Genomic DNA, 117,676 nt, shown 5'->3' on the forward strand with positions numbered 1-117,676 from the left:
AAGGCAGGAGTGGGCTTTACAAGCTGTTCCGTCTAGGGATTTGAACGTGTGACGTGTGGAGAGATACCACATTAACCACTAGGCTACCTTAACGATTGGAATGATTATTCGGGATTTCCCCTCAGTGTTGAATTCATTGACATGCAATTTTCAATATTCCAATTACGTTGGTTGTCCGGTATATTTTATCGGATCGTTTTAAACCCAACCTTCAAATACACGTATTGAAGCAACAAATACAGCCAAAAAATAAAATAATAATCGTGATGGTTAATAAGTGTATGAAACAGCAAGTTCCAAAAGCAGAGGGCGGTATTGGAAGAGTCGTCTGTAAAATATCTCTTCTTCACCCAAGGGAGTAATAGAACTCGCGAGCCATTCATTTATGATTTTAGAGATATGTCAATAGAATATGATAAACCAAACATGTGTCTGTCTGCATAAGCAATTATCCACACCAGGATACAATGACACGTAACCAGCCAGTTCGTATACTGTAACTACCAAATCATTGGCAGCAGACTCAAACGATTTGCATTAGGGCATTGTTTGTTGATTTGTTTGTTGTTTAACGCGCACTCATCAATATTCCAGCTATATGACAGCGGTCTGTAAATAATCGAGTTTGGAACAGACAATCCAGTGATTGACATCATGAGCATCGATCCACACAGTTGGGAGACGATGACATCAACCAAGTCAGCGAGCCTGACCACCCGATCCCGTTAGTCGCCTGTTACGACAACCATAGTCGTTTTTATGGCAAGCATGGGTTGCTGAAGATCTTCACGGGTCTTCAGCACGTGAGGACTCAAACCAAGGAATTCAGCATGAGGACTCAAACCAGGGTCTTCACCACGTGAGTCCTCAAACCAGGGTCTTCACCACGTGAGTACTCAAACCAGGGTCTTCAGCATGTGAATGCTTAAAATGCTTAGCTACGTTGAAGCCCCTCAAGCTGACTCAACCTCCTCGTCACTCAACTTGTTGGGTCCTCTCTTATTTTATCAAAGATTGTCTTTAACCTACTACCCCATGGTAAACTCATCCCATGAGACAGGATACAGACTGTCAGTGTCACTTCATGGAAGTCAGAAGAACACTGCTATGCTACAGCATCATGAAAACAAAAGTAAATGCTCAACGATATAAGATTCTTTGAATGTTTTATTGCAAAATAATCTATTACCATTAAAATCCAAACAAAGGACGGACTTTGATTTGTAATCACGCTTGTTGTGTGGCCCTGGAATGTCACATGTGGCTTTGTCCATAGAAATCTGGGCCCTGTTCCACAATGCGTTCTTAGCACTACGACTATTGTAAGCCTATGTTAAAGTATGGGAGTTACGATCATCTTAGCGCTAAGATCGGTTTGGGGAACGAGACCCTGCATCACAACACATACAGTACACATCGATGTTTACTTTGGTGAAAGACAAGGATGCATAGACAATACTGAAAGCACATTTGTTTCATAAATATATAGCTAGACATAGTAAAATATATCTGGATACAGTCGTACCTGTAACCAATCATATATACTGCTCATGAATAATTTCAAACTCAACAAAAACAATAGTAACAGATACAAGATCAGTTGTTAGGTTATTATCAAAATGTGTTCTATATTTGGCAGAACAAAATGCTTTCATCAGGGCTATGGACCCAGAAAAGTATGTCTCTCAATATGGGTTGACTCATCTTCTCGAGGCAAGGGAGTTAACTGACTAAAAATTCCAGTTTCGACCCTTGCCAAACTCGACTGGAATTATGGATTTATATTTTGGCTGGACAAACGATCGTTTGTCTATGTTTGTCGTTTGTTGAGTCTATGCATAGTCCAATCAAAATCGCGTAATGAAATCAACATCTGGTTCGTAAACAACATGGATTTCAATGTGCAGACTGCAGGATTTGCAAAGCATGTGTACAATCAACTGGGTGTCCACAGATATTTTCCAAATCTTTTCATGTCTTTAATCAAGGAGCTCACATGATTTGATGCACTTCGCGAGGGAAGAACTGTTATAATACAATATAGATCTTGACCATCGTTCTGATCGTCTTGACTGGGCATCGCCATATGGTTTGAAGCACTCCTAATAACCACTGGTGGCGCTACAATTGAACCCAGAATTTCCAGGATAGTTCAGCAAGGGTGGAAACTGGACGTTTAGAGTCAGTTAACTCACTTGCCTCGGGAAAATGTTCCACACCATAGGGTAACAACCACACAAAGTCAACCAAGTCACCGAGTCTGACAAACCGGTACATTCAGTCACCTTGTGACCAGCATAGGTTGCTTTAAGTAACACAATTAATACATGTACATCATACATCGCTTGTGTCACATTTACAATTAATCATCAATGCATCTAGTATAGAACAGTCATCACTTATGTACATACCACATGTCACTAATACCGTAGATCTTGAAATTAATGCGTCTTCAAACTAATACAACCGCTGACCCCTATCTACTATCCAAAGTGTGCATTGAGGCTGTCTTATTGTTTATGGTCATTTTGAAGTTTAGTTAATGAAAGCAGAGACCACTCACATTTTTCACATTTAATCCACGCTCACGTTACTTTCAAGAATTACGGTATATGGAACAAACCAACATGGTTTTTGTATAGATTGTACAGCAGAAGCTAACACATGGTAATTAACACAAGCATACATCATTTGAGACAGTATATAGATATTTTACATAACAATCTTGCAATGGACACGAACAAGGAAAATATAATATATATCAATATGTACAATTAGGTTTTCCTCTGTAGAACTGACAAAGATGCTTTGTAAGAATGCAACTATGTGTTTTCATAATGATACACACACATAAAAATATATATATATATATATTAGTAATGACATAAATTATGTTAGTGTAAATTCCTACATAAACATATAATTGATACAAAAATAGTTCTCTTTTCTTTCAAGCAACTGTGACACATGCCCATCATTTGTCTCAAGCATACTATGAAACAGTACAAGTTAGTTTACATGAACCTCATTTGAAATATATGAGTGTAACAGATTTTCTCAGCCAATGTTAGGATGCAAGATCAGTTTGATGTATCTTAGTTGATCTTCCCTCATCCATAAATAGACGACTGTAGTGCTTAACACAGACGGAGGGATGCCTCATTCATAGTACGGCTGAAACAATGAGTGAGTGAGTGAGTGAGTGAGTATGGTTTTACGCTGCTTTTAACAATATTCCAGCAACATCACAGCGGGGGACACCACAAATGGGCTTCACACACTGTACCCATGTCGGGAATCAAACACAGGTCTTCGGCGGGACAAGCGAACGCTTTAACCACTAGGCTACCCGACAACCCCCCCAAAGCTATGAAACGATACATGTCACAATATTTTGCTTTATAAATACAAAATGTATCAAATATGTGAAATTGTGTAAATATCTTCTTATTTTGATGTTTGTTTGTTGTATAATGCCTGCACTCAGCAATATTCCAGCTGCGGTCTGTAAATAATCTAGTCTGGACCAAACAATCCAGTGATTAACATCATGAGCATCGATCTACACAATATGGAACAGTTGACATGCATCAACCATGTCAGAGAGGCTTACAACCTGACAGCATTGGTCACCCTTTTGACAAGCATAGCTTGTTTAAGACCAATTCTAACCAAGATCTTCACGGAGATCTTATTTTGATAAAACACAGAGTAATCAAATGATTCTAATTTATCCAAACTTTATGTGAAATATTTCTGCCAGTATGACTATGCGTGAAGAATGGCCTACATTCGATACGACCAGTAAGAACTTGTAGGCCTTCTGAACAACATGTATCAAAAACAAATGGTGTAGTGATACATTTCAATACATTATGAATTATATCTTGACTGTACCCTAGCTTAACATTGTGCCACACAAGTGTGTCAAGAAACATTTCTGTGTTACTGCTGATGCCATCATATCTCAGGAATGGTCACAACGGATGTGCCTTTGGATAACCTCAGGCTTCAGTCATTGGTGCTACTCTCAGACACCACGGCTCCATAGGACATAGCTATTGAGTGAGTGAGTGAGTTGGGTTTAACGCTGCTTTTAACAGTATTCCAGTTATATCGTGGCGTGTCAGCTTAATGTGGGAGGAAAGCCCAAAGTGATGCAGGTCTAAGACGTTTACCACTTCAGTGAAACCCACGAGCACGGGTATGGTGCTGACAAACCTAGAAACATAATCGGGGCGAACCAGGATTCCAACCCACAATCATAGGTTTCGGGCGTGCCCAAGGGATGCAACTCTGCACAGCGAATAGCGGCGCCTTAGACGACTGGGCCACCCGTGCCCCCACATAGCTATTGTGTCACATGACACACAACTGTATCTATATTACAGGGGCACTTTGTCCAAAGGGAATTACAGACTATCTGACCCCAGGGAAATAATTTTGTATGTTCAGAGCCATGGCGAGACAGATAAACAATAATTTCAAGTTGGGAGTAGATTGCTCTATATACTACCCCCAGTGTTTGTTCTGAGAAATTGTGGAAGAAGTGGTTTCCTGACCTCAAGTGGACTCATGGTGGACAAATCAGCTCAGTAACTCTACTGTTGTAAGGTCTTCAACAGCGTCACAACGTCATGAACTATGGATGACGTCATGTTCAGTTATTTGCAACAATACGCTCACATGATGTCAATTTGATATGGGCCTCTTCGCAAATAATGAAAACAAAGGAACCGTTGTTATAATGATCAGAAAGAATAACTGAGAACAATGCCCCTTAAATTTGTGCCCTTATGGTTAGTCATGGGTAGATCCTGAGTAGTCATGGGAACACTGTCAGAATCAGGACTACATTCTTATTTAGGGAATCACAGAAATAATCAGCTTAGCACCCATCCAATACACAAATAACCATAATAAACAAATAACCACAAGTATATCTACGCGTCGTTGTTTTATGGTATAGGCACTCTATTACTCACTTCAGTCTTAGCTTGTCGACTATTGACAAAAGTAAACGTGCAAGATGAAATTTCCATTTTTCTAACTTTCTTACTGGAAAATCATCTCCCAAATACTTGGTGCATAGATGCCTATGTAGAAAGAGGATTTCTACATTCATAAAAATCAAGTCTGTCACAGCCTCAAAACAGGTTTTGTATACACTACTTTCACCCACCATAAATGCACACAGCTGATTTGCAGTGTAGTAGCTATTATTAACCAATAAAACAAGACCTGGTTCGAGTGAGAGGGAACCACCGACAGCTCAGATCAATGAGCGTTCAGAATATTGCTCAAACGGCAATATTTCTCATGCAATGTGTGCCACAGCCTTGTGGATGTCTGCTCTACATATTGCTTCAGTATCAGGCAATGACAAGGTTCGGACAAGTTCATGCATGAGTTGGGCTCATTTGATCGTGAGTTGTAAACAGTCTCAAATTATAAGTTAACTAAAAATAGACATATTTCACCACTACACCGAAAAAAGGCCGAATGTACTCAAGGATGATGTTTGTAAGTTGGCTAAAAATAGACATATGTCCTCACTACACCGAAAAAAGGCCGAATGTACTCATAGATGATGTTTGTAAGTTGGCTAAAAATAGACATATTTCACTACTACACCAAAAAGAGGCTGAATGTACTCAAGGGTGATGGAGGAATATAGTGTCACATGCCCATGAAGTACTGACAATTAATCTGTCAAGGAGCAATAACTTATAGTTAGCACACTGTGCAGGCTGCACTGTTCCATGTCTACAAGATAGGGACAATGAGCTCAGTTCATCCATGCTATGTTCACTGTTGCATCAGTCTACCCACAAGACGACCCTCGTAATCTGCTAAACCCTGTTCAGTGTTGTATCAGTGCTCCACCAAGCATTGAAGCAATCTGGTCAATCTGATCATCTCTCATCGATGCCTCTCTCCTCTGCCTGCCGGTCAAGTCATCCCCATCCTCGTGGTATGAGCCTGGACGATTCGGGGACGGGAGAATAGAGTCTCTGTCCGACATGTCATCAGCTGTGGGAATACTGATCTCCAGCGCCGGCACAGGAGACTTTGTTTCAGGGGTGGCAAGACTTGGAGCTGCCCCGCCCTCTTCAGCAACAGAACTCAGCTCCTCAACCATTCTGTCGGGATCAGCACGGGGACTAGCCTGACCATTCAGGTATGGCCTCTCTGGACTTGTGATTCTGTCCTGATGCGCCCCAGGCTGGTGGGTGTAGGCCATGGTAGGACGCTGGGAACCACCAGGAACACGCAGCTGGGACGCGATCTGAATGTACTCAGTCTCACCCTGTATGTTGCCAGACTTAATACTTGGTCCAGATCCACCAAGGGGAGAACGCATCAGTCCCTTGCCAACCATAGCCTTACCAGCAGACTTGCCAGTCCGAGTGTCCCCTGCCTTGTGTTTGACACCAGGGGAGACAATGCTGAGATCTTTGACTGTAGTGCTCGGAGCATGAGACTGGACCGACACCCTCTTCCTCACATGCTCACTAGACTGACTGGCCCTTGACTCACTCCTGCTAGCACTGTTGGGATGTTTGAGCACAGAGACGTTCCCATCATCACCACGTTTACCCTCGCTCCTCTTTGACCGATCCTTTTCTCCAGAAATCTTCCTGTCGTCTCCGGAACCTTTCTTCTCCACTGCTGTCTGCAGGATTTCATCCACAGATATATTGTTCAACTTCTCATCTTCTTCTTTTGACCTTGGGTCAATGGAAATGACCTTGACCCGACTAAGCCGGGACTCTTTCGTATCCAAGCCATGTATCTGTGGTCGCTGGCGGTATTTCACCTGGTAGCCTTCAGTTCGCGGCACCCATGGCCGACCAGATGGGGAGTCTTCGAGAATTAGCTTTTCAAACACAACCGGTCGTGTTTCACAAAGGTTCTGAAGAAAAATAGATCCTGATAAGTTAAAAGGTCACAGTTTTACATGATTATGATAAACATATAAACATTTTGAATTGTTCTCTCGTAGACTGATTGAGGGCGAGTTGTACGAGAATCTCAATGATATGTTTCGATGTGAACTTTTCTACTCTGTTGTATACAACCATAATATTATCATGTGTTCAAAGTGTACTCAGTGTAGTGAAACAGCTTCTAAACTTTATTACCACTGGCACCACAGAGTAGGCAGGGTACCGTATATCACTGTGTATAAGGCGAGTTTTTTGTACCTGGAATTAGGGGCTTTCAAGCGGGGTCGTCTTATACACATGGTTGAAGAGTTTTGATGTTTTTTCCCCATCACAAAGACTTACAGTGAGCACGTAACACCGGAAATACCATGTCAGCGAATCTTTTATAACAAAGTATTTTAGTCTAAATATTCTGTCACATGCAAGCAATACTGACTTTATCCAAAAGTTCTAAAAAGTATGTTTTTTGAAGCACAACTGGAATGAGTGAGTGAATTGTGTTTAACACCGCTTTGAACAGGATTCCATTTATGTCACAGCATGTCAGCTTGATGTGGGAGGAAAGCCCAAAGTGATGCAGGTCTCAGATGTTTATCACTATGTGAACTTACAAGCATGGGTAAGGTGCTGACAAACATAAAAACATTCCGGCAAACCGGAAGCCCAACTGGAAGTCTCCTGTTCATAAAGTCTGTACACTAACCGTCCTCTCCCTCTTCAGGGGTGGTGAGCGAGGGGAGAGGATCCTGACCCCATCCTTGGTGATCTGGTCGGTCCAGCTGAGCGGGATGATGGGGCGTGGCTTCTCCTCCACCTCCTCCATCAGGTCTTCCAAGTCCTGGGTCATTCTGTAGGTCAAAGACCACTGGTTATGAACAGTACATATAAACATTCATTTTTCCAGAAAGGTTTAAACCCAAACCAACAAACAAACGTTGACTAAATACTGGGCAGGATTTGTTCCTTTTTTTGGGTGATAATGAATAAATGATCACTTTCAAGACTACTACGCCAGAAGCTATCATCAATACATATGTGGCTCTACAGAGTTATGTCCCTTCATCTTGAAGTGGGGCCACCTCTGTGGTCTTGTGGATACAGCGTGTGCCCAGAGCACGGAAGGTCGGTGGTTCGATCCCCAGCTGCCTCATACCGAAAGATGTTAAAAGATGGTACTTTTTTACCTCAGTCAACCTGCAGGAGCCACAGGGCATACTGTGTCACATACATGTTCAGGTGTGCCTTGAATGTAAGTGTGCCAACAAGTACAATACTATTTATCCATTTTCAGCTTGTAATATCAAAAAGTTTGCCCCTTCCTCACCACTGAGTGATCAATGAAACTTTTTTGAATTTCATTTCCCATGTTTATCAAATTTACAAATGTGAAATTACATTTGTCATTGGTTTCATACGAGATATTTTTATGAAAAAATACCAACAGATTTCCATGTCTGCCCTATAGGCACAGGTAACATACCGATACTTGAAACTGGCCATTACAATTGTAATCATGCCACTGGTACTTTAATACATGGTTTGTTGTTTGTTTATTTGTGGTTTAACACTGCACTCAGCAATATTCCAGCTATAGGACCGCAGTCTGTAAACAATAGAGACTGGAACAGACAATCCAGTGATGGATATCATGACCATCGATCCATGCAATTGGGATACGATGACATGCATCAACCAAGTCTGCGAGCCTGACCACCCGATTCCGTTAGTCACCTCTTACGAAAAGCATAGTCGCCTTTTACGGCAAGCATGGGTTGCTAAAGACAGGTCTTCAAAACGGAGTTTGGAACCCTGTCACCTACACACTTCTGATGACTAGGACAGACACTGTTTACTTACAGGTCTGTGTTGAGATCAGCCATGAAGTCAAACTCCTCTTCGTCCTTAACATCCTTTTCAGCATCTTTTCGTTCTTCCATTTTTTCCTTCTCTTTCACCTCTTCTACTTTCTCTTCCTCCAAAGTCTCAATCACTTCTTCCCTGGCCAATGCCGACTTCTTCCGAACCTTCAGGTCATTTGACTGAACCACACCATTGATTCCGATGCGGATTTTGTCTCCTCGGTGCAGTTGTTGGGCTACACGACTGCCGATGTTGCCATCGATGTTGTAGTATTCATCCTCGCCACGGTAGCCTGAAGGAGAAAACAGTGTTTCTTGTGAGGACTACTTTCATCGTTCTGCAGTCCCAGACTCTCCCAGCTAACTTCTACAGTAGAAGCAAACATAAAACTTCTTTTTCAATTAAGAACTGACTTTTGTGAATCAGTTCCCTGATGTAATAATCAGCGCTCTCTGTACATGTGAACTGACTAATCCAATGTACCTTGTATAATGGGCCGGTGGCCCCTTTACGGAACAAATGCATTCGCATTCGCAATTCACATTCACAATTAAGAACTGATTCCCAATATTGATTACATTTTTTTATCTATAAACCTATAAAAAACCTCCATACTGTATAAATATGCATCACAGATAAATTTGCGTAGCAGATTAACACAAAGTGTGAACACTGATTTGTACATTAATCACTTCATAAATGCTTAAACATATTGAAGTCAATTCTTACAAATAAATATGTAAACAATAATAACTTTACAGACTGCTTATTTCATCAATAACTTAAAAAAAATTTGAAAACAAAAGGAATCATTGACATCATTCAGCACAATAATGTTTATGTAGATTAAACAAAAATTCTTAACTTGGTAGCCTTATTTCCAATATTCACAAACTTCCTGTAATAGTTATGATTACTAATATTGCACCTTATATAAATTACATAACTATTAGAAGTCCTGTTTGTACATGACATCTCCCCTGTTATTCCCATCAGATGTCTGAACAGCACTGCAAGGAACCATAGGCGATTAGGTTACCTCCCTTACACTACAAACATTTTCTCATCTTTTCAGGGCAATAGTCTGTCATGTTCAGCTGATGTTATGAGGAGAGAATACAGATAAATTTAAATTTAGAGGTTTGCAATTTTTACGTTGAAACCTCATGCTACAGAGTTCAGTTTAAAAAACGTACATCCATACCATCTGCAATGCCAAATACAGCTCATATCCTTCGATGCTGGACTCCTTCATCAGTCTCACACTTACTTTGTTTTGTTTATTGTTTAATGCAGCACTCAGCAATATGACGGCAGTCTGTAATTAATAGAATCTGGACCAGAGAATACAGTGACTGATATCATGAGCACCGATCAAAATATGCCCACTTACCTTGTTTTATTGGTTGTTGTATGCATTGCTCAGCTATATGACAGCAGTCTTTAACTAATCAAGTCTGGACCAGACAATCCAGTGATTGATATGTTGAGCACCTATCCACGCAACCCCCACTTACTAGCAAAGGCGTCCACTACTCCATTGTCAGCATCTCCTGGGGCTCCCCCGAACGTGAGCCAGGCATCCAGAGAGGTGGGTACAGACTCCGCCCTCTTCTGTCCGCGGATGAACCGACCCTGGTTCAGGTTGTTGTTTTCGGGCAGCCAGTGTTGGTGAATCTGCTCCGTAATCTCGCGCTGTGAGCGGCTTGTCTCCAAAAGGTCCGGGTCTACTTTCACTACCATGTAACAGTCAGTTGCAGGTTTTGCACTTTTGAATTGACCTGAACAGAAGAGAAAATAAACAGTTTGTGAAATGATATCAATATTAAACTTTTGGTCACGCCCACTTTGGTACCTGAGTCTTAAACAAATGTACTGGAGATGTTCAACTCCATGAAAAAGGGTAAAAGTGAAGACAATTGATTACATATTTCATTCGCATAAAAACAATGAAACTTACCACTGGTAGGAAAGTAGACAGTCATCTATTATGTATCTGAGTTGGCTATATCAAAAACTGACAGGGGGTTTACCTGTTGTCTTTGGACGTTTTGCTGACTTGACAGTTTTCCTCTTTGACTGTGTTTTGGCTGACTGGGACAGTGAGCTGACCGGCCTCCCACTGACCTCAACTGCAGCATGGGAAAACAGTTGTGATCATTCTCCAGGATCATAAATACTGCAGTCTACAGCTTGACCGAGTTCAAGTCTATTTATATATATTTTAACATACCCCTAAGTTTTAATCAACTTTATGCATAACAACCACAATGTTCACAGCGACCCCAGAACAAAGTGATGCAGGTAGTAGTTGTTTACAGCTTTGGAAACACACAAATATGAGTAAGATTCATAAAGAGGGATCTGAACTCATGATCAGCAGATCCTGGCACTACAAAGGGAGGCAACTCTCAGAAAGGGAATGGAAGTCCTTTAGATCACTAGGCCATATGTGCCCCCTATCATATGTACAAGCAGAACGACATACTGATAAATTCAATGAGGATTCACTTTGCAACTTGTTGTATAAATGTATCACCAGCAATAACAACAGGCCTTACTATTAATCTTCTGAAGTTTGTGATAGTTTTCATCTGTTGAGTACCGAGATGATGACTTAGCCCTCCTTGGTGGTGCTGACACAATGTTGCGAGCTTTGTTGTAGAGGTTGTGTATGTAGCGATGCTGCTCACTGATGATGTCTGTAGTGGACCTGGCACGGTAGGTGCGAGTGCCAGTCAGGTCAACGTCCACGGTACGACATGATAACACAGGCTGTGCAGGTCGGTATCGGTGCTTACTCTCAATGTCCCCTAGGGGGCGCTTCTACAAGAGATGAAGAAAACAGAAAATGAGTGTATTTAGTTTCAGGCAATTGCCATTAAAGTTGCCATTGCCAATTTGAATGGTAATCATGGTCATAATTTGGAAAATGCTTTACATGTCAGCACATACACAATCATTACCATACCGATATATAAATAGTGATATTTTATACTGGTTTGTGAGAAGGATTTCATATTTCAATGTGTAAGATTAAATCTGCATTTTTTTCTATTACTTAGAGAAATTGTTTCTTGGCAAGTCCAGACAAAGAATCTTATATCCAACTAGTCCACACCATTAATCATTATGACAATATCATTTAATCCATGTCTTGTTGGACAGGTGTGCCCAGTGTCGGGTGTTTCTCAACTACAGTGACTACAACACTGTTTCCTGGTGCATGGTCAGAATGTGCCCGATTTTGAGAAAAATCCAATATCATTAAAATCAGACCTTAGTTCTCGCTACCGCTTAACAAAGATCTGAGGACATCCCATTAGGGGTCACATCAGAACGACCTTTCATCCGACCAATCAGAACGTCACTTACCAGATCATGAAAGTGGCAGTTGGAATGTGATTTCTAATCATACAACCTCGAAAACACTAACATGGAATATTCCGAACGATAGTTACGGGCTTAACGACTGAATCCATACAATCTACACCATCTATTAGCCATTCCAGAATGTCCTTATGTTCAGGTTTCAAATATGTAATTGAGAATTTGTCAAAATATGTTTCGAAGCGTAGTAGCCAATTTGAAATTAGTGCCGTAAAGCACGAGAAAGCTGCCTTCTGATTGGTCATTCCATTGGTCTGTAAAGTTCGCGCAAGGTCGGTCTGACGTGACCTGTAATGGGATGTCCTCAGATCTTTGTTTATAGGGGTAGCGAGAACTAAGTTCTGATTTTAATGAGATTGAAGAAAAAACCTAATGCTGATCCTTAATTTTCTTGTAACTATTAAAACATGGAAGACCTCAGTGGATAGCTAGTAATTTCTACCCCTGACTAAAGCATCTTCCTACTAAGAGAACAGTTTATCTGGCTGGTGAGTAACCCCAGCGACCACTTGACCCACATGTCATCCTGTTCAGATCATGACTTCCTGTATCACAGAGGTTTGCTACAAAAGCTATATATATATACCGGTATACTTCTTCACTAATATTCAACTTGGTCACATAGCTACAAATCCCTACTCCACTTATATTCTTCTATAAAGTGTGACGCTGATTTTGTCCCCACAATCAGAAGCTCTGTCAAGAGCACATTGAAAAAACTAATGACGCTCCCTGTCCCCACCACTGTTGGGACAAAATTTATTTGTTTGTGTTTTACAGGTCAAAATTTTTAACATTATCATTGGAAAACAAATTTGGTGCACTTCGACAGTAAAATGGTTAGGGTGAGGGGCTTGTATGTATTGTTTTCGATTAATCTTCAATACACACTTTGACAGACCTTGTGAAGGCTAGTGCAAAAATCATCAAAATGGTAGAGGTATGGTAAATTAATTATATTTTTTTGTATGGGACAATTTGACCAATCACTGTCAATGCTCTTGCTCTCACGACAGCGAAAACTGTTGCCATATAACAGTCAAACTACAACAAATATGATCTTCAACGAGTCAATGTATGGCATTTATGAGATATATATCCATTCTCTCTCCACTAAAGTTCGTTTCATCTGACCATGGTTACTGTAAATAACGGTGAGTTGTGCGATGTTCCGATCATTTAACATACGATTTTGCCGAAATTAATGTAAACAATTTTGAATGAAATTTGAAATAAAAGTCCAGATATAAAATGAACACTTTTTATAACCATCCAGTGTAATTACATGCTTAATTTTATGTACTTCAGGACAGATTTGTTGACATGGTATTTCCGGTGTTACGTGCTCACAGCAATGTCTTTGTGGTAGGGAAAAATACATCAAAACTCTTCAACCCCGTGTATAAGACGACCCCCCTTGAAAGCCCCCTAAATCTAGGTACGAACAAACTCGCCTTATACACAGCGATATACGGTAACTAAGATCTGCATCACTTTGGGCTTTCTGACCACATGAAGATAACATGCATGATATAACAGAAACATTAGTGAAACCAGCACCAACCCAGCTCACTCACTAACTCCAAGTAATTGGTCTATTGCTAATTTGTCACACAGCGACATACCCATTTACAGCTCATTTTGTGCTCCAAGGTCACATATGGCAACAGAAGTCAACCGCTCCACCCCCGTGTCACAACACGTAATATTCAGTGTCACGGAAAGTGAACCTCATGTCGCTTTAATTAGCAGCTGCCATGACACACACGTGTTGAATAACTGTCTTTGTATGTTTTCACAAGACCCAAGTCAATACCGATTCTAGTTGTCCCCACTCAATAACCCGGTCCCACAAAGGCCAGTATCATTTGGTGAGGGCTTACCTCAACACCTCAGCACTTTCAATGACACCTATACACATATCAGGGCCTTAATTCCCCATGTTGGGCCATGTACAATGATCGCCACAACAATGGCAGGTGATCGGGGACTTGAGTAGCGATGCCTGTTCATGCCAATAAACAGCCTGTAACTGTTGTCACCTACTGAATGCAGACAACATCAATTGATGCCAGCTTATCCCTATTGCTGAATGATACGAAAGTTTAGTGCAGTCCACACTTCGAAATTAACCCTAATCTGCTAGCCCGGAACTACAACACTGAGGTGGGGATAAAAAATCAAATATATATATCCAATAAATCCGATATAGATTATAGAGATCGATAATCGCCAACTGATTATCGATCAATTATTGATTAATATCGGAAAGTCCAGAAAGAAATCAACATATTTCACTCCACGGGTGAGCAGTAACAGATTTATGCATAGATAACTTTCTGGACATTTGAAATACAATAAAAACAGTTGCTTTCCGTCTTCAACAATTGACATTATTGACAATAACAAGTCTGTTTTGGTAAATCTGAATTTTCTTTCATCACAATAGTTTATGCAAGTTATTATCAATCACAACAATTTCATATCGATAATCATTAATATTTCTTCCCATCAATGGTAATTCAGATTATCGATCTGTTTAGCCATCATTTCTAACAGTAGCAATTGAATTTCATTCAAACAGGACCAGCTGCGAACTCTGAGGACTTTGAATGGAATCACATAATCATCCCATCTTGTTTTTTGTCATTTTCAATAGAATGACCTGAATTTATATTCAGCATGTGCAATAATTCGAGCATTTTAGGATAATCTGTGAATGTTCCTTCTTTCATTAACCCCAAATCTATTCAATCATTGATTTACATCCAGTTTTAAATGTACAGACCGCCTCCATGGTCTAGTGGTAGAGCATTTCCCTGAAGAGCGGAAAGTCCGGGTTCAATACCCGGCCGCTCATACCAAAAGACGTTGAAAGATGGTACTTGTTGTTACCCTTTCTGGTGCTCAGCATTAAGGGGCTAAAACAAGGACTGGTTGGCTCAGAGTCAGTATCATTACTGTGTCTGAGTGGGGTGTGTATGTTAATCTGTGGCATGGTATCTCAGTGGGCTAGCACTATAAAATCGTAATACGCCCGGGCTAGTACACACACACACACATGCATGCACGTTGCTATATAAGTGCAGTAATCTTGGACGCGATGTTGAACCCCATTTCACCTCATCTCTAAATGCATAATTGTGAAGTGCTCCCAGTTTGACGACAAATAACACATACCAGTGGCACTCACTGGGAATACTAATGTAGCATGGTAAATAAAGTATATTGAGATTTAGATCGATGTTGTGTAGAAATCTTGTTTAGTTAGTGAGTCACAAATTTGTAAAATGTTTACATGCACTGGGTTCATGTGGTAAAAAATAATAGATTGCATTATTCAATATCAGGCTGCACAAGTGTATGTTTTATGTATATCGAGCCCTGTCTTGTCATAGTCCCAACATTAAAAACTATTGAATAATGTAACAAATGTTATATTTAGGATAACACTTTCTTAGTAAAGTACAGATTCTCGTACTTTTTGGGGTTGAGTCCTGTCGAGGATTCGAAACCCACACTGCCAGAATGAGGCACCTAATCGCCAGCACACAAAGTCAGCGATCTATTGTTACCCACCCAGCCACCGAGGCTTCCACAAAATGAAAGTCAAACAACTGGTAGTCTAGATCTCATACTTTGTGTACCCCTCTGACAAGTGTAAATTGGCACAGCTGCCATGGCTGAAAGCTATGAATACACAATGTCATTTTGAAAGTGGTCAAATGTAACAGATTGTTATATTTGGGATAAGACTTTCTTAGTTAAGTACAGATTCTCGTACTTTTTGTGGTTGAACCCACACTGCCAGTTTGAGGCCCCTAATCGCCAGCACACAAAGTCGGCGATCTAACCCACTCAGCCATATTGAATAATGTGTGTCTAGATTTACCCGAGTGAGTAAGTATGGTTTTACGCCGCTTTTAGCAATATTCCAGCAATATCACGGCGGGGGACACCAGAAATGGGCTTCACACATTGTACCCATGTCGGGAATTGAACCCGGATCTTCGGCGTGATGAGCCAACGCTTTAACCACTAAGCTACCCAACCGCCCCTTTCCTGATGATAAGATAAATGATATGCCCACCAATGTATCTATTTATACCGGGTAATCAATTCTGTCTCAACTATCAAAAAGTAATATTCATGACCTGTTGCAAAAATCAGGCTGTACTGGAGTTCACATTATCATACTGTCTATCCAATCCGATTTAATCATATCATAGTGCTCACTACCTCTACAAAAATATCTCAGGACATCCCATTACAGGTCACGTTAGACGACCTTTCATCAGACCATCTGTCTACAAAGAAACAAAATGCTCAATCTGATTGCAACAAACTATTAGAACAGACTTAAGTTATCCAGTCATGCGAGTTAAACGTAAACTGTTTGACAGCAACAACCTCTGGTCGGCAACGCCTCAAGGAACATGGTACAACTTTTGTATAGCAACACGTAAGACCCCTTCAAGGTTCATGATACCTGAAGAAGGCCATGTTGTCCTTGGACCCTCATACTACATGTAGTCTTAAAGGGCCAATGTTGTATCGTCGAATCATAGGTTTTCGGACGTCATACGATTTTGGACAGCCATGATTATCGCGAATACTCTCAATTTAACTGAGGGTGTAGCATCACACAGACATTGTAAATACTCAGATGACGGCAAGTTTTTAAGTGAAAGTTGTCATTTAAAAGTGAAGGAGATGCTGTTCATGTGATTAGAGAGAAAACTACTAATGTTTCTTAAGCGTCCGAAAACCCATAACACCGGGTTATTTCATAAAGGAATACTCATCAAAGAATATAACATTGATGTATCCACATTTCTGAAAATATTTATTTCACAGCAATTCAGTAGGATATAATGATGAAAAATACTCATGGGAATTAATGGCAACAAAATATTTTTCTTCAGGTAAAAAACTTTCTCAGCACTAGAGACAGGAACAAGACTATCCTGAGTGGGCTTTACTGCAGCCACTGAAACATGTACACTCTCTGTAGGGGAATTGCTGTGTAAAGTATGGGCAAGAAACTTGACATCAAGATAGGTGGCACTTTGTATCAATGAATTTGGGTGGGGGCATTCAGCATCACCTAATGCATACTTTGTGGTCCAACACCCTCAACAACAAAGTGTGTGTAGAAACAGAGAATATCACCGAGCGTCTTCCAAAATGAACAATATCAAGATGAGGTGATAAAACTTACAAATATCTAAGGCTTACCAAGGATATTTTTACTTGATATATTTGAGCTTGAAAGACACACAAATCCCAAATCATTATTTGAACTTTTTCAGTTTTTAAACAGTAGGAAACAGTGTCTTGAGTATAAAAGTACAGAAAACCACTCTCCTACTCAGAGTTTCCTGCAGCCAACACAGTACCTCTGCCACAGGCCAGCGCCATGTGATAGTTCGTCACATCTTACACAGCCTTTCAAGATATTGTTTTTATCTGTTTCATTTCTGACATCTCTACACATCTAGATAAACATATGTCATAGAATGGTTAACTTTCATTGAGAAAATATCCTCAAACGTGAAAACCTTTTTACATTTGCATAGTTATCCTTTGTTTACATTGGTTGTACAGCTCCACGTGCTGTCATCAAAGCCCTACGGTTAGCTAGGAATATGGTCACACTGATCTACAAATCATATATATTGTCATGCACCTCACTGTCGCAGTTGTAGTAGCATATCTATATAATTATGCAAAACAATATGTAAAGTGCCCCAATATACTTGCATTAGGCTAATCTGTTCTGATCTCAAAATAAGCATGTTTGTTTACTAACAAAAGAAAAGTCTGGTCACGTGATATGCAAATTAGCCTGTGGCAGTGGTGTTATGCTAAGTCACCTGAGCGCCAGAGTGTGACAGCTAAGCTGGTCCTTAGTGGCAGAGAGATTAGTGATGGCATTTGATTGTGACATCATTGTAACCAATGACATCACAATGGTCTACAAAGCATTGTGATAAATGTTATATTGTCACGATATCTCCTAGAATGATATTCTCCAAGGAGATATCACTTGATGTCACCCATATATCTCATGTGGAAGTCAGTTTTGGGTGATAAAATATCTTAGATCAGAATAAGGAAAAAACGGGACCTAGAAAAAATATTGTCCCAAGTACATTTCGGATGTTGAACCTTAATGAAGACACAAACATGAACAAGAATGGAAAACCTGATCGAGCTACAGCCACTCAAAAATACAGATCAGATGTTTTATCTGGACAAGGTTCCAAGCATTGAATGGAGAATACAGATTCATGGGGAACTTTTCTGTCAGATATGACACACATTACAGTAAAAATACCTCACTTAACTATACAGGATCCTGATACAAAGCAATACTTATCAATATTTGTAGAGAAAAGAATCTACGCAAATCATGAAGGGACATTATGTTCTGCAATAATCTTCACAACCTACAGTCAACTGAAGACCCAGTCAAGCTAAATTTCTTCTAGTCTACACAGATCAGCTTACACAAGTCCATATACTGAGACTGAAATCTGCTGAAAATTATGCCAAAGTACAAAGTTCTGGCAGGTAATTTTATATATTTTTGCACAGTCTGTATGTTAATGACATCATTGAGTCACAAATGAGTTCTAGATCTGACAAGAATGTCTTACATGCAATACCTGTCCATACTGAGTCCTTGAAAAACACCAGATACTGTTTCCGTTACAGTCAGTGGAAGTTTGTAACCTATCTGCGCCGTCTTCGTCCAGTGTTCAAAGACCCCCATGCAAACACAACAGTGTCCTCAACTTCGTACTGTCCTCCTCAAAACTAACCATGATTCTGTCTCCACCCCACACTACCACACTGACGGGTTCCCCCCCACCCCCCATGTCCGCCCCTCATAACACAGGGCAACACTGTACTCATCAGGTAATCTCACACTGCAGATATGGCCAATTGCCCCCATTCACCTCATATCACACCCCCAGAAACACACAGTTAAGAGAATATGTGTCCTGTTCAATCTCGTCTGGCAGGCTTGGCATGGACTATACAATATTTATACAACTCACAAAGCTATTGTAATGACATGTGGATTGCAATGTCTTTAACATGATTCAGTTAAATAGTTTGTCAACATGGGAAAGGTGTTGGTATTGCTGGGGTATTTTGTTGGGCTGATACCAGATAATACCAGGTATTATCAGCTATCTCTCACTGAGTCTCAATGGCTGGCGGAAACAGATAATTGTTAACCCATTGTTGTCATGGTTACATCACAGATACCATACAGATTATTTCTAAAGTATGACCTACATAAACTTTACCAACATAACTTCCCTGACTAAATTCAATGTTAATTTTACCTCACTACCAAACACCCCTGTCTCGCATTATTTTATTGTCCAAAGGTTTCTACTGAGGAAGGAAATCATTACATCTGTTCCATTCTTTCTTCTACTTGATGAAATACACCATATGCATAGCCTGACCACACATACCTGCTTCTTGTGTATAACTTAATTACATTTGCAGACATTTTGTAAATATATAAATTATATACGCCTCCCATACCACGTTTTTGAAAAATATGGATGAAATCCTTATATTTATTGTGGCCACTCAATAGCCATATTTCATAAATGAGTGAATGAGTGAGTGTGGTTTTATGTCACTTCTAGCAATGTTCCAGCAATCATATTACGGTGGGGGAATACAAGAAATGGGCTTTACACATTATGCCCATGTGAGTGTAGCTGGGCGTGGAGTCATCCCACAGATGACATCCTTACCTTGTCAGATTGCTGACGGGGTTAACCTCTTTGGTCATGTGGACAAGGCGTCCGACCTCTGCTCGGAAGGTCCGTGGTTCGAATCCCATCACAGGACTCGGAAATTTTATGGCCGCTACATTGGCGCCCAACGTGGGGCTGAGCACGTTCATATTAAATTTGAGCAAAATAAGCCTCAGTACCCTACTATGCGGCCCGGGACGTGCCTTCTGTTGACGGGGGAGTATGTAGCAGGGCGTGGAGTCATCCAACAGATGACATCCTTACCTTGTCAGTTTGCTTACGGGGTTAACCTCTTTGGTCATGTGGACAAGGCGTCTGACCTCAGATCAGAAGGTCCATGGTTCGAATCCCATCACGGGACTCGGGAATTTTATGGCCGTTACATGAGGAATAAAACTTGGGCCTTCGGCATGACGAGTGAATGCTTTAACCACTTGGCTACCCCATCGCCTCCACATTTTATAAAGCAATAACAGTTAAAGATCTGACTTTCTGAACATTGAAAATACGAAATTCAAAATGTTCAAATACAATAGTTGACACCTAGTTGAAGGAGTCCCTAGATTAGAATAATATAGCGGAAAATCTGAACAAGAAAATTCCACTAAGATTACCCTGTATAATGCAATGATTGACTTTAACAGTGTTTGTGTTTGTAATGACTGGTTGAGGACAAGATAACAACCATGCACTGTTTATCATAATTGTTCAATCATTCATTATATCTGTTTATACAAAATAAACACACTTATCACATAACCCATAACAGGATAAACAGACATGAAAGTCAATCAATCAGCCAGTTTTCATTGATTTCCAGTCATAAAAAACTTTTGGCAAAATGAAACACACTAACCAATAGTAATGTAAACCACGAGGTGACTGAGGGAGTGAGTATAGCTTTACGCAATCTAATTAAAATCAGACCTAAGTTCTCGCTGCCGCTGAACAAAGAGAAGGGCATCCCATTACAGGTCACGTCTGAATGACCTTTCACGAACTTTGCACGACCACTGAAATAACTTACAAGAAGTCGACATCAGCCAATCAGAAAGCAGCTTTCTCGAGCTTTCAACCTGTGACGACTTCCACTTCTGACTACACTTGAAAAATAAGTTGACACAGTTCTTGATTAAAATTTTGAAAACTGACCAAACAAACATCCGGAAGATCTAATGTATGGTTGAGATTTTATAGCAGTGCTTCCCATGTACTGTGCAACACCTTCTCCGTTTAAATGTTTCTCCCACGGGAGCCTGAGATAGACGATAATTTGTGACGGAAACAGTTGAATGGGCAGTAACTGTCGTTCGGAATACCCTGTATTAATGTTTTCGAGGTTGTATGATTGGAAAACACATCAGAACTGTCACTTTCATGATCTGGTAAGCAAGGCTTTGATTGGTCGGACGAAAGGTTTGTGACGTGACCAGTAATGGGATGTCCTCAGATCCTTGGGGAAACAAACCTTGGCCTTTGGGGTGAGTGAGTGAGTGAGTGAGTTGGGTTTTACGCCGCTTTTAACAGTATTCAAGTTATATCACGGCGAGTCAGCTTAATGTGGGAGGAAAGATGGAAGTGAAGCAGGTCTCAGACGTTTACCACTTCAGTGAAACCCACGAGCAAGGGTATGGTGCTGACAAACCTAGAAACATAATCGGGGCGAACCAGGATTCAAACCCACAATCATAGGTTTCTGGCATGCCCAAGGGACACAACTCTGCACAGCAAATCGCGGCGCCTTAGACGACTGGGCCACTCGTGCCCCCCCTTTGGGGTGATAAGCGAACGCTTTGACGGCTAGGCTATCCCACCGACCCAACAGGAAGTGACAGAATAGTTGGAACAAGCTGACTTTAGCTGGTTACTGACAAGGAAACAGTTGTTCATTATCAAAATTACAAAAGAGATAGACTTAATCTATTTCCACATTTGAATGGTGTTTATACACAAGTTATATGAGCAATACAAATGTGGCATTGGCTGCAGCTGGAAATATTTTATAGAATTTTAACCCACCAGTCTTTTGGGGCCTGGACAGTTAACTCAGGTACTCGGTTCAGATGGATCCTGAGTAGGACCCAAGTACCCACAGAACTACCTGGACCCGTGGTTAGTCACATGATATATTCTTTAAATACAATAACAATAAAGTCGCTTATGTTTGCATTTCTTTCAGACTATGTACGCATTGTTTCTCACTTTGATACGTTCGAGAAAAGATATAACTTCAGTCAACTTCAATGTATGCATGATCTGATCGTTTGATACATGTATGAAAATAGCATTTGCCATGGCTTCGGAAAAACACATCCCAATCTGATATAATGTTCAAACTCTTGAAACCTACAGTGGGTAGGGTCAGGTAATGGGGGGGTTCGAGTACCCGGGATGTAAATATGGACTCGTGCCAGCCCTACAGTCTTTGTACATGTGGAAATGGTCAATAAAATGGCTGAGTAGTTTACAGTTATGTAGACAATGAACAGTGGGCCCATTTCAAAGTCTATCAATATTTTTTATCAGCATCTCAAACAGCTAACATCACTGGCTTCATGCAATAAACATTGCCACGGGGTATTCTTGTTAAAAAATGGGATTTCTAAGTGTGACCTTTAGGCACAAGGAACTTATTCTCACTGTGCCGATGTGACTTTAATACAGTAAACTACGTCTATAACAAACAAGCTTATAACGAACTGACCGATATAACAAACTTATTTTTGTGTTGTATATATGCTGTATATATGCTGTATATATGCGAATAACCAACTACAGTTATAATGAACTAAAATTAGTGGTCTCTTTGAGTTCATTATAACCATTGTTTACTGTACAAGAAAGTTCAAACCCTGAAATAACAAAGTTCAGAACTAAAAACTCATAACTATAGAACTGGGACAGGTGACTGGAATAACACGGCTGGAGAAGAAAGGGCTTGGGTATCATGTAATTCTCCAGCAATGCTGTAAGTCCCTTGCCTTAAGGCTCAGGATAACCGTATTCGACGTAATAAGCGCCCAGGGCGCTCTCAAAATTAGATATAGGGGGCTCTTATTAGAAAATTATTTTGGTGAAGAGAAAAAATAGAGTTAAAGGATAAATTTCGAGGTTTTATGCTGACAGCCTGAAATGTTTATATATGACAGATATATTTTTCAAGAATTTAATTGCCCATAATTAAGGGTGCATATAACACACGAGAGCGTATTATATGCGAATCAATAAGTCTTGTGTATATTGATCAATCGGAAGGGGTGCTAATTGGGATTGTTCACTAGCCAATATATTAGCAAATATCGCCGTGGGCGCTTATTAGAGCGGGGCGCTTATTACGTCGAATACGGTAACAACATTCATTCACTCAGGGGTTCATAATTCCTCAGAACCTGTTGGTAATTCTCTAATTAATTTGATCAAAACCAATCGACATAAAAAATAGGCATGTCAAGCTAGCTGAAATCACCACAAGAAGAACTTCATAAAAGAGAGATATCACAGATACAAATGTTAGTCTAGCTGGGTAAGAGAGTAAGGTTTGATTTGACCTCAGTGGAGGCTGAGATAAGTTGAGATAGGAGATATCTCTGTGGGCTTGTTGAAGTGGGCCTCGCCCCAGGGGAGTTGTGGTATGATGCTATTGTGTTCTGGCTACAGATGCTGGAGCTGTCAGTATACACGGACTACACAGCTACATAAACCAAGACACACCTTGGCCAAGAAAATGGCATATTGCCATAGTAACAGAGACCTTCGGGAGCCAATTTATAGGTTTGGGTGGGGGTAACAAACCATGCAATGATTCCTTTTTTGCTGTGTTACATCTGGAAAGGACTTTGGCATTACGGAAGTGGTAATTTTTTTGGGAAAGACATAAACAGTTTTATGTGTTACAAGGCTTTTGTATCAGGCAGATTGAGGTTGTGATTACACAGTTGGATTTAAACTTTTAGCTGGGGTTGGTGTTCAAGGTATATGAGCAAACATTTCATTACACATATATAATGTACGTAGAAATAAATAATTGTTATCATTTTGCATTGTAATAGGAAAAAAGGTAATTTTCCCAAAAGGCCAAAGCAATGTTTCTAATTGGTTCTTTCCTTCTTAATAAACAGGTTAAATTAATTTTTTCCTTCTTCCTTCCAATTTCTACTTATAGTAAATGTTAAAACCATTTTTAAATGTTGGCATTTGAACTCATGTTTTCAAATAAAAATCACATTTGGCAACTTTTGGGGATGGCTCATCCATGAAAATTGGGAAATAACAATAATCTTGCATAAACATGATAAACATGCAGGGAAAAGAATTACCATATTTTCTTGAGTATAGTGCACATTTTTTTTCCAAAAAAACACAGCTGTGTGGAAGGGGGTGCGCATTATACACGCCATAATGAGTTTTGATGGTTTTTTCCCCCCAAACTCAAAAGACATTAATGTGAGCACTTAACAACTGAAATACCATGTCAACAAATCCATACCGCCATACACAATGTAATCTTGTAATTACACGGTCTGGTTATAAAAAGTGTTCATTGTATGTCTGGACTTTTGTTTGTAAGTTATTTCATTAATTTTATTCAAAATTCCTTTTAATATTGTTTAAATTAATTTCGGCGAGATCGTGTGTGAAGTGATCGGAAGATCGCACAATTCACTGTTATTTACAGCAACCACGGTCAGAATACCACTATTGACGCCTTGAAACGAACTTATGTGAAACATTGTGCAAGCATCGTATATATATATATATATGTGACTGAAAGAAAAAGAACACCCGAGTCTTTCATATTACTATGGTTAAACTGTCATGGCACCCAAATGTTTCATATTACTATAGTTAAACTGTCATGGCACCCAACTGTTTCATATTACTATAGTTAAACTGTCACGGCACCCAATTGTTTCATATTACTATAGTTAAACTTTCATGGCACCCAATTGTTTCACATTACTATAGTTAAACTGTCATGGCACCCAATTGTTTCATATTACTATAGTTAAACTGTCATGACACCCAATTGTTTCATATTACTACAGTGAATCTGTCATAGCACCCAATTGTTTCATATTACTAGTTAATCTGTCATGGCACCCAACTGTTTTATATTACTACAGTTAATCTGTCATGGCACCCAATTGTTTCATATAACTATAGTTAAACTGTCATGGCACCCAATTGTTTCATATTACTATAGTAAAACTGTCCTGGGACCCAATTGTTTCATATTACTATAGTTATTATCATGGCATGACAGATTAACTATAGTAATATGAAAGAATCGAGTGTTCTTTAAGTTCTTTTGAGCAGTAATATATTGTAGTGTACCCAAGGAGAAATAATCGCCTCCCCTTCTGAGCGAGCACACGGCAGAGATTAGGAATGTCTATGATGAACATCTAATTGTTTCCTCTCTGTACTTGAATGAAGCAATAATCACCAGAACATATGCTGACAATGTGAAACAGATGACGAAGATGACCCACTGCAACACCATCTTACCTGGGACTGCTTCTGCAGCACATTGCGTGCATGCCAGTCAGCATAATCAAACGCCATCAAGCACCGGGTCGTCATGATGAAGCTGGCAGTCTGTCACAGGCGCTGCTGCTCAAACAGGGGAAGTCGGGCAGGACAACATCGCTCACATCACACACAAGCCTGAAAGAAAAAGAGGGCATTAATAAAACATGGGGGATATATCAGCAGGCGAGACTGTGTTCATAGTGATGGATGTTTTCAGTGCACACATGTACTTGTTACTGAAAAAACATTAAACATACAAACACTTCTGATATTGTAACGGAATTACTGATATTGTTGTGCTATTTAACTAAAGTGGTACTATTAGCATGATAAGGTGACAACATATAGATTACTTGTTTCATCGGAATCAATAAATCATATAATTTTCAAAATATTTTAGGGAAGAATATTTCGAGTTCGAATCTTGGATTGTCCTGATTAAATTTCTGAGTTTCACATTCGAGAAACTGCATCACTGTGAGATTTCCCCCTGCATCAAGCTGACATCAAGCCAGTCCCAGATAAATTCTGTAATTCAGCGGTTGCAGAAAGATTTGCAGAATTACAAAAATTGCAGAAAAACACCCGATTTGCCCTTTTTTATCACTCACCACACTTATTTTAAAAAATGACTTGGTATTAATTTTTAAGGAGGAAATGGTTCTGTTTTTACTTCAGAATTAACTGCATAATTTTGTAATTTTAGCCACAGAATTTGGTAGTTTTACAGCAGAATTCATCAGGGACTGACATGCTGTGTCATAACTAGAATATTGTTTAAGTGGCGTCAAACCATTTCTTGTTGGCATGAAAGATTTGCAGAATTACAAAAATTGCAGAAAAACACCCGATTTGCCCTTTTTTATCACTCACCACACTTATTTTAAAAAATGACTTGGTATTAATTTTTAAGGAGGAAATGGTTCTGTTTTTACTTCAGAATTAACTGCATAATTTTGTAATTTTAGCCACAGAATTTGGTAGTTTTACAGCAGAATTCATCAGGGACTGACATGCTGTGTCATAACTAGAATATTGTTTAAGTGGCGTCAAACCATTTCTTGTTGGCATGAAGATAAGTATTTGCATAGATCATCCCACCAACTGTGTTTCTGAAGTTTAATCAATTTATTCCAATCTAACATGGCAAGGTTCCTCTGTTGTTGTGTAATACAGGTATTACAAGATTATTACTACACCATGCAATTAATCCTGCCCTAGTTGTAACCTAATATTCTTGTTGAGAATTACCTCCACATACATGTACATGCCTAGATAGTCGTCAGTCCACCTCTCCTACAGTTTACTGACCTAACTAAGGATTAGTAAGGCAGTTGATGTACTTCATATATAATTCATAATAATCTCATTAAGGAAAGGCCTCACCATAGAAACAAGTATCACATCCCAGGATTTATCTAGACCTGCTCAGAGGTCGATATTTGGTCCCAAGTCTTCAGCAAACAACAGTAAAAATTCCCAATTTGAATTTTAAAATTTAAAATTTCTCAGAATTTATGAAAACAAGAAAATTAAAAAAATCCAATTTTGGACAACGTCACAACATTTTTTTCCAATTTGCCAGCTAAAGGCTAAGTTTCAAATCATAGATAAATCTCTGCATTAGGGCTGGCTAAAAAGATTGACAATTGGAATTTTCATCGATGGTAAGACATATCAAGATTATCAATTGATATGAAATTATCAATAATAACTTATACAAACAATTGTGATGAAATAAAGTTCAGATTTACCGAAACAGACTTGTTATTGTCAATAATGTCAATTGTCAAAGTCAGAAAGCAACTGTTTTTGTTCTATCTGAAATGTCCATAAAGCAATCTATGCATAAATGTGTCGCTGCCCACCTGTGGCGTGAAATATGTTGATTTCTCTCGGGACTTACCTGCATATTTGCTTAAAGTTACTCCAATATTTATCGAGAACTGATAACAATTTAGTTAGCGATTATCATAACTATAATCTATACCGATAGCTAGCCCTACCCTGCATTCCTCTCTCAGATCCTGGCTATCTCTACCTCCAAGTATCATTTAATCATGTTTCTATACAAACTATCCAACTTATTTGCTGGACACAGAGGGAAGCCCTAGCACCATGCTTCACTGACTCCTAGGTGACGGTTCCTGGCAGTGTCAGGCTGATCCAGTAATTGGTACACAACACAAAGCTCTGACATCACAGTTCTGGTCAGCTTATGATATGAAAGGCTAATACGTGGTGGTATTTGTGATTAAGGCACAGCAATAACAAACACTGTCTCAGTCGGGTACTTACCCTACTTAGACAGTCTCTGTTTGTAAACCTTGGAAATTCACACTATCAACTAGGTGCTTATTGCCATGAACAAAGCATCATGCTACATATATCATCATGAACAAAATATCATCACACACACACACATGACAAGGCTTCAGATATTATGAAAGTCATTTATCCAGACAATATTTGAGGAAATGAAAGTGTCCGGATAAGTGAGGTTTGACCGTATCATCATGAACAAAACATATGATACATATTTTTTGGACCCCAATGAATTTGGGTGGGGCAGGGGGTGGGGTGGGTGTTGGGGTAAATGACAAGGTTCAGATATCCGGAATGTTGTTCATCCCGACAATATTTGAGAAAATGAAAGTGTCAAGACAAGCGAGTTTGACTGAATCATCATGAACAACGAACATCACGAACAAAGTATAGAGTCATGATACATGTATATATATGTGATAAAAAGTCTCCTGATAAACATATTGTTTCAGGCCTACGTTGTGGGTGATAGGAACATTCATATTAGGGCTGGGACGAGTCCAAATTTACTACCCGGGTACCCACCACATTATTACCCGACCCTACCCGGGTACCCGCTGTAGATATTAAGAGATAGGTACAAACTGTCCAATATGTATTTAGATACATGTGATAAACGATCTGGCCATGCATACACTGAAGTTTTATCTTTATTCAAACATATAAAAGTCAGAGGGAATGGGTGCATTGTCAGAAAGAAATGGGAACATTAGTGACTTATAGTGTAACCATAGAGTTTTAGATAATTTTTGTCATTAAACAATATATCACATGACTAACCATGGGTCCTGACTAGGACCCGGGTACCCATAGGACTACCCGGGTCCTAGTCACGTGACTAACCACGGGTCCGGGTAGTCCTATGGGTACCGGGTCCTAGTCAGGACCCACTCGACCCGAGTACCCGTCTCAGCCTTAATTCATATGTCAGCCAATTGTTGTATGAGCGTTGTTACCAGGACATTAAATCTGGCCATGTTTAACTCAGGGAGTGACACTCTACATCACATCTTTATATTTTGTCTCAATCAAAACTCAGTTAACATGCTTAAACACTTTATTTTACTTGTGGCCGCCTCCATTGACTTGCAGCGCTGCTTGTCTGCACCGAGACTATAGGTTCAAGTGCATTCTGGTAGTGTGTAAAACTCTCCAAGCCTTCAGTGACAGTCAGAATAGATTTAGGAGATTACAAAACCAGGTGAGGCTCTGGGCGAGAGTTATGATCCGATTCCAATATACAAGCCAGCAGTTGGCTCTCCTCCTGGTGTCACATATCACAGACTAGGAGAGCTTACCGCAACAGGAGTCAAGGCAACATATTACGACCTGTCTCTTATCTAGGCTTCTATTCACAGTTCTGCAATACAGTTTGCACTCGGAACAGGTCAGAAATACTCAGGAGTTGAAAAACAGTGAACATTGCCTCTGGTTACAGATAAGTTTACAAAGGTACCTGTCAGCTTCCAGGGAACTGGGAGAATAACGATGATTTATTGCTCTGCTAGGCCAGTTCAACACTTACAGGATCTATCACAGCACCCATCAGCTTTTTAGCCAGTGCTGGATCTCACTTTTCATACTCACATATTTAGCCCTATGAATATTGTGAAATGCACTTTAGTCAAAATCTAGGAATGTGTTACACAGGAATTTATTGTTGGTGCCAAGTTTGCTCAATGTCTTATCTCACTACACACATTACTGTCTAAGTAACCTTGAAAGTTTCATGTACAGATTGAAATGTGACTTTCAGAAGTCATGAAGCATGTCTTTTCTATTTATTGACCTCCAAGCTGACTTTATACACCATTGTCATCCAATATGGCGGTCTTACTTATAAAACTGCCTCTGTGGTCATGTGATGTTGAGCATCTGCCCGGAGAGTGGAAGGTCAGCTGTTTGATCCCTGGATGCTTCATACAAAAAGATGTTAAAAGGTGGTACTTGTTGTTACCCTGCCTGGTGTTTGGCACGAAGAGGACAAAACAAGGACATGTTAGCTCGGAGTTGGCACTCTGTGTCTGAGTGGGGTATCCATGTTAACCTGTGGCATGGTATCTCAGTGGGCTAGCACTATAAAACCGGCATTAGTCCAGACTATTGTACAAGTTGGCGCACACTTTTTCCCCCCAAAACAAGAGCCCCAAAATAGTAGCTATCTATAATACATAAGAAAATATGTCCAAAAGCACAAATGAGTCATAAATATAGTCTTTGATTTGTCTTAATTCCCCTCGGCAAAGTTTCCCAAACTTTATTATGTTACACGTATTGGAAAAATCACTACATGGCAGTGATAGAAATTGCCACTAGTCCTGCAGTCCTTGCCAAACTGCCCAATAGTTAAGGTATCATAAGGACTACATTGTATTAGAAATGTACCCTTTTTAGGGTTTTTGCTATATGTTACCATCATGAGGACTAGTTGACTAAAACTGTTAGCTTCTATCACTGGACATGGTGAGGTGGACTGTGGGTGAAATGGGGTTTAACTTCATGTTCAAAATTATTGCACTTATATAGTGACGTTCATGCACGTGTGTGTGTGGCTGCTTGTATTAGTCCAGACTAATGCCGATTTTAAGTGCTAGCCCAATGAGACACCATGCCGCAGATTAACATGAATACCCCACTCAGACACAGTATACTGACTCCAAGCCAAACAGTCCTTGTTATAACACCAGGCAGGGTAACAAGATGTACCATCTTTTAACATCTTTTGTTATGAAGCAGCCAGGGACTGAAACCCAGACCTTCTGCTCTAGATGCACTACCACTAGACCACGGAGGCTGTCATCAGTAGTAGTGGGGGGGCGGTCGGGTAGCCTAGTGGTTAAAGCGTTCGCTCGTCACGCCGAAGACCCGGGTTCGATTCCCGACATGGGTACAATGTGTGAAGCTCATTTCTGGTGTCCCCCGCCATGATATTGCTGGAATATTGCTAAAAGCGGCGTAAAACCATACTCACTCACTCACTCACTCAGTAGTAGTGGGATGATACATCAGTGGAGCACAGGTTTTTACTTCTCATTACAAGTGTCGATCACAAGTCGCACACTAAGTAAATAATATTGATTCATACCTAAAATCATTGCTATAATAATTGTTACATCAAACACTAATTAGTAATGAAAATTAGTGGTGAAAACATAAATATTTCATCCATTGCACTATATTTGACACTGCCAACTGTAAATTGTCAGTGTGCCAGGTATTTGGCAAGATTCCTGTCTTTGAAAATGAAGGCTTATGCACCACAGACAAGAGCACATGCAAGTATCATGATACGTATCGGTTTGTGAGCATTGTATCCTGATACGTATTGAATCGCACAGTTGGTGTATCGTCCTAGCCCTAGTCACCAGTACATGGGACAGCTTTATAATCAAACATCAAGTAAATCTGCAATAATATTTAATCATTTACACATACATGTCTACATGTTCATGCTTGCCAATATTGATTATACAATAATAATAGCTAAGTATGAATTTTGTGAAATAAATAAAAGTGTAACAAAACCAAAATACAGTCAGAATATGGCATTGACAGCTTAAATTTGGATAATTTTCTTAATCAATCTGAAAAATAAATTTAAATATCATGCAAGTGTATAGATATATAACGATTTAGGTAAAATAATTTTCAAGATTTTAATTTATTTTAAAATTTTCAATCATTGCATGATCATGTACATGACTCATTATTAAGTTATTGATATTCAAGTACATATGATCAGAAACACTGTTGGCGACAATTTCTTTATATACACCTCAGACATAAACAGTTTAGTTTAGTTTAGTTTATGTAACAAAACAACAACAACCAAAGTATGTGTAAATTAAAGAAATCGTCGCCTATCATACACAGGTATGGGATTCTTTTAAAATAAAATAAACGATTAACCTGTTCACACAAGTGAAATAGATTATAAAATATTACATATATACCTTGAAATACCTTTTACTATCAGTCATGCATTCCTTGACAAGGTTTGGCAGCAAATTGATTAGAACAATAGTCTGTTCACGACATGCAAACTTATTTCTGTACGTGTGTATTTCTATGGACGGCTTGAGCCGCGAACTTGAGGAAACTTTGCAAACTTTAACTCGTGTGATTAACCTTCACATTGTCAACGTGTATTTAATGACATTCACTTGTCCCTACCTGTCTACGCACTCCTCGCGATGACCCAGGTGAAAAGTCCGTTAATTGCTACAACAATTCAAATTCGGTGGCTAAAACAGTAGTTCAGTTTCTGTACCCTCAGCCATGAAAGTGACCAGCAGAACAGTGACATGTGACCTTGTTGTCAACAACAACAAATGACCCAGCTTCCGTGTGATCAAGTCGAAGGCGCCAGATACGATTTCTGACAGCTTGCAACATCAATGACAGCGCAACGCTCCGCCAGTCGACCTTCCATTGCATGTTTAGATTACACTATCCCAATAAAAAAGACAGCATATGATGCCTCTTCTTGTTTTGGAAAACAGACTCGCTTCTGTGTAGCTTTCGAAAGATCCAATGACGAAGTCTGCCAAGCACCTGCTCATATCTAAAAATAGCACGATTCACAGCGAGACCAAATTTACTGCTACTTGTCCAACAACTACTTTTCATTTTAAGAACAACTGTCGTATGGTCTTGAAATGATATGAATTGTATATTACTTCTTATATATAAAGAGTGAGATATATAGTTTGTGATAATTTTATTCATATATACGCATGTTTTAATAAAACAATGAGTGATGTCTGTTGGGGTGCAATAGTTGCCAAATCAATGAAGGGATTCTACTTCAAGCAACCTATAATTTCCTTGAAAAAAATGCTACAAAGGAATTGAAAACAATTACAAAGATACCTGGAATATCAATGTAAATAATTGCAAAGTAAAAGTGCAGTTCTTACATGTCACCATTTCATTTATTTTTATGCATCAAATCTATTTTTTAATGTATTCTTTAACGGTAAGAAATATTGTTCTGATATAATAGAATGTTCAGATGAAATACGATTGTTTACGGAATTTAGTTTTAGAATATTATTTGGCTACTCCTGTTGTGTGATATTTGAATTGTAAAACTTGACTGAATATCTTAACCAGTTGAAAATGCAGTTTGATATACATTTATAATGTTTTTAAACCCGACAACACGTGAACAATGACGATGTTAATTATTTGAATGCATTACTGGATACAGCTTCAAGTAGGCCCGTGTAACGAAAGATTTATAAAGTGCATGACCTATATTGTAAGTATGCATGCTTATAGCAGTTTATTCGGGGCGGTCGGGTAGCCTAGTGGTTAGAGCGTTCGCTCGTCACGCTGAAGACCCGGGTTCTATTCCCGACATGGGTAAAATGTATGAAGCCCATTTCCGGTGTCCCCCGCCGCGATATTGCTGGAATATTGCTAAAAGCGGCGTAATACCATACTCACTCACTCACTATAGCAGTTTATTCAGTTATATATTGATGAACTCTGTCATACATAGTCATTTAGAAAGTAAAATAATGCTAAGATTGGCAATAACTTCGCAGCGTACGCAATATTCTCGTCTGTAAAGTCACGTTTGTTGTAGATATTGCGATAAATAGCGGCCAAAGTTTACACAATGTGCTAATTACAGTGTCTAGACATGATCATATACGTGAAGCGCCCACCAGACCGTGGAGCCTGGCTGAGACTGATACTTGTTTAATGGATTGTTACATTACACAGAACCAGTGGTGTCGAATAAAGAGAATTGTGAGCGTCTCCGAAAAAAATAGATCTTTAGCCAACAGTTTTCAATATGAATTAATCACACTCCATGCACTCGAAAAACATAGATAGACCCGACTACAAAAGTACAAAGAAATGGGCACTAACAACAACATATTACTGAAAATGTAGATTGATTTATCTAGATCTGCTCAGAGGCCGATATGAGCAAATGACAGAGGAAATGCCGAAATTAAATTACAATTTTCTCAATTCCTCAGATTGTATGAAGTAAGAATGCTAAAAATCCACTTTTGAAAAATATCACTATATTTCCCAATTTTGCCTGCAAATGTCACTTAGTTTGACAATCCTAGATGTATCCCTGTGTCAATATATTTTGATAATGATAAAAATAAACATGTTTTTCATCAGACGCCTTTGGGGACACAATACAAAGGAAACTAGTTTTTCTATGGTAGTATTTCTAAAAATTCCCCTGCTGAGAACGAGGCTGCATAAACATACCATCACAAGAACATTCCCGCCGGAAGAAGATTTTTGGACTAGGAAATCTATCGTCGTGTAACATCAATCGCATGGAAAACAACGTTTGTAAGCTTAATTTGAATGTCATCTTTCTGAAAACACCAGGACCTTAAATCTTAAGCTGTCAGTCAGAAAGAATTTCGCATTTTAGAAGTGGGATGTACATGACATCTTCGAGAACTCATCATGGCCTCCCCCGCCAACTCAACTTCGCTGCCTGATTCGGATTATGGGGCTGCTACTGGCGACCCTGGCAGTTTCGGGGAGGAGGATGGCGATTTCCAGGGCCCTCACAACTGGAGGCAACGTCTGAAACCCGTCAAAAGTCGAAGTAAAGACGGAGATGACGAGGCGACCGAGGAAGATCTCGACCCCACCAGCCCTTCTGAGAGGTAGGAAAGATTGCCCAAATCCATCTTGTCTTAGATCTATTTTTAGCCCGGCACCTAATCTGATTTTCTATAGAACTGTCAGAAGATGGCGCCGATGCCAGAGGAGCACGTTGCATCCACTGTCATTATTGATCGCAACTGAAGAAATTGTCTCTGTCCATTGTCATCGCAGTCATGGTGGACACCGTTGTCTCTTTAAATCATGCAAGCCCATGCGTGTTGCCAGAGGCATGCTGTTTATTTTACTGGAGAGCAGTTAAAAAATGATAGTTTTCTTGTGTATACATGATGCATGTATGCTGTAACTGAACTTCTGGTTGAGAAAAATAAATTGAGAAATTGTACGATTTTATATTAAGTGAATCAATACCCGCATACTTAAATTGGCAGTATATAGTGCAGTTGTCCTCTGCTTTTGCCATCCAACATCTAGGCCTACAAGGGTAGGGTCGAGTGGGTACTGAGTAGGACCTGGGTACCCACAGGACTACCCGGACCAGTGATTAGTCACGTGATATATTGTGTAATGACTAAACTTATCTCGAAATCTATGGTTACACTACAAGTCATTAATGTTTGTTTTTCTTTCTGACTATGCACCCATTCCTACTGATTTTTCATATGGTTGAATAAAGATATAACTTAATCCAGCTTCAGTGTATGCAGGACCAGATTGTTTAATACATGTATCTAAATACGTTTTGCCAGGGCTATGCAAAAAAAATTCCCAATCGGACATTTTGAGACATCTCCTGAGACCTACAGTGGGTACCCGGGTAGGGTAGGGTAGGGTAATAGGGGGCCGGGTACCCAGGTAGTATATTTGGACTTGTCCCAGCCCTACTACAGGGTCAATATATATATATATGGTATAATATATCGCAAGTCTTGTCAAAGTATGGCTCTAGGATCACTTTGTGCAAGTGAACCTATATGTACGTGCAAGTGTGGGCTTTGTGAAAGTGTGGTCTTTGTGAAAGTAGTCATTGATACAGATCGAGGTTATCGAATGAGTGTGTCTGTGATGGTAAATATCCTGTATTAGGAATCAGGATTTTACCTTAACATACAAAATTTTGATTTTAATGGCTCTAGTACATGTATATCAATGATGGATGAAATAAGAAATACCCATAACTGCTCTGGATGCACTGTAGGTACTATAAATATTCAATTCTCTACATTTGTGCATACTGGATGCATATTTGTGCGTCACATTTAACCCTTGGAATATACATTGTATTTTGTGAGCCTTGGCTTTGTCATATGATCATGAAGATGTCATTCTTAAATTCTGTCGTCGAAACACCTATTCTAAGCTGACACTAATAATACCTAAACATTGCAAGCTTTCCAGGAATGTGCGCATATATACTAACTATGTCAGAAGGTCAGTGATTAGTCAGTCGGACAGTGACAACAAGTGATATAGTTCCAACTGAAACATGTTTTTAGACACTAATGTAACTACATATGTGCAAAAAAACAATTGCCTACACATATTTTATCTACTTGCTTTTTTGGCAATATATTAGTCCGCTAGCTATCTAGAGTCTAGTCCATGTTTGTTTAGAGCCTGCCTGGTCGGTTAAAGCGTTATGAAATGCGGTCAGAGTCCACACAGCAACAAAATGAAACGAGGTAACAATATGGACAGATTTCAGTCAAATCCAACCGTTCTAAATTGGGGAAAAGACCCCAAGCCGCGGAGGTCTACATGCATAGATATGGAGGCTGATCCTTCTGGAGTCCTCGCTAAATTATTTCTCACTTTATATATCTCCAAAGTTGCCAAAACTTGAAAAAGGCCTCAGCTACATCCCTGTATCTCAGATTATTATTTTTAAAAAGGGGTAACAATTATCCCAGTAATCATGTTAATTTGTCCAGATCACATGTGGTCAATTCTGACAGGAGAGACAAGGGTGGCTCCGTGTTTGTCATGTTAAAGCTTCATATTAAGTAAAATGTAACCATGTGCGAGTTGCAACATTATAAAACTGCTACAAAAATTAGCGTATTAGAGAAGCCACATCAGCATGCTCAGATGAGGCTTGAGCAAACTTTGACTGCCAAATCTATATGCAGAATACATAGGCTTAAGATCCTAGCAGATGTCAGCTTTGTAAAATGATATAGTTTCTTTTAATATTTGTCAAACTGGTGGCCAGTGGTGGCCTTGGGCTGTCCTTTACAGGCAGTTTCACTCTGAATGTCAGTCTGTGCCTAAAGTGAGTGAGTGAGTTGGGTTTAGCGTCGCTTTTAACATTACTCCAGTCATATCATGGCGTGTCAGCTTAATGTGGGAACAAAGCCCGAAGTGATGCAGGTCTTGTCTGTGCCTAAAACTTCGAGTCTACTTGTCGGAACCTGTCTCTTGACATTTTTTTTCAGTAGAACTTAGTGATAATGTATAGACTTTGATTTGCAAAGCTTACTAGACTGAAAGAAGATTAACTAGACTCGGGCTATGGACTAGTAGCTAAAATCACATGCTGTATTGGTGCAAGAGAAGTGAAGCCAGAGCTTATCTAATAAACATGATAAAAGTAATATAATATTTAAAAATAAATGTAGGTGAGCTACAGCCTTGTGGCTCTTTTTAAAAAGTAATGTTCTTGTTGTTATGATAATGTGTTCACTACATTTACATCATGTGGATATTCAACACTAAAAATCTGTCAGGTAGGACTTACCTTAAGACTTACTTTCAGATTGGCATGATTGGTGTTGCATCTGTTTTCTAATCACCTTGTTTATTCAGAACGCTTTAGAACAAGGTAAAACTACATGATTTTGCAAGTAGATTGTCAATATTGGATTACGTGTACTGATACTGCGAAGGTAGCAGTCATGGCAATGCTCATTGAAGAGTTGCACGGGTTTACGGTTAAAACTAACTTAAAGAAAATATTTACCTGTCAATGATTTGGCATGTGCAGCAACCCATTTTTACCTTCTTTCAAACATTCTAAGAGTTCATCTGTTTAACTATAGTCAGATGTTAATATGGTTAAAACAATAAACTTCATGTGCAGGTAAAACTTTGTAAAAGAAATCATTTTTAACAGATAACATGGATAAATCAGTTTCCAACCAGTCCATACATGGCCTTGTAGTAAGCTGACCATGCTGACAGCTATCTCTGTCTCATTGAATAATGGCTGTTTTCCTATTTACTTTTGTACTTAATATTGTTGTAGTTCTTTCTGTTGCTAGGGTATACATGGGATGTAAAAGTAAATACCCATGTCATATATTGTTGATATAACTCGCATGATTGAACTTATCAAGATCATTGTTCACACGCGCATCTAATATTCATAAATAACGTCGGATTCTTTAACTCAAGTTTAGACTGATGGTTAGATGGCACCAGTGTGGCATGGTTCAAAGACATTCCCAGTGCCTGAACATGCTGAAGGACACTCTTATAGGTCATGTTATTATTTTGTTATAAATATACTCACTGATAACAGAAACGAGAATACCATACATCATGTACATGCTATTTAATATATGAAGAATTACTCATATTCAAGAGATATTAGATTGGTTTGATGCACAAACGAACATACTGGTATATTGTGTGAACCGACGCTCATGAAAGCATCACATGTGACGTCATAGATCCATGACTCGAGATGCACCATTTGTCACGTGCAGGATTAGCGTGTAAAATTTGGAAATCATGTGCAGCATACTGTGATAAGAATAAAGACACTCTGTGGTAACACTTGACTGAATGTTAGTTTTTTCATTAATTGGTACACATTGGAAACATCTCTTTTTAACGTACATACTTCTCTATGTGTTTTTGTGGTTCGTGTTTCTATAGGCGGTGAGTATACATGTACCTTGTAATGATGGTTCATGACGTCAAAGATAAATATACTTTTGCAGGGTTCACTCTAGGAATTTTCTGACATGGGCCCTTAATGTGGAAATTTAAAATATTCCAGAGGTACACCCACACTTGCCCATACAGGACAATGTTATAACCCCCCATTGTATTTGAAAATGTGGGCCTTTTTTCAAATTTAGAGGCTAAAAGCACAAGGCCCGACCCTAGAATTATCCCTGCCTTTGCGACCCGTGAAGATCTGGAGTAGATTAGGTCTTCAGCAACCCATGCTTGCCGTAAAAGGCGACTATGCTTGTCGTAAGAGGCAACCAACCGAATCGGGTGGTCAGGCTCGCTGACTTGGTTGATGCATGTCATCGATCCCAATTGTGTGGATCGATGCTCATCATATTAATCACTGGATTGTCTGGTCCAGACTCGATTATTTACAGACTGCCGTCATATAGCTGGAATATTGCTGAGTGTGGCGTTAAACAACAAACCAACCAACCAACCCTGGCTTTTCACAAGTAAGCTGGATCAACTCATGGAAAATGAGGAATGCAGTCAAACACCTTTGTGTCGAACTTTGATGTGTTGGACTTACCATGCTTACAGTTATCTCGAAGCAAAAGCTTGGTCTCTGCGAACTTACATAGGTCCCTTCAACTTCGACACAGCAGTGTTTGACAATATATAAATGTTATATCAATGTACTTATAAACAGTATCAGAGTATGATTCACAAAATTGAAAGTGGGATTCTCAAATTCAAAGGGTATCCTCAATATGCTCAGTATCAAACTGATCAATGTGAACATGGTGAAGGAAAAGGGCAAACTTTCTAGAATTCTACTGCTCATTATCTAGCCTATGGTGAAGTGACATTCCCTGGGTTCAAAGATGGATCCAAAATATTATTGTTGGCATACAAAAATTCCTATGGGCACATATAAACATCTTTCTGGCACACATAAAAGTTTTTTGCATTTTTGCTGGTGCTATGTTGGACAGATCATGCTGATAAGAAACTTAGCAAATGACTATGCCAGGTATTCTGTAAACAATCTTTTTTTCTTCACAAACCAGCAGATCTTAAAAAAATTAGCCTGAGGGCACCTCAGAACACAGACACAAACATGTTGTAATAAGAAAACTGAACCACATGGCTCGGGTATCGTAGGTACATTATGGGTGAAATGATACGTTGGTGCACTGGTGCATTGTTAGTCTTCATGTACAGTACAATACATTTTTCCCCGTTGCTGGGAACGATACACAAGGCGACTAAGACGATACACTTGTTAAAATAAATTACTTATGCATCATTTAATGACTCCCAGCAAGTTTGTCAGTCAAATATTGCAAAATGTGTCCTTATTAGCAATTCAAGTTCATGACTAAACATAGCCGCTACGAACATGTGTCTTCAGCTAGCAATTCCTTTAGAACTTGCTCTGAAATATTTTATTGTCAAGACGTTTCCACTCGATTTGATGTAAATGTGTATTGCAATATGTATCATATCGCGACCGATGTATCGCGATACGTATCGTATTGGGACCTTGCTGTATCATTTCACCCCTAGTACATTATGTACGAGACAAAAACATTTAAGCAGATAAGTAGTACAGAAGCGATTGGTAACATAACAACTTGAAAGTGTTGAATACAAACAGCAAATATTAGTCTATTTGAGTACATGTATACATTTACAATAGGATAAATATATACAGGTAAACATTGATGGTCAGCACTGGTCTCAGTTGTCCGTTCAGCAGATGGTTGAAAAAATGTTTGACGTATTGTATAACCACCGCTTTGGGTTGATAATTCCACAACTACTTTGCCTTGAAGTTGTCCCGGTTAGCAGGTCAAGTGCTAGTTTGATGTCTGTTCATTGAAACTTTATCCCTTGTCATTCCTCTCAACAGATATAGGGTATTGAGCCTGCAGAGTTTATGTTAAGCCATGTTTGATCAGAGGTCAAAATTAACATATGTCCGCATGGGTTATAAGTTAGCAATATTTCTATTACACTGTGCATATCCAAAGCTTATTACCCATGCATTGGACCATTTTGCTTTCTTTATAACTGTTTATGTTCAAGGTCTGTACCGTCTCCTGTGGGTGTTTGTGTACAATAAAAGTCTTCTTCTTCTGTGGTAATTTTAAGGTCTAGAGAGGAGATGCAGATTTTCTTGGCATGCACATTTTATAAAAGAACGAAGTGAAAAGGTGCTGGTGGATTTAGAAGTATTTTGAGTGAAATTGGATACATAGCTAACGCGGGGGATGATAGTAGTTGAATATTTTGTAAAGAGGGCATCTGAACAGAAAATGTTCATCTTCTATTTTGATAGTTTTACAATGGGCAGTCTGTGCCAAAAACATTTGCGCCTACCAGCCCTAACTTGGCTCTTAGCATCAGTTTCAATAGAACAGCTGATAGATTGTAGTGTTAATATGTGGACTATTTTAGCTGAGCTTACTAGATTGACGAGATCTTTACAAGACTCAGGCTTTGGACTAGTGGCTGAAGTTACTGACTGAATAGGTATTATTCTACTTATGGAGTGTTAGAGTTTCTTCCTCTTAAAGTTTGAAAGTCGGGAACATAAGGTTTCCGTTAATCGTGTTCAGAGAAGCTGGTTCACGAGTGTTCTGATCATGGTAGTGTCAAGTTATCACCGAACATGCTAAATGCATTGTGTGGCATTCATGATGAGTCACAGGTAGCTGTATGAAATAACTCTAGAAAATCAGTTCAGAAATTCCTGTCACTATGGCCACTCCCAAAGAAAATAAATTCTTTCAACTAATCAAAATGGACGATGCCTACAATCGACTCCCCTTTGAAATATTTATTAGCCATGAGTTTGCATTTGATGTGAGTGTTACACTCAATCTATTAATAGAACATTTCGCAACAAGGATTCTCCACATGTATTCTCATGAGTAGACTTTCACAAGTCTCTAAGGCAATAATTATTAGTTTAAATCATTCATAGATTATGTAAATAATAAGAAAAAGTTGTCCCAATGAACATGATGAGAGACTGGAGTGTCCACATATCTAGACTTGCCTATTAGGAGGGTAGAATTACTACACATCCATGGACTTATCTTCCAGTACAGCCTTGGAGCAAGGCTAGCTGATGAGGAGTTGACCTAGAGAGATCAGTATAGATAGTCAGTGTAATACCAGGGTCAAGGTAGTCCATACACTCAGAGCTGATGTGACCTGGCGGTGTGCTGGGAGACATTCAAACAGACCAATCCTTCATGGAGGATCTCCTTACAGTCAACATGGAGTTGCCTGGCAAGATCCTGATTGTTACCGACAGGTAGAGTTGTGTGCTAGCTGTTCCAATCTTGTCAGTAGGCACAGGTAGAGTTGTGTACTCTGTGCTCTGACAGCTTCTTAACTGACCTGTCAATACAATTGTGTCTGCACATTCCTGTTTGACAAGTTTGTCATATCAAATTACACATTGTTACAGTTTGTGTTTGAATGGAGAGATGTGTTTTTCTGATATAGAGCAGTCTAGTTGTTACGATCAGTTTTGACTTCATTGGTGGAAAAAAGGGGTTTTACCCTAAACCCTTATGAATTTGTTTTGTCATGTTTGTCAGGACAATTTTATAATTTTATCTTGGCAAAACATTAATACATGTCATGTGGCACTAGATCATTAGGACAGGTGTACTTAGATGTGTTAAGTTTCTATCACTTTGTAGTAACCCCATCTCTTTCTACGATAACCCAAACTTCATCTTGTTCATAACATGTGACCCATGAAGAATAGGCCTTCAGCAACCCATGCTTGTTGTAAGAGGTGACCATGGTGACTAACAGGATTGGGTTGTCAGGCTCGTTGACTTGATGCATGTCATTGTATCCCATTTGCGTGGATTGATGCTCATGATATCAATCACTGGATTGTCTGGTCCAGACTCGATTTTTTGGAGACTGCCATCATATAGCCGGAATATTGCTGAGTGCTGCATTAAACAACAAACAAACACTTTTACAAGAATGATACAGCCAGGTAATAGCCCATGGATCACAATTACTTGTGTTTGTTTGTGATGGGAAGGTTTACCAATTTTGAGGGGTTTTGGTGACAGAAGGCAATCATATGTTTAGTCAAATAGAACCAAACAGATACATCTAGTTTTGATTACTGATTATTTTTTTGAAAATTGCCGACTAATATCATGAATATTAGCCCCTGATTATCCCAGAAATACCTAAGTGCCTTAGTTTGGAGTTTTTTGTATTCCCAGTTTGGCGGAGTTTGAAGAGAGATCAAAATTATTCTTTGGGTACGCTTTACTTGAAACGGCCACAACTCAACAATTTTATAAGTGCTTTGTTTCACACTTGACAAAAATGACATTTCTATCCCTATAATCCTGGTAATTAGTTATATCTAATCAGGGCTCGATTTAAGGAACTTGATTTAACTTGTACCACGTACATGTTGCCATGAAAACCAAATTGTACCAAACAAAACCAGGTTGCACCCGGGTTCCATAAATTTATCAAAGGTGAAACATAGGCCGGCCTGCTGCAAGTGTCACAAAAATTAACAATGCAGTTCTGTAAAACATAATAGGAATGTGCACATAATCTTCAAGTACCCATATTTTGATGGCGTCAATCCTATGAAAGCCTGACCAATTACCATGATTACACGTAACACAGGGATTAGTGATTTAGTATGGAAAATAAACTTTAGAGGTATTTAGTGTGTTCATAGATCGATTTTGTGTGGAGAAGGGAGGGTTAGTCCATGTTAGTCTAAAACAAATTTTGATTTTTTTTACCATGTTCATTGTTGACATGCACTAAATATTTTGTTGCATTTTTCAATAATAGATTGCACTTGTGCATGTTTTATGTTGTTAAATCGAGTTCTGTTATTAGTTGTGATGTAGAATTTGTGCCATCTTGAATATATAATTAATGCTCCTCTGATCATGCTTATTATCCACACGGATGTCATGATCACATGACCAGCTGTTGACCAATCCGTTGGATGTTTTCCCCAGAAAGGTACACATGGTAGTCTGGAGCCATTTTGAACATGTTGGTAAAAAATATATAAATGTCAGAACCCACATGATCAATGTCTGGAGGCAGTTTATGAAATGTGAATTTTTAAACATGCTAAAGAAAATATTTTCTATTTATTGTGCATGTGATGGGGATGGAATATGAGAAGATGGTGAGGAATACACTGTATACATGGTGCATGTGAATAAATAACCCAGTATGCAAGCTGTGGTGTTCAGTGATGGAATGGTTTGGCCCTAATTATGCTGTTGAACAGGGGAAATTACTCAGTTTTGACTGAACCTACCTGAGCAATTTCGGTTTGTGTCCATTTTATTTATTCCAGCAGTTGGCTAGAACCATGAATTATTAGACTCTAAACCTGCTTAGAGAACTAAATATTGGTCAATAATCATCATGATGATAGTAGGAGCTCTGGTGTAATAAAAACAAGAACAAATTAAAAGAATGAGTGTTGTCATTCGACTTGGTTTACAGGTTCCATTGACCCCTGAATATCCGGGGTAGAATAGGTCTTCAGCAGCCCATTCTTGCCGTAAAAGGCGACTATGCTTGTTGTAAGTGGCGACTAACGGGTTCGGGTGGTCAGGCTCACTGACTTGGTTGATGCATGTCGTCGATCCCAATTTCTGTGGATCGAAGCTCATGATGTCAATCTCTGGATTGTCTGGTCCAGACTCAATTATTTACAGACCACCGTCATATAGCTGGAGTATTGCTGAGCGAAGTGTTAAATAACAAACAAACAAACAAACAAACACAGGTTCCATGAAATTCTGTCCGAATATGTAACCATGGTAACTGTCCTTGAGTATAATCCTGCCCTTAAAACATATTTCTAAAGTCATTGGAAGAGTTGTTTGAAATAGTCTACTGTATTCCACTCATCCTCTTAATGAATGTGCTACAATGGACCTACCCTTGAAAAGTATGAGAGGAGTTTAAATAAATCACGTCAACATTGCTTCCAAGAGTCTGTCTATTCCTGTCGTCGTATAGTTGGAGTGCTGGGTGATAAACACAAACACACGCAGTCTATCTCTTTGACTCAAAGTACGGGTTGGTTAAGTGAGAAACTGCATACCACCATGGCTCATCAGTATTAATCCCATGCTTCATTGAAAACCATGAACCGGAATAGAGGAAGAGTGTGTTTGGCACAATAGGATGTTTTGAGTTGCATCCCACTGGTGTGCCAACAGTGTACAAAATTAGCGTAAAATCACTTGTCTGAGATTTGAAAATTTTTATGAAGAATCAGTGGCATTTTCTTGCCACTGGATAGCAGATTATTTTTTTTGATGAATGAATATGATAATTCGTTTCTAACCATGCTAACCCTGACCAGAAATCTTTGATTATGGGTTCAATTACCAGATTTGTCCAGATTTTGTGTCTATGCTTGTCAGTACCATACCCATACTCGTGGGGTTCACAAAGTGGTTAAACATCTAAGACCTGCATCACTTCCGGCTCTCACATCAAGCTGACATGCTGTAAATAACTGGAATACTGTTTAAAGCGGCGTTAAACCCAACTCACTCACTCACTCACTCACTCACTCACTCACTCACTCACTCACTCACTCACTCACTCACTCACTCACTCATATAATGATAAATGGGGGAAATTTTCATTATCGATACTTATTTTGTTGCAGTATTTTGAAAGATGAGAAAAAGCCCCCCATCGTGGCCAAGGAAGAACGTCTGGATGACGGGAGGATTAGAGAGCGGCTCAAGTCCATGCCGGCCTGGAAGAAAGATCTGCTGGAGAAGAAGAAAACAAGGCCTTCAGTAAGACATCAATCACTTCCTTCCCAGTTCTTGGGGGCATGGGTGGGCCAGTCATCTAAGGCACCGCGATTCGCTGTGCAGAGTTGTGTCCCTTGGGCACGCCAGAAACCTATGATTGTGGATTTGAATCCCGGTTTGCCCCGATTATGTTTCTAGGTTTGTCAGCACCATATCTGTGCCCGTGGGTTTCAGTGAAATGGAAAACGTCTGAGACCTGCATCACTTTGAGCTTTCCTCCCACATTAAGCTGACATGCTGCGATATAACTGGAATACTGTTAAAAGCGGCGTTAAACCTAACTCACTCACTCACTCACTCCCAGTTCTTGCTTTATAGGAGATTAACATTATACATTTTCACATTTGTGGGTTTGGTTGAGTATTCAATGCCCACAAACTTACTTTGAAACCTCTTGCTAACATTTGTCAGTCCTGAATGAAATATCCAGGCATCGAATACTCCATAAAACCCACAAATCTGAAAACACATATTGTTTGGCAACCAATCAATTGTTATAAATCATTTTTTTAACAACCTGAAGCACGCTCTTTGCGTGAACTCTCATAGTTGTTAGACAGATAGGATGTCTGGAATGCAGTGATCATAATACATGTGAGCGAGTGAGTGTGTTGGGTTAAACTGCCGCTTTGAACAGTTTTCCAGTTATATCATGGCATGTAAGCTAATGTGGGAGGAAAGCCTGAAGTGATGCAGGTCTCAGACGTTTACTACTTTGATGAACCCCACGGTGCTGACAAACCTAGAAACATAATGAAGATGAACCGGGATTGAAACCCACAATCAAAAAGGGAGGGGAGACATTCCTGTGAGCTTCGGCACAGATGTTGCCATCTTATTCCGAGTGATAACTTGAATGAAACTTGCCATATGCATTGCTCATCAGCTTAACTGGTGTGATTTGCTATTTTTAAATAATTCGAAATTGGTTGTTGTTTTATATCTTCATAGACATGATGGAAACAACTTAGTCTCAAACAAGGAAGGGGTCGTTCCAGGCCATATCTTGAAAACAATTCAAAACATTTCAACAAAACTTGGGATATGCATTGCTCGTGAGCTTCACTGGTGTCCTGTTCTATTTTGAAAATTTTAACATTTTTTGGACAACTCTGGCTTTGTTTCAAACTAATTCATTATCTTTGCATTAAACTATACATTTGCAATGACAATATATGCTCAGCGATTGCCTTTTCATATTTTTAGATTTTTAGATTTTTTAATTTGTTGTTTCCATGGAAACAATTTGGACTAAATCTTAAACGAGTATCGTTTGTTTCCTACCATTATCTTTGTCGGCTTTAATTTGCTAGTATTGTTTTGGGGACTTGCAAGCACATTTAGTAGTGATTTACAGTAACAACTTGAACTAATGTATCAAAAACAAAGGAGCTGGGAGAGCAAAAACGCATTCTAGTAAATGTATTTGAAGGGACCTTCTTTTTATCAAATTCTGAAAATTATCTCTGTCCTCAGTACACTCGACACAGCAATGGATCTGCAGCGTCGGTAGCTCCATCACAGGTAAGCCAGGGTGTCGGTGCACCATGCCTCCACATGCAGCCACTAGACACATGATGCAGGCTCTGTGGTCTGGTGCACAGTCCCAGTCTTGTCATTGTGAATAATATTTGAGCATTTTGCATGAATAGATTTGATGTTTCAGAGTATAGGCTTGCTCCTCCATTAGGTGAATGTGAGCATATACTCTGAAATGTTGTGGTCGTCATAATAAAGAAGTTGACATCCTTAAATGCCATTCAAAGACTTTATATGTTTTTAACTTTTTTGATAGGAAGGTAGGGTAACAGACAGTGACATTGGCCACTAGTCCAAAGCCGAAGTCTAGTAAAATTTCTTTCGACCAGCTAAGCTTTGCTTATAAAAATCCATACATAACACTAAAATCTACTGAAAAGTATGTCGAGTGACCAGTTCAGGTCAGTAGACTCAAAAGTCTGGGAAGTAGGAAATCAATTCTGTTTGCTATTGATTCCAACATTGGTACCATGTTTGAAGCCAATTCGCTAAGATGATCGTAACATCCATACTTTAACGTAGGCTTACGAAAATCTTAGCGCTAAGATCGCTCTGTGCAAGTGGGCCCTGGAGACTCCAAGAATTGGCTTCCTACATGGTACCAATGTTGGAATCAAGTGGGCCCTGGAGACAACAAGAATTGGCTTCATACATGGTACCAATGTTGGAATCAAGTGGGCCCTGGTGTCAGTGCAGATTGTTGCTTAAAACAAAAGCATTATGATTCTTCTGTCTCTTAAGCAAACACACCATGTAATGGCTAGTCTGAATTTAATTCTTGTTGATGTATACCAGCCTGAACTTTTACTTCTACGGTAGATTTTATTCTTTATATAAAGGCAACAACTAAACTAATCTAACTTTACCTAAATACATTACTAGACTGGCATGAGACTAGTGGCTAAAGTCAAATACAGGAAGTGCATGATATCTGGATAAGAGTAAATTATGAATCAAACATAACCATGATAACATGAGCATGATGAGTCATAATTAACATGGTGAATAAATTGGAAACAAAAATCAGTTGTATGTTGACAAATGTGTACAAGCAGAAGGCATGAGTGTAGCCATGTTGAACACCCAGGGATTTATGAGGATTTCAAACAAAGTGCCCTTGGCAGGCAAACTGAGAAGAAATCTAGCTATTGTTCAAAATTGGAAAATCAAATTGTGATTTTTTTTAAATGATAGAAATTGACACTAGTCCTATAAACTGCCCAATAGTTAAAGCATCATAAGGACAAGTAGAAATTTGCTATTTTAAGGCTTTTGCTTTATGTTATCATTATAAGGACTAGTGGACTAGACATGTTAGTTTCTTATGCTGTTTTTACTGTTTTTACTTATTTGCTGCAGACTTAGGGCTCAGTCTCTGCTCAGGTATAGATAAGCCCCCCACACCTCAATGACAGTGACTAATTATGTCTTCAGATTCCTCTAAGCATATCAAGTGGATTAAAGAGAAGAAACACAAACCCCGGAGCAGAGTCGGCCTTCACACAGCAAGTCGTCAACTCACAGCCGATTCTCTCGGGGGTTCCACGCAAGAAAGTCTCACCTTCCAATTCTGTGAGTATTGTATTGCTGTAGGGCTGGAACGAGTCCAAATGTACTACCCAGGTACCCGACCCTATTCGGGTACCCGAGGTTGGGTACAAAAAGTGTTTTGATCTGATTGTACATACACTGAAGTTGACTGAAGCTTTGTTTTTACTCAAACATTTAACAAGTCAAGAAGAACGTGCACACAGTCAGAAAGAAATGCAAACATTTGCGACTTGTACTAGTGTAACCATCAAATTTTATTGTTAATGCCATATAACCATATATCACATGACGAACCACGGGGCCGGGTAGTCCTGTGGGTACCCAGGTCCTACTAAGGACCCACCCGACCCATCAAAGTACCTGAGTTACCCGTCCCAGCCCTACTTCCAGGTTGTCCTGTGGGTAGCCAGGTCCTATTCAGGACCCACCCGACCCACCCGAGTTACCTGTCCCAGCCCTAGTACAAGGTAGTCCTGTGTGTATCTGGGTCCTACTCAGGACCTACCCGACCCAGGTACCCGAGTTATCCGTCCTAGCCCTAGTACCAGGTAGTCCTGTGTGTATCTGGGTCCTACTCAGGACCCACCCGAGTACCCGAGTTACCCGTCCCTGCCTTAAAACCAGGTAGTCCTGTGGGTACCTGGCTCCTACTCAGGACCTACCCGACCCAGGTACCCGAGTTATCCGTCCTAGCCCTAGTACCAGGTAGTCCTGTGTGTATCTGGGTCCTACTCAGGACCCACCCGAGTACCCGAGTTACCCGTCCCTGCCTTAAAACCAGGTAGACCTGTGGGTACCTGGGTCCTACTCATGACCTACCCGACCCAGGTACCCGAGTTACCCGTCCCAGCCCTAGTACCAGGTAGTCCTGTGGGTACCCGTTAAATTTACATCCTCAATTACAGTATCAGCATCTCTGGAAATCCTCTACATTGTTTCAGTTTCGTCAACCCACTCCGGGTCAACCAGTATCGGGTCGACGCAACCTGTCCAACCCTCTCATCGACCCAGCCTCCAACAGTGAACTGTCCAAGAAACGTATCGAGCGGGTGCAGCGCGCCCGGCTCTACCTGCTACAACAAATGGGCCCAAATTCCTTCCTCATCGGCGGGGACTCTCCAGACCACAAGTTCCGTGTTATCATCGGACCGCAGGTAAGCAACTTGCCACATTTGAGCCGGGATCTTACTTTGAGACATGTAGACATTTATTTTTCTGTTTGTGTGCATATCAAAGTTGAATATACTTTTTTCTGATACTGTTCAGGTTAATATTCTGTACATATTGCATGGATCACTTTGGAAAATAATCTAAATATGCCTTAGGCCCCTGTTGCTTAATTTCAGTCATCTTCCCGAGGCAAGAGAGTTAACTGACTTTTAAAGTCCAGTTTCCACCCTTGTTGAACTAGGCTGGTATTATGGAGTTACATTTGGCTGGACTAACGAGTCTATGCATAGTCCAATCAAAATCTCGCAACAAAATCAAAATCCGGTTAGTAAACTGTCGTGCAGATTTCGGTCGATTGCAGGATTTGCAAAGCATGTGCACCGCCAACTCATTGTCAACAGATATTTTCCAAACCTTTGCATGTTTTTAATCAATGTGCTCGCGTGATTTGATGTTGTTCGTGATGTAAGACCCGTTTTATCACAATATAGATCTTGATTATCGATAAGATCGTCTTGACTGGGCGCCGCCATTGTGTTTAAAACAAATGCAAGTGGATTGGTCCATAGGAGAGGCTCAGAACAGACATAACTTATAATAACCACTGGTGGCGCTACGATCGAGCCCAGGAATTCCAGCCTAGTTCGGCAAGGGTGGAAACTGGACTTTTAACTCTCTTACCTCGGGAAGATGAATTTCAGTGGGCCCTTTTATCTTCTCCCCGATTTCCTTTGAAGTGTTATGTCTCCAGTGTTACTAGACTCGGCGCCACTATCTTCATAGTCGGGTCTACTAGTTTTGTCTTTTGATTTAAAAGAACATGAGTTTCCCGATTTTCTTGTTGCCACAATATCAATAACTGAATTGTCTGGACCAGACTCGATTATTTATAGGCCCACGTCATATAGCTGGAATATTGCTGAGCGTGTGTTGACTGTATGCTAGGATGTTACCCAGTACATGTGCTACTGTTTTTACTGTTACCAGACCTGCAGCTGTGGACGTCACCCCCATTGTGTCCACGTGCTGTTCGTCATGCTGAGGGTATTCCAGGTCCGACACAACGACAACTGCCTCTGGAGCAAGACACTTAAAAACTATGAAGTAAGTACAAGCTCCAGTATACCGGTGATCACGGATACATACATACTCAGAAAACATACCGTATATCGCTGTGTATAAGGCGAGTTTTTCGTACCTTAAATGAGGGGGGTAAGAAGGGGGGTCGTCTAATACATGGAGTCGAAGATCTCACATTTTTTTCCACTGGCGATGTCAACCGGCGTCCGATAGCCAGCCCAGCATCTGACAATAAAACTTCGCATTTCGTCCTTAATGAAAATAACCAATAAAAGATAAACATATTTTTATTGCATATATATAAGGTTTGTGTGCGCGCTTGTGATGGTCGCCTTATACACAGAGTATAGCATTTTGGGTTGATTTTGAAGGCGTGTACAGGGGGGTTGTTTCATACGTGGGGTCGCCTTGTACACAGCGATATACGGTACTACCAAGATAAATTCATCAGTTGCAGCCTTGAGAGAACTGGGATTAGAACTCTGTTGTTTGTTGTTTGCTGGAACTAAATAAGATACAGTCCTTTGTGATTCCGGGTTAGAATAGGCCCCCGGCAACCTGTGCTTGTCTGTGACTGAATTGATCAGGTGGTGAGGATTCGTGACTTGACTGATTGCGAGTCAGTGTTCCCCTTCGCATGGGACATTACTGGCCCTGACTCTATTGTAATGGCTCTAGAAATATTGCTGATCGAGGTGTAAAACAGCAAACAAATGTGTTCCCAGTGATTTATCTCGACCTGTTCAGAGGTTGATATTCGGACTCAAGTCTGCAGCAGATTCAGTAAAGATTCTGATACTAAGAATTAGGAAGATCCAATTTCATGATTAGACAGAAAAAATATATATTGTATAATTGTGACTAATGTGATGGCTTTGCAGAGATTTCATTTATAATGTGTGTGTGTGTGTGTGTGTGTGTGTGTGTGTGTGTGTGCGTGCGTGCGTGCGTGCGTGCGTGCGTGCGTGCGTGCGCGCGCGCGCTCTGACTCCGAGCCGACCAGTCCTTGTTTTAGCTGCTTAATGCCGAGCGCCAGACAGGGTAACAACAAGTACCATCTTTTAACGTCTTTTGGTATGACGCGGGTCAGGGATCGAACCCCGGACCTTCCGCTCTCCGGGCGGACGTTCTACCACTAGACCACAGAGGCGGTGTCCATCATACAGGAGTGATGGCTGTGTGACCTGTAGCTGCTCGAGAATGTCAGCTGAAGACTGCCATGCACATCTTTTCAGTTACACAGTCTAGACGTCTAGATTAAAACGACAAGTATTCTTTGACTCTGACAATCTTTGAATGTCCTTCTACACTTCAGGTGGAAAATTTATTTCGAATCTACCATGACCGACGATCATCCCGTATCCATAGTCGTCGATTGGAGAAAGAGAGAAAGAAGGAAACAGCACAGCAACAAGAAGATACTGTCAACAGCTCAGCTGAAAACACCAGCCTGCCCTCAGAGAGTGACACGGGGTAGGCTGCCTCACATCCTCACCTCCACCATAAGGCTTAAAAAGATAATAGTCTTGCTTCTCAGGCACCACCTGCATCATCCTAAAGTCTGCCGCACATTTTGTTTCTACAGTAAACTACGGTTATAACGAACACGCTTATAACGAACTGACGGATATAACGAACTTACTTTTTGGTCCCGACTATGTGCTGTAGTTATGCTGTATATGTACTTATAAGGAACTACGGTTATAACGAACTAAAATTAGTAGTCCCTTTGAGTTCGTTATAACCGTAGTTTACTGTATTTCCAAAAGCCTAATACTTAAAAACAATGTGATCCAACGTAGCACACAGTTACTTCCCTTTACATGTGCACTGCTTTACTGAGCATCTCATGTTATAGTCATGGCGGCAATAGGATTTTGTATGCTTGTTTCTGTAGGGAGGCCCTTTCCCAGGTTGATGGTACACGACTGTTTATTTGGTTACGTACTAGTTTGAACAAGCAAGCAAAAAAACACTGCCAGCCCGAACTATATTTTAGAAAGTTATTGCCTGAGTACAAAGCCTCATAAGACTTTATTTAAAAACAGCATCTTCATTAGAGTGATGCTCATGTTTATCAACATCATCATTGTTTGGTTGGCTACAGTTTCAAACCAATGATTTGAAAATCAAATTTGTGATTTTAATATTACAAATTCATTTTAGTAAAGTTTTGGCAGATCATAAATTAAAATGTAGAGCATCAACTATATTCTTCTATTTCCGGTCATGATCAGTTGTTCACACTGCATGCTTACATGCTGACTAATCTGTGAAGATCAGGGGTAGAATAGGTCTTCAGCAACCCATGCTTGCCGTAAAAGGCGACTATGCTTGTCGTAATGCAACTACAGGATCGGGTGGTCAGGCTCGCTGACTTGGTTGATGCATGTCATCGATCCCAATTGCGTGGGTTGATGCTCATGATATTAATCACTGGATTGTCTGGTCCAGACTCGATTATTTACAGACCGCCGTCATATAGCTGGAATACTGCTGAGTGCGGCGTTAAACAACAAACCAACAACCAACGTGTTGCATGCTTACATTCTTCCTTGATGACAAATAGTGAACCTTCTAACAGTTAATATACATACAAAAAATCAGACTCTCCAAACAAACCAACTTACCAAATGTTTTCTATAACAATGACTTACCCCATAATCCTCCTTGCCCCCCTGTGCAGAAGCTGGTCAGCAATGGGTCGGATATGAATGTTGATAAATAATCAGTCATGCCTTCGATGACAATACTTGTGATGCTGATTACTGGTGAATATTTTGTATTCATCTTGGTAAAGGTTTCTGTTTCGTTCTTCACTCTGAATTAAATTTCACAAATGACTGCCTCCATTTCCTTGCTGATTAGAATTAAAGTTTGCTTACTATTGATATCAGCAATGTCATCCTGCTGACAGAGATGTGAAACAAACCTTGCTGGAAACAGGAAACTTTAGTGACTGATGAGTTATCTCCCTTGACTGACTCACCTCTCAAGAATAGCCCTTACATTTTCTTCACTGATTGAGTCATATTGTGACAAGTTGACCATCCTAGGAGAGACAACAGATGCTTATTTGTGTAATATTTCTAGGAGTGTGTTCAGTATAAATGACAGGGGTATGTATTACTGACTAGATGTTTTCTTATTAGGAATTATACTTTGTCATGGAGTGAGTGAGTATGGTTTTACGCTGCTTTTAGCAATATTCCAGCAATATCACGACAGGGGACACCGGAAAATGGGCTTCACACATTGTACCCATGTGGGGAATCGAACCCGGGTCTTTGGCGTGATTAGCAAACGCTTTAACCACTAGGCTGGCTACCCCTCTGCCCCTACTTTGTCATGGAATAGGCACATGTTTGTTGTCATGTGATTATGACATTAGGCCATCAACATCATTCACTGTGGTGGTTTGGCTGAGGTGCACAACTCAGATTGGAATTATGTTATATAAATAATATTCATATTTCATCTGAAAATTATTTCTCATGACAGGCACTAGTCACATGAGGAAATGATCTGTATAAAAGCTTTCCTTTGCTTTCAAATTACATTCGGGATATACTGTACAATACAGTTATAACAAACTAAAAGGGACCACTAATTTTAGTTTGTTATACATGTTATACCGTATTCGACGTAATAAGCAACCCACTCTAATAAGCGCCCACAGCGATATTTGCGAATATATTGGCTAGTGAACAATCCCAATTAGCACCCCTTCCAATTGATCAATGTACACAAGACTTATTTATTCGTGTATAATACGTGTTATATGCACCCTTAATCATGTTAATTATGGGCAATTAAATTCTGGATAAATATATCTGTCGTATGTAAACATTTTAGGCTGTCAGCATAAACCAGGAAACTTAAGATCTTTCACCAAAATAATATTTTAATAAGCGCCCCCTATTTCTAATTTTAAGAGCGCACTGGGCGCTTATTACGTCGAATACGGTAACTGTAGTTGGTTATACAGTCACATATGTTATAAGCATATATATACAGACTATACACAAAAAATGAACAGGACCAAAAAAAAGTTTGTTATATCCACCAGTTTATTAACATGGTCGCTATAAACGTAGTTTACTGTATCATGTTTGGACAGTAAGGAAACAATGTTGTCCTACAATTACGGAAATGCTATTTATTTCTCAGTCTTATTTCATTGTTGATAAGTGTACATGGTGTACACATGATTCCTCATTTGTGTATTTTGTATGTGTTTGTATGATTTCCATATGGGAGGTCACTGACTGTATTCTCTGCATAGGATCTGTATGGAATCTCAGTGTAGAATCACTGTGTGGCATCTCTATTTATGACAGGTGTGGGATCTGTGAATGAGTGAGTGAGTGAGTTGTGTATAACAGTATACCAGTTATATCACAGCGTGTCAGCTTAATGTGGGAAGAAAGCCCGAAGTGATGCAGATCTCAGACGTTTACCACTTGGGTGAAACCCACCAGCATGGTGCTGACAAACCTAGAAAGATAATCGGGGTGAACTGGGATTCAAACTCACAATCACAGGTTTCTGGCGTGCCCATGGGATTCAACAGTGAATTGCGGTGCCTCGGACGACTGGGCCACCTGTGCCCCTGATTTGTGTGTGATCTCAATGTATGAATCATATAATTTGTGTGATTTCTATTTAAGATCTCAGTGTGGTCTCTGTTTGACCCTGGACTGTTGTGTGATCTGTGTGTGTGATGTCTCTATGATCTATATCTGTGTGTGATCGTGGCGGTCTGTGATTGCAGCAGTATGCGGGAGGAGGAGGACACATGCCCCATCTGTCTCCTGGAGATGCTGGAGGGAGAGAGTCTGCTCAAGTGTGAGAACGGCTGTCACAACCGCCTCCACCATCACTGTATTGCTATATGTAAGTGTTGCAACAACTACGACATCTTTGACCTTGGGCAATGAAATTCCAGCAGAATATAATTATGATGATTTTGAAGGACAATTTTCAATGTCTTGATTGGCTTGTTAATTTCACTTCAATAGTTCTGAAAACATTATTCACCTTCCTTGGTACCTGTGTATTATCATGATTATTACTACACAAAGCAACCCTGTTTGCAATCTCATTAAAATCAGACCTTAGTTCTCGCTACCGCTAAACAAAGATCTGAAGACATCCCATTAGGGGTCACGTCAGAACGACCTTTCATCCGACCAATCATAGCGTCGCTTACCAGATTATGAAAGTGACTGTCTGAATGTGATTTTGAATCATGCAATCTCGAAAACTTTAACATGGGGTATTCCGAACGATAGTTACGGGTTTAACAACTGAATGCTTACATTCTAGACCATCTGTTAGTCATTCCAGAATGTTTTTTTGTTCAGGTTTCAAATTTGTAATCGATAATTTGTCCAAATATGTTTCGAAGCGTAGTCGCCAATTTGAAATTTGTGCTGTAAAGCACGAGAAATCTGGTTTTTGATTGGTTATTTAATTGGTCGGTCAAAGTTCGCGCAAGGTCTGTCTGACGTGACCCTAATGGGATGTCCTCAGATCTTTGTTTAGCAGTAGTGAGAACTAGGATCTGATTTGAATGTGATTGTCCTGTTTGTTGATGCTTGTTGAATGTGTGTATATGTTGCAGGGTTTGAGGAGTGTAGGAGGCAGAATGAACCTCTCATCTGCCCCCTGTGTCGAGCCCAGTGGAAGACCATGACAGTCGAAATTAAGAAGTAAGGTTTCCTGTAGTGTGGCTTTGAAACTGTCATCTCGAATTAATCTTGGCTATTTTCCTCTTTGGGTTTCACAAGGACTTGTTTCCTGGAAGTCATATAAAATAGGATTTTACTTCAGTGTGTATTGAACTGTATGCATGCAGAGACAGCATCCTGTCTCATGTTCAATGACATTTGGCTACTTTATGTTTTGAAATTTTTCATGTGTTTACTATGACCAACATTGTTGGTCATAATTCTTGGAAGTCTTTTTAGCCCAGATATATACCTTTCTCCTTGACCCGTGAAGATTCCAACTAACGGGATCGGGTGGTCAGGCTCGCTGACTTGGTTGATGCATGTCTTCGATCCCAATTGCGTGGATTGATGCTCATGATATTAATCACTGGATTGTCTGGTCCAGACTCGATTATTTACAGACCGCCGTCATATAGCTGGAATATTGCTGAGTGCGGCGTTAAACAACAAACCAACCAACCAACCTTTCTCCTCAATATAAGGGAGGGATGTCATTGCAGTATACATATACTTGGTATTTGTAATGGTTGTTGCATGTATTAAAGAGGGAGCTATTTCTAAGTGAATTTCCTGGTTTTCCAGCACTCCAGCAGACTCTGACCCCCCTGACGCACCCCCCAACACCCGTGCCCCTTCCCCCCAGGCAGTACAGGAGAGTGAGCTGCGTCTCCCCCACGCTGAACCCATCCCTAGAGACAACCTGCCCACAGCAGAGCCGTGGATACAGGTATGTTTAACACATGGTTTAGAGGCCCACAGCAGAGCCGTGGATACAGGTATGTTTAACACATGGTTTAGAGGCCCACAGCAGAGCCGTGGATACAGGTATGTTTAACACATGGTTTAGAGGCCCACAGCAGAGCCGTGGATACAGGTATGTTTAACACATGGTTTAGAGGCCCTCAGCAGAGCCGTGGATACAGGTATGTTTAACACATGGTTTAGAGGCCCACAGCAGAGCCGTGGATACAGGTATGTTTAACACATGGTTTAGAGGCCCACAGCAGAGCCGTGGATACAGGTATGTTTAACACATGGTTTAGAGGCCCACAGCAGAGCCGTGGATACAGGTATGTTTAACACATGGTTTAGAGGCCCACAGCAGAGCCGTGGATACAGGTATGTTTAACACATGGTTTAGAGGCCCACAGCAGAGCCGTGGATACAGGTATGTTTAACACATGGTTTAGAGGCCCACAGCAGAGCCGTGGATACAGGTATGTTTCACACATGGTTTAGAGGCCCTCAGCAGAGCCGTGGATACAGGTATGTTTAACACATGGTTTAGAGGCCCACAGCACAGCCGTGGATACAGGTATGTTTAACACATGGTTTAGAGGCCCACAGCAGAGCCTTGGATACAGGTATGTTTAACACATGGTTTAGAGGCCCACAGCAGAGCCGTGGATACAGGTATGTTTAACACATGGTTTAGAGGCCCACAGCAGAGCCGTGGATACAGGTATGTTTAACACATGGTTTAGAGGCCCACAGCAGAGCCTTGGATACAGGTATGTTTAACACATGGTTTAGAGGCCCACAGCAGAGCCTTGGATACAGGTATGTTTAACACATGGTTTAGAGGCCCACAGCAGAGCCGTGGTTACAGGTATGTTTAACACATGGTTTAGAGGCCCACAGCAGAGCCGTGGATACAGGTATGTTTAACACATGGTTTAGAGGCCCACAGCAGAGCCTTGGATACAGGTATGTTTAACACATGGTTTAGAGGCCCACAGCAGAGCCGTGGATACAGGTATGTTTAACACATGGTTTAGAGGCCCACAGCAGAGCCTTGGATACAGGTATGTTTAACACATGGTTTAGAGGCCCACAGCAGAGCCGTGGATACAGGTATGTTTAACACATGGTTTAGAGGCCCACAGCAGAGCCGTGGTTACAGGTATGTTTAACACATGGTTCAGAGGCCCACAGCAGAGCCGTGGAAACAGGTATGTTTAACACATGGTTTAGAGGCCCACAGCAGAGCCGTGGATACAGGTATGTTTAACACATGGTTTAGAGGCCCACAGCAGAGCCTTGGATACAGGTATGTTTAACACATGGTTTAGAGGCCCACAGCAGAGCCGTGGATACAGGTATGTTTAACACATGGTTTAGAGGCCCACAGCAGAGCCTTGGTTACAGGTATGTTTAACACATGGTTTAGAGGCCTACAGCAGAGCCGTGGATACAGGTATGTTTAACACATGGTTTAGAGGCCCACAGCAGAGCCGTGGATACAGGTATGTTTAACACATGGTTTAGAGGCCAAAACTGATCATTCCATGTCTCACAACATGAAAGGGTCACATTGTTTTGAATTTGTTTTTTTAGTTTCTTGCACCTGTAACCATGTTAACAGACATTTTTACATGCACAATAACATCTTTGACAACAATAGTATCCACATGAGCTGTTGGAGAAGAAGTTTATTTTAGTTTTATTAAATGTAATTCCAATTTTTGTTCATTCAGTTTTAGACAATTTTAATAATAAAGAAGTAATAAAACCGAGTTCTTATTGAAGAATTTTAATAGTGTGTCATTTTGCACAATGCAGATGCAGATCTGGGGAGAAACATGTTTTCAAGGATGCAAGTAATACATGTATATTCTCAGTTATTTTCTTATTTCTGTATCAGGTTGCTGAGACAGGAAGAATAACAAACATTCAACATTCACCCACAGTCTTTGCTGCTGTGATCTCACTGTTTCTCTGTTCCAATGCAGGTGCTTGGAGAAGATCTTGTCTCATGTTTGTTTTCTCGGAACTGGTCAATTCGGGAGACTGGTCTGAAACATCTAAGCAAAGAAGTCATCGCAACACTCCTTCGTGGGATGGGTGAGGGACGCTCAGGCGTACTTATCTCCCCTGACCGCCAGGCCACAACCCAGCAGATGCTGGACACCTGCTCCAAGGTTCTGGCCTTCATGTGTGGGGATCCTGTCTACCGAGTCTTTGTGGCCAGCTTGGTGAGTCACAACACAGAGACACATCTCTACACATGACCCTATATTTGGGAGTAATGGGTCTGTGTTGGGTGTAGGGTGCACTGGTGGCACAGTGTGCTGTGTAGAATTGCAATCCTTGGGAGTGCCAGGATCAATTAATGCTACATATTAAACTACTTTGGTTGTTCTATATGTTTATATGAAAGCAGACACTGATTTATTGGTTGAAATGAAATTACTGATCATCGTATCCCAATTGTGTGGATCAATGTTCATATCAATCACTGGATTGTCTGGTCTAAGCTTGATTATTTACAGACTGCCGTGATATAACTGAATAGTGCAGTGTTCTACAAACAAACAAACTGATTATTGTCTGTGGTAAAATTGAACATGGTGAATGTATCTTTCACATTTTGCTTACAGTAAATTGTGTCCTTGAATAGTTCTGTAGTTGACCTTTTGTTTGTTTTGGCATTGTGTGAAATTAAACATGAATGCCAAAGGGTCCTTGTCATAGCCCTCATATTAAAAGTTAAACGTTTAGGGGGTCCCTAGGTATAAATAGTCTCAAGGACCCCAGGACCTCAGAAACCCCTTTAATGTCGAACACTTGATAAATGTTGAGTTTCTAATCTACAGAGAGCTATGCGGACCATGTTATCGTACACGCCGTGCCGCGACAAACAACAACAGCAGCGTTTACAAAATCTCCTGCGACCAATCGTAGACGCCATTGTCATCAAGTGTACAGATGGAACAAAGTAAGTGCTGCTCTATGTTGTAAAACACAAGAGGCTCGAGAAAACAAATAAAAATCGGTATGCCGAAAGTGTCACATAGGAAGATAAACCTATTTGTTAACTGCTAACTAGGCATGTGCGGTTTTATCGGTATACCAGTATATTGCAATACAAATTCATCACGATACGTTTTTGGCGTATTGGTTTTTTCCTCATTATTCAAACACCACCTGATAAAAAATACGTATTCAGTCTGGACTAGTACAAGCAGCCACACAAACACACACACGTACGTGACCTATCATGAAGACTAGGATTTGATGTTACTTTACTTTGTTTAACTTGTTTTTGCTGGCTGTTCACTATCCAGAATACTAAAGAAAAACACATTTCATTGTGATCACAGTACTGGTAGTGGTAAAACATTTGAAATTTGACGAGTTGTATCTTTTGACATTGAGTGTAATTTTTCTCACAATGTTTGATGAGAGACAATGACTGACATGGAGTTTGTCATGATGTATAATTCTTGTCAAATTTATGTTAATGTTAATGTTTCATTGTTTTTCAAACTGTTTCAGAGAATTAACATTATTCAAATGTGATTGAAAAAGGTTGGAGACTGTGACTGACATGTATATACCATGATGTATAGTCTTACCTTATTAAATCAAAACAAAGACAAAACAAATGCTTTATACTCTTTATTTGATTGTAGATAAAAATATTAGAACAATTTATTAAAATTGGTTCATAATTTTGACCAAATTGTTGACATTGCAGCTTTCATATTAATATTTGTCAAAGGGATATGAAAAAAAGCTTTTCTCTTGATAGAAATTATTTCCCAATATATTGCAATAATATTGCAATATGTTTTTTAAATATTGCAATATATCGCAATACACTTTTTGGTCAAATTCCCAACCCTACTGCTAACGCAATTGGTTTTGAATGACATTTGGCGGTGTTTAATCAACGATACATCTCAAAATTTAGAAATAGAATAGGTTTATCGCCATTCTACCGTGATTAATATGTGTTTTTTTAAAAATTGTTTTTCATGGGCACATATTCAGTGCAGTGGTTTGGTCGGAAGTCACTCATTAACCCCTTTAAATTCAGTACAATTAACCAACCAAATTAGATCATCCTTCAAAGTCATGGTAGATTTATATGTCATGTCTAGACAGCCCGTCAATAAGAAATAACTAAGTAGCAGGCAAAGCCTAACTAGCCTGTCTGTTAAGCATATGATTTATTAAAACAGTTTAAATTGTATGAAAAACAGATGCTAAGCCAACTGCTTTTTAACAAGTAGGTCATAAGTTTTCAATCATTTAAACTTGTGGGATAGGGCTGCTGTATAATAAGCTCTATGGGCAGTTCATAAGGTTGTGTTACAGACAAACCAGTCCACGCTGGTGGAGTTGGCTGTAGGATGGATGTATGGGCACTAGATGCTACAGTGTGTGTGTTTGTGTTACAGACGAACTAGTCAGCTGTCAGTGTCCACGCTGGTGGAGTTGGCTGTAGGATGTATGTATGGGCACTAGATGCTACAGTGTGTGTGTTTGTGTTACAGATGAACCAGTCAGCTGTCAGTGTCCACGCTGGTGGAGTTGGCTGTAGGATGGATGTATGGGCACTATATGCTACAGTGTGTGTGTTTGTGTTACAGACAAACCAGTCCACGCTGGTGGAGTTGGCTGTAGGATGTATGTATGGGCACTAGATGCTACAGTGTGTGTGTTTGTGTTACAGACGAACCAGTCAGCTGTCAGTGTCCACGCTGGTGGAGTTGGCTGTAGGATGTATGTATGGGCACTAGACGCTAAATGTGTGTGTTTGTATAACAGACAAACCAGTCAGCTGTCAGTGTCCACGCTGGTGGAGTTGGCTGTAGGATGTATGTATGGGCACTAGACGCTAAATGTGTGTGTTTGTATAACAGACAAACCAGTCAGCTGTCAGTGTCCACGCTGGTGGAGTTGGCTGTAGGATGTATGTATGGGCACTAGATGCTACAATGTGTGTGTTTGTGTTACAGACGAACCAGTCAGCTGTCAGTGTCTACGCTGGTGGAGTTGGCTGTAGGATGTATGTATGGGCACTAGACGCTACAGTGTGTGTGTTTGTGTTACAGACGAACTAGTCAGCTGTCAGTGTCCACGCTGGTGGAGTTGGCTGTAGGATGGATGTATGGGCACTATATGCTACAGTGTGTGTGTTTGTGTTACAGACAAACCAGTCCACGCTGGTGGAGTTGGCTGTAGGATGTATGTATGGGCACTAGATGCTACAGTGTGTGTGTTTGTGTTACAGACGAACCAGTCAGCTGTCAGTGTCCACGCTGGTGGAGTTGGCTGTAGGATGTATGTATGGGCACTAGATGCTACAGTGTGTGTGTTTGTGTTACAGACAAACCAGTCCACGCTGGTGGAGTTGGCTGTAGGATGTATGTATGGGCACTAGATGCTACAGTGTGTGTGTTTGTTTTACAGACGAACCAGTCAGCTGTCAGTGTCCACGCTGGTGGAGTTGGCCAAGGGTCAGTGCGGGGAGTTGGCTGTAGGCAGGGAGATACTCAACCCAGGTAACAATAGGTGTAGTAGTTCTCCAGGAATAGACAAGACTTCTTGTCCGAGACTAGTAACAATCTGAACTGACAAGTTATTTTATCCCAAAATCTAAAATCTAGTTATTTTATGTAACCACTAGTCTGATAAGAGCTGACTTTGATATGACAGTGGTGTCTAACCCTGGTTCTCTTTACCGAAGGGGAATAGGTGACCTCTGAGGTGCCGAGGAGTTATTTCCCTTACTTGTCAGGTGTGAGTGAGTTTAACGCCGCTTTTAACATTATTCCAATTATATCACGCTGTGTCAGCTTAATGTGGGAGGAAAGCCCAAAGTGATGCAGGTCTAAGACGTTTACCACTTCGGTGAAACCCATGAGCACGGGTATGGTGCTGACAAACCTAGAAACATAATCAGGGCGAACCGGGATTCGAACCCACAACCATAGGTTTCTGGCGTGTTCAAGGGACTACTGCACAGTGAATCGTGGCGCCTTAGACGACTGGGCCACCCGTGCCCCCCTTACTTGTCAGGATCATGGACAATGTTCTATAGTACATAGCAGTAATAGATTTATTATTCAAGTTTCATTACTGGATTACTCTTTGTGAAAATGATTGTATCAATCTCATTAAAATCAGATCTTAGTTCTTGCTACTGCTAAACAAAGATTTGAGGACATTCCGTTAGGTCAGAACTTTGACTGACCAACTAACAAGAAGTCGACACAATGATAAAACAGTTTTCTTGAGCAACACAGCATTTGTTTCAAACTGGAGACTTCCATTGCAGACTATGCTTTGAAAAATATTTGGCAAAGTACTCAGTTCAAAATTTAAAAACTGAAAAAAAAGAACATTCCGGAATGTGTAACAAATGTTATATTTGGGATAACACTTTCTTAGTAAAGATCCAGTTGTCTGACTTTCATTTTGTGGAAGCCTCGGTGGCTGAATGGGTTAGATCGCTGACTTTGTGTGCTGGCGATTAGGTGCCACACACTTGCACTGTGGGTTCGAATCCCGCATAGGACTTAACCCCCAAAAGTACAAGAATCTGTACATTACTGAGAAAGTGTTATCCCAAATATAAGATTTGTTACATTTGACTGCTTTCTGAATGGCATTGTGTATTTATTCTGGAATGTGTAATAGATGGCTGAGATTGTATGGCAGTACTTCCGATACCCCCTCGAAGCAAGAGAATGAGGATGATTTTGACTGAATCACCTGTGCATGCTATAGCTATAGCTATAACAGGCTATAGCTGTCGTTCGGAATAGCAAATGTTAACCATTTAGAGTTTGCATGGTTAGAAAACACATTCCGACTGTCACTTTCCTGATATGAAGATCGGTCAGATGGAGTGAGTGAGTGAGTATGGTTTTACGCCGCTTTTAGCAATATTCCAGCAATATCACGGCGGGGGCCACCAGAAATGGGCTTTACACATTGTACCCATGTCGGGAATCTAACCTGGGTCTTCGGCGTGACGGGGGAACGCTTTAACCACTAGGCTACCCGGTTGTTCTTATGTGACCTGTAATGGGATGTCCTCAGATCTTATTTAGAGGTAGCGAGAACTTATAAAATCTGATGATTGTGATCGTGTCTACCAAAGATGTGTTTATCTGACTGTTAGTAGTGTCTTTGACAGGTCCCAAAGGCCTGGATGGTCTCAACTATGTGCTCAAATGTGTAACGGAAGAATACAGCGTGGACAGTGTGCAGTGGCAATGGCTGCTGGGGAGACTCTACATCATCGAGAAGCTCCTGGAGGAGTTCCCTCAAGACTTCCTCCCGAGAGAGATCGAGGGCGCTGCAGATGCCAGCCCTGACACCACCATCCCCGATGAGGCTGGGGCATCAGCTGGTGAAGGTGTCCGCCAGGCTGACACTTCCCTCAGACTGTTGTCTGTTGCTAGGTTCTCTGTGAAGGCTGTGTGTAATGCTCATGTTCGTATTTCTCGTATGGCCCGCAGGGTGTTCCTGTTGACGGCTAAACTCGGTGCTCATCTTCACTCCATTGTCACTGAGCTGGAGGATCTCCTCTCAGACATCGACTCTTCTTCTGTGATATCTGTAAAACGAAAATTAACAAGAATAATCAACGATTTTCAATTATCTGAAAAGATTGTACAGGAACTGCAACATGGCTCAAAGAAACATTTCCATGCTGATGCTGACTCCCCCCTTGGTTCCCCCAACGAATCCCCCGTCTCTACCCCCAGGTGCCCCTCCCCCGCCACGTATTGCTCTGAAAGCCAGAGTGAGACCGGTGCCAAGTCAGTCCCATCATGTCCACCCAACACACCCACCCACAGCCGCTCAAGGAGAAAGAAAAGATCAATACCACGCCGAATTACAAGAGACTCGGTACTTTTGGCCAAATCTCGGCATGCAGATCTTCAGGTTGAAAATGTAGATTGTGAAGATGCTCAAACAACTAACAATGCAGCAAAGTCTGATGTAGTTCCTCTAATCTGTGTTACGTCATCCACAAGTAGCCAGAAACCAATAGAACCACAGCAGCAGAAGACAGAAGCAGACGACAGTCTCCTGGCACAGAAAGACTCATTAAGCAACACTGTGGTCGACTTTGATGAGCACATCTCATTATGTGATGAGGAGGGACCCACCCACAACCCTTGTATTCACCGCTCAGTCGCAGGGTGCTGTAGCGCCTCCCCTGGGGAGGAGGAGGCCATTCCTGTGGGGTCAGCTGCGGCTCCCAACACCCCGGAGCATGCTCCCCACTTCCACACGGCAGATCAGGAAACGATGAGTAGTGACGACCTCCTGGACATCCATGGAACGTCATCTCCAGACACACCCAGTGAGAGGCCAGTGTCATTCAAGTCTGAGGTGGCTGAATCCCCCAAGAGCTCACCTAGCCATACTGCTGATCAAGGTAAGGGATCTTTGATGGCCAGATACATCAGTTGTTTGTGTGGCTTACAAGTAAACATGGATAAGGCTTAAGATTGGATCACTCAGAGAGTGATGCACTGATGCATTGCAAGCATTCAATATGATTTTGAACTGATAAGCCCTTGGACCAATTGTGCAGCCAGACAACCATTTTGTCCTCAAATATTTTTAATTCTCAGAATTAATTTGAATATTTCCATGAATACAGTCATTCAACATGTTCAATAGGGTGACTTCAATGACTCAACGGGTGTCACACATTTTCTGGTGTTTCTCAGCTAGGAAGAGTAGAGTTTTGCGCCTTGAATACACAGCCTTGTTTAGCTGCACTTCACTCCTAAATGATTAAAGCATTGCGATCTTATTTACATTTTTCGATAGACCTCCACTGAATAGTTAGGTATTTAATTAGAATTAAGGCAGCGTTAGAAATAGGCACTAGTCCTATAGTCCTTGCCAAACTGCCCAATGGTAAACGTATCATAAGGACTAGTAGAAATTTGCCCTTTTTAAGGATAAGGACTAGTGGACGAAAGCTGTTAGTTTCTAACCCTGATTAAGGTAATTGTTTTTGCTGTAAGTAGGAATGGAATGATTGTGAATCTGTTGTACATGTTTGTTGGTTTCTCTGGCAGCTCTGAGGCACACGCACACCCACCACAGTGACAAGTGTTCCTGCAAGGAGGAGGTGGAGAGGGAGGAGGCGGAGGCCCTGGCCCGTGCTATGGCCGTGTCGGAGAGGCAAGATCCGTGCCCCGTTGTGCCCGGACTCACACCCACAGCCAGAGAGGAGGTCCTCACAATACGGATACAACCAGAGGTAAGGGGTTGACTCGAACAAAGACAAGCTACTAGACTCAGACCTCTACATGAACACAATTCTAGTCAACTAATCAAGATTTGTAAATCGTTGTAAGGACTAGTAGTTTTCTATCAAATGTCATTGATTACCATGACTTCACATTCAAATGATGTCACTAATCTCTCTGGCACAGAAACTGGTTAACTGTACTTTTTATATTCAAGACACAGGTATTGACTGTTTACAAACTGAAAGGGTTTGAAGAATGGTTTTGGATGATAAACCACCTCACCTGAGTACAGTGATCCCTCGCTATTGCGCTCTTCGATAAAGCGCTACCTCGGTTACTACGCGCGGTAACGCATGGCTCCCACAATTTATGTACACTTTTATTACTGAGAGTTTTACACAGACATAATTGTATTGTTGTTCGTTGTTCATTTGCACATAACGCTTCTCATTGCATAATCAACCGTTTATCGCTGAATGGAGTTCTAATAATCTGTTTGAAAAATTCCGGGGCAAGTCCCAGAAATACGATTGTTCAACTAGTTTACTTTTCACACTATACATCCTTTGATCTTAGAAGCGCATGCATGCAATAAAAGAGAACCACAAGCAAAGTTTATATTCTTAATTAGTGGGCAATCCAATTTAAGGCTAAACTGTCACACACATGTAGTTGCTGTCACAACACGGCGGTCATTCATTTCGTAATCGCGCTTTCGTAACATTGCCTGTTTTTTTCACGTAGTTATAACAAGCGATTTCATTGGATTAAAATTTGTGTATCTTTAATATAAAATGTATTTGCATCTTGTTGATATTTTTTATATCAAAAGACAGGCGTGAGAGAGAGCTATTGCTTATCACTAGACTTGACCTGTATACTTAAGTGCATTGCAAGCCACGAATCCCTTAGAGTAAGACATTTAATCACTCGTCTGGGTCTCCAACAGCTCGACGTGCTCGCTCATTCTTCCAAAATGGCAGAGTGGCAACCGCTTGATTGCCTCTCCCCAATAAAGAACAGAAGAGGCTCGATAACTAGCCGGGGAATTTATGACTATTGATGATAGAGCAGGCTGAGGATATTTATTACTAGCATGTTAGCTGCCTTTGCCCATTCCCCAGTTCGTCCAGTCAAGAATTTCTCGTTCCTCTGTCAAACTCAGATCTCTGTCAGCTTCTCCATTTTGGTTTGAGAACAAGCGACCTCAGCCAGCGATTGGTGTGATTGTAAGCGGCTGAAAGTTAGTGCCCCGTGGTAAGGCGAATCGCTGTACAACACAATGATCACTTGTAAGCGATTGGTTGTACGAATGCAACCCTTGTCTTCAAATGACCTATGTTAATGACATTGTCTGTGTTCAGGATGGGACCTCCAGCAGCACAGAGTCGGACCAGCCGTCAATATACTACGAAAACATTCACTGGGTGAAGGGTCCCCTGCTTGGGACGGGAGCCTACAGCACCTGCTACCAGGCGCGGGACGTCCGCACCGGGGTGCTCATGGCAGTCAAACAGGTCAGTTCTCCCTTGTTCTCACACAGGCTTCAGACTGCTGGCACTGAGAAGTTGCTCATTTGCTCAAGTTCCTAAGACAAATTGTTTGATCCCTATATCTCATAATGTGTATTCCACAAATAATTTGGGGGGGGGGGGTCGGTCGGGTAGCCTACTGGTTAAAGCGTTCGCTCGTCACGCCGAAGACTCGGGTTCGATTCCCGACATGGGTACAATGTGTAAAGCCCATTTCTAGATTTCTAGATTTCGTGATATTGCTGGAATATTGCTAAAAGCAGCATAAAACCATACTCACTCACAAATACTTTTGCTATGGGGAGACTGTTTCTGGCTTTTTGTTAATCTCAATGTTTTCACCTTGCGGTGCTGGGGTTTTCCACTGCATCAGCATGATCTGGCGTCATTCCCTCAAATATAGGTCAGTCAGTTACATATTGGAGGAAAAGGTCCTGACATAATTTAAGATTCATGTTATCTGTGAGATAACAAATATTCTTTTGAAGTAGAAAGGTGGTGGTTGTCCTGATTAAGTCTGGGAACTCCGGTCAAAAAAGTTTGCATTTCCAAATACTGTAAATCTTGAAATTAACGTGAGCGTGAATTAAATGCGAAAAATGCGAGTGGTCTTTGCTCGCATTTTTAAACACTGAATTTATATCAACAATAAGACATTTTGGATAGCAAAAATTCCAACTTAGACATACGCTGATGTATTCCACACCACTGTTTATTGAGCAGCACTTGTATATAAACTATATAAACAATGTCATTCAAACACTAATTACATCCTGTGAATTGTCACTGCTGGGGTCAAGACAAGAGTTCTACTCACTTATGTCATCACTGATCACACCTGCAAGTCCAGACAGGCGCCGCCCTTTGTTCTTTGCGACTGCGTCAAAGGCCGACACGAGCCAGCGCGCATGAATTGTTTTTGCGGAAGTACTTTACTCAGCGCTAATTAGGTGTGTGATTGGATTAATATAAGGTTGGATTAAGGTGAGGATTCTAAACCTGACTGAGGACATTTTCTTTAGATAGAAATCCACTGATGCTTGAGAGGAGGGGGTGTCGCATTTTTGGCAAGGGTCCAGTGGTCGCATTCTTTTGGAGACGCATTAATTTCACGATTTACAGTATCCTTTTGTCGTGTGTAGATTTCGTTCTGCCGGAACAGCCCGATGGAGCAGGAGAAGGTGATCCAGGCAATAGCAGAGGAGGTGCAGATGATGGCCCGACTGGCACATCCCAACGTCGTCCGCATCTTTGGCGCCACCAAGCAGGGATGCCACTTCAACATGTTTGTGGAGTGGATGCCAGGTATGTGTTGGCTGTATATTGCCGGGAGTTAATCGAAGGCTTGAAAAAGATGGTTGGTCAATACGCTGAACAATGTAAATGTACAAAAATGTTAAACTCTTTAAACAGTTAAATTTATTGTTACAGTAAATTCAACAAAAGATTAGTTTTGTTTGAAATAACATTTACTTTTCCCACAAAGATACTTCTCCCCTATGATTTGGCTTCCAAGAGATTAACAGCACAAAATGCCAAATCAGGCTTACTCAAATGACAGGCCTGTGAAGTTTCCAAGTGTTGTTTCAAGAGTTTTTTTAAATGTAAATATGTAATGTCGTACAAAGCGACTAGATGGATTGGGTGGTCATCTTCGGTGACTTAGTTGTTTTCACGTCATTGTACCCCAACGACATACGACGTTGCTCATAATACCAATATTGAAATAAAATTTCTCACAACACCTCTCCTATTGGTATAGCAAGTGTTCACCAAGTTTAAACAGGAATTCCTTTGTGAACCCTGTCCTTTCAGGTCGGGTGTCTAATAACATTTTCTGAAAAATACAGCTATTTTAAATTTTTGACTCAGTTTTACGACCTATATCTTGAAAACTACTGCTTGTATTTTCAAATTAAGGGAACAGATTCTATACTAACAGAAGTAAAGTAAAAGTTTGATTTTCATATGTGTATTTTCTGAATTTTCTTTAAAAACAAATATTTCATGTTTTGAACTTAGAATTATTACCATAACTTGAAAACAACTAATAGATTCTTTTCCAACTGGGGGTACAGTGTCTATACCAATAGGAGAGGTGCAGTACAAAGTTTGATTTGGAAAAGTGGATTTTCTGAGAAAATAATGTCTTTTTCATGATTTGAACTTCGAAATATGTTGGAGTCAAGGTCGGGAGTATTAGTGAGCCCTGCTCACTTTTACTTGTTAGCTGTTGTTTCTGTAGCAGGATTCAAATATTTACAGACTGGTTTTAAACAACAAGCAGGTCTTGTTTTCAAAAGATATCATGATCATGGAGCAGGTTATGAAGTTGTTGTGTGTGTTGTACAGGCGGGTCTCTGACCTATCTCCTCGGTCGATACGGGTCTTTCTCTGACGAGGTGATAGCAAACTACACCAGGCAGATCCTTCAGGGTCTCGCTTATCTCCATGACAATGGCATTCTTCATCGTGATCTCAAAGGTAAGGCAAATTTGAGTAGTTTTGGTCACATCATTGAAACCTCTGAAAGATAGTAGAACTGTTTCTAAGTGAAGTTTAACATGAAATCACACAGGGATATCTCTGACAACTGATTCTAATTCTCACTGGTAGCTTCTTACCTGAAACATCCCACACCCAAGAGTTACTTCCCTTTGATCATTTCAAGATTTCCTGTGTTAAGCTCTTTGCCTTCTTTGTTGCAGGAGCTAACTTGCTGGTGGACAGTACGGGGCAGCGGTTGAGGATAGGAGACTTCGGAGCTGCAGCACGGTTAGCATCTCAAGCTACGGGTGCAGGAGAGTTCCAGGGACAGTTGCTCGGCACTATTGCCTTCATGGCACCAGAGGTGAGAGAGAAGGGGGGACAGTTGGAGGCACTATTGCCTTCATGGCATCAGAGGTGAGAGAGAAGGGGGGGACAGTTGGAGGCACTAGCGTTGAGAGAGTAGGGGGGACTGTTGGAGGCACTATTGCCTTCATGGCATCAGAGGTGAGAGAGAAGGGGGGGAACAGTTGGAGGCACTATTGCCTTCATGGCACCAGAGGTGAGAGAGTAGGGGGGACAGTTGGAGGCACTAGCGTTGAGAGAGCAGGGGGGACAGTTGGAGGCACTATTGCCTTCATGGCACCAGAGGTGAGAGAGTAGGGGGGACAGTTGGAGGCACTAGCGTTGAGAGAGTAGGGGGAACAGTTGGAGGCACTATTGCCTTCATGGCACCAGAGGTGAGAGAGTAGGGGGACAGTTGGAGGCACTAGCGTTGAGAGAGTAGGGGGGACTGTTGGAGGCACCATTGCTCCATGGCACCAGAGGTGAGAGAGTAGGGGGGACAGTTGGAGGCACTAGCGTTGAGAGAGTAGGGGGGAACAGTTGGAGGCACTATTGCCTTCATGGCACCAGAGGTGAGAGAGTAGGGGGAACAGTTGCTTGGCACTATTGCCTTCATGGCACCAGAGGTGAGAGAGTAGGGGGGACAGTTGGAGGCACTATTGCCTTCATGGCACCAGAGGTGAGAGAGTAGGGGGGACAGTTGCTTGGCACTATTGCCTTCATGGCACCAGAGGTGAGAGAGTAGGGGGGACAGTTGGAGGCACTATTGCCTTCATGGCACCAGAGGTGAGAGAGTAGGGGGGACAGTTGCTTGGCACTATTGCCTTCATGGCACCAGAGGTGAGAGAGTAGGGGGGACAGTTGGAGGCACTATTGCCTTCATGGCACCAGAGGTGAGAGAGTAGGGGGGACAGTTGGAGGCACTAGCGTTGAGAGAGTAGGGGGGACTGTTGGAGGCACTATTGCTCCATGGCACCAGAGGTGAGCGAGTAGGGGGGACTGTTGGAGGAACTATTGCCTTCATGGCACCAGAGGTGAGAGAGTAGGGGGACAGTTGGAGGCACTAGCGTTGAGAGAGTAGGGGGGACTGTTGGAGGCACCATTGCTCCATGGCACCAGAGGTAAGAGTGTAGGGGGGACAGTTGTTTGGCACTATTGCCTTCATGGCACCAGAGGTGAGAGAGTAGGGGGGAACAGTTGGAGGCACTATTGCTCCATGGCACCAGAGGTGAGGGAGTAGGGGGGACAGTTGGAGGCATTATCACTATCCCAACGGTATTTCAGTTGGTATGCTTTGCTCAGAAATGTGTTTGGACGCTAATGGAGGTAACCCTGATAATTGAACAATATGACAATCAAAGTATCGATCATTTGATTGTCTGGTCCAGATTCAATTATTTACAGGCCGCCGTCATAAATGCGGCTTAAACAAAAAACGAACGCATAAACAGCTCATCCCCACCTTGGACAGCTCTTACAGTGTACGGGGAGCTATTCTAACACCAACTGCTCACCTTGCCTTCGATGTCATGAGTGTTGATTTGTGAACCATAGTGGTACCACACTGGCAGTCCAGTAGTGACCTAAGTACAACGTAACACATGTAATTTATCAATCTAGTTACCTGTATGAAACAGGTAATATTAGTTTTGTATAGTCAGGGATTTATCTGGAAGTTTGATCTTATTATCTTATTTTGCCAGGTATTTTGACATTACATTGTAACACTGCATTCAATACAATAATGTCACATTAAGGCTCTTCCTCTTGTGTGGTTCTGTTATCAGTGGATTACAAGTCACATTGACCAAGCAATCACACTACTGGCAGTTATAAGTATAGTTGGGTTTCACCGAAGTGGTAAACGTCTTAGACCTTCATGACTTCAGGCTTTCCTCCCACATTAAGCTGACATGCCTTGATATAACTGGAATAATGTTAAAAGCGGCGTTAAACCCAACTCACTCACTCACTATAAGTATAGTTACATGAATATAATCTTTTTATTTCCCATTTGGGAATTTCTACTGACTTTTGCTGCAGACCTGGGGCCGAATATCGGCCTCTGACAGGTGTAGATAAATCCCTGAGAGTTCATGTTAACAATGCTATGTTGTCTGTTGTAGGTGTTGCGAGGTGAGAACTATGGTCGTGCCTGTGACGTGTGGAGCGTTGGCTGTTGTATGATCGAAATGGCCACCACCAAACCTCCCTGGAATGCTCCTGATGTATCTAATCATCTTGCTCTTATATTCAAGGTAATCTTAGCTGCCGATTCTTCAGACAACACTTTGAGGGGTGGGATGTGTCTGCTAGTCATGCCAAGGAAACTTCCCCGCCTGGGTACAATGTGTAATGGTTGTTGTTGGTGTCCCTCGTCATGATGTTGTTGGAAGACTGTAAAGAACAGAGTAAATCCACACTCACACATGTGTTGGGCTGCTCATTATTCTAAGTCTTCAGCAACCCATGCTTGCCGTAAAAGGCGACAACGCTTGTCGTAAGAGGGTGGTCAGACTCGCTGACTTGGGTGATGCATGTCATCAGTCCCAATCACTGGATTGTCTGGTCCAGACTCGATTATTTACAGACCGCCATCATATAGCTGGAATATTGCTGAGTGCCGCGTCAAACAACAAACAAAAAAACTAAGACTGGAAATGAAATTTCTGACACATGTCCAGCACACCTTGTCAAATTATACCTTGAGAGTTTCACCAATTATGTTACATTTATGAAAAATAGGGGTGAACTCCTTTTCCATAGCTCATGCTTAAGGTGCTTTTCTTTTTCCTCACAGATTGCATCGTCTGTTGAATCTCCTCCCATTCCCGAGAACCTGTCCCCAGCAGTGCGAGACCTGATGCTGCGATGTCTGGAGCAGAGCTCCGAGTTCCGCCCCAACGCTAGGGAACTGCTGATGCACCCTCTCTTCACCCAATATAAGAAGTCCTGACTGCTTTCTGTGCCAACTCTCATGACACCTTCCGTCATGATACCTTTATTAGTGTCTACATGACATTCTCGTGCCATAACTTGTTACAGTGTCTTTGTGACGTTGTGCCCTGATACCTGTCAAGAGTGTCATCGTGATTTTGTCATGTTGTGATAACTGTCAGTGTCTTCATGACAGGGTCATGTTATATTAAATGTTAGTGTATTCATGACATGGTCATGGTACGTTAACTGCATGATACTGTCATGAGAACTGTCAGTGTCTGCATGACGTCATGCTGCGACCTCTTGTCGTAGTGTACAGGGTTTGACGTCTTCCTACTGTTGCAGGGCATTCAGTGAGATAACTTTGTATATTTGAGGGGGATAAATACCAAATTTCATGACTAAGATCTTTAATTAGGACATACTTAAGAGTGATGATACTTTGACTGTGATGCAGGTAGCTTCAACATAGTAGATTAATGCAAGCAAATACTACGCATTTCGGTTACATGTCAAGGCATTATCTACCATGCTGCAGCATGAAAGTGGATAGACTTTTCAGTTTGGGTATTTAATCACAGTCACAGTGTCACAAGTGCTGATACTAGGTCTGGTTAAGGATCTTACATCATCTGATCTGTGATGGCATAAATGTAAAACCACTGCCGGTCAGTGGTCATCTGTATATGGAGAATTTATCATGGATATAAATTTATAAAGCAATGTACATGATGCAACTAGTGCACCCACGGGCTGGGCTGCACCGCATGTACATTGGAGACAAGCACCTGCTGTCGTTGAGACAACACAGGGCTGTTCACACACATCTGCACCCACAGGCTGGGATGCACCGTGTGATATTCAGGACAAGCGCCTGTTGTCACAGGGACAAAACAGGGCTGTTCACACATTTTATCATGATCATTGATCAACAACCCAAAACGGGTACGTTAACCAAGAAATGGCATTTGCTTTGCCACGACCGAAAGGTCCTAGATGTAACATGTTCCGACAGTTAAGAGCTGTCATGGGACGTCTCGACAAGAACTTACGCACCTTTGCAGCTAAGAACTGTTATTTTATTGACTACCAAGCTGCAAAAGTGAATTTCGATTGGGAGAAGATAATCTTCTCCTGTGACTTTTATCCAGGACCCAGAAGGGAACTCCATGGATCACTCACTATATTGCTGACTGTATTACTGAAGGCTTTACGAAGTTACCCTGCTACAGACTTAACGCCACTTGAAGCAAGTGCCCAACCTGTGTGCATTGTGGGATATGTCAAGTATGATAGAATACGCTTATGGTCAGTTCGGGGACTAGGCATTAGGGAAACAACAAAGCATTATATGTCTACTCTTCAACCTCATACCATTTGTTCTTCTAGTCTACAAGCTGCAAATATTTGTCTCTACCCTACAGAGATGATTGCTCACTCGACATGCAAGTTGAGAACATTTGTCTCTACCCTACAGAGATGATTGCTCACTCTGTCATGCAAGTTGAGAACATTTGTCTCTAACCTACAGAGATGATTGCTCACTCAACATGCAAGTAGAGAACATTTGTCTCTAACCTACAGAGATGATTGCTCACTCAACATGCAAGTAGAGAACATTTGTCTCTAACCTACAGAGATGATTGCTCACTCTGTCATGCAAGTTGAGAACATTTGTCTCTAACCTACAGAGATGATTGCTCACTCAACATGCAAGTAGAGAACATTTGTCTCTAACCTACAGAGATGATTGCTCACTCAACATGCAAGTAGAGAACATTTGTCTCTAACCTACAGAGATGATTGCTCACTCAACATGCAAGTAGAGAACATTTGTCTCTAACCTACAGAGATGATTGCTCACTCTGTCATGCAAGTTGAGAACATTTGTCTCTAACCTACAGAGATGATTGCTCACTCAACATGCAAGTAGAGAACATTTGTCTCTACCCTACAGAGATGATTGCTCACTCAGTCATGCAAGTAGAGAACATTTGTCTCTACCCTACAGAGATGATTGCTCACTCTGTCATGCAAGTAGAGAACATTTGTCTCTACCCTACAGAGATGATTGCTCACTCTGTCATGCAAGTTGAGAACATTTGTCTCTACCCTACAGAGATGATTGCTCACTCGACATGCAAGTTGAGAACATTTGTCTCTACCCTACAGAGATGATTGCTCACTCTGTCATGCAAGTTGAGAACATTTGTCTCTAACCTACAGAGATGATTGCTCACTCAACATGCAAGTAGAGAACATTTGTCTCTAACCTACAGAGATGATTGCTCACTCGGTATGCAAGTTGAGAACATTTGTCTCTACCCTACAGAGATGATTGCTCACTCTATCATGCAAGTTGAGAACATTTGTCTCTACCCTACAGAGATGATTGCTCACTCAACATGCAAGTAGAGAACATTTGTCTCTAACCTACAGAGATGATTGCTCACTCTGTCATGCAAGTTGAGAACATTTGTCTCTAACCTACAGAGATGATTGCTCACTCTGTCATGCAAATAGAGAACATTTGTCTCTACCCTACAGAGATGATTGCTCACTCTGTCATGCAAGTAGAGAACATTTGTCTCTACCCTACAGAGATGATTGCTCACTCTGTCATGCAAGTAGAGAACATTTGTCTCTACCCTACAGAGATGATTGCTCACTCTGTCATGCAAGTTGAGAACATTTGTCTCTACCCTACAGAGATGATTGCTCACTCAACATGCAAGTAGAGAACATTTGTCTCTACCCTACAGAGATGATTGCTCACACTGTCATGCAAGTTGAGAACATTTGTCTCTACCCTACAGAGATGATTGCTCACTCTGACATGCAAATAGAGAACATTTGTCTCTACCCTACAGAGATGATTGCTCACTCTGTCATGCAAATAGAGAACATTTGTCTCTACCCTACAGAGATGATTGCTCACTCTGTCATGCAAGTAGAGAACATTTGTCTCTACCCTACAGAGATGATTGCTCACTCGGACATGCAAATAGAGAACATTTGTCTCTACCCTACAGAGATGATTGCTCACTCTGTCATGCAAGTAGAGAACATTTGTCTCTACCCTACAGAGATGATTGCTCACTCGGTATGCAAGTTGAGAACATTTGTCTCTACCCTACAGAGATGATTGCTTACTCGGTATGCAAGTAGAGAACTTCTGTCTCTACCCTACAGAGATGATTGCTCACTCTGTCATGCAAGTAGAGAACATTTGTCTCTACCCTACAGAGATGATTGCTCACTCAACATGCAAGTAGAGAACATTTGTCTCTACCCAACAGAGATGATTGCTCACTCTGTCATGCAAGTAGAGAACATTTGTCTGTCATCTACAAATGTGGACACCATTCATCTCTAACTTACAACCTAAGGTTATTTGTTTCTCTGACATACAAGCTGAGAGCATTTATGTAACTTAACATCTCTGGGAAGATATTATCAAAGTACTCATGCTGGTTGAAATAAAACAATATACACCAGCATTAGCCACAGGTTGTAACACTTAGTATGTTTAAATGACATTTAAGATCTTTTAATAGATTTTAAGAGTGTTGCAGTATTTCAAGATGCCAAAAAAATACATATCTCATGTTTATAAATGAATTATCTATTATGAAGAGCATTATGAAATCAACAAACTTTTAATATATATTTTATGGAGATAGGTATCTATATTTATATATATATATTTACTACAGGCAGGAATATCACTCTACCTAGTCACAATAGATTTATATCTTCTGAGCAAACTCAGTGCCTACCGTTAATGAATGCACTATGGAATCTGTGCCTTGAACAACTATTTTTTATATCATTATACAGAGGCACCCTAAGACAGGCTGTCCCACCGTTGTGGCATGAATGCAGATTGCAAGTCAACTGCTTGTGAAATCATCACCTAATATACCAATTGTGTATTCAAATCCACTTCATTGTATTATGATTGTACCAGAAGTGTTCAAATGAGACTTACGAACATTAACAGTAGGTCTGGTAATCATTGAGAAAAGTTCTGCCTGCATTTATGGATTATTGTCTAAAAGATGACAACTTGTGATGAGTCTGTATGGGTCGCCTTAATCATGCATAATGTTCGATCTTTACACCCGATCTGTTCAATTGTCTACGATGGTTTTGTCCTGAAATGGTTTACTCTGGATGTCTGTCTCTCCGTCTCTCCGTCTCTCCTCTGCTGCCTTGTGTATTTTGATAGCAATGTATATAAATCACATCATTTCTCTCCACTAGCAGGTGCTCTCAATACTTACTATGCAGGGCTGGCCTATCCTCCTCCTGCAGGACAAGTCACTAGAAGTGAGAGATGTACATTTGCCCTGGCCTGATGGAGGGGGAAAGGGCAGACTCACTTGTTATTCCATCTAGAAATGATTCCAAGTATTTATCAGGGGTTTTATACTATAGTAAGGCAGCAGTGCCAGGGGGCTAAGTGTGTTTCCTTTGGGAGCAACAACCGTGTGCTTGTGTGAGAGGGCGTGTGTGGATGTGTGTAAATGTTCTATGTAGTGATGTCTTCAGTGTCTTCTTGTACTGAATGGCTGCTGTTTTATTGGTCAAGTTGTGCTGTAGATAGTATTCTTATCTTTACAAAGTCTTATTGTAATTCGATTTGTGTATTTCCACTCTGGTTACCATTTCTAACTATTCAATGATGAGTAGACAGTGGTCTTGCCCACTGGCGGATCCAATGGGGAGGAGCACACCCCTTTTTTCAGACATTCAACTGTCCTTCGCGGAGTAAGTTGGGACATCAGAATTATGGGCATCCCAACCGTTTTTCCAAAAATCTGCTAAACGTATACGATAGGTCATCAATTGTTGACAAATTATCAGTAGATTCTGTGTTTCTGGTCTAAAATTCTAACATTTCAGTGTCATTGATAAAAGAAGCTAGCTAGAACTAATCCACAACTATTCCCAGGACGATTCTGGCTATTCTATCTGTCCTTATACTGTAATCGACATCGACTTGCAGATTGTACTTTACCTGTGTGAGAGGCGGTCGGGTAGCCTAGGGGTTACCCGTGTGAAACGTCAACATGTATTACATGTTTCACTGACAGAATGCTCCCTCTTCAAAATTAATATCCTACTGTTTCCTGTAAAGGTCACTTCCAGTTGACCAGCAGCCATCAGATCTGTGACTGTAACTGCCTTTCCAAAAGGTGTCAATGTGTGTATGCTTGTGCCTTTTTAGCTAAAGACTATGTGATTTAGTTTTCTCACTTTTACAATCAAGGCAATCAGAATCAAGGTGCCCATCGTCTGGTTATGTCAGAATTTCAATGCGGCCTGCGGAGTACACACAAAAAGGTGTGTTGTGTTCTAATGTGATTTAATAACTCCCTTGGAACGTAGTACACTTGTACTGCCAAAAGGATATTTGACTGTTGACTCTTTTTAAAATCCTGACATTTCCATGACCTGGGACGAAGACCTATTTGCACTTACAAAGACCACTCTAGCCATTTAAGGTCTACTGTTCAATAAGGTCTATGTAACCAAGGCGATTAATGTGATATGCTGTTGAGAAAGGTGTTTGTCACAATGTATTGATTGCCAAGTACCAAATGATGTCAACCACCGAAAATGTAAAGGGCGCCAAAAAGTGGAAATCTCAAGCAATTTCTACTCTGTAGAGATGTCGGTTGACCCGGCTTCAAGGATAAGGTCACAACCCAACACTCAGAATGGGGTCATTGGGCTTATCTGGTCATTGATAAGATAATAAAATCAACATTAATACAATGTGACCCCATGATTAAAGGTGACCTTGATTATCTCCACCAGTGTGTCGTGTGAGAAACTATGTATCTCAAAAGTGCTACAATCATATCAGAGGATTTTTTTTATTGTGTTGAATGTAGTTTGGCTGCAAGTTTTTATTTTCGGTTTTTAGATGGTTGTGATTGTTAAGTCTGAGTTTTATATAGTGGCAGTTTGGTTTATTTTGACTGAAATTCATATCAGTAATCTGCTATCACATTTGAACATGCCTTTGCCTTTATGATGAAATTTTACAACTTCATAATTGATGTCAGCAATAAACCGTCAAATAGACCACAGTCTTGTCTTGAGTCATTATTTCAAACTGGAGAAGTGATGGTGTTTTTAGTTTTGAAAAAATACATTAAAGAAATCATTGCTGACCGCAGCATGGTACCTCAGTGGGCTAGCACTAGCATTAGTCCGGACAAGCAGCCTCATATGCATGCACACCATGCACATGCATATAAATAAGTGTAATAACCTTCATCACGATGTTATGCCCCATTTCACCTCACCCCACATTTCAGCTTCCAGACAAGTAATGAATATTTGAGCCAAGCAAATTTTTTATACTTAAAATTATGCTTTAGAGCTTAGACAATTCTCACTGCCTGAGAACAAACATTTTGGTAAGCGTACATTGACACTCAATGAACCACAACACATGGTGAGCTGATTATTGAAAGTACATCACAGACTAATGTTGACTGATTTCAATTCAAGATGAGGTACTCTGAGAGAAAAAGGCTCTGAAGTAAGTCTGGTCATATTTCTAAGGGAATTTAGATGTATTGGAGCATGCCCTGGGGAGAGGGGAAAACCGCGGGGGCTTCGCCCCCACGGTTTTTCCCGACCCCAAGGGCATGCTCTGTCTACCAAAACCGAGGGAAAGTGTTTTTCCATGCTTATAAACAGAAAAAGAAACTTAGAACAACATTTATCAACATTTTTATGTTTCGAACATACTTTCCATGAACCTTTGGAAACGCTCGTAAAATATCTGTTGCTGGCATACGGATCTTGAAAAGGACATTCTAAAAACCAGTGAGGCTTATCAACACCTCTGTAGCCTCGTGGTACACTAACTGGGCTACAGATATGAAGGTTGCGAGTTCGATCCTCGGGAATATAAAAAAAACATTTGTCATTTGATTTTACATTTCATTACATGTTACAATCTGAACGGAAGTTATATTAATAAAATACCCAGGACATTATATAAAATCCCAGGGACATTACAACGTCCCTGTTTATAAGATTTAACCTGACTGGAAAGTAAAACCTCACAATAGGTTTTAATGCCTATAGAAAGAAGTCTCTTACTCAATAGCGATCCCAATGAATAGGTTTATAATATTACGCAATGACCTGTCAATAGACCAATAGATAGAAGATCCGGGGTAGAAAAGGTCTTCAGCAACCCATGCTTGCTGTAAAAGGGGACTATGCTTGTCGTAAGAGGCGACGTGTGGGATCAGGAGGTCAGGCTCACTGACTTGGTTGATGCATGACATCATATCCCAATTGCGTGGATCGATGTGCATTTTGTCAATCACTGGATTGTTTGGTCCAGACTCGATTATTTACAGACTGCCATCATATAGCTTGAATATTGCAGAGTGCTGCGTTAAAAACAACAACCAAACAAACAAACAAAACAGGTGTCTCCTATTTTCAAAATTTATTTCATGGACAGTTAAAGATGTGCCATTAACAATAACAACATAGCTGGGGACAGAGAACAAATGTCTTCAAATAAACAACTCCAAATCAAGTGAAGAAATGAGATATGACAGCAGTTGTCTCCCCTGTGCCATGTATGATGAATGCTGAAGCTGTTACTACACAAACAGGCAAATGTCACTGATCATTGCAGGAACCTGACAATGATGACATTGTTCCCAGTATGACAGCACTATTGAGTTGTCCAATCCCCCACAGGCTGTTGTACCCTTCATTCTGATCCACTTGTAGTGACTTAGCGTGTCGTCCTCCAGTGTCCTCAGTTGACCTTGGAGAAGTAGTTCTGGCTGCCCTTGGGGTCGGGCTTCATGGTGTCTGCGCCTGGCTTCCATCCAGCAGGACAAACTACAACCAACATGGCATTGTTCAGTCCAGTATAATAACCAATATTCTTAAAGGACGTCCTATTTTCGGGTACTCGAGTAACCCATGAGCTGAGACGACTTGTGGATTATCTGTCCCCAGTGAAATAATTTTGAACATTTCGAGACTTTCAACTTTATTTCACGAGGGACAGAAAATCCACAATTCTAAGCTGCAAGTAGGTTGTTCATTTTAGTAGCCACAGTCATTTTTCTGAGAACATGTAGACTTTTGTGGGTTTTCCTGATCTTAAGAGGATATATCAGCACAGTTTGTCTATTGTTGGGTGACATCCCATAAAATCTGTTTCTGATGCCATGCTGTTATCTTTACATCGCATCGCTATAGGCCTTTCCAAAAACAATGAGAACATTGTAATAATTGGAATGAAATCAAATTGAAGCGAATATCCTAATTCTCTGAGAATTACTGAAAAATAATTTACCCTGTGTGTCAAATATGTATCACAATAACACCATTGAGGCAAGGTACAGAGGTTGTAGCAGGAAAGTACTATTGCACACAATCAGCCTGGTCACACACTCCACCCTCATTTCATCTGCTCTTATAGCCAGCTTCAGGACCTGGGGATTTATTCTGCCCTACACCCGATTGCAATCCTCCACTGACTGATGCGGTTTTACATCTTGAAGGGACACTATGTACAAACCAATAACAATATATCCTAACCACTTTTTAAACCACGAAAAGTGCTTGTACCAAAGTGGTAACTGTACCACTGTTGACATCATATACACAAGTTGTGCCGTGCTCTTCCACAATAAGTGCAACTGAAGAGAAATCCACAGTCACTTCTAATTTTATTAGTAACACATCAAATAAACAATTTGACCTAAACCCTTATACGCTTTAAATACTTTCAACAGTTTTCAAAACTAAGCATGAAATCTCAAGGATCCCAGGTCCTCAACCTCCCTAAATTTTGTACACTGTTAAACATAGTACATAGCTGTCTCACCTTCTCCGTGCTTGTCAGTGAACTGGAATGCCTGAACAAGTCTAAGGGTCTCATCCACTGAGCGTCCGACAGGGAGGTCGTTAATGGTGATCTGGCGCAGGTTGGCCTTGTCATCAATGATGAAAAGTCCTCTGTTAAAATACAAGGGGACAGATGAAGACAAATCACAAGCACTCAATGTAACCACTGCATCCTTAGTCGGCATGATGACATGCATTGGATACTGGGGACCAGACTAACATGTAGTCCCTGAAAGTAATGCAGAAGGCTAAATAAAAGTAGTTCTATCAGGTTACTCTCTTAATTTCCTAGAACTCAAAATTGGATGAGTATAGACATAAAGCGCTAAGAATGTGATGAGTACAGGCTGATAGAGCATAACAGGATGAATACAGGCTGATAGAGCATGAACAGGATGGGTACAGGCTGATAGAGCATGGACAGGACGAGTACAGGCTGATAGAGCATGAGTACAGGCTGATAGAGCATGGACAGGATGAGTACAGGCTGATAGAGCATGGACAGGATGAGTACAGGCTGATAGAGCATGAGTACAGGCTGATAGAGCATGGACAGGAGGAGTACAGGCTGATAGAGCATGAGTACAGGCTGATAGAGCATGGACAGGATGAGTACAGGCTGATAGAGCATGAACAGGACGAGTACAGGCTGATAGAGCATGGACAGGATGAGTACAGGCTGATAGAGCATGGACAGGATGAGTACAGGCTGATAGAGCATGAACAGGATGAGTACAGGCTGATAGAGCATGAACAGGATGAGTACAGGCTGATAGAGCATGAACAGGACGAGTACAGGCTGATAGAGCATGGACAGGATGAGTACAGGCTGATAGAGCATGGACAGGATGAGTACAGGCTGATAGAGCATGGACAGGATGAGTACAGGCTGATAGAGCATGAGTACAGGCTGATAGAGCATGGACAGGATGAGTACAGGCTGATAGAGCATGAGTACAGGCTGATGGAGCATGAACAGGATGAGTACAGGCTGATAGAGCATGAACAGGATGAGTACAGGCTGATATAGCATGAACAGGATAAGTACAGGCTGATAAGAGCATGGACAGGATGAGTACAGGCTGATAGAGCATGGACAGGATGAGTACAGGCTGATAGAGCATGAACAGGATGAGTACAGGCTGATAGAGCATGGACAGGATGAGTACAGGCTGATAGAGCATGGACAGGATGAGTACAGGCTGATAGAGCATGGACAGGAGGAGTACTGGCTGATAGAGCATGACAGCATGAACAGGATGAGTACAGGCTGATATAGCATGAACAGGATAAGTACAGGCTGATAAGAGCATGGACAGGATGAGTACAGGCTGATAGAGCATGGACAGGATGAGTACAGGCTGATAGAGCATGAACAGGATGAGTACAGGCTGATAGAGCATGGACAGGATGAGTACAGGCTGATAGAGCATGGACAGGATGAGTACAGGCTGATAGAGCATGGACAGGAGGAGTACTGGCTGATAGAGCATGGACAGGATGAGTACAGGCTGATAGAGCATGAACAGGATGAGTACAGGCTGATAGAGCATGGACAGGATGAGTACAGGCTGATAGAGCATGGACAGGATGAGTACAGGCTGATAGAGCATGGACAGGAGGAGTACTGGCTGATAGAGCATGGACAGGATGAGTACAGGCTGATAGAGCATGGACAGGATGAGTACAGGCTGATAGAGCATGGACAGGATGAGTACAGGCTGATAGAGCATGGACAGGAGGAGTACAGGCTGATAGAGCATGAACAGGATGAGTACAGGCTGATAGAGCATGGACAGGATGAAGACAGGCTGATAGAGCATGGACAGGATGAGTACAGGCTGATAAAGCATGGACAGGATGAGTACAGGCTGATAGAGCATGGACAGGATGAGTACAGGCTGATAGAGCATGAACAGGATGAGTACAGGATGTGTACAAGCTGATGGAGCATGGACAGGATGAGTACAGGATGTGTACAGGCTGATAGAGCATGGACAGGATGAGTACAGGCTGATAGAGCATGAACAGGATGAGTACAGGCTGATAGAGCATGGACAGGATGAGTACAGGCTGATAGAGCATGAACAGGACGAGTACAGGCTGATAGAGCATGGACAGGATGAGTACAGGCTGATAGAGCATGGACAGGATGAGTACAGGCTGATAGAGCATGGACAGGATGAGTACAGGCTGATAGAGCATGAGTACAGGCTGATAGAGCATGGACAGGAGGAGTACAGGCTGATAGAGCATGAGTACAGGCTGATAGAGCATGGACAGGATGAGTACAGGATGAGTACAAGCTGATAGAGCATGGACAGGATGAGTACAGGATGAGTACAAGCTGATAGAGCATGAACAGGATGAGTACAGGCTGATAGAGCATGGACAGGATGAGTACAGGCTGATAGAGCATGGACAGGATGAGTACAGGCTGATAGAGCATGAGTACAGGCTGATAGAGCATGGACAGGATGAGTACAGGCTGATAGAGCATGGACAGGATGAGTACAGGCTGATAGAGCATGGACAGGATGAGTACAGGCTGATAGAGCATGAACAGGAGGAGTACAGGCTGATAGAGCATGAACAGGAGGAGTACAGGCTGATAGAGCATGAACAGGAGGAGTACAGGCTGATAGATAGTTGTTCTATTAAATATATGCTCCTGGGTCTGATTAGGGACCACCAAACAGCTGCAGTTGCTCCACATTTTATTTTTCTGGCAGTTTTCAGTTACATCACAGTGTGTCAGCTTGATGTGGGAGGAAAGAGTGAAGCGATGCAGGTGTTTGACTTAAGTAAAACCTACAAACATGGGTTGTGCTGACAAACCTAAAAACATAATCTGGCATTAGGACTGAGGACCATTGGTTTCTGCCATCTAGGGGACATAACTCTGAACAGCCTTAGACGACTGGTCCACACATGGCCCAATGAGTAAAAGAACAGTGCTGATTCAAGATCGTAACAAACTACAGAAGGTGACAAGCCTAGAGTAGGACATAGTGAGTGTCCAAGAACAATCTCCTGAACATAAACAATCTTCACCTTTAACCATGCTTCTAGCAACTTCAGTCTATTGACTTCAATAAACTAACTCATATGGTTAAAGTGAGTTAGGACCATTTTTAACGAATGGAGGCTGGAGGCTGGAGGCTGGAGCCTGGAGGCTGGAGGCTAGAGCCTAGAGCCTGAAGGCTGGAGGCTAGAGGCTAGAGCCTGGAGCCTGGAGGCTGGAGGCTAGCTCTTCACAATTCTTACCTGAATGCAACTCCTTCGTCTTCCTTCAGACAGCCATATTTTCGGGAAATCTCCATTGTCTTGTCTGCCAGGAGAGGAATCTTCATGTTGCCAAGACCACCCTGCTTCCTCGGGGTGTTGATCCTGAAATCACATCAGCATTCTGATTGAGTTAGGTTTTCTTTGACACCACTTTGAACAGTATTTGTAATATCATACTAATGTGGGGCAGAATTAATGGCCAAAGTTCTACTTGCTGAAGAGGTCCCAGGTTGTGCAAGCCAGGCATGGCTGTTTACATTAGTTACTCATTTATACCACTCCGCACCATGCTAACGATGCTGGAGGTGACCATGGTTCTACCACAACCCTGTGAGGAGTCCTACCATGATAGATGTGACCATGGTTCTACCAGAACCCTGTGAGGAGTCCTACCATGATAGATGTGACCATGGTTCTACCAGAACCCTGTGAGGAGTCCTACCATGATAGATATGACCATGGTTCTATCAGAACCCTGTGAGGAGTCCTACCATGATAGATGTGACCATGGTTCTACCAGAACCCTGTGAGGAGTCCTACCATGATAGATGTGACCATGGTTCTACCAGAACCCTGTGAGGAGTCCTACCAGGATAGATGTGACCATGGTTCTATCAGAACCCTGTGAGGAGTCTTACCATGATAGATGTGACCATGGTTCTACCAGAACCCTGTGAGAAGTCCTACCATGATAGATGTGACCATGGTTCTACCAGAACCCTGTGAGGAGTCCTACCATGCTTGGTGTTACCATATTTCTATCTGAACCCTGTGAGGAGTCTTACCATGATAGATGTGAGCAAGATCATGAGTGAGTGAGTGAGTCTTACCATGCTAGATGTGAGCAAGATCATGAGTGAGTGAGTGACTCTTACCATGCTAGATGTGAGCAAGATCATGAGTGAGTGAGTGAGTGAGTGAGTCTTACCATGCTAGATGTGAGCAAGATCGTGAGTGAGTGAGTGAGTGAGTGAGTCTTACCATGCTAGATGTGAGCAAGATCGTGAGTGAGTGACCATGATAGATGTGACCATGGTTCTACCAGAACCCTGTGAGGAGTCCTACCATGCTTGGTGTTACCATATTTCTATCTGAACCCTGTGAGGAGTTTTACCATGCTAGATGTGAGCAAGATCATGAGTTAGTGAGTGAGTCTTACCATGCTAGATGTGAGCAGAATCATGAGTGAGTGAGTGAGTCTTACCATGCTAGATGTGAGCAGAATCATGAGTTAGTGAGTGAGTCTTACCATGCTAGATGTGAGTACACACTGTCTGTGGAACATCCAAGGACCTCGCAGTTGATGCTGCGGAACTCTTCAGACCGATCGCTGAATGCAATAATTTCTGTTGGGCAGACAAACGTGCTGAAATAAAAAACAGAATTGTCAACATTTGAACTAAAACTACATGACCACAACTATGCATATAAAACCAATCATATTTACAATCAAACAGCTGTACACAATATTTCTTGCAGAACACTGCCAATTTCACTCAACGGTAGGTATGTTATTGTGACTGACATAAAATGACCCAAGGTTTTCATAATGCCAAGACAATGTCAACAATGTCAAATTATCTATCAGCACACTACATTGCTAGTAATGTAACTGGTAAAAACATTATGACTAATCTTGTTGAACCTCCAAGTCCAGTTCCAGTTGAATGGCAGATTTTCACCACAACATACACCCTCCTGCTTATACTGAGTGAGTGAGTGAGTGAGTTGGGTTTAACACCGCTTTTAACAGTATTCCAGTTATATCATGGCGTTTCAGCTTAATGTGGGCACATGGTGGGAGGAAAGCCCGAACTGATGCAGGTCTCAGACTTTTACCACTTCGTTGAAACCCACGAGCACAGGTATGGTGCTGACAACCTAGAAACATAATTGAGGAGAACCGGGATTCGAACCCACAAGGTTTCTGGCGTGCCCAAGGGACGCAACTCCGCACAGCGAATCGCGGCGCCTTAGACGACTGGGCCACCCGTGCCCCCTGCTAATACTGAGTAACTAAGCAATCCAAGACCGATTCATATATTTTCCATAGTCAAAAGGAATAGAAAATAGTGTTGAATCCTCTACACAAAATGTTAATCTGACGTATTTCCAATTGAGAAAAACTATAAACTCTTGAATAAACATAATTGTCAAATTCCTGTGCATGTCATCACAGCCAAACCAAAACTATGTGTTGTCAATTCTCATTTAGAAAGTTTGTTTATCAAGCACATTCTATGCTTTACAGTATGATGAGAAAGTGTACACACTCTTTATAGGGTATTATGCTAAAGCAAATTTTGCAACACATATATATAATGATTTTCTTTTTTACTTTCTGTTTCCCACTTTTACCATCTCAAAACAGAACAGGTAATAAATACCAGGAAATACTGCCCATTTTTTGGATAATAATATAACGTAATTATTTGTGATGTTGCCGTTTTACACAGCATTTACTACATACACTGGGGCGTTGGGGTAGCATGGTGGTTAAAGTGTTCGTCTGCCACACCAAAGGCCCGGGTTCGATTCCCCACATGAGGTATACTCCCAGTATGGGGTATAAATCTAGGGCCCCCCTGATTCACTAACTGGTAAAAGTTCACATCAGGGTGCTGTTGTACAAAACAACCTTAGCGCTACGACAGTCGTAAGTTGATGTTAAGGTATGGGAGCTACGACCACCTTAGCACTACGATGGCTTCGTACAACGGCACCCAGGATATTTTATTGTCTCTAGGGAAATGACAATAACTACTAAACCTTCATGATCATATCTGAACCTGATTGCAAAGTTAATCAAATCAGAACTAAAAGTACAGTAAACTACTTTCATAACGAACATGCTTATAATGAACTGACTGATATAACAAACTTATTTTTAGTCCTAGACATTTGTTTGTATACATGCTGTATATATGCTTATAACGAACTACGGTTATCACGCACTAAAATGAGTGGTCCCTCCGAGTTTGTTATAACCGTACTTTACTATACTTGTATTCATCAGTACGAAATGATTGATAAGAACTAATCTGTCTGCTGAAAAGGTCAAATGTTTGGCATGTCACTTTAACTTCCCGCCACTACATACAGATACTCTATCATGAGCTGGTGCAACTTCTAAAAATATTCCTGTTATCTGATTTGTGTTACCATTATTCAACCATGCACACCTGGTGCCGTCCTATTTCAATACCTACATTGTCTCTTGTGTCGTACCTACAGAAATACACACACTAATACCAGAGATTACAATATTCCTAATCCAGAATATCATATTAAATAAATTCTGGGTTCAAAAATCCTTGCATTAATTATAAAAACCGCTTTGGTATGGTCAAAAAAGATTCCTTTACCTTAAATTACATTTAATAAAGTCCCTTTAACTGTAAATAGGTTGGTTTGTTTTTTTACAAACAGTGGAAAATGTACTTTTCACAAGTAAACTGGGCAAACCCACTCAATGAACACATTCTAAAGTATTCTTCAGCGACATTTTTTTCTGGTTGGCATAAATTAATTCCAAAGGGCACAAATAAATATCATTATATCAGTGCCGTAGCACACCTGAAAAAACTACATTTGTAATTTCTATCCCAGAAATTCAATGTTGGTTGGGTACACAGCAGATAGATAGTCAATCTGGCAACACCTGGCCACCTGTCACAGGTGCATGGAAAATACTCATAATGATTGCCTGCTTCATCAAATGTGTTACGCAGAATATGGATCGTATATATTTACATGTGAACAATATTACTAATACAGGAGGTAGGATATATACAGATGGTATCTCTCTCACAAATGTCGATTGTTGGGCTGACAACATCATGGGGGTTTTCACTAAGAGAAGGTAATAAATTCACGTTTCAATCAACTATTCATATTGGTGTTATCATTTTCTTTATTTGTTTGTTTTTTTAAGGTGAGTGAGTGAGTATGGTTTTACGCCGCTTTTAGCAATATTCCAGCAATATCACGGCGCGGGACACCAGAAATGGGCTTCACACATTGTACCCATGTCAGGAATCGAACCCGGGTCTTCTGCGTGGCGAGTGAACGCTTTAACCACTAGGCTACCTGACCACCCCTTTTTCTTAAGGCTGCATTGAGTGAGTGAGTGAGTATGGTTTTACGCCGCTTTTAGCAATATTCCAGCAATATCACGGCGGGGGACACCAGAAATGGGCTTCACACATTGTACCCATGTCGGGAATCAAGCCCTGGTCTTCTGCGTGGCGAGCGAACGCTTTAACCACTAGGCTACCCGACCGCCCCTGTTTCTTAAGGCTGCATTGAGCAGGCCTGTAGATAATGAAGTTGTCGGGGCAAGATGACATGCAATCAATCAAGTCACCACGCCTGACCACCTGATCCATCATCTTGCCCCTATATCATCTATATCACAAGCATAGGTTGATGGTCAAATATTCCAACCAAGACACTTTGTAAATGAAAACATTTCTTTAAAATAATATTTAAAAAATTCTTCGAAAGAACCTTTCCCTTTCTGCTGTTTTCATAAGGAAACTAGACTTGGTTTAGTTTGATCTAGACTTGCCTTGGCTTTTAGTAAAAATATTATATATATATTATTTTTACTAAAAGCCTTAATAAAAAATAGATTATTTTTTTACTAAAAGCCAAGGCAAGTCTAGATCAAACTAAACCAAGTCTAGTTTATCTATATAAATTCCACAGTCATGGCGCAGGACTAATTCCACTGTGGTTTTGCTCAGTTACTAATATAATATCCATTATCTTGATCCCAGACCACACTCTGCCCTCCCATGTAACAGGCAGTATTTGTTACTTGTTCCAGCCCTGGAAGTGAGTTATTCAAAACAGGCCAAATCTCCCTACTGTGGACAGTGGAACAAGAGAAAGCAATAGAGATGCTATTAGGCTTACATATTTTATATAAATCAATTGCAAAAATAATAAGGGTGAAACGATACACCGATATTCCAATGCATCGCGATACTTGACCCACGATACGATATACGATAAATGTGGGCCTATTTATTGATACGCCACGATACGGAACGCAAATCTCAAGTACAGCGTTTCCTTACTATTGTGCATTTCAATAAACCGCTAACTTGGTTAAAGCGCGCGGTAATGCATGGCTCCAAAAAACGTACTAATCTTACATTTTTAATAAGCTCAGGTTTTACACTGACAGGTGTTTTTCCCCATCTCCAAAAACATTATCAGCTGATCACCGCAAGCACATAACACCGGTCAGCAAATCCGAACTGAAGTACGCAATTCAATACCATTATTATACTATCTTTTTTATTAAAACGTGTTCATTGTATATCTGGACTTGTGTTTGTAATATATTTTATTAATTTTATTCAAAATTTCATTTAATATTGTTTTCATCAAGTTAGGTGAAATCGTGTGTGAAGAGAAACAGCAACCACGGTCAGATTACCTCTTTTGACGCACTGAAACAAACTTAAGTTGCTAGATAATGGATACATATATTAACAATGCCCTACTTTGACTCGTTAAAAGTCATATTTGTGGCAATTTGGCTAATATATGTCGACATAACGTTTTCGCAATCGAAATACATGTAGCGAGGGAAGCCCCTACAGTGACTGGTCAAATTGTTCCATACGTATAAATATCCTGCAACAATAATCACCAGTACCAAAATCCTACGCTTGTGGTTCTTATAACTTTAAGAATATATATAGTAAACTAAAGTAACACGATATTGGAATATATTATTCCTGATAAAACAATAATTTCAGATACAATTTATTCGACCATTGCATCAAAATTCTTTGAAGTTATATCACTGGTGAAGTACATTAATTATTTTCTAGTGTTTGAACTAGTGTTTCAATTGTTTTGAAGGAAAGTTAAGGAAAGTTCCACTTTGAAGCCTAACCATTTCAGTAGTCTTGTTATTATAAAATAATTTTGACTGTTCCAAAATCATGAAAGGTTCAATCTTGACATTCTTTAAGTCTTGTTTTTTTTATCATTGCGTTTGGAGATACGTATCGTATCGTGACCAGAATATCGAGATATTCCTGTATCGTTGCAGCCCTAAAAAATAATGGAAAATAAAAACCAAAATAAAAGCTCTAAACAAGAACTATAAATGTTCAAATACAATCAATTAACTCATTTTCAACATAAAGGGTAACATGTACTTCCACATTTAATTCAAATGGTTAATTATGCATATGTAATACATATACCCTGATAAATGAAGTCTTATCACAAATACTGTGGAATATGCATTTGAGTTTGAATATCATAAAATACTTGGAATGAAAGGGTAATGATATTTTTGGCATTCTCAACTCTGCTTTTAAATACTACAATATAAAGATTTATTGATTTACTGACTAAAATGACTGATGATGCCAGTTAACCCAACATACTGAATGAGCTCACCAAGATTGCAACGGTGTGTGTCATCTGATTGATTGCGAGTATAATGGGAAGCAGTACAATTGGTTCAGCATGCATGCTTAAGACTTCCAAGTCTGTGAAACAGTTTCATACATTGATAACGTCAGGTGTTACAATCCCTGCTGCAGCAACTCAGAGTGAGTGAGTGAGTATGGTTTTACGCCGCTTTTGGCAATATTCCAGCAATATCACGGCGGGGGACACCAGAAATGGGCTTCACACATTGTACCCATGTCGGGAATCGAACCCGGGTCTTCGGCGTGACAAGCGAACGCTTTAACCACTAGGCTACCCGACCGCCCCGCAGCAACTCAGAAGCAAATCGTTTAATTACAGTGCTGCATAACACCAGATGGTAACTTGAGAGTGACACATGGCTCTGTGTGTCACATATACGAGACACACAAATTATTATTTGTTTGTTTGTAAATGCCACACTGGGCAATATTCCAGCTATACTGCACCTTGTACATAATTTGGACCAGACAAAACAGTGACTGATATCATGAGCAATGATCCAAGCCACTGAGCCTGACCATCTGATCCATTAATTCCCCTCATGACATAGGGGTCAATTCTAACCTGGAATACTCACAGGGCAGTAATATTTCTTAGAGATTCAAACTTCACATTAAAACAGTGTCCTAGACCTTCCGTATGTACAGTCATGAAGGGAAGTTAATATCTGATACTTTCCTCCTTTCTTTGTTGGTTAACGCCGCACTCAGCAATATTCTAGCTATATGACGGCAGTCTGTAAATAATAAAGTCTAGACCAGATAATCCAGTGATGGATATTATGAGCATCGATACACACAACTGGGATATGATGACAAGCATCAACCACGTCAGCAAGCATGACCACCTGATCCCGTAAGTTGCCTCTTACGACAAGCATAGTCATCTCTGTGAACAAGCACAGGAAGCTGAAGACCAATAAGACGAAATATCTGAACCATGAAGCAGTAGCAATACAACATTTCACTAATATACTAATCAAAAGAAGTTAAGCATCCCCCTCATTCTTCCATATTACTATAGTTAATATGTCAGTGTCACCTATGTCATAACTGTGCAGTTACACTTTCTGTAGTTAGCAGTAGTAACATATGCTTATGGGTAGGGGACAATGCCATAACATAACTGTAGCAAGATGATAGAATCAGGTGGTTTGTTAGAGCAGTGTACATTGTCCTGTTCCCATAAGCATGTAGAACAACTGCCAACTGCAGAAAGTTTTACTGCTTAGTTAAAGGCTGTAGTGATGCATGTGATATCTTTCAATGCTTAAAAAAAATTCTTATAATAATACGGCTGCCTCACGATACACAATTAACAATAAAGACTTGAACCTTGGTATGTGCCATATAGACTAACAAAGGGCATGCCTTGAGACCAACCCAAACCATATCTATAAAATGTGAATCATGCAGGGTCTTCAGACAAAACAGTATGTTAGAAATATATTTTGTACTATCATTTTCACATGTGTATATATACTGTATAATGAACAAAAATAGTCAGGAATCATGAATATTTGGGGGAATTTTTTTTTGGTAGTGAAGGCTGAGCACAAAATGTTATTAAAATGTCCTTAAAATATTCATGATCCCTGAATTTTGTGCAGTTAATATCATTTTAAATCAATACAAATGTCGTCATGTATTGACAATGTTACTGCGAGCGAAACCTTTACAACATTTTTATTGTTCACAATCCAAGATAAAGTAAAGAGTATAGAGAATTATATATTTCCTATATTTGATGGAAAACTGACACTTGTGACAGGGTTCAGGTGAAGTCCCTGTTTATAATGAATATGCCCCACTATAGAATCAGCTTTTTCATTATGACAGTAATGGGAATGTACTGATCACCTTAGACTTGCATAAGTCTATAAGGCAATAATTATTAGTTTAAATCATAAGTTCTAGATATTGTAAATAAGAACAAATTGTCCCTATAAGCATGAAAAGAGACTGGAGTCCTAAGACAGTCTACATACCCAGACTTGCCCATTAGGGGGATAGAATTACCACACATCCACAGACTTTTCTTTCAGTACAACCTTGAAGCAAAGCTATGATCACCTGCAGATAATCTGTACTGATCTCACAGCAGTTGAGGTGAAACATACACTGTCAAGAAGACACAACTGCAACACTAACTACAGTGTTCTTTAATCAGAAGTCTGAACAGTCCACAATATCGGACATATCATTACTCTCGAAACAAAACTGAGCAGAAATGAAAGAGGCGGTGGGACGATATCGGGCCATCAATAACACTTCAGAGGACCCTAACACTAGATCAGCCATGTGTTTTGTTTGTTGCTTAAAGCCACACTAAGCAATATTCCATGATGGTGGTCTGTCAATAATCTAATCTACCTGTTTTAACCATGTGATTGTACGACTTGTACCACATTTTGAACCTTGTATCATTAAACAATGTGATACAACAAATATTTTTCAGTAAATATATACATGATATATCAATAATTAATTTCCAATTTCTTGTTTTAAATTTCCTGTTTAAAAAGGTAAATTTCGTGGTTTATGCTGACAGCCTAAAATGTTTATGTACGACAGATATATTTTCCCAGAATTTAATTGCCCACAATTAAGTGTACATATACATGATATAAGAGATGAGTGCGTATTTTAAGCGAATATGTAAGACTTGTGTACATTGATGAATCGGAAGGGGTGCTAATTAGGATGGTTCACTGGCCAATTTATTAGCGAATATCGCTGTGGGCGTTATTAGAGAGGGGTGCTTATTACGTCGAATACTGTATATATAATCTGCCATTTTTGGACCTACACAAAGTATGACATCATGAATGCGACATCATGAATGAGTACACACTTTTGATACTGTTTTCAGAATCAGCTATGCTAAAAGAATTTAATTATCGAGAGTCAGGGAAGTATTGTGATGAATATTTGCCAATCAACTGTAATCTGTTTCCTGCTTAACCTAACGCCTAGCATCTGGAATTCCCCTGTGAAGTAGTGAGGAAATCCCCCTACATTACAACTCGCCTGTATCAGGTGTAGATCAAATGAGGATACCATCAGGAAAGTGAAAGCTACGGACATTGATGACATTCAGAACATATCTACAACCCTATTTACGCATCTACATTTAATTATGATCACAACTGTATTTTTTCTAGCCACACATACACAGGTACAGCCCTTATCTGGAGAAAGGCTACTGTTAAAATATACTTAAATAACATTGCATGTATAATGTGTGAGTACAATTTTATCCGATGTTTATACCGATTTTAGCAATATTCCAGCAATATCACAGCTGGGGACACCTGAAATGTACTTCACATGTTGTTTGTTGTTTAACGCCGCTCTCAGCAGTATTCCAGCTATATGATGGCGGTTCATGGGGTGTATCCATGCAGGGAATTGAACCTCGATCTTCGGCATGACGAGCCAACGCTTTAACCACCAGGCTACCACACCGCCCCTCACGGTGAGATAAGATAAGATATGTACATGCAATGTCATATTTCGTAACCTAAGTCCCATGCCAGGACAGATACTTGATACCAGGATTATATACCACAATCAGCAGCTCAGCAGTTCATCTATCACTATTTTATCATAATCAGTCACTGGATCAGTTCAACACATGCTACATCATCATGACTGGATAGTCATATACCCATCAGGCATTCATACAAACTCAATAAAGGTCAATTTTTGGACAGTGGACACTTGACCCGCATTGACAAATGTGTGTATCCTGTAGGTCAGCTGCGTCCCATGATGGATGTGGAACTTGATATGACATCATGTGGCAGCGTGTGCCTGTGTGATTACAACAACCGTAAGGGTATAGGGTTTCCTGCCTATCAATTGTTAGGTTGCAGTTCAATCATTAGTTAAATACAGTAGACAGTTGGTATTGGAGAGGTGTCACAATTGAGAAATGTGCGGTACGTTTGAAATAAAATGTGTGAAAAGAAAATAGATTTCCACGTCAGTTTTACTCCTGTTAATGCTGTACCCTAGAGATAATCTATATAAGGGTTTTTCTGTACATTAACATTGACAGTCTGTGCCAAAAATCTTGCTCGAACGTCCATCTTTGCATAATTTTCAGTATATTTTAGAATAAATTTTTTAGTGTTATCATATGGTGTTTTATAAGTTGATCCTACTTGACCAAACAGAATTTTACTAGATTTGGGCTTCAGACTAGTGGCTGCAATTGTAGACTCAACAAATCTGATTATCCTGGAAAAATTTTCATTCCTGATGCTGAAATCCACTTTCCACAAATGATACATGACAGCTGTTGTGTCATCCCGTTCACTGATGGTCACATGTAATCTTACTGTTACAATATGGTTGCCAAACTGAAATTTGAACTTGACATTTGTCTTAAATGTTTCACTAATGAGATGCATGCCCTTTGTTTTCGGATCCAAGGCGTACACAAATCTACTGACAGATATCTGTTGCAGGATCTACCCTGCTTATGACTGTTTTCCACCTGATTGTATGACTATCCCAAGGTGTCAGAAGTCAACAACCTCAGCTGCCACTGAGAGCTTCTCCAACACTGTAACTGACTCCAGTCCTCAACACTTCAAACAGAATCACGAAATATTGCGATTATTAATTAACAAAGATAGCTGCACGTGTGCTAAAAAATAGAAAACAAGCCATTCCACCGATAGGGAACATTACTGACGGTCTGATATAATCTAGTATAATAATATACATGCTGCTTTCACTTTATAGACATAAGAACACAAGCAGGTATCTTCGTTAATAAATAATTGCGATATTTCATGATTCTATTTCAAGTAGTGAGGACTATAGTACTCAGTGCTCCAGCTAAACTAATCTAACTTCACCTAAATACATTACTAGTACTCTCCCTAGACTGGTATGAGACTAGGGGCTCAATCTCATTAAAACCAGATCTGAGTTCTCGCTGCCGTTAAACAAAGATCTGAGGACATCCCATTACAGGTCACGTCAGAATGACCTTTCGCTAACTTTGACCGACCACTGAAATGACCAACAAGAAGTCGACATCAGCCAATTAGAAAGCAGCTTTCTCGAGCTTCACGGCACTCGTTTCAACCTGGCGACTTCCATTTCAGATTACGCTTGAAAAATATGCTGACACAGTTCTCGATTAAATTTTTTAAAACTGAACAAACAAACATTCCGGAATGTCTAATATATGGTTGAGATTGTATAGCAATGCTTCCCATGTTTTCAAGGTTGCATGATCAGATAAAACATTCCGACTGTCACTTTCATGATCTGGTAAGCGACGCTCTGATTGGTCAGATGAAAGGTCATTCTGACATGCCCCGTAATGGTATGTCGTATAGCGATAACGAGAACTAGATTCTGGTTTTAATGAGATTGGTGCTCCAGAGAATTTTGAGCTGTTGATAAAACACAGGAATCCGTGTGCAGGAGTGTTGAGCTTGATTAGGCTTGGGTCAATGCAGACCAAGTTTAGGTCAAACCACCAATGGAGTCAGCTAACTAATAGGTCAATTTTCTCATAATTGCCATATCTAAGACCAATCAATTGTTTTGTAATACAGAAATTCAATAATAAAGTGCTTAATTTCACCTTTTGGTGTCACTCAGCTGTTCCTGTTAAAAAGCATTTGAACAAGGTCTTCTCCAGAAAGATTGGCAGACCATTTATTGCCACTTGCAGATTTCATTTTCAGATGGAGCCAATATTGATCTGTGACAGGCTAGCCAGTAGTGATCATGTGATTAGTAAGTATTTGAGGTCAGTGTCAGTCACATGATTTGACCAAACTTTTTACGGATCAGGCTGTTGTTGTTAAGTTGGCATTGAAATTTACACAGACTCTCTGTTGTGAATAAGTCACATCGATATAACAAATATAAAATGGGTTTTCAGGGTTTGAAAATAATAGTCCAATAGTTCGAGATCAGTGACACTTTATTTATTGTGGACTACAACTCTTACAGTTTTACCATTCGGTAGACTGCAACTCTGAAGCAGATAATGTTTTTGGACTAGTGAAAATAAAAATTAATTTCAAATGTCAGTTTTGTGATAGAGTGAGTGAGTATGGCTTTTATCCGCTTTTAGCAATATTCCAGGAATATCATGACGGGGGACACCAGAAATGGGCTTCACAAATTGTACCTGTGTGGGAATTGAAACCCAGGCCTTCGCGTGACAAGCGAACGCTTTAACCACTAGGCTACATACCGCCCCAAATGTCAATTTAAGCTCAAAGAAATCATCGAGTGATGACAAAAAGGCTTGAAGACCGAAAGTAACATTGCTAGTGACATTACTATGCCACAATGGTACTGCCTTCTTTACACGACATCAGTGTCATATCTACCAGACTCCTGGAGATCCCAGTTAGAATAGGTCTTCAGCAACCCATGCTTGCCCTAAAAGGCGACTATGCTTGTCGTAAGAGGCGACTAACGGGATCGGGTGGTCAGGCTCGCTGACTTGGTTGATGCATGTCATTGTATCCCAATTGAATCGATCGATGCTCATGATGTCAATCAATGGATTGTCTGGGCCAGAGTCGATTATTTACAGACCGCCGTCATATAGCTGTAATATTGCTGAGTGCGGCGTTAAACAACAAACAAACAAACATACCTACCACTGTATGTAGAAAAAGCCAGGATGCTAAAACTAGTATGATAATGTAAGCCTTGTTTCACAATTAAACAGTGTTTGGAATATGTTAGAATTACCTCAAACTGGTTTTCATAATTTGAAAGACAATGAAAGATTGTGCATGATGTAGGCCGATGTACATCAACATCACAATACCATCCTCTCCAAACTTGTCCTGTTATAACAAGACACATGCTGCCAAATGGTATGAAATAACAGCATCTAAATCATTCATAATATCTTTTTTGTGAATCAATATCCTACTCAACGCTATCATTGAGTGCACACTGAGACAGTGTATCTGCATGAGTCATTGTAAGCTGTCAATATTCAAAACATATACTCACAAGTCTAGAGGGTAGAAAAATAAGACCACATATTTCCCTCTGTAGTCTGACAGTTTGACATCTTTGAAATCACCATTGACAATAGCCTTTGCATTGAATTCAGGGGCAGGTTTTGTCAATTGGAGGTTTCCGACTTGGGCCATGGTGATCTGAAACAAAAGAAGTTCAAAATGTAACACATGGATCATGGTTTTACCTTGACTTACATAAACTACCCCCAATTACTCATCATGCTCATTTCAAGGGTCCTTTTAAAGAAACATGAGGGTCCTGTAAAATAATGAAATGGTTTAGCGTACTGCACTGTAAGATCTAATAATTAATTTAATTACATGAATTTTATATTTCCTTTAAGAATTTGGTAGAATGAACATTATTGTGCGTACCTTGGGATGTTAATGTATTTTTTTCTGCGTCCACACTATAGATTTGTGTGAAATGGACACATATTTCTGCATCACGTAAAAACCCTGCATGGATGATAGGGATTAACCGTGTTTGTGTATGTTTGTTGTTTTCCTACTCATTCAGGAATATTCCAGCAATATGACAGTGGTCTTCAAATCAGCTTCGAACTTTTAATACTTAAAAACATTTTTGCAAAAACTTGTATGACTGATAAATTACACTTTGCCAGATTGAGTTCACCAAGCAAAGAGAACCATTAACTAGGCACTACCCAAAGAAGATGATGATGTTGTTGTTGTTGTTGTTACGCCGCACTCAGCAATATTCCAGCTATATGACGGTGGTCTGTAAATAATCGAGTCTGGACCAGACAATCCAGGGATTGACATCATGAGCATCAATCCACGCAATTGGGATACAATGACATGCATCAACCAAGTCAGTGAGCCTGACCACCTGATCCCATTAGTCGCCTCTTACGACAAACAGTCACTTTTTATGGCAAGCATGGGTTGCTGAAGACCTATCCTAAACCGGATCTTCACAGGTCTCTGTGCCATCCTTCACGTGTGTCAAAATATGCCTTGATACTTTGTCTATTTGTTGGCCAATTTCAGGAGAGTGATGAGAAAACTGCTTTTCCCTGCATCCACACAAACTTAGGCCTTCATTCATCATGTTCATTAAAAAATGCAAGAAAATATACAGAGTGACACCAGTGAATATATACCAGGAAATATAGAATGACGAATACATGCACATTTGATTTCCTTTGAAAGGTTTCCCTTAAAATCGCTAAGAATTTGAATCCAATATTTATCACAGCTTCTTAACATGATTAACAGATTGAAAATCGGTGCATCAGATTACCAGTATTATCTTAAATTATCTTGTATTGCCCATCTACCATGTCAACATTCTCTCATAGCTGAATTCAAGAAAATAAACTTTCATGTTCCTTGCAATTAAAACATGTTAAAAAATTTCATAGTCGGATTACAGAAAATAAACTTCAGAGTTCTGTCCATTAATTTTGCATATATTTTACATATAGCCAAAACACACAAATATGACTAAATAAAAAATGTGTCTTCATTTCTACTTCATCCCACACCACTGACATCCCACATAACGAAATCCATCCTTCAGATACATTATTTTATCTTCAACCATGAAATCAACAAGGAAAGGGGTTTAACATATCATGTCTTCTGTAGCTCAGACATAGCTAGGTGGTCTAGACACCCACAATGCATCACACAGATGTGTTATGTATTTCCCATGTAACTCGGGCTGGCTGCAACACTCACAGACATGTATATACAGTCAAGTCTTGTTAATCCGACATCGTTGGTTGCACATGATTGTGTCGGATTAACGAGTATGTCGGATTAACGAAATTAAGTGATTTGTGATCGAAAATCGGACGTCTTCACGATAGATAATAACCGTGTGTACCTTGTAATAAAATCATTAAAAACGAAATATTAATATTGTTATGTTGTTTATTCATTCATTCCTTAATTTATAATTAATGAACGTGCAAAAATAATAATAATTTTCCCATTTATACATAACAATAGAGACATTACTCACTGAATTAATCACATCAAAGACACACGTTTCCTCGTGTAAATGCAAGTGCTACTGTCTTGACAACTTGCTTCATCTACTTAAAATAGTCTTTCAGTGTTGAATGTGCGCTGTTGTATTTGGTGGCAAAAAGTGACATTTCACATTAGTCGTGTCGACAGGTTTGAATAGCTTTTCCTGTTAATTGTTAAGTTAATCTCTGCAGCCAGTGCGTGTCAAAACACGGGGTTGTGTACTCGCGGTCAGATGACCACGGAGTACGCTGATCACTGTGTCGGATTAACGAGACTGATTAATGAGTGATTTCGGCAATTCGTTGCAAATTAGGTGTGTCGGAGTCGGAGTGCGAGAATGTTGGATTAACGGGACTAAATAGCACTGAATCAATCGGTTCCCATCATTTGTGTCGGATAAAGCCGAGTGTCGGATTAACGAGTGTCGGATTAACGAGACTTGACTGTACTTCTCAAAAGAAGTTAAGGACTGATTTCAACACATCAATTATGTTTGTTGTTTAACGCCACACTCAGCAATCATGGCAATATTCCGGAACAGACTATCAAGTGATTGACATCATGAGCATTGATCCACGCAATTGGGACACGATGACATGTGTCAACCAAGACAGTGAATCTGACCATCCGGCCCAGTTAGTCGTCTCTTATGACAAGCATAGTCGCCTTTTACGGCACGCATGGGTTGCCTATTCTACCCCGGATCTTCATGAGTAATATCAATAATGGCTCATCTACATCATTTGTTCTGATAAAATGATCTTTAGACACATATTTCTGTTCCAACAGTGTGTAGGCCATATTGGTAAAATGAGACCTGAACGTCTCTAGACTGGCAGAGCATGCAAGTAGGGGTGACTATTGGTCTGGAAATCACTATTGCGATAACTATTGATATTGAAAGAAACTATTGCGATAACTATTCATATTGCAACAACTATTGCGATAAATATCGATAGTTTTCGGTGTATCATTTTAGATTGATTTTAGAGTTGAATTAAACCTTGGAACTGAAGTTTCCTTGAATGTGATAACCATAACAACGAATAAAATGTAATGTTTGAGATATGACTGATTTGTTTTTTCTTTACCCTAATAATTTAAGAAAAAGAAACTTCCACATTACTATGTGTAAATTACTACCACTCATGATCAAAAGAAAAACAAATTTGAACAGCATTGCATGTATTTTATTTGAAACTGTAAAACTATGGTAAATACAATCGAAACTATTGATATTCCTAACTGAAATTGATACTATTGATCGCAAACTGATTTAACAATCGATTTATTGACTTTAAGTGCTTACCAATAGCAATAAATTGATATTTCGATTTATCGTGACACCCCTAATGCAAAGACATACGGATAATAAGGCCAACTGTTCTAGGGGCCATAACCTATGGGCAGGATGAACAATGTCCTTTTCAAATCAATGCTGATACGACAATCCTCTTACTGCTACTGCAATGATTGCTAATCAATCAATCATTTTACAAGGGGACTTCCCAAAACAACGGAAACAGGCAGAGTGGTCGATACATCTGGAGAATTTTTTCTTGTTAATAATTGAAAATAACATGCTTCCAGTAGCATGAATATCAGTGCTGTCTACCCCATCCACTCATCCTGAACTTCACAAGATAATTGCCTGCCACTGTACGAGGTATTGATACCTTCTTCACCTGCCCATACAGCGGAGGCATGCACATCGTGACAAGTGATATTGACCACTTTACCAATTCCTTTATTATAATACACACTCAAGGCTGGCTATCCAGGTCATGCAAACAGCTCCAAAGCCGCAGAACACGATTACAAGGAAATGTGTCTCAAACTCACAGTCCTACTATATGTATACTATATTAAGACAACTAGGAACAAACTTGTTTTCTAACAACATAAAAAGAGCCACTACATATGGCCACCAGGTGTGAAGTATTACATTTTCATCCACATTTTCAAAAAATATAAGGCAGTTTATTATGTAAATGATTTTATTAAATGAACTATTCAAAATATCTGTGCACATTAACCATCAAAGAATATGATTCACATGACGCATGAGTGTAAGGTAGGACTTTCCATATGCAGTGTATTCATCGAGTGAGTGAGTGAGTGAGTGAGTGAGTGAGTGAGTGAGTGAGTGAGTGAGCGAGCGACCGAGGTTTTACGCCGCTTTTAGCAATATTCCATCAATATCACAACGGGGGACACCACAGATGGGCTTTACACAGGTAAAGAAGAACACAAGCAGATTGGTAGTGTTTGTTTGTTACCTAACGCCACACTCAGCAATATTTCAGCTATATCAGTACCGTATTCGACTTAATAAGCGCCCCGCTCTAATAAGCGCCCACAGCAATATTTGCTGATATATTTGCTAGTGAACAATCCCAATTAGCACCCCTTCCGATTCATCAATGTACACAAGACTTATTTATTTGCGTATAATACACACTTGTGTGTTATATGCACCCTTAATTATGGGCAATTAAATTCTAGGAAAATATATCTGTCGTACATAAACATTTCAGGCTGTCACCATAAACCACGAACCTATCTTTCAACTCTGTTTTATTCACCGAAATAATATTCCCAAAAGAGCCCCCTATTTCTAATTTTGAGAGCGCCCTGGGCGCTTATTACGTCGAATACGGTATATAACAGCGGTCTGAAAATAATCAAGTCTGGAACAGACTATCCAGTGACTGATATGAGCATCGATCTACGCAATAGGGATAGGATGACTTGCATCAACCAAGCCAGCGAGCCTGACCACCTAATCAGCTCTTCTGACAAACATACCAGTATTTGCCTATTACAACAAGCATGGGTTGCTGAAGGCCATTTGTAACCCAGATCTTCACAGGTTGATTAGTAATGTAGCAGGTGGGAATGAAAACCAAATAATAGATATTATCCCTTATGGTGTTTATCCAATTCTGTTTGAAAAGACTGGAACTAATTAAAACACAACAACCAGACATTATCATTAGCAATGATAAGCACTGCACGAGTACCAAATAAACGATAATTTTCTTTAAGAAAACATTTCTGATTTTGCATCTATCCAACATTCAACAACATGATATTACTCATAGGCAGAACCAGATGCAGAGGTTGTTCAGTTAAGCATTATTGAAGATCATTATATTGTACTGAGGTTTGTGAGTGAGTGAGTGAGTATGGTTTTACGCCGCTTTTAGCAATATTCCAGCAATATCACGGCGGGGGACACCAGAAATGGGCTTCACACATTGTACCCATGTCGGGGATCGAACCCGGGTCTTCGGCGTGACGAGCGAACGCTTTAACCACTAGGCTACCCGACCGCCCCACTGAGGTTTGTGAATACGTCCTACTACGGTACTTATCGTAAGAGACCTGTGAACACCCGGGTTTGAATAGGCCTTCAGCAACCCATGCTGGATGTCAAAGGTGACTGTGCAGGATCGGGTGGTCAGACTCGCTGACTTGGTTGATGCATGTTATCGTATCCCAATTGGTGGAACGATGCTCATAATGTCAATCACTGGATTTTCTGGTCATGACTCGATTATTTACAGACAGACGTCATTTAGCTGGAATATTGCTGAGTGCAAGGTTAAACAACAAGCAAACAAATTTATCGTGAGAGGTGATGAAAGTTGATTGGGTGGTCTGTCGTTGTGGTGGCTTGGCTGCCTGCGTGTCACCATGACAAATAGAAAGGGATGGCATTGCTCATGCTTTCAATCATTGGTTTTCTGACCAGACTTGATAATTTATGGCCTATCACATTATAGCTAGAACATTTCTGATTAGGGTTGTCATGATACTAGGGCTGGGATGGGTAATTCAGGTACTCGGGTCGGGTGGGTACTAAGTAGGACTACCTGGACCCGTGGTTAGTCACGATTATATTGTTTAATGGCAAAAATTATCCAAAACTCTATGGTTACATTATAAGTGACAAATGTTCACATTTCTTTCCGACTATGCACATTCCTTTTGACTTTATATATGTTTGCATAAAGATAAAACTTCAGTCAATTTCAGTGTACGCATGACCAGATCATTTGATACCTGTTATCTAAAAACATTTTGACAGGAGTACGGTCAAATGTTTCCCAATCAGACATTTTGTACCTTTCTCTTGAGACCTACAGCGGGTACCCGAGTAGGGTCAGGTAATAGGGGGGTGGGTACCCGGGTTGTAAATTTGGACTCGTCCCAGCCCTACATGATACGTCTCTTTTGTGTGAAACAACATTGCAACGTCAGGCACGATACTTTACGTATCTTCACATTTTATTCATGTGAAATTTTCCATTTTGAGTTTGTTCCTACAAACTGTTTTACTTATAGTTATATGACTGGCCAAGGTAGGCATGTTCAGACATCATCATGCAGTCAGATGTAGTATTGTTTCCAGAAAGGCAGTATCAAGTCATATCACCTTCATAATATGACTGTTTGAAAATCGATACAAAATGTGTGTGTGTGTGTGAGTATGGTTTTACGCCGCTTTTAGCAATATTCCAGCAATATCACGGCGGGGGACACCAGAAATGGGCTTCACACATTGTACCCATGTCGGGAATCGAACCCGGGTCTTCGGCGTGACGAGCGAACGCTTTAACCACTGGGCTACCCGACCGACCCCGATATAAAATGAAATCATCAGTAAACAATATCGAGTATCATATAAGCAGGCTTAAATTGACGATCATCAGTGAATTGCGACAACCTATTTCTAACAGAGCCTTGAAACAAACAGACAAATTGTGTATTAAGGCCATAAGCGTCTGACACGATCAAGGATCACACACCATGAGCGACATCCATATTAAGTCAACATTTTATCATGTTCAGTTTGAACGATATTTTCAGTACCCTGCTAACATTACTTCAACTCAATGTTTGGAGAAAAAAGTACTTGTCCTCACCGGTCATATTTATCTATGCCTTCGGATGGCAGATTAATGAACTAAGTACTGCTGTGTCATGTCCTTCTTCACCTGCCCATACAGCAGAGGCATGCACATCGTGACAAGTGATATTGACCACTTTACCAATTCCTTTATTATGAAACACACTCAAGGCTGGCTATCCAGGTCATGCAAACAGTTCCAAATCCGCAGAACACGATTATAAGGCGACGTGTCTCAAACTCACAGGTCCTACAATATGTATGCTATAAGACACCAGGTGTGAAGTATCACATTTTCATCCACATTTTAAAAAAAATATGAGGCAGTTTATTATGTTAATTGTTTTATGAAATGAACTGAGTACTGCGGGTCATGTTCAGACATGTACAGACAATGGTTATAATCTAAGAAGCAATATACCAGTACTACACAAGCTGCTCTTCTGTTATCAGGTATATCAGGGATGGCAATGGGCTGGAAATCATAGAGGGCTCTAGACAGGGCATGTCACAGAAACAGCCCAAACTGAATTCAGCTAAATATTGTCATTGCTGGCATTTGTTTCTCTGATACCTGTTAGTATCTATGACAGTGTTAATTTAACATCTAAGATGACAATTCAATAAAAATATACTTTATGATGCAAAACTAAACAAGACTAATTTAATCAACATATTTATATGTTCAATAAATTGTACATCATTACAAAGTCTAACCAAAAATAACTACTAAGTCAGGTTTATTGATAATAATATTGCTAATATACCAATGTACTGCAATATGTCATGGTTCATGCCATTACATTAATAACTTTCATCATGTATCTCTACAACAGATGGTGCAGATGATAAAAAGATAAGGACTCCATTTCACCCACAAAAATAATTAATGAAAGCCAACATCAGGCTTCCCCTAGACTAACATCTAGTCTCTGAACATGCTGACATGAACATATCATACGGAAAAAAAGTTGTTCAATTATCTTCATAAAAATATAATAAAAGGGAGCCCAAAGACTCTCTTCACCCTGATACTGCAGTAATCTAGACTTGCCAAACATTATAGACTTGCATGGCCTGTATTTGATATATATTTGTATCAGGGTCTGTAAGACACTAGGCTTACTCCATGCTTAATCTGTGTACTCCATGAGGAGATAGGACCCAACTGTTTCATGGCCCAAGTACAGCTCTAGAGGCAGCAATGTAGTGGTGAAAACTCGTTTCAACTGTTTATTTAATAGTCCTAACGATATATAGAAAATTCTTCCTAGCAGGGATAGACAGGGCCATTAGTCAGTTAGTCTGAGACTAACAGAGTGACTAGTTGTTTTCTACCAAAATCTACAAAGTGGACATAATTTCTTTGATAGGCATTTACAAGTTGGAGTACTAAGTAAGGATAAGAATTTATGGATGAACAACTTCTTTATTACAATTAAGAGCGACGTTTCGGTGTAGGTGTAGGTTCTAACACTGTTATCGCTTGATAACGGTGTTAGAACCTACACCGAAACGTCACTCTTAATTGTAATAAAGAAGTTGTTCATCCATAAATTCTTATCCTTATTTGGACATAATTTATTGATAAAAACATAATTTTACGATTACGATGACATTTCAGTACAGATCCTTATACCTTTGTCAAGCGAGGTAATGCCACCATTACAGTAAAATATAGAAGTTGTTCTCCATAAACTGTGTCTACTTCGTCATCCGTCAACTTCTAAGAAATGCCGATCAAACAATCTACCAAAATGTAGTGTTTTCACAGACTTGTCCAAAATGAGCAGCAGACTAGACTAGACCAACGGTGTCTGCCCCTACCAAACTGTAACCATTTTGACTAGTTGTATGGAAACCTGAACTATAAAGGAGGTTTAGTTGTAGTCTTGTTCAACTAGCAATGCTAAAACTCACAGGTTGTGGTGACGAAGGCAGGTCCAAACTTTCACCAATCTCTGATTTCGTCACCCCCGACACTCCTGAATCCTCACGCTCAAGCGACTTGCTGACAACTTTTTCGTAAGATTTAACAAAACGTAAATATTGGCGATACATTGCTGAGTGGCATGGTTTTACAATTTGATTCCAAATATAATCTTCTACTCAGGTTGCTGGGGCAACAAGAATGCTGAAAGCTGATGGATCCTTGGACTAATCAATGAGTAAATGGGACCTGTGACATACTCCGTGAGAAGCCTCCCAGCTAATGGTCACGAGTTACCTTCATGTCTTTCACTACTGATGTGTTTACTGAGAGATCTCCATTAACCATCTAAGTGTTGAAAGCCGAACACTCCACAACATCACAAACTTCACCATTGTTCACAGGTCTGGAATCATGTGTATGCACTTCATTGGCACCGTGAGGCGGCATAGCACTTACAGATTTACAAGAACATGTTTTGATCAATATAAACCATGTCTCATAATGCAAAACTGCCATGGTCCGTTGATTTGCAGGCTGAAAGGTTTTAGGTATAAAAATAAGGATTTTCCAATTGTTTTTCTCCCAAAGTAATTTTTGTGTGTGGACTTTTACATGTATTTCTAACTTTTGTTTTGTTTGTTTGTTTGTTGTTTAACGCCACACTCAGCAATATTCCAGCTATATGACGGCGGTCTGTAAATAATCGAGTCTGGACCAGACAATCCAGTGATTGACATTATGAGCATCGATCCACGCAATTGGGATCGATGACATGTATCAACCAAGTCAGCGAGTCTGACCACCCGATCCCGTTAGTCGCCTCTTACAACAAGCATAGTCGCCTTTTACAGCAGTATTTCTAACTCTTTCAGGGATTGTTTTTTAATGAAGTCTTTTTACTTTCAAGTCTGTAGAGGAGCAGTGGGGTGGCCTAGTGGTTAAAGCGTTTGATCATTACGCCAAAGACCTGGTTCGATTCCTCACATGCGTACAAAGTGTGACACCAATTTCTTGTGTTCCCCACCATGAGTTTGCTGAAATGGTTCTATAAGTGGTGTAAAACCATACTCACTCACTCAAGTCTGTAATTTCTATGTTATATCTAAACTGCTTTTAGCTGAGCTCACTATTAATGCTGAACAGAATGAAACGACTAAATACTGACTAAAAAAGCAAACAGATAAACCTTTAAAATAAACTGCGAAAAAGAACTATAACAAAATTATTAGGGCTGTCATTATCTTCGGATACATTTCATTACAATACATATCACTTGACAGTGGTAGAAACTAACATTTTTAGTCCACTAGTCCTTATAATGATAAGATATAGCAAGACCCTTAAAAATGGCAAATTTCTACTAGTCCTTATGATACCTTAACTACTGGGCACTTTGGCAAGGACTATCAGACTAGTGCCAATATCTAATTCTGCTTGACAGTAAGGTCGCTACATGATACACAATACCATTTAATACACGCTTGTAGCCAACTAAAACAAATGTGTTCCTACTATTTTACATGTCACCTTTATCATAAGGTGACATCAAATATTCAAAACATCAGTCTTGTTTTGTGCCTCAATAGGTGATCTACAGATATGATACTCATGTTAAAGCATAAAGTATCGCAAAGTATGAAATGTTGATCAGTCTGTACCAAGCACTTTTCAGGCTACCAGCCAGAATAAGGCTCTTAGCATCTTTTTCAGTTGATTTTCAGTTGAGTTTTGTGTTACTAACGTCGTATATGGCCCAATATATCTGAGCTTAATAGACCTTACAGAGTTTTACCAGACTTGTGCTTTGGAATAGTGGCTGACACAGTCCTAGACTAGAATCATAACATCCTTATTTATCACAGACCAGTACATCTCCAACCTCAGATATGCACTACTCACACTGCCATACAACGTAAAACACACAATCTCAGCTAACAGCCTTCAAAGGGTTAAAGATGTAGGTTCCAGTTTGGGTTACTACAAAGCCTGAGATGTAGGTTGAGGGGGTCAAGCCATATAACAGTAAAGCTGCCATGCCATCTAGGTTGTAGGTATGAGCAATCACACACCCAGTGACAAAGGCACTTAAGAAATAAGGTACGATAATAGGGTACTTTAGGTATTTTCTCCACTTCAAACAGTGCAGGATGCAGAAAACAACAGACTGCTGTACCACACAGAGCTACAGATAAGCAGCGTATTTACATAAAATACCCCCCAGCCCAAAAATTCAAAATCCAATTACTTTCAAATAACTTGCATACTGAAACGCATGCATAAAATGAAAAACTCAAATGTATAAAAACAGCACAGGTTTATACCTAGACTAACATCTAGTCTCTGAAATGAACATATCGTAAAGAACAAAAAAGTTGTTCAGTTATCTTAATAAAAATATAATAAAAGGGAGCCCAGTGACTCTCTTCATTTTCAGACTGCAGTAATCTAGACTTGCCAAACATTATAGACTTGCATGGGCTGTATTTGATATATATTTGTATCAGGGTCTGTAAGCATGGTAAGACAGACTAGTTTATACCCAATGAAGTTTTTTCAGTATGCGTACAAAGGACCTAATTTCCGAAACACAACTACAAGCTAATTTACTTCCCGAGCCAAGCCTATATATTTAGAACAGTTATATAAATCTAAAACTTTATTTCATTTTTTTAAATCTTAAAATGTTCACTAATTTTGGGAAAAACCCAATAGTGATGAATAGATGGGTGAAAAATATTGGTTACCCAATGAAAAATGTAATAACCCAATTAAAATAGAAACCCTCGAGTAAAAAAGCTCAGTAGCTCAAAAAGTTATCTGGAGCTCTGGTACCACATACCTTACTAGAAAATTAAAGCAAAAAGACATGATCTCTTATAATGTTAGCTTACTCATCATGTCATCTTTGTTATATATCATATTACATTATTACATATATTATTATAAAGTGGAGACTCTGTCCTAGTACAAGAACAATTCTTCACTTCAACATTACTTCTTGTTGTTTATTTGCTGTTTAACGCCGCACTCAACAAAATTCCAGCTCTATGACGGCGGATCAAGAATGCTCATGATATCAATCACTGGATTGTCTGGTCCAGACTCGAGTATTTACAAAATGCCGTCATATAGCTGGAATATTGCTGAGTGCGGCGTAAAACAACAAACCAAAACCAGCTGGACTGCTGCACTAGCCAATATGCTGTCAATATTCCCGAGAGTACTGCACTGATAGTTACTGCTGGCTACTTAACAGAAGCAATGAAATGACTACAATGCAGTGATTCACATGCTAACTGCACATTCGTGTGCCTGGGTTTCTGGTTACAGGTCTTGAACCACAGTAGAAACAAATACTATAAAAAGCATGTTCAGTGATCAATGGCTCTTTACTTCTTCAACATACAAGCATGGGTATAGTTAATGATTAGCTGATAAAGGCCTTGACCATGTCTGAGAGTAAGCCCAAGATTTACTGTTACCATAATGGTGTTAATTGTATTTTAAGCCTATGAAATTTGAGCCAAATTTAAATCATGATCATTAAGGTAAACAATTAAAACAAACATGACAAAGATAAATTTTAGCATGTGTTTAGTACATAGAAAGAGACTATATATCATGACATGTGGACGTTCTGTATTCTGAAAACAGAGAAGTGGGCGTGTTGACATTGGGTACAATAACCATAAAACATATCCAGTCAACAATCACGATAAAATTTGTTCCTAAGTCATAAATGTTATGTATTCAACAAACAGTTAGGAAGTAGAGTTAAATCCCATTTTTAGTGAGTGAGTGAGTTGGGTTTAACACCGCTTTTAACAGTATTCCAGTTATATCGCGGCATGTCAGCTTAATGTGGGAGGAAAGCCCGAAGTGATGCAGGTCTAAGATGTTTACCACTTTGGTGAAACCCACGAGCACAGGTATGGTGCTGACAAACCTAGAAACATAATCAGGGCGAACCGGGATTCGAACCCACAATCATGGGTTTCTAGCGTGGCCAAGGGACGCAACTCTGCACAGCGAAGCGCGGCGCCTTAGACGACTGGGCCACCCATGCCCCCCCCCCCCCCCTATTTTTAGTACAGTTTAGCACTTAGTTAAACAAATCACACATACCAGGCACACCTGACATTCCTACCACAGCTTGTTACTACTGGTGAGTGTGTTGATTAATCACACTGAATTAATGATAGCCTAGGCTCCCCCACTTCATGTTCTTACAGTGGGAATTGGGGCACTCCTCCTGAACCAACACACACAGACATATAGCTATCGTTACTAAAGGGCAGCTATATTACAGATTACATGCCTTACTGTTACTGTTGATTAACACTTCATTAGTTTCTTTGTTGTTAATGTTGCACTCAGCTATAGTTGAGCTAAATGATGTCAATCTGTAAATAATGGAATCTGGACCACCCAATCCAATGATTGACAACTAGAGCATCGATCCACGCAATTGGGATACTATGACATGCATCAACCAAGTCAGCGAATCTGACCACCCAATCCTGTTAGTCACCTCTAACAAGCATTGTAGCCTCTTACAGCAAGCATGGGTTGCTGAAGAGCTATTCTAACCCAAATCTTCATGGGAGTTTTCTTAAGTAACTTAGTTGAAACATCAACCCCCCCCAAAAAAAATATATCTTTTTGTAGTCACATAGAAATTAAAGCTTAATTCAAATTGAAAAATTGCTAATTCTGTTGAATATTAACATGACTACAAAAAATAGTACATTTTGGGAAATCTTCAACATCTAAATATTATTTCACATTATACAAAAAGAGTCAAAAGGCTATTGATTTACATAAACCAACACATAAACAGAAGGGTCAAATATTTACCTATCACTAAGTCATCATGTCATCATAGATACGGCTAGGACTTATTCTAAATTCAAAACATCACAAACGAACTTAAACAATGTTAAACATGTAAAATGTTCAGTTAATTAAACTACTACAAAACTTGGTCTGATCTATTTGTATGTGCATGCTGCGGTACCCAACATTATCTAAACATTACTATCACGATAAGCAGAGGTAAAGTATGCTACTACGAACAGATAATCATGAGAATAGACACTCCACATTCAAATTAATCAGGTAGTTATGACCAGTAATCAGGTAGTTATAACCAGTAATCAGGTAGTTATAACCAGTAATCAGGTAGTTATGACCAGTTTTGGGTCAAGTAGGTGTCCTTACCTTGCTGGGAGGAAGGTGTGAAGCTGGCTGCTCGTGTGATTGTCAATGTAGAAATGACACCAGTTAAGTAGCCAGTCACACTTTAGACAAACTCAGACCACCTGATACCAGGGGCATGTGCTTACAACAGTCTGTGGGAGTGTCAATCTGACAAGCCAGGATCTACATGATCCTTCCCACCCTCGCCACACACATCCTAGTGGTAGAACCTTCCAACACATCACCCAAAGATATGGCCTCCTGTTTAATGTACATTGTGACAGTTTTCAAATAATGTCCCCCAGGGACAAATGTATAGTTCCTGTTGGACACATGTGACAGCATCCTGTTTCTACATCCTATTGATGTAGAGCTGTGCTTGGAAAGGATATGTATACACTGGTACTTGGAAAACATAAAGATCACCAACAGGATCTTCACAGGGGACAACAGGCAATCAGTATCAATACAGGTTATACTAGAATCCTAATATTGTTATATAAGTGTTTGAAATTAAGCATAACAGAAAGGGGGCACTGTCACAATTTTGTTTTAAACTTTAAAGTTAAGGGGATCCCTAGATTCAAATATAGGAGCTAGCCTCAAAGACCTACTGTATTCATTACAGTGTACAACATTTTGAAAAGGCAGAATTTTGCTTTTTAATTCCTTATTTACCTTAACTTGATTTCTCACACATTAGACCAGTCACCTCTGATGTGAAACGACCACAAGTAGAGCTACTTCCTTTTCACACAATAACCATAGACTATGATAGTGGTGGTTACCATATTTCCTTCTTCTTTCATTCATTGCTTAAATTAGCAGTTGATTGAAATAATAAATAAATTAAGGAATATTCTAAAGGTAGTGGGGGGAAACTGTTAAACTACCAAACCTGGAAAGCTCAATTTTGTAACACTAAGACTGGCATTGTTTTATATAAATAAAGGCAATAATTATGAAGCTTATCACACAACCAGCAGTATCAAACTTTCATTATCAAAAACTTTATAACCACAAATCTTCAGTTTCTAGAGGTGTGGAATCTTTCCCTGGCAGGATACGCCCCTTATACCTATGTGTATAAGAGCAGACAGACCTACAATGATCAAGTGCTTGTGTAACTGGAATATTGCTGAGTCACTGTACCAGAACTCCATAGTACATTGTCTGTTCGGCCAGCCACTCTGTCTGGTTCAGACCGGGCAACAAAGACATGTACATATTGCTGGGAAGGAAGGGTACATGAAACAAAATGTGGGATGTTGGCAGACGTATTCGATCTACCAATCCACCCCACTCACCCACCCCCTAAGAATTGATCAGAAAGCATTAACAAACAAAATTTTGAAGAATCTTCCAAATTTTCAAAGAATCTAACATCTTTGAATAAAAGTATTGGTAATACTATTGTATTGTCCCTTCACTAGGCTAGTGTTAGCCGAACTGGTTCACTTAGTTTGGTTATAGGCTTGTAATTAGGCAATAATGTCCCCAGAGATCTGCTTGTAGCATGGAACTAATACTCTATAGTAACAAACTCTGGTGTCTTTTGTCAAATCCACATAATTTGATTCGCGTGTTAAACCATGGACACTTCTATTTTTAGAGAAGTCGAGTCCATGTTTTGTCATACAAAGTGATGAAACACAGCGTGATTTATTTCTCAAATTTCGATTGTTACAATATTCAGCAAAGCACATGACCAATCCGCGCACCTGCCGGTCAACATGACAAAGCAACATTTCTCCGTGCGGGAGTGGTTGTGGTAACGTGACAGTCGACGGTGAGGAATCTACTGTTACAAAGGCTGCTTAACTTTGAATGGCCGGTAGAAAATAAATTAGGATTTATGTAAGTTCCTTATCATTGGAGAGCAATGCATAAATTGGTGGACCTATTAAGGTTGACTCAATCTTACGATCAGTATGACATGACCCGTCAAGAAAAGCGTTTTTACTCACCAAATTACAGATGAAGTTCGAGAGCTACCGGTCGACGATAGATGGACAGAAATGCTTCGGGTCACGTGACAGTCTGCCATGTGCGTGTATTTGACCGAGGTTTCAGTTGTCTCCCTTTTTTGTACTAGGTTATGCTTGTACAATGTAGGATTCTTGCCGTACTTACTTTTTCAAGTTATTTCAATGATCCAGACCATTCAATCAACCAGTGTATGCTATATCGAGTCTAATATACCTTATACAACATGTACAAGTTCAAGACATTCAGAGCTGTGTGATATAGCCGGATCCTCTTTGGGTGTGCTACGTAACTTATTTATAGAGTGTCATCAATCACTGCAGTGTCTGTCCCAGAGACAGTTGCATCACATTGTGGTTGGAATACTGTCGAGTGTCGCCTTAAAAAATTAACAAACGAATATGTACATTTTTGTATTGCATTGGCTTATAAACATCCTTACACATAGCAAACGGTTATACAGTAAGAAAAACACGTGAGCTATTATAATATAAATCTAGAATTGATCAAACACACCTGTGTTTTGTAAAACAACAAACAATAACTTCATGAGTTAGGTTTATTATAGGTTTGTCATTTACAAATGAAAACATGTTACAAAGTGAATTGTTTGACGACTAGCCCGTCTCACAGCCCCTGAGCCATATTATTGTCCTTTCCGATCAGCCCTTGCTGTAATACCAAATCTTTATTTCTGTATAAATTACCACCAAAGACAATAAATAGATCCTAATTGGGCAGATCGGGCATTCGAGCCACGATCATAGGTTTCTACCATGCCTGTTAAGGACGCATCTCTGCACAGCGTGAGTCATGTGTATGGACTGCAGATTTTCAGAATGTACTCGTATTTACTTTGATGAAATGTTTTACGCTCATCACTCTTGAGGTCACGATAATCATGATCTTCCGTGTTATGACCCACTCCTGACCAAGAGAATAGCCAGGTATTCATTCCTGGATATCCGATGTTTTTTTAATAGTTTATATGCGATGCGAGCAACGGACACGTGTGTGAGTTCCGTGATGGTCTTCGTGAGTTCGATTCACACAAAGCGTACATAAAATATAAAGTTAACGTTAAGTGTCACGCTTAACTTGATGCTTATTAACAGTATGATAATTTGCTTGTTGTTTAACGCCGCACTTAGCAATATTCCTATATGACGGCGTACTGTAAATAATCGAGTCTGGACGAGACAATCCAGTAATTGACAGTATATGTGGCTATGCGATTTGAAACCTAAACCTTAACACCGACTTGTGTTCCTATCACACCAGCTGTAATTTTCACTGGAAGATTACACCGTTCAAAAACAATCGGAATCATTTTACCTTCAAGTGACTGGCAAGTTTTGTTATGTATATTTAAACAAACGCATACAATCTACAAAACAGCTGAATGTGTTCATAATTCATGGTTGGGAATTGAAAGTGATTTGAACTTGACGGTACCTCCCCTTTTGTAAACACAAAAATATGCCAATTTCGTATTATAACCCCGAAGTAGAAAATGAACGTCTCTATTCCAAAAGCTAGAATTATACTAACATCTGCATCTCTTTGTGGAACAATCTTCATAGTGAAAGAGGCCACTGTTTGATAAATATCCGTACTTAAACCAAGTGTCGTACCCATATAAGTACAACACCGTTACTATGACTACAAGTTCTACATGCCCTGAAAGTAAATATTTTACATTTCAGATTCAGATACCCATGTAGCTCTCGAAAGCTAGATCTATATTTGGAGTAAATATTTCAACCAGTATGTGTTTGAGGTTAACACCGTGACGCATGCCGTCATATCTTGATTCTATAAAGTATAACGAGAGCCAACTAGAGGAGGTCGGACCCTCCCGGAAGTATGACAGCGGTGATATGGCTGTCCATGCATACAAAGACCTGTGTATATATTTTCAAGATATACGTTGTAGTAGTGTATGGTTATTAATGCCGGTAATTTACTATAGATTTAGCTTAAGTTAGTTCGTGTGACATAATGCTGTTCTATGTATTGATATGATATGCCCCCTCATGTGTCAAATGTACAATCTTTACGTTCATATATATATACACACACACACACACACACACGCACGCAGACAACGCACGCAGGCACGCACACACACACATACATACAAACATCTTCAGCAACCCATTCTTGCCGTAAAAGGCGACTATGCTTGTCGTTGTCGTAAGAGGCGACTAACGCGATTGGGTGGTCAGGCTCGCTGACTTGGTTGATGCATATCATCGATCACAATTGCGTGCATCGATGCTCATGATATCAATCACTGGATTGTCTGATCCAG

The 117,676-nt window shown here is 40.3% G+C and overlaps 3 protein-coding genes across 9 annotated transcripts; 1 reads left to right on the top strand and 2 right to left on the bottom strand.

Moving 5' to 3' along the window:
• Positions 1-4,359: 4,359 nt before the first annotated feature.
• Positions 4,360-32,376, bottom strand: LOC124136206. Its single transcript, XM_046502071.2, has 8 exons — positions 32,021-32,376; positions 25,499-25,657; positions 11,372-11,636; positions 10,844-10,942; positions 10,328-10,591; positions 8,808-9,102; positions 7,654-7,798; positions 4,360-6,916 (listed from the first exon to the last, which is right to left on the bottom strand). The coding sequence occupies exons 2-8, from the start codon at positions 25,571-25,573 to the stop codon at positions 5,864-5,866; spliced, it is 2,196 nt and encodes a 731-aa protein (XP_046358027.2). The 5' UTR covers positions 25,574-25,657; positions 32,021-32,376; the 3' UTR covers positions 4,360-5,863.
• Positions 32,377-34,077: 1,701 nt separating this feature from the next.
• On the top strand, positions 34,078-79,742 carry LOC124136239 (mitogen-activated protein kinase kinase kinase 1-like). Of its 5 annotated transcripts, none has more exons than XM_048399609.1 (21): positions 34,078-34,503; positions 45,090-45,225; positions 46,720-46,767; positions 48,217-48,354; positions 49,275-49,487; positions 50,491-50,607; positions 51,899-52,056; positions 55,358-55,479; positions 56,210-56,297; positions 56,901-57,045; positions 59,051-59,293; positions 59,915-60,036; positions 62,520-62,611; positions 64,240-65,505; positions 66,161-66,345; positions 67,702-67,854; positions 69,012-69,174; positions 70,222-70,353; positions 70,578-70,720; positions 72,828-72,959; positions 73,502-79,742. In XM_048399609.1, exons 1-21 carry the CDS (start codon positions 34,298-34,300, stop codon positions 73,655-73,657), a joined length of 4,158 nt encoding a protein of 1,385 aa, XP_048255566.1. In that variant the 5' UTR covers positions 34,078-34,297; the 3' UTR covers positions 73,658-79,742. The 5 variants fall into 5 exon arrangements, with proteins under 5 accessions (XP_048255566.1, XP_048255568.1, XP_048255567.1 ...); XM_048399611.1 differs by having other exon boundaries at positions 64,252-65,505; XM_048399610.1 differs by having other exon boundaries at positions 55,361-55,479.
• Positions 79,743-81,112: 1,370 nt separating this feature from the next.
• LOC124136205 (peroxiredoxin 1-like) lies at positions 81,113-115,495 on the bottom strand. Of its 3 annotated transcripts, none has more exons than XM_046502068.2 (6): positions 115,344-115,495; positions 99,315-99,463; positions 87,089-87,205; positions 85,819-85,941; positions 82,532-82,662; positions 81,113-81,534 (listed from the first exon to the last, which is right to left on the bottom strand). In XM_046502068.2, the coding sequence occupies exons 2-6, from the start codon at positions 99,455-99,457 to the stop codon at positions 81,449-81,451; spliced, it is 600 nt and encodes a 199-aa protein (XP_046358024.1). In that variant the 5' UTR covers positions 99,458-99,463; positions 115,344-115,495; the 3' UTR covers positions 81,113-81,448. The 3 variants fall into 3 exon arrangements, with proteins under 3 accessions (XP_046358024.1, XP_046358025.1, XP_046358023.2); XM_046502069.2 differs by lacking the exon at positions 115,344-115,495 and adding an exon at positions 113,398-113,549; XM_046502067.2 differs by lacking the exon at positions 115,344-115,495 and adding an exon at positions 108,165-108,399.
• Between the last annotated feature and the right edge of the window lie 2,181 nt (positions 115,496-117,676).

The sequence above is a fragment of the Haliotis rufescens genome, unplaced genomic scaffold (genome assembly GCF_023055435.1).
Source record: "Haliotis rufescens isolate VD_foot unplaced genomic scaffold, xgHalRufe1.0.p SCAF_2, whole genome shotgun sequence".
Taxonomy (NCBI): domain Eukaryota; kingdom Metazoa; phylum Mollusca; class Gastropoda; order Lepetellida; family Haliotidae; genus Haliotis; species Haliotis rufescens.

Coding starts and splice junctions, on each gene's coding strand:
- LOC124136206 (XM_046502071.2), bottom strand. CDS start 25,573: ATGACGACCCGGTGCTTGATGGCGTTTGATTATGCTGACTGGCATGCA. Junction 9,103..10,327: donor AGTAGTGGACGCCTTTGCTA/GTAAGTGGGGGT, acceptor TTTCTCCTTCAG/GCTACCGTGGCGAGGATGAA. Junction 7,799..8,807: donor GCTGATCTCAACACAGACCT/GTAAGTAAACAG, acceptor TTTGACCTACAG/AATGACCCAGGACTTGGAAG.
- LOC124136239 (XM_048399609.1), top strand. CDS start 34,298: ATGGCCTCCCCCGCCAACTCAACTTCGCTGCCTGATTCGGATTATGGG. Junction 57,046..59,050: donor CAGCAGAGCCGTGGATACAG/GTATGTTTAACA, acceptor GTTCCAATGCAG/GTGCTTGGAGAAGATCTTGT. Junction 69,175..70,221: donor GTTTGTGGAGTGGATGCCAG/GTATGTGTTGGC, acceptor TGTGTTGTACAG/GCGGGTCTCTGACCTATCTC.
- LOC124136205 (XM_046502067.2), bottom strand. CDS start 108,305: ATGTATCGCCAATATTTACGTTTTGTTAAATCTTACGAAAAAGTTGTC. Junction 87,206..99,314: donor TTTTTCTACCCTCTAGACTT/GTGAGTATATGT, acceptor TTTTTATTTCAG/CACGTTTGTCTGCCCAACAG. Junction 82,663..85,818: donor GACGAAGGAGTTGCATTCAG/GTAAGAATTGTG, acceptor GTATTTTAACAG/AGGACTTTTCATCATTGATG.